Source organism: Strix aluco, chromosome 2 (assembly GCF_031877795.1).
Source record: "Strix aluco isolate bStrAlu1 chromosome 2, bStrAlu1.hap1, whole genome shotgun sequence".
NCBI lineage: Eukaryota > Metazoa > Chordata > Aves > Strigiformes > Strigidae > Strix > Strix aluco.
Genome location: NC_133932.1, coordinates 39,931,648 through 40,055,408, shown reverse-complemented (window position 1 = coordinate 40,055,408; position 123,761 = coordinate 39,931,648). Strand labels below are relative to the sequence as shown.

Sequence of the window (123,761 nt, the reverse complement as noted above, 5' to 3'; positions counted from 1 at the left end):
GCAATGCATAACAGTTAGAGTATATCAGTGAATATGGCCCTTAACGTTTTAGAGTTTATACTGTAGGTTTTTTAAATGCATAGAAATAATACACACACTCTGTTGGGTCTAATTAGTTGCATTAGACTTCAGTACTCATAAAATCGATCCTTGTTTTACTGTGGACTGAGATCCTATGCCTTTGTTTTTAATAAATCTACTGTTCACCTTGGTCATCTGCAGTTTCTTCAGAATCAAGAATCCTCAGCTTAGAGGATTTAGACTTACTATCTCAAATAGAAGTAAATACAATATAGAAGAGAATACTAAAAGTAGTCTGCCATAAGGGGTGAAAAATGAAAAACACAGCATACATATGTAAAACCAAATGTAATCTAAGGTAAGACTATAAATAATCTGTGTGTTAATCATAACTGTTTATTGCACAGTGATGTTGTGCTGAGGTGGTTTGGGTGTTCTGTTCAAGTATTTCCAGAAGTCAATTTGTTTAGTGTTTTCTTTCAGCAAAACCCTATTTCCTGGGCTTATAATGTTGTTTCAAAAATAATTACAGCATCGTTGTAGCATGTTTCATCCCATACCGCAGGTGAATGTTCCCAGTTTTATCTCTGCTGTTTTGCTTTGGGGATTAATGGTTGTTTCCAATTCTTTGAATATTTTCATCAGCATTTACACAGAACTTCTCTTTCACCTTGGTTGTAACAAGACTTGTTTCCCTGGCACAGGACAAATACAAAATTCCCTACCAGACCAAATCTCATATGGCACAATAAAACGTTATATCTGATTTTCAGGTTTAGGTGAGCAGCTGGACACTAACACTTTTTCCTTAGTTTTTTAAGTACTGTGAGATTCAAGGTGTGTCATGGCACAATTTTATTTTAAAAATGTCAGCACTTATACATCATTTCACAGTATAAGTAAGAAGTATGTGGCAAATACATGATTCGCTGAAACAGAAAAGAAAAATGTTGTTATATGCATGTGCAAAAAATGATAAATTCCTTCCAGTAAGCTCTAAAGTAATTCATTTCATGTGTTTGTCAAATATAGTCCTAAACAATGCTGATAGGAAAACAGGCAAACCCAAGTCAGATAAGCAGGAATCTCTTCCAACAATATCCCCTTACTGTAGAGTGCTTGTCCCCTTTTCTCAGAGATTAGAGCTAAGGTCAACAGTTCATTGGGATTAAAGTTTTAATCACCATAGAATTTCATATATATTCAATCTCCTCTCTCTAGTTTTTATAGTTGCAGTATATATAGCTGTTTCTTTTAAACAAAAAATCCCAACCCTATCCTATCCTTACTAGCTGTTTTTGATAGCAAGTGAAGCAAATACACTTGCACTTGTGGTTTATTCCCACACCATTTTCCCCCGAAAAAAAGAAAGAGAAAAGAGAGACAGGCACATTAACATAGGCAAGAAGATCTAGAAGACTAAAGAAAACAACTTTTCACTGTGTTCTTAGGTGTTTAATTGCCAAAAATACTTGAAAGTGAATTTTGGAAGTGAAATTGACTGGTCTCTGATGGAAAAAGTAGATCTTTTATAGCAAACTATACAGAGAAAAAAAAAAAAGCAGTTGGAAATTGGGACTTTGACAACATTGTGTTTTTACCTTGGATTTGGAAGTGAATGGATGAAATTTTCCTGTGGGGAAAATATGGCAAAGGGAAAAAGGGATCACTTGAATTGCAATTAGAATTTTCCTTTTCCTCTATACCAACAATGTCTAAAATACTCTGTCTCTACTGGAAATCATACATGTCTTAAGGAACATTAATCTTGTATCCACAAAACCTGATCAGATTATAGACACCAGGCCATCATGGTGCTACAGTTCTCTCCAATTTTTCAGCCTTACATGCTTGGCAAGATAAAATTACATTCATGCATACAAAACATTCTCTCTAGCAAAGCAATGAGCAAATTCTCATCATCTTTTCAGTTTGTTGGGTATCAGGTGCCTGAAACTTTTCCCTAAGCACATTAGCAGAGCAGAATTACACCTGCACTTTAAATGATGAATCAATGAGAGAGGAGCTGAACTGCAGCCAGCAGTGTGCCCAGGTGGCCAAGAAGGCCAACGGTATCCTGACTTGCATCAGAAATAGCATGGCCAGCAGGGACAGGGAAGTGATCTTACCGGTGGTGAGGCTGCACCTCGATTACTGTGTTCAGTTTTGGGCCCCTCACTACAAAAAGGACATTGAATTACTCGAGCGTGTCCAGAGAAGGGCAACGAAGCTGGTGAAGGGTCTGGAGCACAAGTCGTACGAGGAGCGGCTGAGGGAACTGGGGTTGTTTAGTCTGGAGAAGAGGAGGTTGAGGGGAGACCTCATCACCCTCTACAACTACCTGAAAGGAGGTTACAGAGAGCTGGGGATGAGTCTCTTTAACCAAGTAACAAGCGACAGGACAAGAGGTAATGGCCTCAAGTTGCGCCAGGGAAGGTTTAGACTGGATATTAGGGAGCATTTCTTTACAGAATGGGTTGTTAGGTGTTGGAATGGGCTGCCCAGGGAGGTGGTGGAGTCCCCATCCCTGGAGGTGTTTAAGAGGCGGATTGACATAGTGCTTAGGGATATGGTGTAGTTGGGAACTGTCAGTGCTGGGTTAACAGTTGGACTGGATGATCTTCAAGGTCTTTTCCAACCTAGACGATTCTGTGATTCTGTGAACTTGAGGCAGTTTATAGCCAGCCAGAGCATGTGCAAATGCTGCTTCTAAGTATCAGCATTGTCATTGCAATAGGCTCAATGCCCAAGTAGGTCACCAGTAGGATGGATCTTGGCTTTGAGGTGCGGTATAAAAGGAGCAGATTAGGAGGCATCTTTATGACTGGATGAAAAGACAGCATATATGTTATTAGACCAAGAAGAATTTTCTGTTTTCCAAGTCTGTGTGCATATCAGCTTCCACTGAATTGCAGGTTGGCATGGGCAGAAGTGCACACCAGCCCTTCCTTTCATCCCTGTTCCACAGTCTGGTGTCTGCGCACAGCCATCAGAGGCGTACTGGCTCCACAGTGGCCATAGCACATGCTGTCGACTCCCTTCGGTGGATGTTTACGGGAACAGGGCTCTGGGTGCATGAGAACACACTAGCTAGGAAAAACAACCCTGGGAAAAAATGGACTCTCTCTCTTTCAGAACAAGGTGTTCAACTCCCTACATATGAAAATGCAGACTCCGCTCTTCATGCTAACTTTGCTTAACTGCACTTTGGTTAACACTTTCAGTAGCAATAGCTGGTGTTTATTCTTCCTACTTTTATTTTGTATATGCTCTCTCATCTTGCAGCCAGGTCACTTTCCCCTCATTTCACAACTTCTCCCTGCAATGGGATTTATAAGATATCAAAGAGAACTTAAAATTTTCTCCATGACAATTTTGCATGGTTGCAGTTGTTAATGTTCTGCTGTAATGTTTCTTCTCATTGATGACTTAGAGATTTATACACCAAATAGTCACTGCTGTCAGGAAATCCCATCAGTATAACATAAATCATGTTACATGGTTCGTTGTAGGTTAGGCCAGTTTCATGGGAAGTTTCTGTGGCTTTTGGGAACTCTCCCTCCTGGAGGAGGAATGAAGTCTGACTTGAAAGGTGGGGATTGTTTCAGAGAAAGAAACTGGTTTCAGATGTGCCATATGTGTATATTGTACAGTGGTTAATGTAAACAAATAAAGGGTTAAATTTCTCATTGTCCCCTTCTATTATATATCATGTGTTTTGAAGTACAAACCCACATGGCACAGGTGTCAAGCAAACAGGGGAGGTCAACATATCCCACACCTTTTTCTGCTCCTGAATTTCCATTTCCTTCTTTTTCCCCCAGCTCTTCTGTTACTGGTTTGTTTAAATTATATTCTCTGCAAGGCAGGACAAGGAATTTCATTATCTCTCTAAAATATTTAGCACTTTAACTTGACCAAAATAAAATACAGCTGTAGCTAAGTGCAGTACCAGAAAGATTAATGAGCTCAATAACGGCAAGAGAAGCAGCAGCAGTTTTGTAAGGAACTGGATCTTCTGTCTCAGGTCTCCCAAAGAGCTAGAAGGTTAATTAAACCCTGGCTCATTGTTATAACACTAAATCCTAAAATGTGATATTAGTCTTCAGGTCCCTACTGAGACAACCCTTGTTGAAATTCTTTCAAATATTTAAGAAGCAGGGAAGAGGAAGGAAAGCAGTTAAATAATAAAATCCCTAATTGCCCTATGTTTTGACGGAATGTTCATCACAGGGTGAAATCCATGTTTGAAAAATCTTCCTGCTGAGTTTGAAGATGATACCAACTGTCCAATTTTGGGAAGGCAGAGACAAAAGAAGACAAACAGAAAGAGAAAGGTGTTGAGGAAGGGAAACTGTCCCCAGCAGGCAAAGGTATAATAGGAGGAAAATACAGTTCCTATGCCAGGTTTTGATCAGGATGAATACAAAGCCAGCAGTGTCCACAGTGTAATTTGATTCCCTCTCTCCAGTTTTGTCTGACTGCCTGATAGCCTTTAAGATAATGGAGGCCCAGGAGTATCATGGTAGATCCTAGGATCCCAGGATTTGCTAGCAATAACAGTCTTGAATGTAAAATTCCTTGTTCCCTCTAATCCACATATCCCACTGCTCCCATTTGGTGGCCTCCAAATAAAGATTTTTCATGAAAAAGCATATCTTTATTCTCTACATCTGACCACACTACAGCATTTCTTTCTGTTTCATGTCATGGGTTGACCCTGGCCAGCAGCCACACAGCCACTCACTCACCCCACCATCCCCAGCAGGACAGGGGGAGAAAAGAGAAAGAATAAAAGTGAGAAAACATGTGGGTTGAGACAAAGACAGTTTAATGGGTGAAGGAGAGGCGCAAAATATGAAGAAAAGGAAATTTCTCACCACTCCCACAAGCAGACCAGTGCCCAGCCAGTCTCTGAACAGCAGCCACCTTGGAAGCCAGAAATGTCCCCCTGTCTTCCTCTACCCTAGCTTTTACTGCTGAGCATGATGTTAGGGTATTGTATGGTATGGAAAAGCCCTTTGGCCAGTTGGGGTCAGCTGTCCCAGCTATGTCCCCTCCCAGTCTCTTGCCCACCTCAACCTACTCCCTGGAGGAGGAGTAGGAAAAGAGGAAGCCTTGATGTTGTGCAAGCTCTGTTCAGCAACAGCCAAAATGTTAGTGTGTTAGAAACACCATTTTAGCCACAAATTTGAAACACAGTGCTATATGAGCCACTATGAAGAAAGCTAACTCCATCCCAGCCAGACCGTTATGCCAACTCTCAATTACATGGAGAGTCTTGAAGGTGTCTTCCCAGAGCTTTTCAATGCAGGCACAAAAATAAGTTCCAGTTACCCTGTGCCCAGCTCTTCTTGTTTTACAACTAGTCATTTAACAGATAGGGTTGGTTTCCCTGAGATGGCTTAGTGTAGGATTATGCCAGAGATATTCATGAAACAATACCCTGACTTTGCATATTATCACCACTACTTAAAACAGAACCTGTAGACAGATGAACAGGGTGAAATGGTAGGCGATAGCTTACACATCTGGTATTTTGCCAAAAGTTCAAATCCTGTCTGACCTGAAAATGGTTACAGAGAGAAACTTTATAGACAGAAGGTTCAGCTTTATCATTATCTGGACAGTAGTGAGGTTTGGAATGAAAAATTCAGAAGGAATTGCTACAGAAAGCCTCCTTCTTCAAGATGAGCATTAACTTCTACCTATGGGAAAAGTTTAAAGGTATTTTTCCAATAAGGTTAAAAGAAAAAACCTTGCTTCTAGAGATTTCTCACTTTTTCCTTTGATACTTTTGGTAATTAATATTTTGGGAGAAATGGATATTGAAGTTCATGGGCTTCCACTGAGATGGCCTGCAGTTGCTCCTCTCATTCACCCTCTAAAGCGTTTGGGATTAAAAAATTCTATGTATTAACTGTAACTAAGTTTTATAGAAGTACTGAAGGAAACCTTATCCCAAAGGAAGAATTATTCAAGGAATCAGCTATAGAAGCAAATGTAGAGTTTTATGTTTTCATTTCAGTTTGCAGACGGCAGTCAGAAAACTGGCACCAAACCGCGTAGTCTAGTGCCGCCAGCTTGTGGCCCAGCAGTGAACAGCGCTCCGGCACAGACACGAACCTCTGTCAACAGACAGTACTTCTACATATATTTTCAGATCATTCCTGTCAGTCAAACCACGGTAAAAATGAGACACAGTGTGTTTGCCCCATTAAATAATTAATTGAATTAATTCCTGTACACTTTAAGTACTTTCATTTCTTTCCTTAGACTTTGAGATGTTAGGGTGACCCTAACATTGAAACCAGAAGTTATTGAGGTATGCATTTGATATCAGCTTAGCAATGGCTTTTCACCCTATTGTACTACCAGAAAAAAAAATATGGTGGATTCACTCTACGGTTAATGAATTTGTGTATGAAAGAAAGTAAAAATTAATGCTGGAAGCATACTTTTTGTCTCTCTTTGGGTCATAATGAATAAAACTCTTCTTCATGCAGTCAGATGATTATTTTTAACTGAATGAGTTTTCCATAAGAAAGCCTGTTTTTAATTAACTAATTTCACGAATTAGTGCAGAAACATAGAAAAAACTGTTATGATTTTTACATTTGGGAAAATTCTTTTATAATATTGTAAGGTGGATTCTTTTTCCAAAATTAACAGTTTAAAAGCCACCTTGTCTTTTTGAATTAGTATGTCAGCCACAAGTCATTAGGTGTACATAATAATCAGAATTTGGGCTTTTTATTTCATATCATTGGGAAAGAATCATTGACTAGAATTTGTTTAACAGCAACAAAACCAGCATGGGGAACCCATTTTCATACCAGCTCTGTTCAAGAGCATTTTCATTCCATCCACAGATGTCTGTCTGTGTTTCTGCAGCAGAAAATGCTGTGTTGTGTGAACTACCCCCCATCACCAGAGTTATGAAAAGATGGGGAATGCAGAGGAAGTGACAGTAACTTTGCAGTAACTTTGCTGAAAAGCTGTGTCCTTGTTCTGAAACCCCTAAATGACCACCAAGACAAACCAGAGGGACAAGGTTGAAATGTGGGATCGAAGATTTTCAAGAAGTGTCAGGAAAAGCTAAGAGCCTGAAGAAGTGGAGAGAACAGAAAAGAGAAATCATTTAAGGAAGGAGTCTACAGAAAAACTGGCCAGCAAGCCAGGGCAGAGCAGCTGGAGCAAGGAGGGGGAGACGCTACCTAGCCTGGAAGGGAGGATCAGTAGCATGCTACTTCTCTGACATAACCTTCATAATCTTTTCAACATCACTCTTCATCTTCTGGGACTCAAAGAAATCTCCTTTCCTGGCAATGCCTTTCTTTCTCGCACTCCTTAAGACAGACATTCCTCCCTCCCAAACAGCTTCCTTTGAATAGCTCTCAAAAATCCTACTCATCCAGGGAAGTTGCTACAAAAAGGCAGCGTGTTTGAATTCTCAGAGGTAGATTCACCTTGCAGGCACGAGAGAAAGGCATTTGAACTCACAAATGCTGAGTACATTACAAGTACACTTATGCACCTTGGTAAAGAACAACAAGTTCAAAGTATGAGATTTTGAGTATGAAAGTATGAACATCATTATCAAAGATGATGATGTCAAGTGTCTAATGGTGCAAACAACTGTTTTCTCCCCTTATATGACACGAACAAAATAAAAGAAAGAAGAGGAAAAAGTAGACGTGACAGCTCTTACTCCAAGCTAATACTAAAGAGCAGAGGAATTCAACCTGGTCATGTTTACAGCTGAGCCACCACTATATTTGCCTCCTTTTCTTCTCCCCCTAGCAGGTCATTTATATCCATTTCCTGAGTCACTCAAACTTACTTAGAAACTAACTAGTAATACTGCAGTGATCTTAGAGCCTTTTACAGCTCTGCTGATACCCAAACGACTTTTCAGTCAGCACGCTTCCAGCACAGGCAGAAACGAGGTCAGGTGCCAGCAGACAGAGAAGGCCCTTAAACCCCAGGAGTTCCTGTAGCTCTGAGTATTTTCAGGGGGTCAATCCTGGACCCAAGCTGCAAAACAGAAACACTTTAACTGCCAGCAGGGAGGCACTTGGGCTAATTAGCTGGTCTTGAATGTCAAGATCCAAATTGATAGCATCCATCACTCTTCAGCATTTCATGGATGCATCTTCTCTGTATCACCCACCTCAAACCTGCTCCCTTAGCAGCTCCCTTTTTTCATACTATCCAGCCCTGTCATAGTAGCTGTTGTGAGATAGTCAGCTCTTACTGCATGAAAATTGAAAGCAATTATCCTAGCTCAGGAGAGAGAAGGCTTGTTTATTCTCATTTATGCCAAGAGTATGAGTGGGAGAGAGTCCAAGGCAGAGTCCCAGAGTAGTCACACCCCAAGGTAGTTTTGAATTTCCACTTGAGACTGAAGACCTCAGAAGAAAAGGGCTTATTTCTTGTTTGTCTGGAAAGTTATACTACCCTGAGAGGAGGAGTTAGAAGCACAGAAAGATAAAATTTGAACGCTGGCCATACTTTGGAGAAGAGGGAGGTAAACCACCACCACAGGATATTCCCATGCACAACTCAAGTACAGGGGCTTTGGTATCACCACTAGCAAGGCGACTGCATTGCCAGATACACACAACCTGTCGTGACCTGACCTGGGGGCTTAAACAGACCATGGTTGATTGAACCTGTGCCACAGCCAAAGAGTTCCCTGTTCACAGCTCAGGAGGTAAATGACTGTTACTTAATTCGTTTTAATAGCTCTACACTGTGCTCCACACACCCATACACCCTCAGCTGGGGACTGTACAGACCGGACAAAAGACAACCCTTTCCTCCAGCATATATTCATGATTTTATTCACTAAATACACTATTAGAGACATAGATGTGTGGTCATTTCTAGAAGTCACTTTAAAAAACTCATTACAGGAAACATTAATAAAATAAACCTTTACCAACTAATGGTTTTGCACAAACATATTGTAACAGAGTAGTTCTGGGTTGTTACTTCTCTTTGTTTATCTTCCTGCTTAGGACTAGCTTCTGAAGAGTATGGGTGAAGTTGGTAAGAGCTAGACCATAAAATCTCTAATTTGATTTTCTAGGCAATAAGGATCTCTGTTTGTCCATCACACCAGCCTGGGGAAGAGCTCACACGTCCAAGGTATAATTGAAAATTGATGAGAAGAGGGGAGGAGGGAATCTGAAGGTGAGTTACACTATTATTTAAATACTCGTCTCTGAATTCATCAAGGGAGAGATCATTTCAAAATTAGCATGTCAAAAGCTATTAGTTATTAAATTAAAATGTGGTATGAATTACAAATGAGATCTCCTTGCAAGCTTACCTTAGGCATGTCCTCCCTGGGTGGCAGAATGGAAGTACTACAAGAATAATGGAGTCTGAAGAAGAGGCCCAGAAAGCAATCACAATAAGCCTGGAGGTAAATATTCAGATAAGAATTCTCCACTTTTTTTCCCTGCTCTGGATCAGTAGAATTGCATTCTGCAGTGACGTGACAGGTATAACCAAACTCATCATCTTGAGTTTGGGTGGAGAGAGGACAGCTTTTGCATGCGCACTGGAATGTAGTTATGAAGACATCAGATGTTTTCACGCATGGGAGCAGGCATGGAGTGTGGTTTTTGGTATCTGAATCATTCACAGGAGTGACTCCCATTAGGAGGAGACTTTTTTCTTACACCACCAAGGGTAAGATGCTCTGTTAGCACTAGCCTTCACTTTTGAAGAAAAGGCCTGATGCCTTAAATGCCATGATAGCAGTACCCCTCCCAAGGAGTTAAACTGACAGTCGCCACCTCTTAGTTTCAGCGTGTATGTGATTTCACAGAGAAGGAGGACTAAGCAACCAGAGACACAACAGTACTATAAGTTTTGAGATCACAAAGACATCCAGGCAGCACAGGCTTTTTCTATCACAGGTTTCTATTTCAGGGTTGGATCCTATTAGACGTTGGCGTTCTTAAGTAATAAAACTACTAAGAGAGCTATAAAACAAAAGATATTATTGACAGGAGAAAAAGGACAATGAGATCTTTCATCAGGTCTTCCTCTGACCACCACTGCCCCCCAAATAATAAGGCAGTAAATACTTCTAACAGATGATGCTACTTACATCCAGAGTCCTCTAGCAGCACTTGCAAACAAGCTTTCACTGCTTTTAAGACCCTGTCTTTTTCAGCTTGCCTGAAGACGGAAAGGCGCCGTGAACCTTGCCCTAAGCACCAAACTGAAGCTGAGTGACTAAGCTTGAACCCTCCTGCCACATGAGTTGTTGGTGAGAACAGGTTTCCTCTTGTGAGTGGAAGAGTATAATTCTATTATTTCATTTTTGTAAAGGTACTATATGAAGTTATGATATTTTGTTTTGTTTTACATCTTGAGTGGGAGCAAGTAAATCTCAGAGAAGCCCAAGGGAATTAAACACTTGGTCCCCATCAGACTGGAAAGGAAGTCACGTGCCTAATCCTATTAGTGCCTGTGAAATTCCCAGACCTAATATTAGCTCCAGACATTGCTCCACTGAGATCCCTTTGAGAGTAAGAAAAAAACCATATTGCTTTAGTGCAATTTGTTCTCCCTAACCATGTTATCGCATTGGAGTTAACAGCAATAATTTATGTTCCATTATGTGCGGTACTTAATTTAGATAGGCCAACTGCCTTCTTGTACAGCTGCCAGCAAGAGTGCATAGTCTCAGGAAATAGCAAGTTTGCAGGTTTCCCATCTTGCTGTGGTTCTGGGCCAGGGGTGGGAGAGAGATGGTTTTTTGTTCCCATCTGACAGGGAACTAACCCTGGTCTGAGCAAATTCCCTTCCCCAAAAAGACAAGGTTTCACTCCACAGCACATGGTTGTGTCTTGTCCACACCTCACAGGTGCAGAATATTCAAGTGCTCATTCATGGAAGCATTTCTATGCAGTCTGAGAAGGTCTTCTCCATCCTTTAGAGAGCCATTAACATTAAATTCATCAGATAAGAAATATGGGATTTGTCAGGCAAACTTTTTTATCATATTCTGATAGTGAGTCTCACTCTGAACTTACCTGCTGGCAGAGAGAGCAAGCAATGCTTCCCCATCTTTGTGACAGATTATACCATTATAACCCCAATAAATGGTCTGTACTGAAAACCTTCAAGTTCTTAAAAAAAGAAAAAAGTTAATATAGGCCTTTAAAATACTGGAGATTTGGAGTAAAGCTTTGTAAATGATGGGAATTACATGATTATGTGCTGGGTGTAACATGGGAGGAACAAAGCAGCAAATCAAGGAAAAAGACCGAACAAAGGGAGAGAGAGTTTTGTGCAGTTGCTTAAAGTAACGCCTTACAGCTGGAAAAAAGCCCACTTGTGCATAAAACAAGTTGGCCTCGTTTACTCAAACATGACACTTGCAGAGGTTGTGTGAAGAGAGGAGTAACTGCAATGGGAAGGTTTTTTCCCCAGGAAGCCTCAGGCTCAGCCCTGTGGCACAGTGAGCCCCACTTCTGCAACCTGCAAACCCGCTTTGCTGGACAGAGGCAAAGTGCAAAGACAGTGGTTGTTAGGTTTGCAGTCCTCCGTCTACTGTCCTCTCTTGCCTACAAAGAGGTAAGAGTAACTATATCAGCTGTATGGGGCTATTTTCTGGCTGCTAATTGCTAAGGAGACAATTTTGCACGCCCCAGTCATCGCAATGGTCTGAACAGGATTTAGCTCAAATAAACCCATCTTCTTAAATATCACCACGTAAATGGAAATGTTTGATGACCAAATAAGCTGCAGGCCTCATTCTGCTCCATGAGTCCTGCCTGGCTAGAGAGCTTTGACCAGATGGAATAAAGCACAGCATTGTCCTCCTTTTTGGAAACCACCATGAAAGGGCTCAGACTTCCCCAGGCTGATGGGGGAAACAGGAATGCCAGGGCAGAGCCCAAACCACTGCCATGAGAGCCTTTTCTCCATGGACTGGAAGAAGCAGCCTGTAACAGCATACTTAAGTGTATCTGCATGGTAGAGATCTACAGTTAAAAGATGCAGCAGCTTCCAGCTTTAGTCTAGACTATGTAACTTTGCTACAGCAGAATTAAAAGATGGGAAAAAAGGAGTTAGCCATTTCTTACTTTTAACAAGGAGCTCTGAGCTGATGGGAAGCATACAAGAAATAGCATTTTCCTGAAAATACTTGTAGAGTTTGTACTTCACTGCAGCCAGGGTGGGAGGAGATTCATACATGTTCTTAAACCCTGCCTAGTTTCTTTCTTCTACTGATTTTCCTCTTAAGTGGAGCAACTACTAGCATGTAGCCACTTGTAACTTTATTGGACAAGTAAATAAAAAGAGATGTCACAAGACAACTAGGCCACTGCTGAATCTGGCTTTTGCAAACATTGCCCTACATCAGCAAGATGAAAACCAAAGGCAGTTCACATCACAAGTCACAGCAAAGAAAAGAAAAACAACCTGTCGTCAGAATCAACTGTGCTCTGTTCCATTCTTCACAATCAGTCCCCTGGAAGCCTGCTCGTTATATCACATCAGTTCTGTGCCAGTGTCTGTGCACAGGCATTCACCACAGATGGCAAGGTGGCATCTGCTTTTGGTAGTCCGCTTTCTAGCAAATGCCTTAGGAAGCAATGTTCTTTGCCTTTCCAGCAGTGAGCAGGAATGCCTGCTCCAGCCACACCACCTCAGGTGGCACAGCTCCAGCCCCAGCAAACTCACCATACAGCCCACCGCAATCCTGCCTCTTTGGCACACACCTTTATCACGGCAGGAACGTAATGATGTTGGCGTTATAGGGCATTTATATATATGTATAAAATATATTGATATTATACCATGTATCGTATGATATACCGATATATATGATATTACTGTGACTGATCAATAAACCCTGAGAAGGGAAGAAGGCTCAGTGGAGATGGGTAGGGGTGATGTACCTGTGAAGCCTGGGAAGTAACACAGGGTGTGACTGACCACAGCTGTTGCAAAGCAAACTGACTTTAGCTCAGCACAAAGGGGATCAGAGGGTGGCCTTTGTTTTAGAATAATAGCTATCAACAGTTGAGTGGATCAACTGGTGTTGTAAACAGCTCCCTGAGTGAGACAGACCAGCATAGGGAGAATGAATCCATAGCTCAGCCCCACACTAAACAACTAACAAAAGCATTTAGAAGAGAACAATGGGCTTAAGCTGGCTTTAACCCTCACCAGCCACTGGGGATGCCCAGCATCGTGACAGTGAGCATATTACAGAGATTGCTAATGGAGATCATATTGGCATTGTGCTTGAACCGTGTCCTGCAATTGCTCTATTTTGCTTAGTGTCACTCACATTTGTATCATGTTGTGTTTTCAGTATAATCTGTATCATGTTGCTAAATCAGAAATCCCACTTAACAACTACCTTCAGGTAAGTAAAGTTGATATTAAACGTTCCACCCTCCACATCTTGGATATCTAAAAGAACACGGTCAGAGAGTGTTGGACTCCAACATACATACATAAATGTAAAATATTATAGGTGCATAGATGTGAATCCATAGGGTGGCAAAATCTGGAAGAGTACTTCATTAACCCATACCACAGTTATTAAGCTTATATCTACCTAAAAAAATCTGTTATACTTACATTAAGTTTTGTTTCATAGATGCACTCCGTCTGTCAAGCCTCTCAGGAACAGATTCCTGTTTTAGAAGTATGTAGAAAGTGCATTCACCTGTTGCTCCCCCCAAAAAGCCCTCTGCCCAATGTAACTGTAGTCAGGAGCATAGTGTATCCGAAACATGAATTCACTCCCAGTGCAGCAGCTGATTGTGTCTGATGTTGAGGACATGGCCTTGCTTTTATAGAATTCCAGCCTGGTTTTCAAAATATATCGATGCAGTATTGGAAGAAAAAGAGTGGAATACATGAGATTAAAGAATATAGAAGAGCTACACCCACAAAATGCCACCAGCACCACAGTCAACTTCCTACTGTGTTTACAATTTAAAGAGAGGATGTGTAAGAAGCTCCCACAGCCTAAAGGTCACTGCGACGTGAACTGCTTAGTACAGAAACAAACCACCTAACAACATTCCCTATGCTTCATCTAAGTAGCAAACCTTTTCTTCCACTTCCACAGCTACCTTACACAGTGCTGGATGTCAAACACTGTTGGCGACATGCTGCCCCATTAACCTACCCTTGTCCATACACCCCACTGCCGACGGCTTCTGCTTCTCCAGTACGTGCAGTTGTGATGTCTGATACCGGCTGGTTCAACAGGAGAAAGCAGCTCAGGAAATAGGACTTGTAGAAGGGCAGGTGGATAGTCAATGAGAGAAGACAGGTACCTCTGAGGACAAGAATTAACAACAGTAGCGTCTCTTCTGTAGTGCATGGCAAGGCAACACGCATTAAGGAACAGAGCTCTGCCATCAGCTGGGGCTTTGCTTTTCAGGGCTTGGCTTTTGCATGCATGTACTACGGATCATACCATCTTAATCAAATGAATTCTTTATTATGCCGTACCAATAAAAACTTCAACCCATATCTTTCACCTTAAAGCTGAAAAAAAAAAAGTCCTGGAACAGAGCATTAAAAATTCCAGATCAAAATCATTGGCCTTTAAAAATGAATTATGGATCTGAGGAGATTCAATGGAAGAACAGAAATAAGATAAAGCTGTATTTGTGCAAACTAGAAAAGTAACAGAGAAGTTTCTGCTTGCATACTCTTAGAATCAGAGCCCATCCTCTCCACAAAAAAGGACTGCCCATGCAGTGACACACGGTGCAACAGATCATTGGTCAATGGTCATTATAAGGCAGCTCAGCACAACCTGGAATATTCAAAGGAGCAAAGGATCAGGGATAGGAAAACCTGCAAGAACTGCTTGCAGTCTAGCAAAAAGATGATACAGGAACGTGGTATTATTGCACACCTGTCATTTGTTACAGGCACAAATATCCTAAAAAAGAGCTGATGTCTTAGGGGACCAAACAGGTAGAGGCAGGCCAGGGATATACTAGAGGTAGAAATTGTAGAGATCTACTTGTGTTGGGCAGACTTCTGATAAAAATACAGGGAAGGGAGCAAAACCACCAAATGATCTTTCAGTGGGTCTTGGTTTTCTTCCAGGTGGGAGTGTATGATATTGGCATACAGCTAAGGAATGGGGAAGGTCTTTATCTTCCAGTAAAAAATCGAAACTTAAAAGGCATCAGATTTGAAAAATTGGTTTAATCTACAGCATCTATCCGTAGAGCCAGCTTACCCTGCTGGAGTCTCAACTTCTTAGATCATACAGCTTTGGGTTTACTTCAGAGGGTTCTTCAGGAAAGGAACATCCCTTTCCCCATCCTCGTTTGGTCATTTGGAAGAGCCATGCAAAACTATATACTGCTTCTATAAATGCTACGGTAATGCACCATCCCTCTGCAGTTCTCAACAACTGGCTTAGTGCAGGGAATGGCTGTAGGGTTAAACTTATTATTTACTCCCAGCCTCCACAAAATGATCCACTCACATTATTGCTGCAGACACATGGCCCTTGCATGGATCACTTTGCAGGACTGAGAACAAGAAGCGTAAATGAAAATAAAACCAAAGCAAAAAAAGAAAATAGCCCTTAGTGCACGTTTAGTTACAAAAACCAGAGTGGCAAATAGGAAGAGAATGCAGATCTCCCAGTTACATTATTGGCTACTTGCTCAGTAACTGCAAAAAACCAGATGCTTGGACAGTCACCCTTCTTCATTCAAGCACAATTAAAAAACCCTCTATGCCAGCATATTATGTACAAAAATCACATACAGTTAAAATAAGCAACTGAAAGCACGAATGAGATTCTAATATACAGTACTTTCACACAGCCAAAGCTATTTTATTTTACAAGACGAGTCTTTTGCGTTAAACTTTCTGAAAGCCCAGTAAAAACAGCGTGAACTACTTAAGCAAAATTTAAGAGACAACTTACAAAGTAATATTTGCATAGCACTGTAAATCTGCGTATTTGTTTGGGCACAGTTCTTAGTAGAAACTACAGTAGGTGACAGGGGTGGGTTTTCTTAATAGCTTCTTGCTTTTTAACCAGATTCAGATGCATCTTTTCTGAACATCATAAAATCAAGTGTAGGAAATAACTGTAAAAATGTACAAAAATATATACACATGCACAGTAAATGTGTACCCTGTATAGAGTTTTATTACTCGTTAGATTTAGCTAATAATGATCATCTGGTACCTACACTTCCCTCCAAATGACAACTTTGTAACAAATCAGGTTAAGGATGGTGAGTTTTTTTAGAGAGAAGGTTTTCATTAAAGCTACAGTACTTGCTGGTGATCTTTAGGAGTGAGCGACATGCCAGCTGACAGTGGCTGCCTGGAGTTCAGGCAAGTAGCATTCAGTTGTCACAAAGTACAGCTCTGACAAAGCTGAAGCAAAATAATACGAAGGGACACAGCTTGGCTCTTGATGCACATGCACGTAATAAAGGAGGTCCACAGAACCAGTTCATGCCTTGGGGGGGGGGGGCGGGGCAGGAATTCATTCCTGATTAGCCTCTGCTGCCCACTCTTCCTCCCTTTGCAAGTTAGATTTTAGTGTTACTAGTAAATTGGTGTGTTTTCCCTGAAAATGCACATTGGTCAAAATAAAAAAAAAAACCAAAACATCAAACATGTGTAAGACAGTAAATTGGTAGTGGCATTCCCCACACTAAAGAATACTTCCAATTTAGATTATAGTCTGGCATCTGCCAAAGCGTCTGTTTTTTAAATTTCCTCTTAATTTCCTCTTAAAAAGATAAAATGCTGCTTCTACTAATGTAAAGCTTTTTTAGAAATAGATAATAAGCTGCACTCAAGGGCTCCCAACAGTGAAAGTGCACAAATTAGCTTTCTTCACAGTTTCAAAAACTGGACTGGCTTGTAACTACAGGTATAACATTTCAAGAAGTACAGGCAGCTTTCCAGAGACCTAGAGAGGTTGGGGATAAGAGAAACATCACATGTTTGGCTTACAGATGCCAATCCACTGTCTTCCCAGTGTGTGACATTTTAATGACATTTTCTGGTGGCTACCAGATGTAGCACAGGCCAGGTAACACTGACTCCAGAAAGTCTTCCCTCAAAACCACAGCAGGTAAATAAACCACAACCAACAATCTGCAAGGATCTTGATGCAGAGATTGCTGAGACAATCAGATAAACTAGTCTTCAAGATAAATAGAGCGAAGTGTGGCCGAGTAAGAGTTGCCATCTGTAACAAGCCCTTAAAACAAATTCTGTCCCCAATCACATGAACATGGTTGCCTTTTAAGTTGTCACAGGGAGGTTTCACATTCGTATTAAGAGTCAGAGCTTGCCTGCCCACCTACACGCTTATCTCTGGTTTGCAAAGCTCCTGGCAATCGCTCAACTTTCTCAGGGCAAGAATTGGGCTAGACCTGTCAGTGTGCTCCTGCTTCCAGCTATGCACCTTGTGGTGTTCCTCCTCCCTTCAGCGATGCACCTTGCAGCTCTCAGAACGGCTGTCACCTGCTTCAAATCCTGGCTTCGCTCAGTGCTGGCAGCCCTGGAGGCAGCCCATTATGGATGGAAAGGTTCAGAAATACAGAAACAAGTAGCTGTGACAAACTGGGTCAAAGTACAAATTCAGCATTACCATTACAGGGATGGGCTTCTTTCCATAGGCATAAACCAGAATGTGTAGTTATTGTCTGCTGTGAACCAGAAATTTCACACCAAGTGACACAAGCACACGGGCATCCAGGAGATGCAATGAGCTACACCACTGCATCCGATTTTCAAAGGAAACCTAGGAATGGATTTTTCACTTTTATCTGCATTGGCCTCCAGCATCTGAATGAAACACACTTGGGCGAGGTCTGTCCAATCTCGGCCTTAGATTTCTTAATACATACTTCTCCAAGATGTCAAAATATGTTTAGATTTTCTTCAATCTGAAACACTCTGCATGGTATGAACTCTGCATTATTAAAAGCCTCCAACCCCACATTTCTTTAATAAAAACATACATGAAGTAAAACCAGATTTTGGGGTAGTCCCAGACAGAAACAGTACCTTTAGCGATTATCAGATGTACAGTGACCCCTGCTTGCTAGTTACTCCAAATCTTAGTGAAGACCTTGTCCCAGCTCCCTTCTATTGGTTTCATCAATGCCAGAGGGACCTGTTACCAGGCAGTGATGGCCTATATGAGCAGGCCTGGGAAGAATTACTCTTCCCTAATAAAAGTTTTGCTCTGAAGCAGCAAAGCTGCATTATCACTTAACACAACTTAAACACAACTATGTCACTTCAGACCTACTGAGCACATCAACCAGTGCCAAAACGCAGGAAGATAAAACCCCAGCTATGTGAGACAATCTCGGTAGGACTGGTTGAACTGGAAAGCTCCAAGTTCCAGCTAAGAGGTCCTAACCGAACCATCTGCAGAAAATACAGGCAAGCAAATATACAGACATCAGTGATGGAGACAAGTGGTATCACGTGGAAGTGAGCAGACACACTCACTTTTTCAGTGAATACTAGGCAATTAGGACAAAGGTAGTAGTCATATTCATTGGTCAGCATTAAGTGTAGAGCCCTTCAAGATAAGTTAAAGCAGAACAAAGGAACATTGCCCATGCTCTTTGTGCCGGAGACAGATATTTTGCTCAGTGACACAAAGTCAATTGCAAGAGCACATTCAGCCCACAACGAGCAATAGAGAACTGTAATCCCTACCGAGCCAAGACCTCTGGATACCAGTTATCCGGTCGTTCTTCAGCATCAGCTTTTTGTGCCTTACTAACTAACAGATGCCACAACACCAGCAGTCTCTGAGCTCTCCCACCAGATTCTTAGACGGAGGTCAACGTGATGCTACCTTGGAACTGCAAATCCCACTTTGAGAGCAACATCATTTTTCTTCATGACAATGACAAGTGCTGCCAAGGCCAAGAGCATAGCATCTGTCCATACGAGTCTGAGAACCATTCACCTTCGGAGTCAATGCTGAACTCCACGGCAGTCAGCTTTCAAGTCCATACTTGAGAACATGGTATTTAGTCTAAACAATCAAGCAATAAATGAAAATTTTGAAAGGTGGACAGAGAAAAAGCTCCTATAGCTTTAAGTTTATTAAAGCTAGCATGGTTGAAAAGCAAAAGACAAAAAACATGACATATTTTTGTTTATTATTGCTCTTAAAGGGCTTGGTAGTCAAATATACAAGCTATGTTCTATTAAACCAGAAGAAAATAAGATATAAAATCTATGCTCACTTTTTCAATCCAAGCCACCTGCTAATCTTCATTAGTGACATTAACTTCAGCTATTTCCAGTCATTTTAATTTTTACAATACTCTGTGTATGTGTGCACGCGCATGTATAAAAACCCCTATCTGAGGAGATAAAATTCAAAATGAAGAGATCTGTGTTGGTGTAGTACTGTTTTGTGCATTGCTGTATATTTCAGTTTTCCAAATGGCTACTGATATGCCTGTTTAGAAGAGCAAAATTTAAGTAACTGATGATGTATTTATTATATTTTCAAAAAGAAAGCATGACCAGTAAGATAAGAAAATATGAAATGTTGATTATTCTCCCCTTGATGTACATGCACTAATCCCATGATTCTGAATAGGGAGTTACATGCACTAAGAGGAGAAAAGAATCCCATAAAGAGAAAGGCTATTAATTCCCTTCTCCTTTAAGCATCTCTCCTCTTCTCAGCATTAAGAAGGGATTTATTTTGTGAAGTTCTTGTCATGCCCATTAATATACTGCTCAAAATATAAAACATAGTCAATGGTCAGCCTGCTTTGCAAGCCTCACTCTGCTAAGCCAGTACAATTTATATATACTCGTTATCATCTTCAGGAAGCAAGTATACAACATTTGTAACATCTTTCTAGGAAGCAAGAATGATAGCCATTACTGAATTACTTAAGAAAAAAAAAGGAATAAAGAAAAGAAAGAAAAGCCCACTGCTTTTAGTCCTCCAGTTAAAAAACAGGGAAAAGTTAGAGAGATATCTTTATCAGCATTTGGAGGTCTAACCATATTCAAAGACAAAGTACAAAAACATCCAGCAAAGAAAACAGAGTCATGGCTAGGCTCTGTTCTCCTTGGTTCCCAAAGCATATTCCAAATTCCACTAACATTAACAACAGTTTTGCATCCCCTGTCTTAGGGAAGACTTAGTGAGGGGACAAAATGACATACTAATGCTGGGGCTATGGGTACAATGATTCAGTGAGGATGAGTCTAACAGGAGACAGACGCTGTAGGTCATCCTTCAGATCCTCTTGTTGAAAAGACCACAAATAAAAATTAAGTGCATGACAGAACAGTGATTAATGACCCCAAGTAAAATATTTTTCTAAGTTAAAATTGCTCTTCCAGTGTTTGAAAACAAAAAAAACCTGTGGGAGAACAGGTTACATTCCAATGGTTAAGAGTAAATACGGAAAGAAGGTAAATTATTACTCTCTTATCTTGGTTACTAGAGCAAAGATGAAAATAACAACCAGTTCTTTGATAAGATCTGCTCTTTACAAAAATGAGATAAATGTTCTAGTGGCAGCTGGGTTAAAAATACAGACCCCGAGGGTCAGGTTCTGCCCTCAGCTGTAGATCTGCAACCCATTTCACCAACTTCTAAGCGTAGCCCAATGTAGATTGTGGCCTTCAGACTTGAACATACAGGTAGTTTCCATCTGTTTGCAACTAATTCTCCAGCTATGCATACAGCAGCAATCTACAAAAAATCTCAGAATGCACATTTGTGGAAAAAAAAAAGACACAGGTACAGCCATGATTCTGATCTCTAATTTTCCATGAAAAAAAAAAAAAGAGGTCAACAAGCAAAACTAATGATATTTAAAATCCCTGAAGAGACCCCATTCTCTTTCTAATGCTTAACAGCACAGCTCACCTTGCATTATAGTTCACATTAACATCTAAAGCACGACCAAGTAGAAAGTGCAGCACACCCTATCATTACAGCACACAGGGTAAGATCCTGGCCCCACGCAAATCAATGTTGAAACTCTCATTAAAAGTTCAAGAGATAGCAGTATTCAAAATCCGATTGCTACAGACCTCTCCTTTTCAAATTTTTGTAAAAGACAACATTTTGAAAACTATTGTGCTGATTTCTGCTGCTGCCTCCCAGTTTACTGAGAGAGGTTGGCTGAAGTGGACTTTGGTGATGAGAGATGCGAACGGAACTAAAAGGAGAAAATGTCAGGACAATTGAATAAACTTCCTTCTTTGCACAACTCTCAAATCCCATGATCACCATTAATTCAGAAAACAAAACCAGCCCAAACAGGTTCACAATTATCATACATGTATGATGTGAAACAGGGCAAACAACACTCAAGACTGAAGTAGTATTTTGAAATTAAACAGCCTTGAGCAGTTAGCAGGAGATATGAGAATTTCATACTGTTTTAATACTAGTGGATCTGTTCTATGGTATGTGCTGATCAATTACGCACTGCTTCCAAACTCCACTACCCGTTCTCTCGCATTACAGAAGTTTTAAGACATTGCCTGAAAATAAAAAGTATCAGTGTAACATACAAATAGGATTTCAACTGTAGCCATGACAACACAGCCTTTCCAAAATTACTCTAACCCAATGAACATCTGTCAATTAATTTAAGAAGGGTTGTTTTTTCCTGGCTTATTAATAAAAAAAAGTTGGAAAACAACAAACATTACATTGGCTTTAGCAAGAGGAAACATTCAATGGCTCCTGTTGTAAAAGTGAGTATAGTGCTCTTGACAGAAACCAGTGTATTCAGTCATCTGAAGATGCACGTGGCCATGGCCAATGCCCTCTTTTCTCCCCCCACCCCCAAGTCTCCCAACAAAGCAAGAAAAATTAGTTTCTTCTTCCACCCCATCCCAGGTTTTCTCCCATAGTTTGACTACAGTAATCCTTAAACAGGCAGAAAGTTGATGCGTTCTCTTCAGTTGATGCCTCCAACTTCTTCATTCTTGGCTCAAGTTTTATTCATTAATATTAGTCATCAGTTTATTAAGAAAAAGATAGTTTCTAAGTGTTTGTTGTTGTTTTTTAACTGAAGTTAATCGGATACCATAGTCTGGTTATATGTGCTGAACTGCAGCTGTCAGTTATTCCTTTTTCTTGAATTCTTGGTTGCCATAGCTGGAGCCTTTTTCTATTTCAGTTACTCCTATCAGTCTACGAACTCCAAAGGAAGCTTTAAAATATAACAGAGAAATGGGAGGCATATTAAAACCAGTTCAACGATTTAGAAGTTACATGTAAACACTAGCAGAACCAACATGAGTTAACCCGGTCCTGAGGACAGCAGTGACTAGAGACCAACAGCACGCTGTACGAGGCTGCACATGGATCACAGGTCAGATGTCACTAAAAGAGGAGATCAATCCAGATTTAAAAATATCATTAATGCTTCTGTGTTGATTAACAGGACAGGTAGTATGAACACTGAAGCATATCCCTGCCCACATTTGTTTGGGGTTTTTTTGTTTAGTTGGTTTGGGTCTGTTTGCTTTTGTGTTTTGTGTTGGTTTTTTTGTTTTTTTTTTTTTTTTTTATTTCACAGACAAGGTATACAGTAAAAGTATTTTCTCCTTTAGACACCATAATTATGGACTACAAGACTCATTTGCTATTGATTGCTATAGATATTGCCTAAGATATGAAAGCAAACCTTCCTGGATTAAAGCTTCTGAAATAATAAAAATGCTATACAATATAAAGACTACAGAGCGAGCTTCAAATACTCTTCCTGCAAGCCTCATTCATATTAATTAATACACAGAACTTATTGGAGGTAATGGATCCTGTTACACGTCACGCTGGGCTTAGTATCTTCTCTGCTTTTATTACCTGCTCCAACAAGTCCCAGGAATGCAAGGATAAGGAGAGGTGATCCACTTGCAAAAACGCCAAAGCCAAATGTGAAGAGAGGAGAGAGGAGAACTGTGGCCCAAAAAAGAAAGTTTAGGAGAGTCCATGGTCTCCTAGGAGGTTTAAACTGCTGGCCAGGAAATACGCCTTCCTGATTATACATCTCTTGCAAAGCATCCTGGGAGAAAGACAAGATAGAAGAAAACATGTTCATAGTTTTTGCACCAAGCAATCCAAGACTAGTCAATTCCAGGACAACATCAAGGACAGTATCTGTAGTAAATACCCATGATGAGCAGCATCCATCTCCACCTGCTGTCATTTATTTGGACATTTCTGTTGAACACCAAGGCTACAGTATTAGCCCTCTGAAGGCAATCTGGCCACCACTGGAAACTGAAACGGTATCAGCCTCTTCACTACCAAATACCTTCACCTCTTCTCTTAATTGCTTAGGAATTCAGGCAAATGTCAGGCCAGAGGCCAATTCAAACACTGCCCGTCTCTTTGAGGCTTTTTACTTCCAGAAATCACAACATGATTAAGCAAAGCACACAGCGGAAAAATGCTGTATATAAAGCCAGAAGAGGAAGGCAAAGCACAAGTTAACCAGCAGAGACAGCACTGTGCTAGCCATAACCCCAGGACTTCAACAGAGCAGTTGCATCCTGAGCTGAGCCTGCAAGAGAGATGCAATCACGAAACATGTCACTCAAAGGAGCAGCGTACTCACAGTCTTCCCTCAGTTTGCAAGAATGTCCTGTAAGGTTTCCAAGCCATACCAAGGTCTGGCTATTTCTTATTTTTCCCCACTTAAGCTGTCTTTCTTTTAGCTTCCCTTATAAAGGGCTGAGAAGCACAAGGTGTTCCTTGCCAATACCACAGCCTTTTGAGGACATACCTTCTGTGCAGGAAGAGTACTTTAAGGATTCCAGTTACAACACATTTATATATTGATCTTATGGTGGTAAGTAAACACCCACATATATAAGTAATACCTCTCCAACAACTCCTCACACCAAAGTTAAGCAGAGGTACAGCCAACACCAGCAAGGAACACCAAGCCCTCCATCTGCAAGCAAAGCAGAGCATTCTGCCCAAGGAATGGCGCCAAGTGGAGTGAATGCTCCGTGCTGCATTTGCTCAGCTCTGCATTGACTGTTCAACAAAGCAGGAGCCAAACAGAGAAAGACCACCCTTGTAACATACTCCTTAATGTCTGCTCCTCCAGCCAGGCAGGGTCAGAAGGAATTCTTGCATCTGAGTGCCTTTTCACAAGGGAATTACATGATGGCATGTCCCTGATAGCAGAGGGCAGGATTCAAAGATCTCAAATTAAAAAAAAAAATTTCTCTTAAGCTCTCTAAGCCTCTATTACACTAACTGACCCACAAGCTAGTCTGATACACCTGCTAATGGGAGGTAGGGGGAGAAGATGATGGTAGCTACTGCTCTTTGTAAGATAACTTCTCTCCCCTTAAATGAATTAGAGCTTAGGTATTCAAACAAATTAGGTTAGAATTAATAAAATGAGACTCAGAACAATTTGCTGCCTACCTACAGACTAAGCGTAAGCTTGGAAATGCTGCACCACAGGCCATCATAGCAGAAGAAAGCGCAGGACTGTTAAAGTTTCTGTGCTCCTCTGTTTTCTCACAAAGATATGCAAAAAATCAAGATACACATTTCAGGTTCAATAATCCACCAATCAGGGCTGGGCAACATTAATTACAGTGCTCTCCTCCCCACAGAACTGTTAAATCTGTGGTCAAAAAATTAACCATCTAAGGTAAAAAAAGAAAAGACACAAGGAAAAGCCTCAAGCTGTTTGAAGGCAGGCTGGCTATGTGCTACATCAGTGCCTGGCAGCAGATCCAAGGGACTGTCTGTACCATGGCACACACCACTGCAGAGGTATTACCAGGAAGCAAAAGGAAAGTGACAGTGGAAGAAACTTGAAAGCAAAGGACAATTGCTGCTAAGAGCTGGGACCAGCTGTCCCTGACAGTTATCATTCTTCTTGAGTGCCTAAAACACCCACAGGGAAAAAGGAGCTTTTAGAAATGTATGACAGAGACCCAAGAGCTGAAGAATATAAAAAGACGGTGGATTGCTATTAGTCTTTCACAACTCAGGCATATCTCTGAATCCCACTGTGCTTCCCAGCAATTTGAGACCTACTCACAAGCCAGCCCTCTTGCAGCCAAGGGGCTCTTCTGTACTGCTTCTTCCAGCAGTTTGAGGGATGACTGCCTCATTACACATAGTATTTCCATCTCTTCTCTCCATCCAGTGGAAGAGTGTGCATTACTCAGTGCCTAAATACACTACCCCTGTGAAGGTCCCAAAAGAGAGAGAGCTGAAAGCAAAGATATTTACCTTTTCCTGGTAAAGCTTATGAAGCCAGTTTGCAGCTTCCTTTTCATCTTGAGGGATATCTTCCAGAGGAAATCTCCTAGTTTAGTAAAGAGATTAAAGAAGGGAAAAACAAAAGAAAAAAGAATTAAGGAAAAATCCAGCTATTTGACTTTAGACCTCTACTAGGGAAGATCTTGCATTCAATGAAGGGCATAAGCTACAGGTAACACTGTCACTGATGGCAGAAGTCTTAAAGGCAGAGAAAAACTGGGACTTAAATAACAACTGATTCTCCACCTAAAAACTCAGATTCCTACAACAAAAGAAACTGTACAAGCTCCCATCAATTTCAGAGCACGTTAGTAAAACAAGCATTTCCCACTCACTGTTCTTCCTTCACTGGAACTGCCACTGGTTGACTCCCAGTGAGGCACCCAGAGCTGGAAAAATACAAGCAAGTGGCAAACCCCAGGATAACTGTTTGTTACCTTTTGTTAGCAAAAACCCCATTTTCAAAAGAATGGACGGGGTGGTTAAAAATTCACTTTGTACCAACCCTAAGGAAAACATCATCTTCCATAGTGACTGCAATTCTCTCCCCTTGCCTCTCCAGCCCTACAGACTGAGGTATGCAGTTCTAGGTGCATATGAAAATTATGCCCAGCTCCTGGTACTGACCTGACCTCACCAAGAACAGGCACCTTTTAAGACCCTCTTTCTAGTGGTGAAGAGCCAATCATTTTCCTGCATGCTTTTATTTTCCAAGAAAGGCCACTAACATGCTCACAAATGTATCGTCTCCTTTCTCAGTGGCACACATCTCAGTCCTGGATCGATTCAGAAAGAAGTTGCTTGGTTTGTAGTGGGCAGGCACACACCTTACCCTCAGCCTGAACATATTTTGGTAACACTTGGGACTGTATCAGGGCTCTCTAACAGCAGGGTAGTAACAACAGAAGAGTGACCTCTGGGAGGGCTCTAGTCACAGCGATCCCAGATACAACTTACTCGCTGCTGCTCAAAGGGGAATATATTTCCGCAGTACGAATTAAAGCCTTCGGGTCTGCACCAGCAGAGGGAAGATATTTTAACACATTTCTAATAATTTCTGCATCCCATAAACAAACCAACTGAACACCAGATTTTATAGTTTTACTTTCATTAGCTCTAACAGGAGGAGCTGCTCAATTAATATAAATAGTGTTCAATAAAAGCTCAGTAAAAAGTTATTTGCTGAAAGCTCTCTGGTAAAGTTGTCGTTGTATTGCTCTCACCACTAGAGGGAACTCATAGCAATAACATTTGGTAATTTAGCAGATTATTTTCTCTGGAGCCAGTCAGGAGAAAGACGGGATCCTCTGCAGAGAGCTAAGCTTCTTACCTCTGCACAGGTAACTGCATATGCATATACGAAGAACAAGAGCTTACGTGCTTCCTCCTTTCTTTGAGCTAAGCTAAGTCTGCTGACACATTAAGGACACATTCAATTTTCAGGAAACAGATTGTAAAAACAGTTTCCTTATTCTCATAGCTTCTTCTCCCAAACAGACAAAAAGATTCAAGTGTAGAAAAACATCTTGAGAATGTTGATTCAGGCCATAAACTTATTTTAAATTAAAATTATCTGAACACAGTAATTAAGTTTCCTTGATAGGGTAAAATTAGCAATTTTACCTGGCAACATCATCCTCAGAGTTTTATGAATCCAAACCTCTTCTAATGACTATTGAAAACTACATTTCTCTTCTTTCCTCCCACTACCTCACCAAAACCAACTTGCATCTGCATTAGCAAGCCACAGGATATTTAACGGAATGCATGAGGCAGCTCTTCAATTATACAGATGTACATCCATGCATGTGTACCCCAGATCTAGCTAGACACGCTACACGCATCTGCCATCAGTATGGAATTACAGGTGGCAACCAGATGACCAGCTGTTTTGCTAGCTGGCAAGTCGTCCGCTCACTTTCCTCATCAGGAATATGTCTGGCAAGTGTAAATAGTCAAAATGAAAACCCTTGCAAATGAGTGACCCCGTCTTGCTCCCCATCACCTCCGCAGCCTTCTTTCCAACAGAAAGACTAAAATGTTGTGGAAGTTGCAGTATCTGAGAATAGAACTGGAACATGTGTCCTTTCCTTCCCCATTAGAGCTGCAGCAGTCTCCCCTGGGATAGTATTTCTTCCACAAAACTATTGCTGCTATACCTCCACACAATGGATAATCAGTGTGATTCCCTACAAAGTCTTTCACTGCTGGAAAAGGCTCTGGGAAGACGTACCTGCTTTCATTAGAAGGACAATATATAGAGCCAGTGCCATGCATCTGCAACACACAGACCCCAGGCCAGAGGGGAAAGGTGTGGGGGGAAGTAGCAAGGCTTGTTCTTTTTTTTTTTTTTTAAAAAAAACCAAACATCAACACCATCACCAGAATATAGCAATGTTTGCCAAAGTGTGGGTGAAGTCCCCAGAGAAGCAGAAGTAAACTGTCAAAAGAACTGTGGGAAGAACAACCAGGTTGTTTGTCACGTCCAAACAATAAAAGGGAAAAGAAGAAATTCATCAGGAAAGGGTTGGTAGTTTTTACGATCACAAGGAAGCCTTTAAAGCAGAAGGAGAAAGCAAGAAAGAGAAGGCATGTGTGTGTGTGCATGTACATGTGTACATGCTGCATGGACTTAGGTGTTAGCAGCTACTCTTTCAGGCAAAAGAGTAATGAGGAATGTGAAGAATGTCCTGCCTCATTCATATGATGTCTGAATTTCAGCATTATTTAACTTCTAATCTGCTAATCAAACCATGTGAGAGAAGGAAACTGGCACAGTAAGGAGCTTTACACTGTTTACTACAAGAGACTACTGAAGTTGGACAGGCTATTTGCATATGCTCACAGAGGACTGCGAAGGGGGCAGAACAGTTGGTTTTCTGTTCCCAGCAGAGAAGTGAAAAAGGCAGACAAGTGTCCTCACTGCATAAAACAGGGAAACCCTGGAATGACAGTGGGGTCACACCCAGGCTTTAAAAGTCTGTCCAGTGGTCTCTGACTTGCTGGGTGCTATCATGGGATCTCACACAAAAGTGAATTGGAGCAGGGGGGAAACAGGCAGGTCTTTGTGGCCTGCAGAGAAACCTGAAGGACAAGGAAAAGGGGACTACAGAAAAGGACATTTCCCTGTAAAGTCTGTATATACTTTGACATGCCAAAGCATGCATCTTAGGGCTCACCTCCATCATTATATGCTCACCTTACACACATATCTGCTTCATATTTCTTTCCATAAAGAATTCCTAATAAAGACGGGTTCTTGTTTCCTCTGAAATTTAGTGTTACATCATACACTGCTGAAACTGTTGCAAAAAAGAAAATATGGCTGTTATAGCAGCAATTCTAGCAACAATGTTGCCAGCATCCTTGCATTAGACAGCGACAGAGCCTTGTGCAAGCCTTGCATTAATGATGTCAGGTAGCAGAGTCCTTCACTACTTTGTGTTTACATGTTGTATTTAACTGTATCAGCCACCTGACATTCCCATCTATGTAGCATGCGTATCATCAAAACACAAGACGACTTGATGAACTAAGCAACAAAGACATACATGAAACGTTTAATATTTTTTAAGACCGTTATCTGAGAGTTATGTGGCAATTTACAAATTAACAGTTGACACACTGAATGCTTATTACTGCCAACTCACTAATTGTAACGGGCATAATGAACAACAAAGTATACTACACTGTGCTACACAGAGTACACTAAACAACACCTTACAATTAATGCAAAGCACAAATAGCAGCTTGCCAGTACCTGTTCCCCTGAGACACTGGACAGCAGTGGTAAAACCTTTGGTTCTGGGCAACAGGTGGTATTTCAGTTTAGGCAACCCCTTGGATTCAGCTACCTCCATACTGATACGATGCTTGGTCTCCGTAAAACGAGTTCCTTCACAGTACAGGAGAAACTAGTACAATGAGACAAAAGGCAAAACCAAGGACATCTTGAGATCAAAAGAAACCAAGCAGACTACTGAAAATTTGCACGAGATAAACATACATCCATGCATGCGCACACATTTCAATTGTCTCATTTGGTCATCAAGTATTAGGCATAAGCACCATCTCACAACTCATTTACAATTTAATTTTAACAACACTGGTACCAAATTTAAGGCGACAAAAAGTCGAAATGGTTATACCTGAAACTTTTACTTAAAAAAAGAAAAATCCCTGAAGTCTTTGGCTGGCTGGTGATGGACTAATCTACAAATCAGAAAAAGCAATTCAAATATCAGTACATGACCACTTCAGGAAAAAACATATTAATCACTAGCTACCTCATTTAAAATTTGTACTGTACAACAAGAATTACTCATCTGAAGACAGACTTGTTTGTCTGAAAGCTTTTATGGGTTTTTTTTGTTTTGCATTTGTATCAGTTGTGTTCATAAAAAAAGGTGCCTTTCCCTAGAACCTTTACTTTGTTCATCTTGTAAAGCACCAATCAGACTGTGGTATCCGGAGTAACCATACTGACTTCAAGCAGCACAAAACATTGATCTGTCCTTCTCCAACCTCTATATTGCCTCTGCTCCAGTTGAAAGATAGACCAGAAGCAATGCAAAGCCAAGAGCAGACAAACGAAGATCTTCTGAGGTCCCTAGGGTAAATTTCTGTTTATCCCTTGCCTTTTTTGAAACGTGGACATCACTCCCATTGTGCCACCAGTGGAACAATTGCTTCATTTGAATGCACAAACCTCTGCATTCCAGGCAAGCAATGGAGGGGGAGAAGGGAAGACTGCTACTACTCTCACAGCAGTATCATGCAATGATGCAATTTGAAAGAAAGACTTATCAAATGCATCACTATACATCTGCTATTTGTCAGTACTGTGGTTGCTTGATTTTTTTTTTCTGTAGTGTATCCACATAGTGTGCACCACAAAAGGCAAGTTAAACGATGTTGAAACCGCAAAGTCATAGACTCAAAAGTAACACCTGCTAGAGTGCAGTGAGAGAACAGGGATTGGTCCTGTAATCTTCATTTGGCCCTTGAGGGCACATTCATTATGAAAACCTGACCAACCACCACCACCACCAAGTGGTGCGGACAGCACAAGGTACAGAGAGTAACACTGCAGACTGGGGTTGAGATTGCGACACAAGCTCTTATACCAAATTCTCACCCTCCTCTACACAATGGCACAGTGATCCTTCTGGACCAAGGCTGTGAGCAAGGTACTGGCTGCGCTGCACTGCACATGTGAGAAAGACCTTAACCAAGGAAGACTGTGCAGACAGCCCCAATCGTGGCATTTAGAATGCACAAAAATTAGGAAACTGATTTACTCAAGTCAATTTTAATCAGGATTTAAATTACCAAGCAGGAAGTCTTGATTTAAATAATCAATGCTAACTACATTTTGCACTTATATTTTCAAGTTGTTTTCCCTAGAGACTAGTCCTAGGTTCTCAATTGTAAAATCATTAAAATGTATAGATTTGCAACTAAAGTACAGTCTTGAGATTTTTTAATTGGTAGGGTTTTTTCTTTTATTCTTTTTTTCAACACTCATCAGAAAGATATATTAAATGTAGTTCACATCCATATATTCAAGCAATTAAGTAGTTTAAAATACATTCTTCCAGATTCTTACAACTTTGTAATGATAGAAAAATCACAACTGACGCATTCACAGTGTGCTAGTTTAAGGCTTACTATTTCACTATCCATTTTAAGAAGCTGTACTGGGTAATACTGAAAAATCATTTAAAATGCACAAAAAGCCTCTTAAAATGTTTTATAAGCCAAATAACTGTACACTGCACGCACTGCTATAAAAGCAAACCAGTAAATTTATCAAAACGTTTGCATTCAAAGCTAAAAGAAGGTTAATAGGTTGAGTAAACCACTCTGTTGCTGCAGTAAAATCTGATAATGTTGCACATAATGAAACATAGATGTTTCACCCTTGACTTCAAATAATGTCAAAATAAAAAGGAAAAGCATAACTGCAAAAGCAGATGTAAGCTTGCTGTATGTTCTCATAGACATTTTTTGGGAAACCTGTAATTTCACAGATCCGTGAACATACTAACAAGAACTTCCTATCAAAATCCATGGTCTGTGCATTCCCCCCCAAATTCACTCACTTCTCCAGAGAAGATTTTTTTTGTTTATGTGTCTTTTTAGCCTACCTCAGAAATGTAGCTTAAGGTTATATAGATTTAGTAATCAAATATGGGCTGTTTTTATTAAGTTCAGACAAAATGAACAAGTATTACAGAAGCCTGATTATTATTTAATTATCATCAAGCTTCTAATCATCTATGCAAGCTTCTGAACTGTTTTCCTAAATGACTTCTGTTACTGACAGGCAAATAGAGCAACACTTTACCAGCATATCCCAAAAGACCTCCTGAAACAGAGCCCAGGTCTTCCTTGACAACACTTGAAGGAAGTAGTGAGCAGACCTTCTCCTGATACATAAGGCTACAATCACATGAGTACCTTCACTCCTAGCAATGAGGAGGAGGAACTCACCACTTACCCACATATATTCAGGATAATCAGCCAAACGTTTTAATCCTTCAATAACCGTATCTCTGTCTTCTTCCCATTTCCTTTTGCAGAAAACAATCTCAAGGAAATACCACGTCCAGCCAATTAGGGGCACGTATAGCAGCTCCCTCTTAGCAAGAACTTTGGAACTCTTGGAGAAAAACAAAAACAACAATTCAAAAGTGTCATTTGCTGATTTGTACAATGAGATCAAACAAAGACATTAAAGTTAAGATGACAGAGTTGATGGAGTTATATCTGGAAACTCAAATGCAAAGAAACTGGCGGCCAAGAAGGCCAATGGCATCCTGGCTTGTATCAGAAATAGCGTGGCCAGCAGGGACAGGGAAGTGATCTTACCCCTGTACTCGGCACTGGTGAGGCTGCACCTCGATTACTGTGTTCAGTTTTGGGCCCCTCACTACAAAAAGGACATTGAATGACTCGAGCGTGTCCAGAGAAGGGCAACGAAGCTGATGAAGGGTCTGGAGCACATGTCGTACGAGGATCAGCTGAGGGAACTGGGGTTGTTTAGTCTGGAGAAGAGGAGGCTGAGGGGAGACCTCATGGCCCTCTACAGCTGCCTGAAAGGAGGTTGCAGAGAGCTGGGGATGAGCCTCTTTAACCAAGTAATAAGTGACAGGACAAGAGGCAATGGCCTCAAGTTGCACCAGGGAAGGTTTAGACTAGATATTAGGAAGCATTTCTTTACAGAACCGGTTGTTAGGCGTTGGAATGGGCTGCCCAGGGAGGTGGTGGAGTCCCCATCCCTGGAGGTGTTTAAGCGTAGGGTCAACATAGCGCTTAGGGATACGGTGTAGTTGGGAACTGTCAATGTTAGGTTAATGGTTGGACTAGGTGATCTTCAAGTTCTTTTCCAACCTAGATGCCTCTGTGATTCTGTATGTGCATGGGTTTTAAAGAGACCTGTCATCCTCCAGATGAAGGGAAAGCTCATGGCCCCACATACCCCTAGCACTCCGAAGCGCTCTGTCATAGTCCAGCCACACAAGAAGTCGATTTCAAAGTTGTGATTCAAGATGATGATGACATGTTCTTTCCCAAAGGTGTTCACAGTGGCCTCGTCAGAGAACAAGGTGCACTCTGTGCCTGACCACCATTCCAGCAGCATTACCAGCTCTAACAAACAAGATGGAGAGAGGAGTTAGTGGTGCCGCTTACAGAAAGCATTTAGCATTTCATCTCCAGCACCATTCAGTGCCTAGTCTCTTCTGACTCCCAACAACACTGTCACCTTTTCAATCCAAACCAGTACAGATGAAATGAGAGCTTGGATGGGTATAGATCAAATCACATTACCATCCTTAAGCAGTATTTAGGCACTAGACATATACATTATGGATAATTTAGCAAGTTTTTAATAGTGACAAGTTTGGGCATTATATTATGAATGTGAAATTTCATGATCACTGGGAAAAAAAACCAAAATTTTGTGCCTGAAAACAACAGTTGAGCTGTTGATTGTTCCACTAAATGAGTACAGTTTCTCCCAGGTGGAATACAAATTATGCATAGATGCAGCCTAATGCTTTTACTTGACATGAAACAAGCTTTATGGAGGTAAACAGACCAATAAAGGGCTTTTAAAGGGATACAGTGCCATAGATCTTCTGCAATAGATTTTAATATTAGAACACAGGACTCTAACCATTCTGTATTATGGTCATCAACACAGAGTCAGAAGCACCAGAGAATCAAGCCAATTTATCAGAATACCCGGGCAAAGACAGGAATGGTAAATCGTGTCTTTCTTTTACTGCAAAAGAAAGAATGAGGCCTTTCCCCTCTGTTTTCAATATCCCAGCATGTCTTACTCCACCCTGAACATTTCCTTTATTACCCACTCTTCTTATTTTCCGCCTCCCCTTTTTTCATCTTAAAAAACCCCTTCCACTTAAATTCAGCACACACTGAATGTAGTTGCTATGGTTGGCCTATATCTCTCATTTCAGTACAACGAGGCAGATGGAAGGCATTGCTTGTATCATGGGACAACTATATGAAGTATGAGAATAGTTCATTCTCCCATGCTTCCATGCAAACTGTAGTCATTGGTATTTTCTCATTTCAATGAGATTATGGATGCAATCAAAATTAGGTTGCACAAATATAGCGTTAAAAAGTCCAACTCTTCCCACATCGCTATGACAAACTTGCAGAGTCAAAACTGGAAGGTGCCCCCACGGTTCTCTACATCAGGTTCTGTCATGTGGTATTTCAACCTTCTGTTGGGAGACCCTGGTTTTGCAAAGTGGAGCAGTGTCTTCCTGCATAAGGGCTTCTGATCAGTGGGATCATGACAGGGTAATCTATCTATACTGCTAAATAAGACTGGGTCCAATTTCACACCACATCAGAGAGAAGGCAAACAGTATTTATGAATGATCGGGAAAACCAATCTTGGTCTGCTGAAGATACAAACATAGCTTCTCTAGCACTATCTTTTTCATTTGTATTCTCTATGTGACCACTTATCCACCAGGTTATTCTCCTGTATTGTTTTCAGGACTCACTCATCTGGAGGCATGACAAAGTTATGCAACTTGCTGAGAGAGTGTAACCCTGGTCAACTGGAAATACAGCAGAGGAAAGACAAAATAATAGTTTATACCAGCTAGAGGTTTCTATCATTGCTTTCCTGCTTTTGTCTCCTTTGCAATGATGGGATCATTAACCTTTCTTGCTCTGGTTATCTTGGCTCAGTAAAAGGGGAAAGAGGACAGCAAGAGTGACCTCAGTTGAGAGCTATGCTCTGCCAAGCAGGTGGCCAGAAGAATGGAGTAGTGGCACCAAACACAGTGTGGTACTCTGAGCGATTTTCCCTTTCCATTCCTGTCTAGGTACTAAGGACTTGCTACAGTTGCTGCATTTTCTTATCAGAAATAAAACAAAATGGGTGTGTTTCTTCTTCAAAATCAGAAAAAGTTTTGCAGAGGCAGGTGTGGATGGTTTCCTGAAGAGCATTTCTTATACCATTCACTCTAAAATAGTGGAGGAAGCTTTTCTGAGAGATTTGCCAGAGTTCATACTGAGAGAGGAGGGTAGACGAGCCAGAGAATTAATACAAGGAAACAGACTGTCCTTTACAAGTGTAGCAATAGATGATGTAATTATAAGTGGGAGTGGGCTCATTTCTTTTTTTTTTGTTGAGTGTGTTACAGCTATTTTGCATGGCACCGAACCTGCCGATGCTACAGCAAGCCCATCCTTCTGAACAATGGGACAGTTACACTTGCACTGCTTGGGATACTTCCTGTAGAGGACATGCAACGCCTTGCTGCAACAAACCCCCTCCTGTGGCTGGGGTTCCCACGTGCCAAAGCAGGCAGGTTTATGGCCTCTCAAGCCACCCAGAAACAAAGCAAACAAGAGGCACAGTGCAACCTCTCAGTTTAAAGTGCTAACATTTGAGAGATTATTTTTGCAACAGGACTAAATCAAACGTGCTGTGCTCTCCAAAGGCGTGAGTCATCTGAAAGGAGCTGATGTAGGAGAGCTTAAAGTACAGACTACCCATCATGAATTACATTCGTTGCAAAGGGCTTACATTGAGGCTAGAGCTCAACAGCTGTTCCTTCCCCAAACGTCTGCCACAAACACTGGACAGAGTCTGTCTCCTTCCCCTTCTGAAGCTGTGCTTTAGGTATATGAGAAGAGATACAGTAAGAATAGAGCCTGGTTTTCAGTGGGTTGTAATACATAGCCAGACACACGACCACCTGTGTATCTACCCCGGCACAGTGATCCTCTGCTGGAGAGGCAGAGCAGCTCCTGTTACAGACAGCTCTGACACGAACACCCTCAGCCTAAAACTAAACAGCTTGGAGTAAATGAGCAAAACAGCATCTGGAACAGAACACCAACCTACAGGTTTGTCGCCAAAAGGCTTCCACATAATGAAATATATATCATTATGAATGGCAACATGTGAACTGCTGCGTTTACACAGCTTACTTAATTTGTTATAAATCACAATTGAAGTGCATATACTGTCAGCTCTTCCATTACAGGCCATCAGCACTCTGCAATCCCATATAAAATTTATGTTCATTTTCATAGTTTAATTTCTCAATCATTTAATTTATAATAGGCCATACATGAGGGGTTACCCTAGGTACAACCCAATTATCTACTCAGCTTCTCCAAACCTTTTTGAACAATAGTGTAGGCTATTTCCAGTGTTTACAAGATGTAAGGTAACAGCATTCAAAGCGTCATTTTTCCATGCACAATGCTAACTTGTAGAAATCAGTGGTCTCATATCCTTAGAAAAGCCAGACTATTAGTGCAACAATAGTTTTCAGGATGAGATCAGATTCTAGGTTATTAAAAGCACATTAAAAAATTCTTACAAGTAAATAAAAAAGAATTCCCATATACCTACACTCCCCTCCAACCAAACTAATTTTGACATTTCTACCTATAAATTCTTACATTACAATACCTTTTCTCCTGACAGTTTGCCTGCCACTCTCTGTTTAATTTCCTTTCTCCTGTGCTTCTCAGACAACATTCTCAACAGATAGGACAAAAAGCACAGGAAGGACAAGGACAACAAACTGAAAAAGAAACTGAACTAGATAGTTTGAAGAGTTTCTGTTGGTAGTACTTCACACTGATGATTTAAGAAATGTGGGTACCTGTCAGTGGGCTGCTGACAGTCCACTGTCTCCAAGTACTTATTTAGGTGACTCATTTACCTGAAGTGGGAGTTGGATGCTGAGCTGAGCACTAAGGTAAGTGGCCATGCATACTGGGAGGAGATGGAGAATGAAAACAAATTAGATGATTCACTGCTGAAACAGGAGGTGACATTTGGACTAAGAAGCCTTCTAAACATTCATTTCAGAAATCTAATCCCCTGGTAAGCTGTATGAAGAAGAAAAAAAAGCCATTCACAGGGAGGAAGTTTTGCAAAGGTCTGAAAGAAGAGAGCAAAGCAGCTGCACTCACTGTAGAGCCGTCCCACAGGCAGAAGAGTGACAAACTGCTCACGGGAGGGAATACTGGTGTGACAGACAGACACTGTAGGGTGTAAGAGGACTTTGAAGTTGTCACACAGTTCAGCTATAGAGGCATCTACACTAGATACATCTCTCTTTGCAGATCACACAATCAACTTGGATCCCTAAATAAGTGGTCAATATCGCACATATGCTCAATAGCTAAAGCAGTCTCTGTGAATTCCCCCTTCCCCATCACTTAGCACAGGCTCTGATGTTGCATGAAGATGGTATTGAGACAATTCCTACTGGTCAAGATAGGGTTGGGGGCAGGGGGGAGCTTTACTCCCCACTTTTTGAGTACCAGAGTGACAATATGTATAAGTCCCTTGACTTCTGTATGTTTTCCCAACATTTCAGAAAAGATGGCTGCTTTGAACTGCTCTGAAAGAGTCTACGTCTAACTTATCACTTCTCTCTCTCTCTCGTTTCTGTGTGTGTATACACATAAATGTGTGTATATATATATTTTTTCTTTAATTAACAAAAAGAGAAACACAACGCGCTCCCTTCCTCACCCCCAGCCCTCACATCCCCTTCAAGAATACTCACGGCTCCAAAGCGAATAGGCAAGGCGACAGTTTACTCGGCGATAAAACTGTTTGTTTATGGGCCAGAGGACAAGCGTGCATAGTTGAATGAAGTTAATGATCAGTCCACTCACAACAAAGACGAACCCAATGAGGAGGTGAACTATGAACTGGGTCTTCAGAAAGGCAATGAAGCCCATGATAACCACTCAGAAGTGTGTGCAAGGGCTGTCAGTCAGAATAATTGTCCTGAAAGAGAAAGAAAAGAATCAGATGGAGACTGGATTTGTAAGCCCTGAGGAAGGGCAAAGCGAGAGCCCTGAAGCAGTCCATGCAACTTCAGCAACAGGAACCCAACCCAATAAACACTCTGCTCTCCAAGCCGGTCTCATTCAGGTCTTCTAATCTGTTGATGGTGCAAACCACTTCCAAAAATAGTAAGGAATCATTATTTACAATTTACTATCCCCTAAGATTACTGTTTGCTGAAGATGAATCTCACACCTCTCTTCAAACAATGATCACATATAATTGGACTTAATGCTGGCAAGAACACCGAACCCTGCACTCACAGTGAAGCAGTCGACCCCCGATCAGTAAACAAGCTGCACAGTGACTGCTGTACCTTCAGGGCTTGCTGTCCTTGAACTGCAACAGGAGCCTCAGCCCCCCACCCCCACCCTCTGGAGCTGCGAGCGATGCCTTCCTAGACTGCCTTCAAAGCCACCGCTCTGTACAGACTTCTCCCTAACAAGTACCGAGCAAGGGCTGCTGGGGGCTATGGAGACTTTGTTATGCAGTTGCTTTGACTAGAAGAGTACAGCAGTCCATCTGGGGAGCAGGCTCTTCATCCTGCAGTGAATTTCGGGATGAAAAGAGCAGGGCTGGTCACATAGAGTGTCAGTCTGGCAAACACTAAGGCATGAAAATTAAGTATTCCCACGTCCAAAACCCATGCTGGAGCAAGTTTAATAACTTCCCATTTTGTCAAGCTACAGTTCCATGATCAAATATACTAGCTAGTATGTGGAAAAAGTAAAATAATAGAAAAACCTTAGGCTATATAACAGTACAAACTCAATCTGGAAAGGGCTTTGGTGAAGAATCTTGATTTCACCGAATTAGCCAGAGCACTAAACTCTGAGCATGTGCCGTATTTATACCAGGTGCAGAAAGACGGGCGATGTCTGAACCAGCAGAAAGGCACAGTAGCTTAGACAGACAAGTCTGACCCAATACAAATCCTGCCAGTACAAAGTTAACCCAATAAAATGTATTTACCAAGCCACCAGATTTGAGTTTATTCCAAACCCCACGTTATGTGGCACTGGCATTTTTGACCTGTTGTGTACTAGAAGCCCTACAACTAGGCCAACCAGGCTGTCAAACCACAGCCTCAACGTCTCACACAAAAAAATAAAAGCATGACCCCGATTTTCTGCCAAAGCTTGCTGACAGTATTTATGCTCAGCTTTTACAAGTGTTGCAAATGACCAGACCAACCAGTAGATGGTAACCAACACTTTTGACAAGTCAAGCATCCAAAGGTGATGCAGAAGTTCCTGATGCCTGAAAATAAAGTACCTACCAGCTGTGAGGAACCAAACGATTTTCATTTGCCACCTGTTTACAGTATGGTGGTATTTATAAAACTCAACAGCAATTTTACTTGTGAAAGCTTGTTTTCTACCATCTCTTCTACAAATCAGGTACTGCCTTTCAAGGCACAGAGTGTCTAGCTTTTGCACAATTAAAGTTTATTTGCATCACGAGTAATCTACTCACTTCAGAAGCACATTACAGAGGGAAAAAAAAAGTCTGTTTCAATACAGCCACCATTGTGCCTACCACGTCAAGCAAAGCAAACCAAGCTGAATAAGCTGATATTGAAGCTTATGATGAATAATCTAAATTCTCCCAGTGTTTTCCTGTAAGAATGGAATAAACATTTCTTCCACTAATAAATTACTTTAAGAATAGCTGTTGGGAAGCAAAGACTTGTGTTTAAAAATAAACAAGTGAAGCCCTCCTTCCTCTCCCCTCCCCAAAGTGTTGCAGGGTAGAGTTGTCTCATACAGCCAAAAGACTGCAGCAGCATTCACACATATTGTATGTGAGGTAGCCATGGTATTTGGTGTTCAACTCCCTAACACAGCAATGGGCTCATTTATCTTTTTCACTGGCATGTTCTTCAAGTCATTGTATTAAATTACTGCCAAACATTAAACATCACGTTCTTAATTTCCAAGATCAGAGTCATTCTCTTCATCTGGTTTCTCTCAAAAGTCAGTTCAAACAAACCAGAAAAGAATAATTTCCCTCCCCGCACCCAACTATTTCTTGAATCCCCACTTGCCTTCTGTACAGCCATGTGCAAGCAGCTTTGCTGATGACCATATCTATCATAGTCATTAGACCAGGACTTACTGCCTTTCAGTGCACAGCTTGACTCCTTCCGGACAAGGGCCCAAAGTGCATACAAACAGCATGAGGAAAAATAGAAGTGTCAAGTATTATCCTCAAATTGAGTGGTTTGGCTCCATTTCCACAACCTCTTTGCTTTGAGCAAAGTCTGGAGCACTCTGGTATTTGTCCCTTATATTAAGGACATTGCTGTTATTACAAACCCAAAATGACACATCCCTCCCTCCTTACCAGACAAAGCTGGAGACATCGCAGCATGTTGTTTTTCCAGCTTTGATATACGTGGGAAACAGGATTTATCACTCTTGTGCCAGTGTCCTGCCCCACATGCAGGGCACCATCCACCCTGGCGGGACTCCAGAGCTGCGTGGCTCTGGCTGGAGACACTGCACAGCCACCTCGTGCGCCTGAACCTGGGCTCACTGCACCCCTATGCACCTGGGGACTACAAGTCTTACCAGTGTTGCTACAGGGTAAAGAGGACAGCAGACAAGGCACAGCTGGTTCCTCTCCGGCACCTTTCAAGGACAGCATTTGCCCAATTGCTCCATGAAGCACAGCTGGTTTACTTGCACTTCCTCTTAAAATGGACAGGGATCAATTGAAAAATGGGTTAGTCTTGTCTGATCCTTCTAGTTTCAATGCTGGATACAGAACCTCCCAGCGTCCCTTTTACCAATGCCTCACTTAATTGTATGTGACTTCTAAGATAATTAGTTAATCTTAACCCAGGAATTCTTTACTTTTCTGCATTCCTGCCCATGTAGGACAGCCAGGCAATACAGGGAGAGGCCAACAGGCAAAGGGTGGTCAGCAGCTGTTTTGTTGAATCCCACGGTCTGGCTAGGGAGATGATGGGGAAATCAGTATTTGCTGGAATGAGGAGAAGAAACACATATATTAAGATCACCTAAGTGAAGCGTCTAGGAAGTAAACATCTGCCCTAGTTTAAGACAGCAAGTCTCAGCACTATTCATTCTTTCTTTTTTAAAGTATACCCATATCATGGGCATATTCAAAGACCTACTGGTAAAAACTTTTTTCTCCCTTCTATTCCTAAAGCACGTTGTAACTTCACAACACCGACCTCTCACTGCAAAACCTTAGTTTTCTCCTGTGTAGCCACACTGAGAACTGCACAAAACTTTAGTACTCTCTCTGCTTTCACATCCTCGCCAAGTGCCTGCTTGTCACACAGGACAGCACTAGTGTAAAACCCAGCTCAAACCAAACGGCACACTTTCATTGCCTCTTAGTGCCTTACCTCACAGGGTTGTTTGACTTTATGAAAGTCAGAGACCACTCCCCATAGTACTGATCTTTATCTTCTCTGATGAAAAAGTTCTTAAATGCTTTGCATCCTTCTGGGTTCCTTCCCTTATTTATATGCCTCTCAAATAAAGGGCAAGGAGGCAGATGTCCTACAGCTTTCTTGGGTACAGAGTTGTGTCCTGAAGTTCCACGTTAACATGGGTTCTCCAGTATCCAAAAGATACTACATGTCTCTCAGTAGAAGGAGGAATATAACCTTTTTTCTTTACCCAGCTTTCTACATTCATGAAAGCCCTAATGATTAAACTGCTTTGACACTTCTACCTCTTTGTTAAATGTTGCTGAAATGTGCCACGAAGTTCAAAAGCCATTAGAAGGGAGAATGACAGCAACAGCGTGATTGCATCAGCCTCATTTTATTAAGAAATCATGTTAAAAAACCCCAGATGCACAACATGCACTAAGCACATTACAGCCATTTCATGAAACAGTTATTTATGAACTCAAAATTAAAAATTAATCCATTAATCTTTCTATAATATAGTATTTCCAGTTTGAACTTCAGGTTTTAATTAATTTATTGCTATCAAGTGTATACAATTCCTCTGAAGTTCATGAGGTTTGTGTGAATATGAGCATGAAATTAGAAACTGGTCCACTGACTCTAACAGTCCAACCCAGTGAGAATTAATGTACTTGACAACAAGAACTGCAGCAGCCAGTACTTATATCTCTAGCCTTTTGCCTTCAGTTTTTCCGAGCATGGTGTTGCCATCTTCCAGCTGCTGCCACTCTATCGTACCATATTTATCTCCACTTATGAAACTAATTACAGATATCTTTTGCTCCGAATGTGTTGTCACCCCCCCTCCAAATTCTGGTATTTTACCTACCTCGTAGCATTTTTGCTAGTTGAGGAATGAAAGCCTTATGATACTGAATTCTACCTTTTACCAACATATTTTAAAATACTGTATTTTTCAGACTGAGCTTTTTAAGTTCCCTTGATGTCTGTATAAACTTGGCAAACCCTTTCTATGAAGAAAGGCTAATAATGTTGCAAGTCAGAAGCAGTACAAAAAGGCATTTTGTTGGCCATGTCTCATCAAAAGTTTCCTCACCATTTTTCAGAATTCTGTAAACTTGCCTCATCGAAAACACACAAGGGAAGTTAAAAACTTATTTTTTATTCAAAGTGAGAACTATCTGTTCCATGAGCTCCTTCATGTGCATGAGGAAGTCAGGTACAAACAGCAGCAGCCAGGAGGTGAAGAAAACGCCTCTTCTCTCAGTATACTTTCTACCCTCCAGATTTCTCCGATGACCCAACTCAGGCTATTTCTCTTTTAAAAGCAGCTATGAAAATCACTCGCATAAGCATCTTTTCCCTCACCACCCCTTACAAGATCAGAAAACCCAAGAATACTAACCAGCTATCCAACAGTGATGGCAGAGATGTGAAGGAAAACTTTCAGTGCCACTGCCTATAGCTGTCTGGTGGATAAATAAAAGTGCAGGTCCCAGTCTGGTTACTGTAGCATCCCTCAAAAGTACTACATTGCCATGGGGGCAGCAGATTATTCTCCTGGACATTTCTGGGACATACCACACAAAAATATGTTGATCATCTTATGCGCCGTGTTCAATGCTCAGAAGTAAATTAACTCAGTTACCTCTAAGAAATACTTTTTCCTTGCAAAATACGCAATACTTTTCTAGCCAAAAGACAAAAGTGCAGTGGCTATCCAGTTTTTAAAAATGTAATTATATATTCATAGCAAAATTTTCCTGCTATAGGACAATATTCAGGAAGAAAGTAGGTAATTGATGGTCTTCCACTTCCTGTACTATACCACATCTCCTTCTGTGATGAGGAATTTGGGAGCCTGACCCACACGATGCAGAAGCCATACAAAACCAATGGACAGAGTAATTACCCAGGGCTTTGCCCCTGACTTCAAAAAAGCAACACGAGGCTCCTGCCAACTCTATCACGGCACTGCTAAAAGCAGTCTCCACTCAGGCCTGATTTATTTCAGAAGTATAGTTTTAGAACCACTGGCAACCCCAGCTGTCTAAGTAGGCTAGAAAACATAGCTTAGATCAACAGCAGTGAGTCAGTACAGCTAATAAGCAAATGAAAGGAAATAAGTTATAACAACAGTTTTGCTATCCATCTGAACAGTCTGTACTAGGGATTCTCCAGATATACTGCAAAAATAGACAACTATTCAATCAAATCCCACACAGCATTACAAACTGTCTACTACAAACCTAGTCTTTTAAATCTGAGCGTGACAGGAAGATTATCTTAGTTCCTCTAACAATATAGGTCTAATTTCCCTGCACATCCCTCAGTGAAATGCAAGGCTGATTCAGAGTTCATTAAAAATCCTGCTTGTCATGAATTCCTAAAATTGAAGTGTATGGAAGAGGACCTTAAGTGAAACTTAGGTCACAAAGATGCAAATTTGATTCTGAGTTGTCAGAACTAGGAATATGATCTCAAAAAGAAAGAATGTTACCGAGCTACCATCATGAAGTTAGATGAGAACTTATTCCTTGAAATTTTGTCAATCTTGGCTTTGAAACAGCATCACAGCCAGTTTCTAGAAAAAGTCAGGAGTAAAAGATTATCACCACTATGTCTGAAATGTATTATTTTGATCTTGATCTAAAGTCCATTAAATCATAGAAACTTCCACTAGTATCGATAGGTTTGGCTCAGTATCTGTAGACTAATCTCATCAAAAGTTTCTATTTCCATTAAATAGAATGCCTTTTGCTTGACTCGTCATCCTAATGAGATGACAATACTTCAAGGTTAAAAAAAAAAAAAAAAAAGCTGTGCACATTGCTGCTACAGTCATTGTCATTTAGTAGGCATACAGAATGAGAGGTCCTGAGGAAGTTATTTCCTTTTCTTCTGCCATAGGTAAAGTGTAGGCGTTAACTCCAGGCATGATGTGATGGTCACTCAGAACAATGACAATCACGTCAGGAGCACACATCCTCAACAGAAACACTAGTCCCTGTTCATGCCTCCTCCGCTCTATAAATCTTTAATTTTATTATTAAAAGACTGTAAGTTTACCAATTAAACTTTAGAGGAGAGTAGGTTAGAGTAGGTTACAAAGTAAAATGCATACGTGAATAGTTTCCACATACCAGTGAGCCCCACTGAGGAGTGACAACAGAAAGTCATCCCTCCACCTGACAGATGCTGTGCTAGGGCACAGCCCCACTGTGGGGAGGCCTTTATGTGCTCAGAGCACCTCCTGCCACAGCAACACTCCCTTGCCTGACGGAGAACATCTGTAAGAGGTCCACACCCTACTGGGACTTCAGCCTTAGCGCTCTTTCCTGCTTTTAAAATGTGGGGCAGCTTCCTATCAAGATAGGGATTGCTCTAAAAAACATAAATCAAGGTAACCAGTTGTTTAACTTGTATCTTGTAGATAGAAGACTACGGAATATGTAAACAATGTCAAGGAAAACATTCAAACAACTCCATGGAACAAAAGGAGATAAAACAGCTCTTGATACCACGTATCACTGCACTTGAGGGGCAGTTTTCCCTCTTCCCCACCCTAAATGGAGTGTTACTGACATGATTAAGCCTCCTCACCAGATGTGGAGAGCACTGTGCTTATGCCTCTGCTAGAGATGAAATTGTATTTTCCTAACTTGTCGCTACAATATTACAGCTGAAAACGCAAGCAATATTAAAATGGCTATTTTCCAAATTTAATTTCAACCATTTCCTTTCATCATACTTGGCACATACAAAAAAAAAGCCCAAGCGTGCACAAATTCAATTTCTCCTCAGCATACACACTCAGTTAACTCGGCCTCTATTTAAACAAATGGATCAGATAACCAAAATGAATCCCGACTTGCTTAGAAATCTGCTGGCTGCAAGACAACCAACACAAGGAAGCAGAACTGCTTGAAAAACCTCTCTCACTGCAAGCATCTCTTTATTGACAAAGAAAACAAAGGTGTTTTTATAAGGATTTTCTGTTGACAACAGGGAAACTAGAGAGATTCTGTCGCAAGTTCACTGGGTAAAACCAGCCCGCACAACTTTGATGTCACAGATGAGTATTGCTGAACTAGGCTGACATCATTTTTCCCGTAGCACGGCCTCACTGTACTTGCAAGGCACCCCAGGATTCTGCGTTGAGCTTTCCAGTGAAGGAGTCCCACTACTTCAAAACTTGGTTGTGCATGCATGTAACTTTTTATTTCAGGAAGACAAACATTGCCTTATGGTTTAGTAAACTTAGGATAGTTTCTATTATAGTATGTCATTTACAACTGCTTGTAGGTGTTTGCATGCTGTTTCTCCCCTGTATACACACACCATTTGTCATCATTCAGTCTGCAGTCTGGCACTTTTGCTTCAGTATAAACACCACATAAAGTTAATTCTTCCCAAAGCCATAATTACAAAACCTTAATTACATATTAAATTTAGATAAGATAATAATTTGCAAGTTCTGCAAGTTTGCCTCATTTCTCATAGATACAGAGGGGTTTTGTGGGTATATGCGTATTTACAGAAATTTGGGAGAGCCCTTGTGGAATTCAGCCTTAATAAACCTTGTCCTAAACTTGAATATTACTGATTACAAATATTTACTCAACTGCAAGCATTTGAACTCAAGTTCCTTCTTTGACCTGCTTGCTATCAAGAGAAAAAAACCAACCCATAACTTACCTTGTTCTACATGGCATACAATTAGCCTCATTTCAAAAGCCAAAGGCAGACAGACACACATTACTCCTGGTTCCACCCTTAATGGAAAGGGGAAAATTCAACAGTTATGGGCAAAAAGTAAGAGTTTTCCAGTTCTGGTCTCCTGAACCAAAAAGCAACTGCACTTGAGTAAACCTTACTGCAGCAGAGCTAAGCTAAACTGCAAGTTAATGTGCACATTTTAATGCACCAGCTTCCCCATTAAAGGACACTAGTAACCCAGGAGTGCAACGGGGGTCCCACCCCCCCACCCCGGTGCTGACTGCTCTTCCTGGGGGCTATACAGGGCTCTGTGTGTGCCCTTCTTTGCAGCACTACAGAAGTCAACCTCCCAAACACTACCTCCCTGATGCAGCCACGCACAGAGACGTGAGCCATCAACCCAGAGCAAGAGGGAGCCCATGTTCCCAGCAGCCTGTTGGCATGGCAAGGCGCAGCAGGAGCAGACCTCCCTGGCTCTTACGTGGAGGAGGAGAAGATAGCGAGACTGCAATTTAAAAGAAAAAAAGATAAAACCAGGGGAAAATACCAGCCCACAGCAAGACATTTTATGCTGAAATGCATGAGCTAGAACACTGTTGTATTCTGTATATTTTAAGAAACCAATAGGAACAATTACCACGTTTTGCAAATTCCTCATGCCTCCAGACAGACAGTTAAATGTGACTCAGTCAGAAATGGCTGTCAAACACCTTCTGTCAGTCTTGCTCCTTCTCTTGGGAGCTTGTAAACCTCCCCCCGACCCTTTCTGTTTATTTGGGGGCAGCTATTCTCCCCCTTTCACCACTTTAGATAAAACTCCTTCAAGGGAGAAGCAGGATACCAATCTCTGCTAGCTCCCCAGTTCCCTGTTCCTTCCCTCATGTTATACCCTCCTCTTTTTGTTACATATGGTGACAACTTCCCAGGCCTGTGCAAGATTCCTGCTGCATGCCACAGCAGATTTATGCCATTCAACCACTGTGCACAGCATTACAGGCATCACCTGCCCATTTGGTATTCAGTTTATACATCAACCCCAAATTCTGAAAAATTCTGTTAAGTTTCCAGCTTGCATAGGTTTTGAGAGCAAAAGCAGCCTGGGAGAAGCTCTCGAACAACTCAACACACTCCAGAAGGTCTAACAGCTCCACTCCAGTTCTCTAAAGGAAAGCCAAATATTTTCTGTCCTGCTAACTGCTCTCTGCAATTTCACTCTGAGTGCAACAGCAGGGTGTCCTGCCCAATTTCAAGTGCGGCAGATGATAGAAAATACTGGGATGAGATACCTGCCAAGCAGTACTGGTATGCTCTTGGTGCTAAATGCTCCCTTTTCTTTTCCCAGCCAGGTTCACTCATCAACGACATCTAACGAAGGACTTCAGTGGCACCTTAGGTAAATATTGTGCATCTCTTTACCCCTATACACAAGGGAATGGATACCTGTGAGAGCTAATGGCTAGATGGAGCTTACTGCAAAGCCCAGCAGGAGCTCACACATCATTTAACCACTGTACTTACAATGAACAAAACTGCCACAAGCACAAGACATTTAAGCAGTTTCGAATGCTCAATCATGAAAAACAAGCCAGCAAAGCCTAATAACCACAGTATCTGCATGCTTCTGACTTGCTCCAAAGTTACACTGCAAGCATGGGAAATCTTTTCCTCAATGACAACACACAGCTTTAGGATGCTGTAGATGTAGAGCACATCCCCACAGGCACCTGTCGACTGCCCACTTGACCGTGTTGCGTATAGCTCTCTCCTGCTGCCAGGTGAACTTGCCTAAGCCCTGATTTATCAGTTTGTGCGCAGTGCCACAGTGATGTGGTTTTAAGGTTTCTGGGCCTCAGCTGGACAAAGCAGGGGGTGGACAGACTGAGACAACAGCCTATAACCATCCATAGCGGTCTGCTCTAATACCCCACCACCACCACCTCTTCCTTAAACCTCAGGAGGAACTGAGACACCTCCCTCTCACAGAAAGGAAAGAATATAAAATACTTCTCCACCATGCAGCAGCAGGATTAAGTGGCCGAAAACACGCATGCCCACTCCTGCAGCTGGGGGTGGGAAATATGTTTTCCCTATGATAGAGGACCCCAGACCTTTGGGCAGGGGAGCAGGAAGCAACATGCTTCTCCCTGCAATGAAAGGGATGGAGATTTTAGCCAGGTTTATGGCTCACGCTGTGGATGCTCTGGAAGTCTTGTAGATTTGGTGGGTTAGCACCATACTGACACTCCCAAACAATGCTCCTCAGCTACCAGCAGGTCTCGGTACAGTAGGGCAAAATTCCACATAGGTATGGCTTCGAAAATAACTTTGCTTATACATATAGATACATTTATATATAATTTATATATATACACATCACATAGAAACATATAAAAATAACTTATATAATTATATAAATTGAATTATATATATAACATGCACAGGACATGCCAGCAGCTTCCAGCATAGCAGTTGAAGACCTGATAGAATTTCATTTTAACCCAGTAGTTAAGGCAGTATTTAGAAAGAAATGGTCTGTAGAAAATCAGCATTATAATCAGAGAGAGGGTGGGAAGCGGAAGTCAGAAGACTCTACAATTTACAAGTAATTTCAAAAGGCTGGGGTGGCCATAATCAATGTTCTTCTCAAGTCAGCTCATAATTTATTCCATCCCACTGCAGTTTACACACCTTTGAAATTGCTACACAGTATCTGTGATGCCACAAGTCTGTGATAAAATTTGCATTTTGACAGAAGCATGAATCTTCCATTTTTTCAGGCAATGTGGCAAGAATATATAATCTCTTCCCTCTCTACAAAAGTAATTGATGCCAGTTGAATTTTTCCTGTTGAGCTAAGGCATACATTATCCAATACAGGGTAATAAGAAAGTTCAAATGAACATTTTATATATGCTCTTTTCAAAAAGGACAGACAAAAAGTAGTAATTCTTCCCAGTTCTTAACTGGCTTGGAACAGATTCTCACCTTGCACTTAACTTCACAAATGCTAAAGAAATTCTATCTGTGATAGATCCTTGGTTTCTCCTACTTCTGTCCTCTCTGCAGGTTACTGTTCTTGCTCCACAAGCACCTTGAATATTGTGGGGCACCAATGCACCGCCCAGTCCAGGTGCTGACACCAGTTCTCAGGGCTGCGACAGGCCAGGAGGGACTTAGAGAGCAGGGGCTGAAGGGCAGTAACCCACCTTGCACCTGAGCCAGCCCCCACCTCAGCCCTACAAACTCCTCCACTTTATGTGGAGGTGCGCAAAACCACCAATATAAGTACATATTGTGAGACATAAATACAACCCAGGTTTTTAGTTTGATTAAAAAAAAAACCCACATTTAAAAAACTGATGCACACTCCAGTTGCTTAAAATTATGAAAGAGAACTGGGACCAAAACTTACTATATAATCTATTACAAACATGTAATTAACCACAGAAATAGCTGAAGCTGTAAATTGGCTCAGTGAGTTCTTCTCAATATAGCCGAAAAATAGTGCATTTTTATTATTTTGATTTTTGCATCATCTGACTGGAGGTCAAGTCAAGATTTGACCACCAGGAAGTCCCATTCTGCATTGAGCAGCTCTATTATTTTCAGCCTTTCCCATGGAGCAAATGCTGATACTGACATTTTCCCCTCAAATGTAAGCATTTTCAATTCCTCCTGCGAAGAAGACTTTTTGCCTTAATTTTGGTTTTGATTGAGCTAGCAGGTGTAGTGAGACTACTTTCTTCATTTCAACTAGTTCATTTCAACTAGTTCATTGAAAACCCAACTGGGAGTTGAAAAAGTGAAAAGCCTCTTGCAATCTCTGAATAAAAAACTGGTGGGAGAAAATGAGGTCTCTGAATTTTAAAGGGGGCCAGACTTTCCCTGGTACTTAAGTCTTGTTTTTTCCCTTATAGTAGACTTCTGTTCTTAAAGTGAACATGTTCTGGCTGTGGCTACTCTCTTTAGTGAGAGGAATACTGTCCAGAGTGGATTTTCAGAGTAATTCAATATGCTTCCAAAGGCTTTCATTCTTTCTGAAGTTATTAAGCCAGACAGTTGTCTTACACAGGTGAAAATGCATTTTTATGAATACAAAATTATGATTGGTACCATAAAACAGGATTTGGTCAGATTTATGTCTAGATGCTGATAACAGCACTTTTTAAGCCTTAAATGAACACTACGGGAAAAACACTAACAAATATTTAAATAGAGTAACCCACTTAAGACAGTTTGTCATCACCTTGACTCCTACTTTCTAACTTGAGATTAACATCTGCTTTGTATCTGGTAATTAAGTCTCTCATTAGGTCCCAAATTCTGAAGTTTAATCAGGTTAAAAAAGTTTTGTTTGTCTTAAAAAAAACAGGTTAAAATACAACTATTTCAGTGAGAAACTTTAGTATTTCTGTATTTTGATGTAGGGATTTACAATTTGACAGATTTGCTGGAGCGTCCTTTCCTGAATCACCTTCTCCAATTTCTACAACACCTAAGTTGCTAAAACCTTCAGAGTGCCTCCACACTCACTGAAGAGAGAGGTTCACTGACAGCAAGTGGCCAAAGCACTAGTCAGCTAGTAGCTAGCTGAAGTGGCAAATAACAAAGTAATTAGCCACAGTAAGTGACTTCTTTAAAATATTGGGATTTTTTTTTTCTAGCTAGCCCAAATAAATTCCATAACACCAGTAATTTAGCCCCTTTGCTGTTCTCTGAAGAACACTAAAGAAGTACAAATTAAATATTGTATAAAAAGGCATCATTCAGAAAACAACACCTGTTTCCAGATCAGTGTATGGTTTCCTCAATGACAAAAGGGCACAGCTCCCAGCTGTCCCTTGGAGTCACTCCCCTGAATGGAGAGACATTTTCCAAAGTGAGCCATGCAACTGCAAAACAGAAAACCTGACACATGGTTAACAGTGGAGTTCAGTCCAAGAACTGCACAGGGAGAGCACAAATCTCCTCAAAATGGCAGCTTTTCTGCACCTCTATGGAGCTAAGGGCAGGGAGGATGCCCAAACCTGATTCGCAAGTTTTCAAGTAGCTAAGAGGAAAGGGAAGATAGCAGCCTTGAAACACGGGTAGCTGAAGATCTCAGAGACTATGGTGGAGTGCAGGAACAAAGCAGCACAGGGGAGCAGACATCACCACCAGACCATACTCCCCACTGCAACCTGTACATTTGAATTCACACTGTGAACAAGTCTTCCATCCATCACTCTCCACCTCCATGTTATTTCCTTCCCCCTGTTACATGTGACTACAGAAGTTATTTATACATCAGAAGTCCTCATCACTCTATCTTTTCCCCCTAATTGCTGAATCCACAGAGTAAAATGACAACCTGGTGTTCCGACATAAATTTAATAGCTAGCTACTACCATGCCATAGAGACATAGTTAATGTCACCACTACAACACTTTGATTTAGCCAGGCAGGAGAAGGTTACTAATTACCAGGAAAACACCTCTGAACTGGGCTGTTTCCTAACTCACTGGGGGACGGACAGACGGACAACGCATCCACACGCACACACCAGTGCCGCTGTCTTCAGCTCTGCCCCATGCATCAGCTTCCTTGCACCAGATCTGCTGCCAGTGGACCAGCAAAGCAATCACTGGTCATTCCAAAAATTTCTCAGATGCCTCAAGAGGATAGTAAACCTAAAATATCCCTGACTTACCTTGCCTCCTGCTCCACATAAACATCTATTTTCAGAAGTGTAGCTTCTATTATTGATCTCTCGAGAACAACAAAGGTTTTGTTTTTAATTCTCCCCTCGTCAGGGCAGTGTGTGTACCAACTGGAAAGATGGTCTATTTAGTAAAGCGCATTTGATGCTATTTCTGATCACAAGATACAAAATAGTATCCTAATGGTTTGCAAACTTTATTTTTACAGTAATTTCCCAAGAACTCAAGTTCCCATCAATTTTCTGGCACTATAAGCCACTTCCTCAGTTATGTTTTCTGCTAAAAAAATTTTGAACAAGGTTTATTATATGTTAAGAACAACATTTTTTTTCCTGACATTTCATTTCATATTTTCTAGCTAGTTCTCTCTGCAAAACTTCTCCTTCTCCTCTGTGTTAATGCATTCTTGGTATCTATACTCTGACAGCATTTTTGTCACTTACCTACTCCCATACAAACAGCCAATTAGCCTCCTCAATCTTTCTCTGGACAACAGTTCCTGCGAGCACTTTATGATCTTTGCTACACATTACAAAATTTTGCTTTCAGCTTCCAGTTTTATAAATTGGACTGTGCTAAAGCAAACAGAATACATGCATGGCAGTGATGTGGGGAAAATAATCTCTGACCAATTACTGTTATTTTGGACTATAGGACAAGCGGGAGGAGAGCAACCTCAGCTGCTGATAGTATCTATTTCCCTGGCAGACTCCTGATACAGGATGAGAGATCAGCTCTTCACATAGACAAGGCCAAACCATGGACACCTGCATATGGTTTGATTCTCTCCTTTCCAGGCAAAAAGGCCACTACCACCACAAAAAAAAAAAAAAAAGACACCACGGGCTGCTTCCAGGTTTACTTTGGTTTCAAGGCCACCAAACTTCAGATGTTTGCTTTGCATTATGAACTGACCTCTCCCAAGAAGCTGCCTCTGGAAAAGGTGACCTATCGCTCACCTTTGGACATGGACTAATAAGGCAGCATCTCAGTGTTACGACCCAGACTGGGAGCCCAGGGAGTTGTAAAGGTTCTGTGATCCCCTCGGGTTAAATTAAGGTGAAACAACACCAAACAACCAGTTAAAATGTTTTACGTGTGGTAGAAACAGCTTAAACTTGGAAAAGGATAGTAAGCAAGGTGGTCTCTTATAAATCTGTAAGAAAGAAAAGAAAGGAAAGAAAAAAAAGAAAGGAGAGGAAGAGAGTCAAAGAAATACGGATCCTCACTCGAGGATTCAGTGCTGTCTCAGGTCCAGTAATCTTGGGTGATGGGTGCACACCAGCAAAGTTTTCTATTGCCTTTTTAAGTTCATCTTATTAGCTGATTTGCATACTAGACAAAGAGACAGGTGTTCCACGAACTCATTTCCATGAGAAACAAGGAAAGGGTGGAGCGTGGGTTCTGTGTGTGCACTGAGGGGGAATGGGGTACACAAACCCTTTGTCCAATTGGGACAGTGGTCACAATCTCCCCCTACCACCTTTACCTTTTCCTCAGTTTTTGTTTCTTGGGCAATTATCCAGTCATTAGCTCCATCTGGTGTTGGTTGTTTGTCTCTTATCAATCTTTTATCTCTCCTTCGAGGCTATAGTCATAAATTAAGGTGTAGGCATTAACCCAAACATATGCTTTTACTCAGTCTATGTCTCCCCCCTTCGAGGCTTATCTAAGGAATTTGGCTATAGAACTACAAGGGAGCGGAGCCGTGAACCCTTTGATACACTCTGCGCTTCCCTAGGCAGATAATTAATTCCTTAGACTAACCACAAAGGCCACAATTTGTCCTTGAGGCTTTTTATGTCAATGAATGTTTGAGGCATTACTTCCTTCAGTTCCTTACATTCAGTTCCCGAAATTTTGGATATCTATGAAGTCATCTTGGGATGTTACATCATAAAGCCCAACAACTGACACAGCTTCTCTCACCCATTCACCATCTGTCTGGATACACTACCTGAACATGGCCAGTGCAGAGGGAGACAGTACTGGATCCACCCTGCATTCATCATTTTGGGTATGTACAGGACAGCCATCACGGATGTACTCTCTGTATTAGGGGCCAAAGTCCTGCCAGGGCACACACTCTCCCAGTGACAGCTCACAAGGGTCTAACTCAAAGAGCCCAAACACAAATGTTGGGAAGATCAAAAACTTCTCACCAGCAACAGCCCTTCATGTTCCCAGACAGTCTTCCAAAAGAAATTAATGGCAAAGCCCACTCCTCACCAAGGCTTCTTTTCTCTCTTTCCATACATTAAAAGATGACACCAATTTGTACTACCACTAGCTGTATTAACAACGTACGAACAGTGGTTCATCACTGGAACGAGTTGTCCAGGGAGGCTGAGGAAACTCCATCCTTGGACATTTTCAAAGCCCAATTGCACAACACCCTGAGCAACCCAGCCTATTTGCGAAATAAGCCCTGCTGAAAGCTGCCTCAAACTCAAACAGCATGCTCCAGAGATCCCACCCAACTATACTTTCTATTTTTTTTTTTTTTTTTTATAATGAATGCTTATAAAGTTACAAGCCCACAGTTACAATATCAATGGAAAAAAGGATCCTGAGACCTCATAGTTGACTATGGGAAACCATTCTGAGACCTCTTTCCTCCTTGAAATGACACCAGATGAGCTCTAGAGGAAGGCAGGCAATGCACTTTGAGCAAGTAATTAAGTCCAAACTGCCTGAGTTTTTATTCCACTTCCCAGGTGTTTTCTGCAGCCTGCAGTGAGCTTTATGTTGCCATGGCTACTCTTACAAGCATTTCACTCCTCCTTTAAAACTAATCACATCAGAGCTGCAGTATAGACATGCCCTACCAGGTAACTCAGCCACAGATTCATTTTTTCCTCTACCAGCTCTTCAAATTTAAGATTTGATTTAAAGCAAGTTCATCTTTCTTAAAACAGATGTAAGTTTAAGTATTTACAGCATTTGTTTCGCCACTCTTAATCTCTTCACTAGCATTAAAACGATGGGGCGCTCTCACTGTATCTTCCAAATTTCAGAATGTTAAGTCACATATCTTTCATATCACAGTCTGACATCATTTGTTTGCAAAGGGCATTCAAATCAGCCACTGGGGACCAAGTGCCTGGGGAACTGCACTGCTGCACATCCCCAGTGAAAAGGGAACAGTGTCTGCCTCTCTGGACTAGAGGTCTGTGGCAAAGCAACCACCGCAAGGGGCATGATCAGCAAAGTCCCTGCGGTCAACTTGGTTTGTGTTCCAGAGTAAAAAAGATGTCTGTGCAGTGTTGACAGCTGCTCTTCCAGTCTTTCCTACAGCCTTTAGTATCTCATGTTTTTCCTAAGCTCCAGCTCTGACCAATATATAGAAATCTCTGTTCTGTTCATGCATAACGATTGCTCTGGTTACAGAGAAGAGCTTGAGTAACCAGCTACTCGTCACTAGAAAGCAGCCTGCCAAAGAGAGGAATTTATTTAGTAAGTCCAAAAGCCTGGTTCCCTACAAACTTGTATTTTAGTGTTGATGGACACTTTTACAAGCTCACATCCATGTAGAGATGTGGATTATCAAAGAACACCCAATTTTATGTCATAATATTTCCATAAGGTGAGGCTCTTAGCAGCCCCTTTCTCCTCTCCCTGGTCACCTCCATTAAGCTTTTAGGATTCCAGTTATTTTGGAGACACCCTCACTGCCATCTGCCAACCAAGTGTGGCTGGAAACGCCTCAATGGGTTCAAAACAAATCACTGAGTAGAGAGACACAGATAAGATTTATTTATAACATATTTTAAATAATACATAAAATATTTTGTAAAATACATTTCCATAACAAAGGAGGATGAAAATCTGCCAAACTCAACTTCTTCAGGTCATCAAACCTAAATACACAGCAATACTATGTTAGCCTGGATAAACTCATGGTTTATGCACATAGGCATGATCACAAAATTTTTTGGGTAATGAGTTTTTAGACATTCAAGATTTCCATGTTTGCAGATCCATGAGCAGCAGCCACAGCACAGAAGCAACACCCCAAAATCCACATCGAGAACACTGCTCAAAGCTTCAACTTCTCTGCAAACTCCTGATTTATTCCACACTCTTAAAATTGCATGGTTTTTGTGCTACGGGTGTGTTAGGAAGACACTGGCTGCTTTAAATCTTTAGGCACTTATCTCATAGATAACTACCCAATGTAGGACACCTATCTTCTCAGTGCTTCAGTTTAAGCTGCCTAAATAAAGCAGCAGAGCATACAGTGGCTTTTACACAAATGTGGTGATATTTCAAGCACAGCAGACCATAGATTATGAGCACATTACCCACGGGTAATAGATGTTATATAGAAATATGTTGCACTTTGTGTGTTGAGTGATAATCTGTACAGATGAACCCAGAAAACCAAACTGCTCCTCTGTCAGGCTTGGGCCCGTTCTTCCTCAGCCTCCCTTAATGGTGGTGCAGTTACAGTCCGTGGGTCTGACAGAGCACGTGCCAGCCAATGCATAATGCTCCTCTCCCTCACCATTTTGATAAAAGCATCAGTGAAGTGGAATAGCATTTAGATATGGGAATAATATACTAAGTATAGATAAGGCATGTACTTTTTAAATCTGTCCCAAGAGTCCCCCACCTGTGAGAGGGCCCTCTCTTCACTTCAGCCAGCATGGACAGCAGGGCCCGCCAGCAGAGCTGTGCTTTTCATCCGCTCTGCTGCTCCCCTCAGGGCTGGGAAACTGGTGCAGGAGCACTAACGGATAACCTGGCTACTCATTTCTGCCTATTTATCTCTCTTGGAAGTCAATCTTTCTTTAAAACAATATTTTAATAGGCAGTCACCATGCAGTCTTTTGCTGCATTACTCTGAAGAAAAACACAAACCAAGCACTAACTTGACAAGAGCAGGGCTTAAAGCCCATGTTTGACCAGGTCAGCATTTACACTGGAGTACTCCCCAGAGTGCTTACCCATCCCCAGCAGCACTGGGCTCCCCACCAACATGGAAACAACCTGCCCCCACTGTGTGCAAATCACCCCTCCAGCACATACAAATTAAGAACCTCCAGGTTATTCTGCCTAAAATAACAGACAATACATTCACTCCAAAAATACAATCATGGGAAATACCAATAAAACCCAAGTGAAGATAGACATCATTAGAGATCACGTGCTAAACTATTGCTTCAAACACCTGAAACTAGGAGGGCAAAGCACAATTACAGTCAATAAGCAAATAAAATAAATAGGTAGTGAAATTACGCAGCTTATTAAAACTACTTGAATATACATGCAAGTCTAGCACAGGCCTCCACTTCTCTCAATCTGTCTCAAAAAATCCTAACCTATTGCAGTACAAAATATAACAGCAGCCAAAACTTTGTGATCTGGGTTATTTTGCTCTTAACTCAAAGTGCATTAATGAAACCAAAACATCTATGGCAAATTCAGGTGTTTTGACACATCACTCAAGCTACAAGGCAGGGCTAGGAACGTGGTAAGATCACCGAGTTAAATTACCTTAAGTTCTAAGTACACTAGTTAATCAAACTAAATGTATGTTAGTATTTCGGGCTCCTTTGGTGGCCAGATGCTGAAACTTAGAGTGCAGATTTGGCAACAAGGGAAAAAGAATGGAAAAGGCATTTCTTTCAAACATTTTGTAGCTTGGAATGGGTCAATTACAAACCACAAAAAATTACAGCAGATGATTTTTATGAGTTTATCCTATATATTAAGTGATGACAAGCACACACAGAATGATAAATCAATTATTTATGTGCAAAGCGATTTGTTGATTGGTGAAAAAGGACAATTCTTTTAGCATCTCATGTTGCGCAGACTAACCAAACAAAATCCGTGAGGCAGTAACGACTGACCAAAGAAGAAAATGTGATGTTCCATGCTTTTATAATTTCTGCGGACTTTAGTTTTGCACTATGAATTATACAATGGACTGCTGCAATTTATCTTATGAGGCATTCATACCTGATAGCCGAACGAGCCTATGTATGGAGGCATAGATGGGTAGATGCATGCGAGCCCTCTGGACTAACTCCTACACAACTGCCTTTAACTTCAGGAGACGGTTACTGTGTGGTCCCTTGCACATCTTTCTTTGCTGCCTGAGCACCAGCCTTCACACAGCCAAGCAATGCAACTTTTTTTTTTTTTTATTTTTTTTTGGAGTGGGGAGGAAGGGGCATGGTGGATTTCCTAGGTCGTTTCTGAGGTTGGTGGTGTTCTTGCATCAGACATGCAGCAAGGGAGCCAGTCCCAGGCCTGCAGGGTGTCACATAAATCCCAGAGGAACAAAGACTTCACTTCCTTAGACGAATTCTTTAGAGACTACAAATTAAATTTAGCCCAGAAGGCGACCAAAATATGTCCTGTCCAGCAAGCTAATAAGGGTGCTCCAATCTTGGAGAAGCAAAAAAATCACAGACGGAATTACAGAAAAACCGGGTTAATCTCTCAATATGCAAAAGTTGATTCCCTGCTGAACTGGTGATCTCTGATCTTAATCACTCCAGCTCTGTCTGAGGATATTCTAAGGGAATTGCAGCAGCCAAACTAACACATTTAAGAAGAAGAAAAAAGTTAGTCTAATTACTTCCTACAGAATAGACTTATGTTACAGAATTAATAAACTATTTATCAAAGTCAGTTTTCTTCAAGCATCAACAAATTAAAGAGTTAAAACCCCACACCAATAAAGCCAAAAAACCACTCTGAGGTAGGTACTTGTGTCAGGTCTCATCCATATCTAATCAGAGAGGTTTAAATGAGCTTTCTTTTCACAAACAAATAGATGATGTCACTAATTTTCTCCTGAACCTTGAGGTTGTTGAAGAAGAGGATCTGACCTAATACCAGTTAATTCCTGCTGTATGCAGAATTGTAATCTCTCCTGCAAACCAGATCTGACCTGGATTCAAGTCAAGAATTTTAAGAGTGAACAAAATAGGGAAAAAAAAAAAAAAGAATTACAAAAGGAGATGCACATGCTATACCTATGTGTAACACACACACACAGATATTTGTATCAATACAAAAGCATAACTGATATCAGATGCATACACTACACCCTAATACTGACTCAAGACACGCGTAATTAATTAAAAACTACACTGTGTTCATGTATATACCTACCACATGTACTTTCTTTGGTAAAAAAGCATTTAGCAGGACAGCTGTTAACATCCTTAAGCTCTACATTTCCTGGTTTTTAACATTAGAACTGTAGAGTCACATATGTCCTCTTTTCTTGAATATTTTGAGGTCTAAAGAGGCTAGCAATCACACATTTTAATTTGAGCTGTCACACTGTATAGCTGAAAGCTTACATATCTGCAGAGATTCACTTTAAAGATTAAACATAAATAAACTTATTAATACTAGAAGTGTGTGCGTACACACACAGAGGATTGTAGGCTTGTAAACAGCACAGGCATAACTGCCTGGAGGAAGTACTTGGCAAAAACAAAGCCAAGAAGATCACACCACAGATTTTCATTTATTTGTCTCCTCATCGCCTTATAAAACAAAAGAATGCAGACTTTATGTTGGAGGCTTGTCCTCAGCAACATCACACCCCTTGGAAAGTTTTCCAGTCATAGTCATATTAAGTACAACTCCAGCAGGCTTTTCCTTTTACAGTTGAAGCGACGCATAATTTTTCCACTAAAACTAGTCAACAGATTGCACTCAGGTTTCTAAAAGTTGCTAACTGCTCCAGGTGTAGCTCTAAGAAGTTCAAAGATTTCTTTTGGCTGAAAGTCTTGGACCTATGTAGAGAGATGTAGAAATGAAGCCAGCCCACAAATCTAGGGCAGCTCTGCACTGCTCTTACCTTTCCCAAACCCATGCAGGCCCGTTGCTGTGCACTTCTCCAGCATGGCCAAAAACCCAGGTATGCCCAAGCTCCCGGACTCACTGCTCCATGCCACCACCCTTCCAGGCCCCAGATCACCCCCAAGGGGAAGCGAACTGCTGAGCTCCTGGTGGTGGGGGAAAAAAAACTACGGCAGTCCTTAATTCGCACTTGCCTGAAACATTTATTTTGAGGTGCTGAAGACATGGGTGTCCCACAAACACCCTAGTGCGTTGTGAACCTGTCGCAGCCTAATTTCCAAGTTGTGTGCCAAGAGGGACAGCCATGCAAATGCTAAGCAAGAGCATGAAAGGAGTTTAAAAAGGTTCTCACAACAAACTGGAAAGACACAATCACCATCTTACCCAATGCATGCTATGGCACCCTTAGCCACTATGCTCTCAGCTGAATAAAAATGTACAAAAACTCAAATAGTGGCAAAACTGAGTCCCATGACAAATAAAGAGGGCACCAGCACAAATCAAGGAAGGTATCTACCCCAGCAACACACCAGTAAGTACATGAGCCTTTGGGAGCACTTCAAAAGGACCAGCACTCTCCAGCCCACCCCAAGAAAGAATTTTAAAGGACAAACCACCACCAGTCACAGCACAAAAATGAAACTTACCAATACAAGTAATAGGCTAAAGCCAGGGCGATGAATGTAGCGCAGATTCCAGCTAGCAAGCATACACCCGACTGGCTTACCAACATCTTCCCGATTTGTTATTGATTAATAAAACCAAAAAAAGGAGTAGGAGAAACGGAACGGCAAAAATGGACGATGCGAGTCTTGGCTAGGAATGCAAATCTGTCTTGACATGGAGCGGGGATTATGATGACAAAAGCACATCAAGGTAAATCTGGAAGTGCTGCAGCTCCTAAAACTGCCTGCTCAGCAGCAGGAGAAAAAAAAAAAAAAAAAGAGCTGGGTGTCCTCTCTGTTACATGGCTTTGTAAAACATCAAACTAAAAAAGCCCCTCTTACCTCAAGAATGAAGGTATGATTGGGGCATAAGTGGACTAATATTTAAAATAGGTAATACTTCTCAAGAAATATTACCATCAGGTGGTGTTGCTGACAAACCAAGCTTTTGCTCTAATCCAATAATCTTCTTACAGCAAATTACCAGGCTACAATCAACTGGATTCGCTTGCATGGTGAGGTACGTATGTTCAGCACTGCGTCTTGACACTTTTTTGTTTTAAAGAACTGACAAACGATTTTAACAAAATCTAGATTTTAACACAAAAGGAATCTCCCACCCCACCAAAGCCTGTCTCTTCTCCACACAGAGTGAACACAAGGCTTGAGAGAACATCATGGCAGAGAAAGGGTTTGGTCTGCATCCAGAGCGCAGTCCTTGCAGGGCAGAAGGACTGCTCGCCTTCATGGCGTGATGAAGGGTCATCTTTGAACAGCGCAGACTAAAGGAAGGGACTCTGCAGCTGGGGAGAAGGCTCCCAGGTGCTTTGCTTGGAGGGGGACTTTCCCAAGTCCACTGCCCTCATCTTTTCTCTGCGGGTCTCGGAGGAGAGCTCTACCCAACTAATGATGACTCTATTTTCTCTCTCTTCCTCCTGCTCCAAATTCAGGGCTTTTGGGAGGCCTGAGTCACAGCAGGCACACCCCACCAGCTTGGTTAACAAAAAGGAGATAGCAGAGCCTAGAGAGGAAAGAAACAAGGCAGCAGCTGTTACACCCTACCCAGGCAGCAGGAACACAGTGCCACCAGTGTGATTAAGGCTCAGGGGCCCATCCGGCTGTTCTGCACTATAATCTGTGCTATAGTCCAGATAAAGAGAGACTTGAGGCAGGCCACGTCTGCACAGGGACACAACAGTCGGACCAAAGAGTGCGATTCCCATTCACCTACCACTACGGCAACACAGCCCTTTGTGCAGATAAGAGTTTTCACTGGCGTGGCGAGAGTAAGGCCTCTAAAAGAAACAAGAAGAAATAAAATCCAAACACAATCTAGCTTAAACATCAAAGAAAAATTAAAGTGGTAGTCAGACCCCCAACACTCCCATTTTCTGACCAAACATTAGCAGCAGCACTACAGAAAGCTATGGCATGCTGTTAGCTCCTCTTAAACCCTTGGCTGCCCTGTAAGTGGAGTCACAGAGATTTTAGGAGATTTGAATAAAGTGGAAAGAGACAGTACAAAACCACTTAAGATACAATAAAGTTTTTACAATCAAGGAAACAGACAATCGTTGGAACTATTTGGCCAAAAAGGAAAAAAAGAGGCTGTGAATTTAAAAATCACAGCCAAATAGGAGATTTTATCTGGTATGAAGTTCAGCAGAGCTGGGTGGAAAAAGAATGTAAGAAGCTGCCTCTGAGTTTAAAAGCACACAGAAAATAAATCTAACATACTCCAGAAAGCATTGTTGAGTAGGGTCCAGTGGAAACGAAGTTCTCAACCAGGACAGAAGCATCACAGCATTCATGAATTAAAGAAAAATTATGGGTGCTCTCTATGCACCAAGTCAATAGGTCCTCCTGCCCTCTTATATCCTGTGCAAAGTCCAAGTCTATTGTAAAATTTTCCAACCTCACCTATAGCTCAACCACATTTCTCAAGTAACTACACAGATAAAAGACTTACTACTATCTACATCTTTGTCAGTGAAGGAGATAGCTTGCAACTAAATTCCTTTAATTAGTTTCTGTGGGGTCCAAAGGAATTTTTACTGATTGTGTTCTTCAATCTCATTTTGAGACTGCTCACACTATTTCTGTTCTCAATTACAGAAATAAAATTACATTAAATTATACTAAAATAAATCCACAAACCCGAGAGACAAACACACACGCAGTTCAAAGATGACAGGAGGGTCCCAGACATGCAGAGTCTGTAAACTGGCACTTGAAATGTTTTCATAGGAGAAGCTCAATCACCAGTTTCCAGGACTGCTAATCACACTCTTCCAGTGCACACTATTCATTACAGAAAACACGTATAATGGAGTATGACTGGGCACAGGACAGTGTCAGGATTTTGTAAATAAAAAAACAAAACCAAAGTAGCAATTATCAAGAGGCCTCATTTTTTTTAAAAAAAAAAATAGGATATTGCAATAATTGCCTATATTCGGAGCAAGGCTTACTTGGTATTTCTGTTATAAAAGCAATTCTAAAATTATAGTGCTGGTATTCAAACAGTGATTCTATAATACCAGCCCTTACATAACAAATAGAAAAGGAGTTATCTAACAGAAGCCCTATTAGTACAAAATTATTTGAGTAATAGGACTCTTGTATTGTATAAAGTAAATCAATGTTATGTAATTATATAATGTTGCCAATCTTAGCCTCTGATGATTAAGAAAAATCTCAGTAGCGTCTCCTCTTCTCTAAGACTACACAGAATGCTCCTCTTCACTCCAAGTGCTTGAATTTTCAAGGCAAGTGGGAATTCATCCTTCGTATTCAGATAAAAATAAACTACAAAAGAAATTTCAGGAGCGTAAGTGCACTATGCACCAATCTGTGAAACCTAGGGACCCATCTCCTTCTAGATTATGCCAATCTGGAAAATGCTTTGTAGCACAGTTTCCTTACTTGTTAAAACAGGGATGCAAAATAAAGGACAAACAAAAAAGTCTCATCTGAGATAAGTGTTCTAAGAAGAATGATAAACTTCGCTTTCTGGATGGAAAATTATGCAAAAAAAAAATCAACCCTCAAACATAAAGAACAGAGAGAGCCAACCAGGAGGTACGTGTCAACATGCAAATATACTGTGGCTGAACACAGGGAAGTTCTGGCTGCTGCTAAATGAAATCTATGCAAACACTGCATGTGTTCCTACAAGTCCATACCCAAGTTCAAAGCATTTCTTTGAAGTACTGCATACTAACTGGGAAGAAATTGAAAGCCTGTCTTTCAAGAAGTGCTGAGTTGCTTAAATTTTAGGTATAAAACACTACGTTCAGCAAAAGGGGAGCAATACGATTTATTCTATGATTGCATCCACAGTAACACACAATGACCAGTGCAAGTGAAGTGGCAGGAGCAGGCAGGCTCTTGGGGCTGTCCGGCAGCAAATCCACCACCTCCCTCCTATCCCCTCCCGAGAGCAGGCTAAGAGACAAATGCAAGACTCAGCACATTGGCTTCGCTCGCTTACACCTCATGCTTCTGCTCCAGCATTTGCTACCACAATCTGTACTGCCAGGATGGAAAAAGCTTAAATAAATACAATTATCTATTATGATTATTAAGTAAGTGAGTAGCACAGTAAGGCAAAGGCCCCAGATGACACCAGAGCTATCCATGCGCTGTAAGAATCGCAGCTGCAAAACCAAGGAGAGACAGCAGGAAAGTTTTCCCCTGCAAGTGCTCTGCTAGATCCAGAAATTCCCCAGAAGAGTATTCGCATTATTTCACCCTGCAAATCCACCTCCAAACTGTTAACTGCTCACAGCTTACCAACAATGGAGAAAGGCTGCTCTAAAAAATAGCTGAAAAGCAGAATATATACACCACTCAATTGTAACTTTACGGTCCCCAGTCTTCTTGACAGATTTGTGACAAAAGACAACCATCCTCCTGTCACCGGACTGACATTTGTCACGCAGACAAGGATACCTCCTCTAGACATTTCTTTACAGGATGTCTACACTTCCACCAACAAATCTTCCTGGGTTTAACCTGGGAGGGAGGTGTGGGCCACATGGAGGAGGAGGGAAGACAAAAGCTGCCATTCTGAAGTATCTGGGTTTAGATGATCTCCATCACAGGGGAGACAGGGAGAGAAGTAAATACACTAAAACCACAAGTGGTAGATGTTCTGCTGGGTGACTGTCACTCAGGCATCTTAAGATAAAACTCCATTGTTTTGCAGTCAGGAAGGAGTAATAAGTGAAAAAACATGGCTTGGAAATCCAACAGGTACACAACCCAAACAGTTCCTCAGTCGGTTCACGCAAGCTGACTTGGCAGCCTGAATTGCACCAGGGAGTTTGATCCTGGGGAGGAGGAGGAGGATATTCAGTGCAATGCTGCTTCATACAGTCGGCTATTCACAACCGAAAGGGTAAGAAAGCAAGAAAAGTAGAGCTATACAGCAGGGCAGGGGCCCACATCATCCCCCTTCTTCCTTGTACAGGATCCAATTTCTAGTCTCTTTCCTGTCACCTCAGCTGCCATCAGCAGCGTGTTCTTATCTGAACACAATGGCTATACTTCTTTCGGATTATTTCGCTGACAAATATTTCACAAGGCTGTTATCAGCCTGAATTCATCATTATCTTTGTGGTCAGATCTCATTTTGCATATATACAAAAGCAGGTATCTTTCTAAAAAGATAGAGCAGACTATCAAACAGACTGATAGCAAAATCAAATATGCCCGACAAAGTTTTTTGTTCTGTGTTTTCAGACAAGATCATACCAACACCTTCTGGACTGAATACCAATACTGGCAGCAGCCACACACAATCTTTTCAGCGTAAATGGAACACAACCCCTCTCCCCCTCCTCTGAAAAACAAGAAAAAAACCTCAAAATCACCATAAAAATAAAACCCCCTTCCTTCCTACACAAATTTGAAGACTACATTTTGAACACAAAGCTGAACTGCATGCGCATGAATGTGCACATGGTGAAAACTTTATAAATTACAACCAGAACACTTCACAAATTTAGGATCCCACCCATTCAAAAAAATTAACTTAGAAGTGGGAAGTCTGTACATTGTCAAAGTTCACGCTGTTGTTGGCCATTCAGCTGGGAAACTGAACAGAAGCCACTCTGCAAACAGCCCATCTATTTTAAAATCCATGTGAGAGAAAAACCTGAAAATAAACATCTACAGCTCTCCCCATTTCTTAAGATCTTTCATCTCCTGGTAGCTTGGCGTCCTATTGCTAAACAGGCCTCTTGTAGCATATACAGTTAATGCAAACTATTACAAATTCTGCAGAGCAGGGGACCCCTTCTATGGGAACACAGACAGCCTTTGAAAGACGCTGCCAACAAAGATCAGAAATCCAGGACCGGTTAGCATTGTCGCGATTCAGTTTCACTTGTTCAGCTTCTTGTGAACAGCAGCCTTTTAATGCAATGTTTGAGAGGAGGTGACCTAAATATCCTTTTACTGATGGCTGCAGGGATCCTTGAAATGACTAGCCCACTAGAAATGCAGGCCTGCCTTGCACCAGCAAAATTCAGACAGATACTTTGCGTGAGGGCTGCTCCACAACTGACAGCAAAAGCACAGGAGTTTTCACAGATGCTCTCTGTTCTTTTTATCATTGTCTCATGTAAACTAGCTCTGACTGGACCTGGGCAAAAAGACATTAAAATAATTCTGACTCTGTGAGTACTTTCTCAGTCCTACAGGTGCCATGGTACTGATATTAATCTGACCATGGTAGTGACCTCAGTGACCTAACCTGAGCCAGGCAGGCAGCTGCCTGTGTGGAAATTTTTACATCTCTGTACATTCTACTGCATCGCTTCCACTCCTGTTGGAGACGCACAAGATCACTGGAGCAGAGGTTGTTTTCTGTTACCTGGCACAGTTATGAAGCACTGAAAGAAATGTGAAATGTGAAATTATAGTATAAAAGTGGGCACCCATTTCTTTTGGAGCTCGCAGCTTTGGACTGCCAAGTCAAAAATTGCTCCCCGTCATTTGCAAAATTAGAAGCTCATTAGTAAACAGGTATTTACTGTAGCAAAGCCTCATATTCAAAATAGCCTGTGTGCCATACTCAAACTCTGGATGTCACAACTGCTAGCTTGGTACTGCTCTTCAAAAGCTCCTCAGTCAGGCAGAGTAATGGTTTGAGAAGCAGCATTTATGCTTTTATGATTCATTTTTATCTGCCAAAATAACCCTTAGCTCATCTGCAATTATATGCCAAAAAAATCAGATATTCAAGGATATTGAAGACTGCCTGCAGTTCAATGCAATGTGTTAATATAGAACACATTTACAGACAATGAGTCTAGCAAGCCAGGCTAGCTTCATTTAAAATAAACAAGCAAGCAGACTGGTCTAATTACCAGAACTAAGCTAAGAGAATCAATATTTCTCCAATCAAGACATATAACAAGAACCTTCATGCTATTTACTCAGTGTATAATTGCGTCTTGAGTCTGCAGTCTGTGCTGTTCACTTTCAAGCCCACTAAACATGAATTACTTCTTTTGATTTATTCTATTTAAATTCCTTTTACCTTTAGTATAATAAGCCACATTTCAGAAATACCTGTAATAATTGAAACTTCACTGCATTAATAAGAAATATTTTTCTGTAACTAAATTCATTATGTCCAAGCGACTGGGAGTTTATCCCATGCCTGGTTTGACTGACTGTTCAGAAGTCCCAACTCCCAGGCACTGCTAAAGGCTCACTCTTAACTCATGCTTAAGATCAGCATGTCCTGAGGTTTGCTTGTATAACAGCTTTTACAGTTATTACTCATCCCAGGTCTGTACCAACATGATATATGTTAAGCCAAACGGTTGGGTTTTTGGTTTTGTTTTTGGTTTTAATTTTTCTTTAGAATTTTTTAGCAAATAGATATTTTCAATAGACATTAGGGAACAGTTAACCTAATAAAGCCAAGAAATAGGTAGTGCTAGGCACAGAGGGACAAACTGCCTTAACACAGCAGCACCTGTAACTGGGCTGTAAGTTTATGTTACCAAACATCCCAGCACTACACTGGCCCACAGGCATAAACACTGAAGATGTTTTCCTTCTGGGGCACACATGGCAATAACAAGTGGCATTGCTATACCTTCAGTACAGAAAAAAGAACCACATGATGCTTAAGTCTTTTGCTCCCATCTTGCAATAAAAGATCCAAAGTACCCAGATGAGTACAAGGCAAAAGCTCACAAGGCTGGGGCAAGGAGTATCTGCCCTGAGAGCCATCCAGAAAGGACCCGCAGCCAGGCCCTGCGGTGCGAGTGAGCAGCCCACACTCCAACATGTACACCCCCTTCTCTGCCACAGTACAACACCAGCAGTTGCCACAACAGTCCAGCAACCACATCACCAGCTCACACTGCACTGAGCTTCCTTCTGTTTGCTTCCTTACATCACAGCAGGATTGAGGCTTGCTCTGTTTTTAGAGGAGTGTCCTTTGGTTGCCAACTGTTTTCAGTCACAGATGTAATCAGCTATGTGATCTCCAACTCCTCTGTCTCAGGCCAAGCCACCCTTGTGCATCAGGCTACTTGTCCCATTAAACTTCAAGACCACAACCAAGGCGGAAAGGGAGGCTCCCTGAAGAGGGAGACAGGCGCAGAGATTGGGCAAATGAACCCTTGATACAAAACTGGCCTTGCTGTTAAGACATAGTAATATCATCCTGAATCACACACTGCGACAGCATTCATATTCCCATCTGTACTTTCTGCTGCTTTGGAAAATACTGTCTAAGGACCCGAATGTGTGGCCTTCACAACTTAAAAAAAGACACGTGAAAACAACTGCTCCCATGGCAACATTGACATTTTCAAAACAATTATAAAAGAGTGAGAATAAATGCCATTACAGCTTGTTAGAAAGCACTTGTAGTTCAGGCTATTTTTTCTTCTCTAAACAAACATCCCCAAGAGATCCAGTTTACAGGTCCTTGGTCCATGATTTCCACCACCTGATGCCCCCAGCTAGAAGTGGTCCCTGTGCCAGCCCAGAGCAGTGACCAACCTGGCAGTGTGGAATAGCGCTGGGTCCCAGGCACAAGCATAGCCAGCACTGTCCGACAAGGCTGCTCTTTCCCTAATCTTTCTGGGGAGCAAAGCTTAGCGGGGTGCAGTCCAAACACTTTCAAAGATTGAGAGGACTGAGTGCTTCACAAAACACAGTTGTCATGCTCACTTCTTCCAAATAAGTGTCACAACAAGGAGAGCTGATCTTCTGGTGCCCACCTCTTATACACAGGCTCAGTAGTTAGAGGAGACATACTGAAGTGAAGGGCATGGAAACGATATTTGCTCTGTCCTGAAAAGAGTTCAGAGCAACACTTTCCACCTTGCGAAAGAGGGCTCCATGCTGTAACGCACCTAATACACCCAGACCTTCTCAAGTGTTTCTAGACTACCAAGGAAGACTAGTCCTTTCTCATTTTCATGGTGTCCTAACTCAGTGTGTTATCTATTAAAAACAGATATGAGAGCGCATGTTGTGCAGAATTGACTCTTAGCTTAAAAACCACACTGCACCAGTCTAATGGCAGGGATCGTATCTCTGGTGGCAGCTTCTCAGAACATCAGTCTGCCAGTGAAGAGGCCTCTGTCTTGTGGGCTTTGAAATAGCCCATTACTACACCCTCCACATCGGTAAATTAAATACGAAAGCAGAGAATGTAACTGGTTTTCTGATGTACTTTACATTTCTCCTTGCTTGAACTATAGAAAAACTCTTGAAATTTTAACTGCCATGACTGCTTTTGTGAGCTGCCTTTTGGTCTAGCCTGCTGGATCTTTGTTCACAAGTGCTTTGCAAAGATTTTTTTTTTCCTCTTTGTGGCCCCCAAATAAGTTTTTATGAAAATTGAATCTTCCAACAGTTGTTACCAACTGTAACACTGGCAAGTCTGAGAATGAGAGATCCCCTCATGAAGACACACAATAAGGACAATAGCAGCAGATGATACCTATAGGGCCTCTGCCTATGCATAAACCCCAAGAGGAGGGGATGGCTGCTATGGCAAATGCTATCATAATTTGGCCTCCCCGTAATTCAGTCCCTCACCTCCTTGACTGTGTGCCTGTTGGTACCAGTTGTGCTTTGGTTCAGGAAATGGAGATTTGTTCCGCAGAAGCAGCATCCACTGGGACACTGAAAAGCTCTTGGTACGATTTCTCTAATCCATACTAATATCTATCGACCTGCTCAGGATTTATCTGAACCATCAAGAAGGTGAAGGCTGAAGGAATTATTCATGGGATTATTCAACCCATGCAGCTTCCAGCATGGCCATCCACTTCATTCAGGACATTTCATTTCCAGATTATTCCTCCTTGCAGGTTCTAGCAACCTGAGATAAGACACGCAGGCATGCACTACACAAGGGGCACAAGCACCAGGCTTGGCAGCCTGCAGGGCTGGGTACGAGCAGCCCAAGTTCTCTCTTCTCCAAACAGAATCAAAGCTTGAAAATTCAAGAGCTGTGCACAATTTGTAAAGTCCTGTCCCTCAAGCATATTTTAGCTTCTCAGTAACACTAACATTGATGGTCTTTTCAGGCCTTACACACAAAGAAGAAAAGCAAAAATTGCAGCCATGTAAGCTGAAAAATATGCTACAAAACAGAAAACGCTTAAAAAGAGGCTTTCGTGTACTTCTGGGACATTGCTCTTACACCGATGGCAATGAGCCCGGTCAAAAGCAGTTTGCAGAACCGGTTTTGAAAGCACTTGGTCACCATGACACTATAAAAAGGTTACTTTCATGAATCAACCCACTGGGTCTGCCTCCACCCACCAAAGCTGCAGATGGTCCGCATTAACCAGATTCAGCTGCAATAACTAATTTTTGGGGATTAAATTTTGATACAAAAATATTTGGGGCTTGCAGAAAGTGGTTAATTTGCCCACCTAATATGATCTGGGATAAATGCTTTAACTTCCTCTACAGCAGGAAAAGGCACATCATCAGGAGGGATGTAACCTTGCCTGGGGTCAGCATATGTGCCCTGAACACAGACTGTGGCTGATCCACTATGCACTGTCCTGTGAATCAGTGCTTTGAGAAATATCTCACAGAAATGAAAGTTTCTTGGGAGACTACTTGTCCTATAATAGACCTTGAAAGGTTATAGAATACTAAAGCAACACTCTGGGTCTTTGCAAAATCACCAAGATTAAATTACTTTCCTATAAAAAAGCTACTAATAGCCCATGAAGGGGCAGGGTATCAGAGATCATCATTAAAATGTCAACATCTGACACTAGCCACTCCAGGGTTTTAAGATCCTGTCCTGGAAAAACCCTCTCCCTACTGCTGTGTCAGTGGGGTCTCATCAGCTTTCCACTTTTGCTGTCACCGTTTGCAGAAAAGACTGCAGAAAAGGTCAAAAAGAAGGAAGTTTGCTGCTATAACTTAACATTTCTGTATCTGGTTACTGGATTAAAGGAAGCCTAAAATGGCCCCAGAGTCAACATTCAAGAGATTTCTAAGGACTCTGTAAAGGAGGTCCTCAAAGCACTGTAAGGCCACAGTTCCCCTTCTGCATTTAAGGAGGGAGGTGATAGTTAAGTATTTCTAGAATCCTCTAGAGGTTTATTTGTGGTTAAGTCTTTGCTGCAATGATTACCAACAGATACAGCATACAGGAGAGAGCAGGAGCAAACACTACAGGCAAGCAACAAGCTGAAGCACTGGTTTCATCCCTAAATTAAAATTCTCAGAGTGGGAGACTTTTGACGCGTCTCCCAGCAATTCATACAGCTCTATGAAAAGAACAGGATTTGCACCCCCATTTTTTTCCAAAAGCATCTTATTGCTACAGACAAAACGCAAATACAGAAATGTGGGGGAAGATTTCTTTCTTACCACCACCACTGGGGACCACTTCTGGCACCTGGCAACACTCAGAGCAACAGGAGAATCCCCATCTCCTCCCTCCAGGGAAGTACCACTGTTTATGTTTCAACAGATTTGCTTTCTCATTTGCCTATAAGCAAAAAAGACATTCTTCAATGAATGAAGGTAAAAATATTTTGTTTAGAAGCAAAATACAATGCAAACAACATGCAGCTGCTAACCCAGGTCACAAATTCTTTAATTCAAACTCTTCTTATTAAAAATACCCATCTTTCTCTTTTTGTTCAGGGGGAAAAAAAAAACCTACTTAATCCTTCTTCCCACGTACTAATACTACACTCTGCTCCACAGGTACTAACTCCTCTTGCTTTCAGAGGGTCTAACTGGCACATATCTATGAAATTAAAAGCAAGTGTTCTCAACTTATATTTAGCAGCGAAATTGCAGCTTCTATTCAGAATGGAGAAAGGGCTTGCATACTCAAGAACTAGCCTACCTTTCTCCTTGCTTTACTAATCAGCATAATAAAAGGTATTTCTTTTACCTACAAACCTTGTCTTGATAGAAGTTATTGAAAATGAAGCAGAAGCAATTATCCACTCTCATAACACACACTTAATCCCTATATTTTATTAAGAGCGGTTTTTATGATCCTGAAGCAATTAAGTTAATCATTATTTAATTTTAGATTACTGGAGATTTACTTCAGACACAAGCTCACTTTCCACATAATTTAGTCTCAGTAATTAGAGATGTGCTTTACCCAGAGGTGGCTTGTTTAAGGCATGTTATCTAATTTCACAAGCCTTACACCATGATAGTTTTGTGCAGGAATCTACAAACCAAACTTCAAATAAAGAAAACCCTCAAAGAAACTCAGATTTACCAGACTGCAAACATGGTTTTCCTTAAAAATAAAAAAACTGAAGAAAAAATATTCTTTCTGCCCAACAAGTCAGATGTATCACAAAAGCTAATATAAACCATTTCTTTAACCCACCACTACCTTTAGCCAAGTTCAAAGCTGTAAGAACAAAAAATGCTCTTCTCACAACAATCACTTAATTTGCAACTTATTTTAACCAGGACATAAGGTCTACAGGAAAATGTATGCGTCTGTTAGGATGCCCAGAAGGTATCTGCCATGGTGCAACCACTACCAGATCATTCGGACACTTAACAAAGACTTCTGTGATGGTGTTATCAGAAGAACAGAAATAAAGACCAGGCATGTAGGTTCATACCATGTATATTTATCCTGGATATCATACCATTTGAAAACTGCTCAATTCCAACCTATTTCAGACAAATTTGTGTAACATGTTGTTGAAACCAAGCCATCCTAGGAAATGCCAGTTAGCCATTTAGCTAGCTACTACCCATCTAGCTCAGCTTTAGGTCTGTATACAGTTAATGGCATCCATAGCTGCCAGTCCATCTGGGCTGGCACATTACCCAAGGCCAGTTTTGTGTTAAAACACATTTGCTGTTTTTTGGAACAAAGGGTATCATCTTCCAGTGCTGCCATTAGAGAGACGGAAAACAGATGACCAGGCTGGCATTTTAAGAACATACACCACTTTTTGCAACTCTTTGTCTGCAAATTTGTCCAACAAAAACACATTCAATTGCTCAACACTCAACTAAAAGTCAATGATATTCAAACCAAGAGAACTACCTCTATAAATGTGGCAGATGTAGATTCAAGACTTTAGTGACAGTACTTTTAGGATCTGGTTTGACTTGCCGCATAGAAGAAAGACTACAGAACTCATCAACAGCACGTAAGATTTCAGCAAAGACTGACAAAGAAGAGTAAGTACATGAAGCTACAAAGAGATCAGGACACAATAGGCTTGCTTTAGGAATTTTACTCAAAATAAATATAAGTAAGTCTCAGCTATCTGGATTTTCATCAAACATTATTTAATATTTTTCCACACGGTATGACATTAAACATGTAAAGTTGGAGACTGGTAGAGGAACTGACAGGAGTAAGGATCCTGCCCAGAAGAGATGGTAACAGACAGCAAGGGAAGAAAAAGCTGCAGACACCTTAGAAGTTACTAATGGAAACACTAAACTTAACCCAACGATCAGTCTTCTGCTTCAATTTTAACTGATTAACATCTTGCATACAAAAAAGTCATTACGGCAGCTGATGACAAAGTTGGGAAGCAATTTGAACAAGAAGGTGTATTGAGTTGTTATACAACAGGCACCATGGCCTTAAAGACTGGAGCCATAAGAGTGGGATGAAAGTCACTAATATACAATGCACAATCACATATATAAAATAAACAAGCCCCAGCTGGACACTGGAGGGTGATCAGTGCCTGGAGTAGAAGGGCCTGGATGTGCTAGTCCATCCTAGCACAAAATGGCTGTCGGTCACCACTGAAATGCAGCTGTGAAAAACACACATGCAATCCTGGGATGTATCCAGAGAAACATTTCCAACAGAGATAGGAAGTACAGGGAAGTACATAAGCAGCACTGATAAAATCCCATGTGGAATACTGAACAGGAGAGGCTGACCATTTTCAAAAAGGAGGCACTAGAAACACAGGAGGCTGAAGGAGGATCTCCAGGAGACTAGCGTGCACAGTGGAGGGACACAGGAGGATTTACAGGGGATGCAATTGCTCCCTGTAAGACAGGGATAAAGATAATCACTAGGAAGGGAAAAAAACCATTTTGAGACAAAGAAAGCTGCTGATACCAGAACAAACAGGTATCAACTGGCCAGGAGTAAGTTTAGGCTGGAGCCTATGAGAACAGCAAAGCTATGGGAGAAGCTTTTGGTGACAATAAACCTATGTGCTTAAGATGGCCCTTGTTATGAAAAGGACATTATGACACACTTCCTGCTTTCTATAGCTCCAACCATGTTTGTAGCTGTCCCATCTAAATATTCATTGAATGTTTTATAAAACAATCACCAAAAGCAGTTGGTTTAGTTCTTAGTGCTGGTGGAGGAAGGTGGTACATGGTATGTGACTTATGGGGGTGGGCAGAAATCTGATTTATAGGGGAAAGTGTAAATAGTTACCATAATCTTCCTGCATATGTAAAAGGCAAACAAAGATCTCCTGATTTAAAATAATAATGTTAGCCATTTTGTTTACATTAAAATCCTCACAAGCAACTACGCAATAAAAAGTGTGCATTAAAAAAGCTCAGCGAGCCATGAACAGTACCTCATCCTACTTCCCAATATCCCACAAGAAAGAGATCTGGAGAATCAATGCAACAGAGCATGCCACAGTTCAACAAGCTGCATCACTCGAGCCAAGCTGTTCCTTGGAACAAACACGTTGTCTGGTCTTGAAGTGATTCTTGAACACTGCTTTCATGGCCTGTCAAAGGGATCTTTGCCTTTTCACTGCTTGTGTAGAGAGTCTCATGCAGACATTTTGCTAAAACTGGTAAAACTGAGGTCAAAGTTCCCAGAATGAAACAATGCAATCGGTAGGAGAATAATTTCTGGTTTGTTACTGAAGCACAGTAGTGTTATGCAAGAGAACAGGATCTGAAAGCTAGTTTTGGTCTGACACGGTTTATTGTACCGGTGCATGGATAAGAGGTACTTGAGCTCTAAAAAAAGAGAGAGAAGCTCTTCCCACTTAGGATCCTCATTTTCCCCACTTCAAAAAAAAAAACCACCAACCCATGAACTGGAAACTGCAAGTTGTATCAAATTGCTTTTCTGATGTCTTCTAAGACTGAACAGATTTAGACAGTACATTGAGGATAAGTACATTTAAGTACACACATATTTTTCCATTTCAAAAAAGTCTCCCAATTAAATATAAATGCATGTGCATGCACTTTCTTATGCAGTTTCTCTCTTGCATAGTACCTTGCACTGAATTCAATATGATAACCTCCAAAACCATGTTTCCATTAGCTACTTTGATACCACAGCTTTGAAAATATTCTCAGTGTTCCATCATTTAGGACATACAAGACTAAAACGCAGACACACAGAACTCTGTTTTCAGCATCATCTCACAAGGGAAACATTTCATTCCTTTTTGTCCTTTGTTTGTTTGTTTCTCTCTCCTTTTTTTTTAATAATTTATTAAAACTACTGAAACAATTTTCTGGTCAGTTTTCTTCCTCACCATAGGAAGTATCAATATCTTTGAATCTTCTGATTATTTGCTTGACCCACAGCTTGGGCCATTCCCTAAAAACCATTTTCCATATGATAATATCCAAATGTTGACGGAGGAATGGCAGTCATGGAAAAAAAAAAAAAAAGACCAAAAAAAAAAAAAAAAGAGCTTGATAATGTGTTTTTAATCACAAATTAACTTTCTCCCTAGACAGTAAAACTGGTTTCATGGCAAACCTCTCTCAACATCTTATAGACTCATACAGATATGAAGAGAACAGCTTCAGGAAATTATTTCATGCCACCATCCTACTACTGTGACCATCATCTCTTAGAAAGAGAGCCCCTACAAACTATGTTTCCCTAATAATTGGAAATGATTGACTCTGAAACTACTTTCAGAAAAAGAAGTCTTCACTCACAGTAGGAAAAACTAGGAGAACGTGAATAAATTATGAAGCATTTACAACAACAAACAGAAGTGTTCCCCCCCTCCATGTGTAACTGAACTGTGAACCTTCTTGCCATGGCTGTTAGAGGTGGCATAAGGAGACTGAAAAAGAGGAACTGGAATTATTAATGAAATGGAAATTAGGAGGATATGACAGAGCAAATACTAGTCATTGTGTTGACTGTAAATCCTTTTGTAAGGCACCCATTATAAACCAGACTACTGACCTAGATGGACCAGTGACAGACAGATTCTCTCCCTTTTCAAGATGGAAATTAGACTTCTGCAGCAAACAAAGCATTTAGTTTTCCACTGCAACTTGCAACCAAACCCTTCAGTTTCAAGCTTCTCTCTGTAGGATGGGGGACAGATAAGCAAGAATGAAGTAGATGAATCTATCTGTGGCCTCATAACTCTGTAAAGTTCTCTGTCCCCTCATTGAGAGAGAGTTTGAGCACCAGCAAAAGAGCACTTACATCTAACCCTGTCCATAGCCTTCTGTGGAGCCAGGGCTCTGACAGATATCCTCTGTCAGGTTCAGCTATGGCAGCCTAAAACATTACTGCCCTCTCTTGTCCATCCCAGCCTTCTGCTAGGGATCACTGCTTCGTAAGTGGAACACCTCCACAGTCTGCATTTTAGTTGCTCCAATTCACAACTTAATATGTTAGTTTAAACCCCTGACGAAGGTGGGTTCTTGCCATGACTCTCTTATTTATTTATTTTTAAAGGCAGCAAACTCCACCAGAATTTTCCAGCTGTGAACTGCTGGGGCTGAAGCACCTGCACATGGTCTTTTCTGCAGTGCCAATGGTTGTAACATCTGGAGGAGCAAGCAATGTCTGAGATCATTGCAGTAAGATTTGCCAGACAATCCTGATCCAAGTTGAAGAAGTTGAATTTTTCTTGGTTAAAGAGGCTGTAATTCTTCTGATACTTGAGACCAGAAACAGGGTAAGTCATCAGCAAGTTAACTCAGGTGTCTGTATAGCACTATAGTGCTTAGTTGGAAAGCTTTCATCTCACTCCAATCTTCAAAGGTGACATACAAGAAAGGAAACCATGGCAATACGAGAAGACAATCTGGGAAAGCCACAGCTGCCCTTAACAGCTAGGGCAGAACACCTTTGAACCAAGGTAAGTGTGTCCTGTCCTGGGAAATGTTACCGCAGTTACAGTCCAGACAGGTTTACTCCCAAGAAATCTAATGATTTATCTGCTGTTTCTTAGAGACTAGTTACCTCTGGGGTTTTGTCATGACTTACCCCGATTAAAGGCCTAAATAAAAAACCAGCATAAAAGAGTAAGTGTAAGAGGGAAATTTGAGTAGGCTCAGGCAAGGTTTCTGTATTTCCTTGTGTTTGTGAGTGCTTGGGTTTTAGTTGGGTTTATTAATGAAATTTGAATTGTGAATAAATCCTGAATGTTGATGCCAGCTCATCCACGCTTTATAAAAGAATTGTCTAAACTGGCTTCTGGGAAGAAGTAGGCTCTGAAAAAGGACCGAAATTATTTTTCTAAATGGCTATTAATTGTACATATGATTTTTTCCTACCACAATATATAATGTAAGTCTATCGTGTTCAGAGTAATACCAGTGATTATTTTTTTTCCTTTAAATGCTGGAATATTCCTTTGCTTAGAATACGCCCATTACAGAAAATGTTTAGAGCTACATAAAGGACTGCCTTCAGAGAAACAAGGACAGTTAGGTGCTGTATTCAGCACAAATACTAGAAAGAGGGAGAGGCCTGCTATGGAGTGTGGAAAACATACACAGGAATGATCTGCAGCGTAAGGGATAAGCTTAATTTCCTAATTTCCCTCCTTCTTTCACTTTTTAAATCTTTAAAAAAACTAAAACAGTGCAAACACCTTTCACTGATTTCTTCTGGCTGACCTCTATAATAGCACTTTCATTTCACTATGGTGGTCCTCTGCCACCTTCATCTTGTGCCCTGCCCCAAACCCTGGGGCTGAGGGTCCCTGCACTGCACTCTGAGGGAGGTCTCCATTGCGCAATTGGGGCTGCGCAAGCTTTTCTCCCATTGCTCTGACCTTTTCTTTGGTGTGCAATAGATTTGTAGATAGCTTTTAGAGCTGTAGGTCTTTAAATGGCCTTCAGTCAGAAAAAAAAAAAATAATCCCCAAACACAATTCTTCATAATTACCCACTAACGAGACACAATTGATCATTAACTTTAATGCTCTGATCTTCCAGGAGCAGACTTTCCAGGTACTCCAAATTAATCATTTTCTAAGGAATTCACAGATAAAGTTAATAGGAAGGAATTACCTCGTGGGATTTGAGAATTGCAGCAAGTCTCTGGCAGAAATACCTTTCTTTACCAGCTTCGAATCTGTAAGGTTCCAAAACGAAAACTTGTAGGTGAAACGTTAATCACATCAAAACTCCCAGAAACCTGTATGTGCCCAGCATGCCAAACTCATGTCATCTTCTTGAGCTCAACCACACACACCCCCCCTTCCCTGTCCACATTAAGTCCCTTTTAGCTAGAGACTGCCACCAGGGTCATGAGTCAAGCAGGCTTGGCTAAAAATGTTCTCCAGCACTGTCCCTCATCTGCCTCACTGTAGTCCACCTCACCCTCTGCCTTGATGCTGGATATCCTTCAAGCTTTTAAGTTGTTTGCAAAGCACCTACTGCTACCAGTGCTAGCACTAGCAAATCCCAGGGGACAGTCACATCCTAGCACTGGGCCCAAACCTGCATGGCAGCTATTTGTAGCAGAGGGATCCTCCTCCTCAATAGTTATTTTACTCCCCCTGGTTAGACTAAACTAACTACACGTATTTCTGTTTATTCACTATTCATATTTCAAATACAAGTGAAATGAAAAGGATCTAGAATGGCAATCTAGTTAAGAACTTTAATGAATGTGAAAGCATTTTAGAAATAATGTCTATTATAAAGCACTTGAAGTAATTAAAAGTTTACTCCCTGATCAAAACCCTTATCACTCTGCATTAAGAAAATAAAAGCCTTTTAAAGAAAGCTTTAAAATTCTGAACTGCTGCAGGTAAGATCTGAACAGACAACAGCAAAACTGTCTGCATTTGCTATCATATCTCATTCAATAGCATAAACAAGGAAAGAACAGTTAAACACACCTATATCCAGAGAAAAACAATATTATTCTTTGTTATGAGTGAAGCCATTTCACAGCGAATGAGGTGTTAATTTTGGATGCATCAGCTCTTCAGGATCTCAAAAAAGAAAAGATATGCATACTCCTTTCCAAGGAACAGTGGCTAACAATAAAGTAATAAAAAAAAATATATACAATCTTCAACAGAGCTAACAGGTGAGGCAGAGAAGGCCTAGCTTATCTTCTCCAGGAGAACCTGTGCACTGGACCTTTGAACTATATACACAAGGAAAGTTTCTTAATACCATCTTAATAGCATTTTTAATTAAACAGAAATATATAATAGATTTCCAGAAGCCTGGTGAAGCTTAAGCTAATTGTAATCTAAAATAACAATGCAATTCCTAAGAGGATGCATTATCTTTACATTGTCCTACCTTGGTCTTGGTCAAACACATCAAAAGAGTAAATTGCTACGTTAGAGGTTAAAAGCAGGGGAAAAAAAAAAACCAAACAGTCAAACAGAAGAGCACGCGGCTGAGGAGACAGAAAATGCTTGCGATCAAAGGGTGACACAGCGTGGGTGTTTTATTAATCTGGCAGAAGTCCAGCCGACAACCCTGCCAAGGGGCTCTCCACGCTCCTCCCCGCAGCTGAGGCTGCTCCACCTGTGACAGGTGGAGAACCTCACCAGACCGCTCTTGCTCACGCAGTCCCAGGGCTGGCACGGCGCAGCAAGGCCCCAGCTCACCCCAGCCCGGCGTGACTGAAGCAGGTGCCAGCTATTTTTATGTCTCAACTGCAATTTACATCTGACCTGTTATTAAATTCAAAGGGAGAAGCAGCCACAGCAACACCACTGGGAAAGCAAAGCGATGTGCTCCTGGCTTATCCATGGAGAAGGGGAGGCTACAGCTGAAGTGACAGGCAGTCACGGCTCTGAAATGCCCGGTGGGAATGGTCTGCAGGCGTGGTCTGCTCTGACTGCCATAAACCAGCAGCTGCCTGGTGCTGCACAACCTACAAGATGCCAAAAGGTCCTGACCCCTTCCTCCCCATGCACCACACAACCCACTTCTGACAGCACTGGACCATGGGTAGCACGCACTTGCTTGGGCTGATCTCAGTGTTTCTGGATACTGAAATGTGTGCAGAGTTTGTAAATAAAGGAGTGTGGCACTGAATTAATTAATTTTGAAGTTCTACGTGACAGGGCACTGGAGTAATAGTCTAATCTTGAATTCATTTAAATGTGTTAACTGATTCACCAGTTCATTCTCACACCACAGATCTCAAAGGACTATTCAGAATGGAAACAAGTGGCCAACTACGTGCAAGAAATCGTGTCCATGGCAAATCATCTGCAAACTGCAAATTATTTCAAAATCCATTTCAGGTAAATCATTCTCCCGCTACAAAAATCTTAGCTTCTAAGATTAGAGATCTTTTGGAAGATTATTCATTCCCTCATCTCACACTTAAAAGGATGCCAGAATTACTTTATCCTGGACTGTAACTAAAGCCATTCAGTGCAAGCAGCTTTCCTATCAAGGGACCATCTTTTCAGTGAGATCCATTATGTATCTTAGGGTTTGATTGAGGTATTTACTATCTTCTCCCCCCATCCCCACCCCGTAAACACAAGAGCTGAGCAGTCTTCTAATCTCTGAGATTGTAAATGCCCAGCTTCTACAGCTGCAGTAATTAAACCAACTTCTCATTCCATTACCCACATCAAGTCTCTTCCTTGGCATCTGCTCTATTCCCACGTTCCCCTCTTAAATCAAACCAAGATAAGCTATTTTCTAAGATCAGCTGACTTGTCTCTCCTTCAAAATCACTGCAGTCAAAGTGATTCTAAGCAAATACGAAGCATCTTGCTAAATATCCAAAAGGTCTCTTTTAAAGAAAAAAAAAGCAGACGTCAATGCAAGTGGTTATTTTTAGCACCTGAGTTGTTCTATATTTGTTCCTTTATGTCTATCTAAAAAAACGCATGATCTCTGATGAAGCATTACCAGAAAATATATTCTACTGGAAAGTCTGCTTTATGAATCCTAGCTACATGAGCACTGTAATAAGTACATCATGCCACCCATTCAACCATACAAGTCTAAGGGTTATGAGTGTACGCAGGGGAATGTTTCCTCAAAGAGGTGCTTAAAAAAATGCCCAACAAAGTAACAAAAAACAAACCAACCAATCAATGGAGAAAGCAAACTCTTCAGTGTGATCTTTTTGTCATTCTGTTTAGATGCAACACTTCAGACTCATGCTTAAAAACTGCCACCTTTAAGTGTTTCTAATCGTCTAACCCACCAAAAAACTCAAGACACCTTGAGGGCTAGCTGTTCAAAACAAAACAAACCCACCACCCCCAACTCCAGGACACACCATACTTCAACAAAACCTCAAGTCATCAGCAACAGCAGCAGCTCAGGTCACACAAATATTCAGAAAATAAGACTACTTATATCTTCCTTATTCTCTTTCCTTACAGCTGTCACCTTCTTGCCCTGAAGACTCCTGCCCCATTACCTCCAACATATTTATCCTAATAACCTCGCACCTCTGATCTTATGCACATTATCTGAAGATTTATTTTCAATGACAGGATACAGATTATCCAAGGTGTGGGTTATTGTGTGGGAAGAAATACGTCAGAAAGACAGGAAAAGCAGAACTGTGTCAAGGAAGCTTCTAGTTGTAGTAAACTTCCATTAAAAAAGAAAGAGAAGATGAAGTAGTTTAAGACAGGGCCTTATATGCACAAAATTGGGAAGAAAACTTGTGTTTTGAAGCTAACAGTATTTCAGTTTCCTGCTCTAGAAAGATACCCGTTATCTACCCACAGTTATTTTAGATTTTTGCATTATGCTAGATCTCTTAACGTACTCATCAAAACAGCAAGAGTTGGGATAGGGGTTGGGAAAAATAATATGTACTTCTGTATATAAACTTGAAACTTCTCTTTCCTCTGACCTTGAAGGATGCTGTTTTCCTTTCAGGTATTTCCTAGCTACAAGACAGACATGTCTCATCAATCCCAAGTATACTCCCAACTATTTTTCCAACTAGCATTACCTACACATTGACAGCTCTCCAATCCCACAATAAACAACAGACAGTTGAGGAACTCCACAGTACAAAACTATACCAGAAACATCTCACCACACACACTGATATTAGATGGGTAACTCAGGCCAGTGGCAGCTTATTATTACTTTCATACAGTGCAAATCACCTGAGTCAGTAACTTGCCACAAGGTAGAAGTATGGATTTTCAAAAAATTATACACTTTCCAAGTTAAAAGTGTTGTGCCTCATTTACTTCAGACTGACCCCTGTATATTTGTCTTTGAAGACCTTGCACTGCATCACTATTGCCCTATGGAAGTCATCAAGACTTCAGGTTAATTTTACGCAATTTTAAAACAAGCTGCTCTGAAGGATTTTAACTGAGCAAACCCACCTAACTCTCCTATCCAATTTTGAAATATTTTTTCCCTACTGATTAAAATGTTTCCCATGCAGCTGTGATTTCATTTTAGTCTTTGTAGAAAACTAAAGACAAGGAAATAGCTAGTTTGAATTCCTGAATCCTTTCCTTGTAGCCACATAAAATTTACCAAAAAAAAAGGAAATTCTTTCACTGTTGCCAGATCCTCCTCTACTACTAAAAAATAGTTTCTTTATAACTGAAAAGTACCCCCAAAGCAAGGCAACAGAAGCATCCAAAAATCTTAGAGAGAAATCAAATGATGCATATCCTCTCTGGTTATTAAAAACAAAACAAAAAATGCATACACCAACCAAAATAAAAGTGTGCTTAAGAGAAGTACATCTGTGGGAAAAGGGACAGCATATCCAATTTATTCTTATTTCCTAGATTAAAAGTCATTGAGTTCACATGACAATTCTTTTAGAGATGATTTGTCTACCTTTTGTGAATTGGATAATCCCTTTCTCAAAATGGATTAAATTCCAGAATACGCATGTCAAGAAAAGTTTGTCCAGAAACATGCACTGTGAATGAAATGGGTTTCACCTCTGGCAATCTTCCCTTCTGCTATATTACTTAATGTCCAAATTAAGCTGGTTTATGACTTTTGTTAGCACGTCAATGTCAAATTGCCCACATATAACCTGTGCACTGAGAGGCCAATGTGCAGCTAGGTATAACCCATTTGTAATTACAAACAGTGATTGTGTGCTCTGATGTGCTTCTCTGAGCAGAGCCATGCAGCCGTTCTGCAGACATGAGCTGGTTCCTTAACATGGGCCATGAACACAAGACTCAGAAGGCCACATCCAAACAAAGAACCAAGAGGGTCACTCCCAGGGCAGCCATGCTGTAATCAAGAGCACATGAGCCACAAAAATAGCTTCTTTCAGAGGAATTAAGACTGCAGTAAGAACTTCAGCACCTGCCCCTACTATAAGAAGCTGGAAAGGCAACAATGGAAGTCCAGCAAGAACGCCACATAGTCAGCATCAAAGGCAACAGGGAACCCACAGACTCAATTGATCTGAAATAGCACATTAATCCACAGCACTGATGTACTTCTTAAAGGAATGCCCTGTTGCTTCTGTGACTTGGATCACAGGATGATTTTGGTGTGCACAAGCCAGATTCCCTTTGGATGAAACCAAATCAGAAGATCCGCCTAGAGTGTCACTCTAAACCCTGCTGGTCCAAAGACATAGGCAGGCTGCACCTCTGCAAAGCTCTCCAGCAAGTCCCAAGCACTATGAGACTTCAACTGTCACGAATTTATACAATACCTGGAATACATCACGCTAAACAAAGGGCTAAGTAACACCCTTTACACTTTCGAAAGTAACGTACTTTTGTTCTTGATGTTAACCTCCAGCTCTCAATTCTGTGTCTTCCACTGAGATCTCTCTTGCCTCCATGTCATTTCTCTTTCCTCAATACCTGCCCTGCCCTCTGTTGCCTTCCTCACCATTGCCGAATGTCACCACTACTTTCTGATTTATTTTGTATGGTACTCCTTCCAAACGTCCTTTCCCATGGCAAAAATCAATCTCCTTCATGCTCACAGAAGCACAGTGGCACCTGGAGTCACATGAAAACCCCACTGCTCATCAAGCAATGCTGAAAGGGGGACAGGGCTTCTCCAGTGGCAAGAGGCGGCTAACCAACCAAGGAGCAAGACTGCTGACCTGCAAGTGCAAGAGGACTGGTGATACGTGTCACAAAGATCAAAGGGATGAATGTTGACTTCTTAAAGGCCACAGAACATGGGGACAACATGGCAGGCATACCCTTTCTACAGACATCTTCAAACGGATCCTGGGGTGCATCATCAACCCTACCCCCTACCAGAGGATGAGCACATGGTAGGGCCAGGGTCATTGCACAGCACATACTGTAAGACAGACAGCACAGTCTCTATACTTCCCATTCCCAGACCCTACAGGTAACTCCTATGAGTTAACATCAGTGTTCAGGGAATGGACCCTTCCCTTTGTCCATTCTCCCATGGCCAACACCAGCAACATCCTGCATTAACACCTCTGATTCCAACCCAGGTAAGCACACTGCTTTTCTATACCTGTTGCTAGGGAAGAAGGATGTAAGCATATGTGTCTTTGAGCTGAATTACAGCACACTGATCTTGGGTCTGCAGAGTCAAATGAACACCAGCAGTCTGACTGGGAAGGTTATCAGGCCTTTAAAAGCAATTCCACAAGGGCAGAAGATTGCTGTTACTCCTAGCATGGCAAGCAGCTAAACTAGAAAGCATCTTTCCACACCTTGCCCTGTACAAGAACCTTGCTCAGTTCTGCTGGCCAAGCACACCTGCACACAGTATAATCTGCTAACACAGCCCGCAAAGGCCCTGACTGTGATCCCCTCCTTGCCCCATGTAGCGGCACAACCCCAAAGCACATGAGCTTAGGCGATCCCTTGATCTAGGTGAGCTGTTGTGTGGCACAGAGTACATACACAACAGTTACTGATGGGATGCCCTCAAATGCCACCAGATATTCCAAACTGGCTCTCCCTTCAGGGCAGACCAGCAAAAAAAACCAACCAACCAAAAAAAAAAAAAACAAAAAAACCACAAACCCACAACCCAAGGAATCAACATTTTTGGGGGGAGCACTTTTCCTTCGTTTTTATTTTCACCCTTCCCCCTGCTCCCCCCATGCTTCTCTGCCTTCCCCTGATGCAAATTTGAGCAGGTTGCAGGACAGATTCCTGCACTACAGCACTGGCCATAGCAAAGAGGTAATTACCATGCATGGTAGAATACCCTATGCAGAGGTCAACTTCACCTGTCCCGTACAGGAGAAGCAAAAATGGGTCTACACTGCCTTCCATCTCCTTCTGCTGCTCCCATATACTGAAGAAATCTGTCTTTACAAACCTGGGGAAACTAGCCAGAGCCCTGCATTATAACCATACAGCAAGGACCAGTTTAGTTTTTTCTCCTACAAAAGGTCCTTTGATGTAGAAGAGGTTTCAGAGGCAAAGAGAGCCCCTATTCAAAACCCCAGGCATCTTATCCTGAAGTTTCTGCAGGCGGGGGGGCAACATATACAGTAGCAGGCCAACCCACTGTAGCATCTCTAGTCTGAGTGGGTACTTAAGAGAGGAGGAGGAGAAAACAGAGGAGAGAGACCCTGGGCTGGCACAGGGACTCAAAGCAGGCCCAACAAAGGGTTCTGGTTCAGCTCAATGCCAGATGGGCAAAGAGCTGGGCAAGGTGGCAGCTCCTGCAAAGTCCTTCATCTCCATCCAGAGTCCCCACCTCAATCACAGACACCAGCGGATAGAGCAGTGCAGGAGTGAGGGAAAGGCTCTCTCCCCTAGTGACAGCTGACACATCCTTCCAATCCACATAGCTTCTACCTAAGTATTTAAACTGAGCCAAGAAGACACAGCATAACAACAGGCTCTATATAGTAATGGCTGACAAGACTACTTCTGTTATCACAACTCTAGAAGAGGTCTCTGCCCTTCTAGTTAATGTTAATAAAGATACTCCCCCGAAGGTACACTGGGATATGGGACACCTGTGCAGTTTGTTATATTCCTTGGCTATCCTCATCCTAAAAACTGTGGACACCACTGCCTTTCCTCACCAACCTCTTCCCTTGAGATGGCAGCAGCTAATACAGATCTTACCAAACCTACCTTCCTTTCCCAAGCACAGCAAAGCAGAGAGACACTGCCCCTCAAGCCCACTCCCCTTCCTCTGAATTGCAAATCACTCTGTCAGATGAGATCTCCTCAAAGAAAGGTGACAGCAGTCACAGCCACAAACCTGGACATGAGGAAGCCTAAAAGGGTTGGAGGCCCAGCAAAAGTGCTGTCAACACTAATCAAAAGGGACAAAAAGAGGTGGTTGATTTGAGTGCCACCGTGAACAGAGTGCACACATGTGTGCATGCACAGGCATGCAAACATGGGGAAGGCAGGTTAAGCAGATACGGAGTCCACCAGGAATATCTTGCTTTTTATTCAGCACAGACACGTTCACACACTAATAAGTCATGGCACGTAGTTCTGTTCCCCCGTTCCACACTGTCTGCTCCCAGACACTGATCATGGTGGCTTTCCTCTGTGATAAGTGTCCTAGATGAGTGCCATGCTGGGCGCTCCAACTTTTTGAAGCAGATGTCGGAGGCTGAAATTACAGCCTCAGAAAAGGATCACCCACATCCTCGGTCTCCACAGCAGCCACCTGTGACTCAGAGGACACTGGATATATTTGTATCTCACCTTTTGTGCAGGCAGAACATTCCACCTCAGCAAGGCAAGTAAGGCCTGAAAATACGCTTCTATGGCCCGAAGCCAGCAGGACTAATAAAGGGCTGTCCCCACTGTTTACTTAGCAGTGGTCCCTGGCCAGGCATCAGGCTGGAATCAATACTGCTCACGCTGCCTGAGGATCCACAGAGGGCAAAGACCCAGGTTATCCCACTACATGGAGGTAAAAGGTTTGGAAGATAGCCTTGGAAACCTTGATCATAACTACACCAGACCAGACTTGCTCACCCCACATCAGCTCACCACTACTGGTAGGAGCTGAGGGTCATGAGACTTTACAGATGACAGTCACGCTTTTGCGCAAGGTCTGGGCTGCTAAAATTTCATTTGGTGACAGCACAGATGCTGTACCATCTGATGGCAGAAGGTCTTGACTGTGCCTCTTCACACACAAAAGCTCTGTGCCCATTGCGGGTCATTTCATGTCTCCAGTATCCTACTGGACCGAGCTTCTCTACCATGGCCAGAGAAAAAGCAGCTGCAAAACTTCAGAGAAAGCTCGTAATCCTGTCGCCTTCCCCAAACAACAGGATGTCCAGGAAGGTTAGAGTTTGGTCTTTTGGGTGTGCTCCTGGAGCAGTCAATGGTGAAAAACACCCATCGCTCCTGACATCACTAACTTCAGGAGTCAAGTAGGGATCCAGGCAGCAGGTTGCAGAGGTGACTCGAGCAAGCCGGAAGAGAACTAAAGTTTGTTCACACAAAAGAGTTACACAGACACTACTCACAGGGCAATGACATGCTAGCATCATCCCTACGATACAGGCAAGAGGACAATTTCACACTTCCTGAAGCAACAGTCCAAAGAGCAGCAGCAGTTAGTGGGACAGCTTTCCTTCAGAGAGCTCTGCAGCACACGCACAGGGAGGACAGTCAGTCTAGGGAGTAGGCTAACTCAAATTCAAAGAACATTTAAGTGGACAAAGCAAGTAAAACTGAAACCTGATCTCCTGGCCTGCTCCTACTGCACTCCACACGTGGTTAACACAGACACAACTCCCCTGGCAGAGATTCTCTCCTCCATAGAGAAGAATCCACAGAGAGCAGCTCCGAAATCCCAGCCAAAGCCCAGCGTTGGCACTGCAGCAAAGAGATGACTTCTGCTAAAATGCAGTTATGAGTATTACGTGTCATACCACAGTACAGTTCTGTTGCTTGGGGTTTTTGTTTGTCTTAAACTTTTGCTTCAGGTATCTGATGGACAGGTACCTTTTCAGTCTTCCCTTCCTTAGAACATGTACCTTTGTTATTGTGGTTATAATCACCACAACTACTAGAAAAAAACAGGGACTAGCACGTTTATTTGAACAACTGATAAGGACAGAAAAGCATACCATATAGTCCTTTGATTTCCAGTTTGAGCAATATCCTGAGTTTGAACATTTCACACTGCTGTATTTTCCCCTTTCCTCCTCCAAACATGACATTCAAAAACCCAGAGGTTATCAAACACAGAGTTAACATTAATCAGCCTCTCAGGATCTGAATCCCATGGGCTCAGGGCAAATTGCTGTAGAAGCCTATTTCTTCTTCAGTGGACTTTGTGCTGATTCACAAGCCACATGAAGAGTTTAAGGCAAGGGTAGGACTCCCGTTTTGGCACGCACCCTGACAGGCAACTCAGCCACTGCTACTTGAGGCACTACTCTACAGCTAGATGCTGCTAAAACAAAGGCCAGAAGGCCAAGCTTGGTCCAAAACAAGTCAGGGGGCAAGCCAACAGCTAAGCAGGGTAGAAGACAAGAGCTCCAGTCCTTATGATCATTTTTTGGACCTTTTTTACAGAATTGTCCTCTTGGGTCCCACAGCAGTTAGAGCACTCCAGCAAGTACCACCACCCAGTGCTTTGCCGATTGACCCACTTCTTCCCAAAAATAGCCCCTTTTCCACCTTGCTGTGAACCATCACTAGCCTCCCACACAAGGACTTGGCTACAGACATGCACAGAAGATGTCTACCACCCTGACCCTTCCTGTCCTCCACAATTCTGGATGGACACCTAGATCCTACATAAAGGAGATATCAAGGAATGAAGGGAATGTTTCCTCACATCCAGGCTCACCCTGACATGAAATTACAAGGGCTCTGCATAATTGAGGGAGGTGGGGAGCAATATTTTAACCAAGGGGGAAAAAAGCCAAATCTTTATCATTATTTCTTGAGACTGGAATAATTTTTCAGTAATTTTTTGTTCTATTTCTGTGCTTTCCCTGCTCCTGCACTAGATGTGCATGCTGACCAGACCTCACACACACTCAACAATATCACCACCTAGATGTAAATCTTCTGGTGGACCTCAGTGTTTGATCCTCGAAGAGGGAAGAAACAGCTGCAGAACAAAAGGAAAAAGTCCCTTTATCAGGCAGTTTGCTTCTCTTCTAGGGGTTCGAGTAGCAGACAACAGGGAACAACTGAACTGGGGGGCAGGGACAAACAGAATCAAAAAGGTCAATGTAGGGAATGGACTAAGCAGATCTGGCAGCTGCTTGCAGAAGGGGATGGAAATGGCTCCACCTCCAAATGGGATAACAGGACCCTCATAAACACCAAGGATAAATCCTGACCAGATCTGTACACTAATACCTTAGTACCATCCATTCCTGTTCATGTTTGGACAATACTCTGAAGCCCCGGGAAAGGACTAATTTGAGCACAGCTAATGACTGGGCTGATGAATCAGCTCACCAGTGTGCATTCTCCTTAGGGAGAGGAGAGAATTGGCAGAGGACAGCGCTGCAGAAGAAAGCCATACGAGGAAACAGCTGCTGAATTTGATGCAGGAGCAGCCCATCGTGTGGAAAACATTTTGGTGCAGTGTTCTTGGCCAAAAACATCATCCCCAGACAAGCACATCCTACAGCACGTAAGGAACATGCACATTCCCTTAGAAAATCCACAGGATTTCCAACTCCAAAATGCTGGAACAGCAAAACCCAAGGCTTTTGCTACGCAAGTAACAGGGAGACAGAAAACATTCTTCCTCCCATGGCAAAGATCAAGGGAAACCCATATCAACACACTCCTCTCAAGGATAGTATCAATCACATGCATCCAAAAGTGATGAGCTGGTGATATATCTACATCTGTATTTCTTGAAACCTGTACTAGTTTGAGGATAGTTTTTGCAGCAACTTGAGGTCCACTGGCTTAAAATCTGCAGTTAACTTCACTCAGTAACCTTTCACCAGATTAAATGCAAAAAACCCTGTGTTTATAGAAGAAGTGTTTTCTATAAAGCTATTTTATAAAAACCTTGAAAAGCCCTCAGACTAAAACAGGACTGAAACCCCAGGTAGGGTCACTATGCAGTCCAATGGACTTGCTGCAATTTGCAGAAGCAGTCTTTCTGCCTCTTCATGTGTTGCAGAGGTTACTGCACCTCTTCTGATAAATGAGGCTTCCACCTTCCCCCTTCCCACTCCCCTCACAGACAAGTTCAAACACCCAAAAAGCAGCCCTCAAGACGACAGCACCAAGCCTTGCCACGAACGCTCTCCCCACAGTCCTCCAGGCTGCCATCCACTTAGACACTGCTTGGAAACACTGAAGTCAGGGGAATGGCAAGCAAGCCATTGCCCAGAGCAACCATAGGAAAAACCTATTTATACAGAAGTAGTTCTCCTCTCACTGACGAAGATGCTGGAATGATTTTAAGGATCCTGACATCATGGGCCTCTGCTAGCTAGAGAATTTACAAAAAGATTAAAGGCCAATTCTCTACTGACACACCGGGAAGCCTGGTTGGGGAAGAGAAGGCTCAAGGTTAATGGCTTTATCAGTGACCCCAAGACACTCTTGGAGCTACTGCTGCACTAACGCCCTTCAGCAAACTGCCAAGCAGCTCTTCACATAAAAAGTAGACACTGTACTGGGAAGTAACAGTTCACAGCAATTTCCCAGGCAGCGATGACTGCACAGAGAGCCAGGCAGAGGGAAACTATCACATCCGTGTTCTCCTGCGCAGAGCTCCCCTGGACCAGCACCAGCGCTGCCAAGCTTGACCTTCAGCACATAGAGGCTGTGCTCCCACCGACAGCCACCACAGCGCTCTCTCCCCCCATCAGGCCATGCTCATTTCCATGTGCAAAAACATCTCTGCAGGTAAGGGCATCCAAAAGCAGCAGCACAATCTCTGCCTCCACCCAGATTAGCTGAGCAGTCACAGCAGCTGAACAGCCTGAGCAACCAGTCTGGCAATCACACACACGTGTGCTGCAGCTTAAATATCTTAATGATTCTCAGGATTGTGCCACCAAGCAATGGTTTCACCTTGCTGTCTGACAGCAACCCAAAAACAGGAATGGAAAGAATAGGAGAATTGCAGGAACCAGTATCTGAGCTCACACTTGCAAAAATCTGACGTCCTTAGAAAAGCTTCCTACAACACACTGGAAAGTGAATCCCAGAGCACAGAGATCAAACAGCAGGTAAGTGAAGAGCCCACAGCTTGCTAATCTTGCAAAACCAAGCCATAATGCAAGAGTGTTGATTCAAAGAGATGTAGGTCAAAGCCATGAGGTGGACATGTTCTGTATTATCTCACTCTTATGACAAATTTCATGCAAATACTTGCTTAAACCAGGAGTATTTATGTGAAACAAGCCCTTACCTAAAATATATTATCAGTACTTCATATGGAAATCTACCACCAATATTAAAGAGTTGAATTCAACAAGTTGAATTCTTTACCCATCACACAAGATAAAGCTCCCAGGTACTCCTGCCAGTAAGAGAAAGTTTGATAAATAAGCACTGTTCTCTAACTGGCTTTTTTCAGTTACAAAGATTTGATCAGCATCCTCCTGCCCTTCCAGCCAGGTCACAGATCAGCTACACTGCACCCATAATAAAAGGTACAAGCCTTTAATGGCCTTTATTTCCAAGCTGCCTTAATGGGACAGAGAAATCTTATGTAACAAAACTGCATTTCACATTTTTGTTCAACAAAACACTAGTTTACTCCTGGACTACTACAGTCTTCCCACCTGCAACATTTTCAATGACTGATAATATCTCACCTCCAGGACTGATGTACTCTCCATGTAAAGCCAGAGAACCACATAATGAAAAATTACTACTACGAACGTACATATGCTCCAAGGGCTTTTCACATAATACAGTCTATTTCACCAAGCAATTTTAGACTTTGAGGAACAAAAGTGGGTTTGTATTCATATGCCAGACTGACAGATCCTCTCCTTTCTTTGAAAAGTAAATAAAAACTGCTCTTGGTTCTGTCAGCACAGAGATAAGGATCTAACTTCAGCAAGAACTCCAAGTAACCTGACCTTTTAATTTTTCCTAATGCTTCACATGTGTCCCATCAGTGGCATACTAAAGTTTTACTTATTTGTTCTTTTTCTGCACAGCAGAAAAGAGCTTTCAGTCTGTGTGAAAGATAATGCTTTGGGTGCTCCCCATGGGCCTCTTATTTATTGTTCACTGTAACTTCTTTCTCCTGCTGGCAACTGGAGACTCGTTCACCAGATTTCCATGATGACAGGTATAAGAAGAAACAAGCAGATATCTTCTATTGCATCTCTGGACACCTGCTCTGAAAGAGTTTTCTGTTCTTGCGTGCTGTTATTTGAATACGTGAATGACCTTTTCAAGGCAAGCGACAGTTTTCCCCAGAACAGGCTTAGTCTGACTGTCAAATTGAAGGGTGGGAGAAAAAAACACTTGCTCTCCTCAAGTATCTTCCAGGGCTACCTTTGTGAACTAAGAAATCAACAGCCTCCGTTACTTATTTCAAACCCTGCAAATTGTAAGACTTAAAGCAAATGGGGCCTTACTATTGTAGTACAAGTAAAACTATTACACTCTGCCTATCTATCAAGATTTTAATAATACTCAGTCCTGTATATGAACCCTGTTTTTTTCAGTTTTTCTTCCAGGTGACCAGAAGGACTACTTCCCCCACAAAAGCCTTAACAGGCACCTGGAAAAGCAAAGAGGTAGCTTTTTCTAAATTCTAAGTACTGAGCCACTGAAAACAAAGGGAGGGCTCCATGTACATAGCTTATTCCCAAGCCCGGTGAGCCTCGTGATGGGATCATTGCTTCCTCCAAAGACAGCCTGAAGAGTGGAACCATACTAACAGTCTTCCAGTATTTGTTCAATAGCTTTCAAATCAGTCAGTCCCTCTACCCAAAAGCTATAAAAATTAAGTCCTGGGGAAATGTTGAAGAAGAAAATACCACATCGTCAGAAGCTGGAACAGTCCTTGAGCGAGGAGAAGCAGAGCAGGTAAAGGAATTTCCATAGAAGAGGCAGGAGAAGAAACAAGAGTGAACAAAGATGGTGAAGATGCAGAGTGGTGGACAGGAAACATGGGGAGAAATGGGAGAAAGAAACAGGGCCTTGCTGTAGTGAGGGACTGATACAAACAGGAGATGGGGTTGTCATGCATTCACATCGCCATGTCCAGTTCTGCCTTTGGTATTCAAGGATTATTTTCACAGAGTGAAAAGTGTGCATGGAGGAGCTTCACAAGCAATTCCAACCACCAGAAAACAAGTCTTCAGCAGGAGACTCAACAAGGACAACTGTTTCAAGGAAAAAAAAAAAGCAAAACCACAAACTTGATCACAGTCTAAGTCCCTGGATGGAAACAAGTTTTACAGCAGTTTAAACCTTAGCTGCTGGAACTAAAACTTGGAAAGCAAGAGCCGTCAGCTTCTGGATGAAACTAAAAAAATTCAGGTCACAACCCATGTACTGCAGCAAAGATCACCAGCCACTGGAACAACTTTTCAATGGCCAAGATAGTCTTCATGTCTAACCATTTTTTAAATTAAGTCTAGAAGCTTTTCTCGGAGGCAAGTTATAGTTTGAGCACAGATTTATAAGACACAGGTTTAACTTCCTACACCCTCTACCTTTGGCTTGTGACCTGAGAATGCAATGATATGTGTGTGTCAAGGGGCTGGGGAATGAAAAAGGGGCTGGAAAAGAAAGTAAAAGAAAGTATAGGAAAAGGTATAAAGGGAAACAAAGCAAGCATACTGATATTGAAGTAGAATGTGTAAAAGCAGCCAAAAAAGAGAAAGCAAAAGGATGTACATAATCAATTTATTTCTTTTAGTTGAAGATGCATGGGCTGAAGAAAAGAAACAGAACAAGAGAAACCAATTCTGTGCAGGAGACCAGGACTGGAGAGAGGATAAGGAGGGGCAATGAGGGAAAAGACAACAACTTGGTTTGTTTGTTTGTTTCCTTAGGTCACTGAGTATTAAGGGGTAAGTTTTCGAAGCGCAAAATTCCCTGTACCAGAGATCCTAGGTCCAGCTTGCCACGTGTTGCTCCGACTGGCCTCGCATCGTGTAGGCAGCACAAGATGCCACATGACAATAAGCCAGAAAAATGCTAAACCTAAAACGTGCCCCCAGTCACACTCACACACAGCTTGATTCTTCCAGGTGACAAATCCTTACACTTAACGATCCCCTGTCCAAATGAAATGTGGAAGCAGATGCTCTTTTAAAGCCACTGTATTCCTTCTCATGCTGCCTTGATCAATACAGCCGTTGTTTATTTACTTTGTTGTTTCAAGCTCTGTGACAAGGTACAGCAGCGAAACTTTACCTGGACACCAGCTCTATGGGGGGATCAGATGTGAGCAGGCGTTGTGATCTATGCGAAAGGAAAGGAGACACCAGGACACCAGGTATCGATACACAAAAGCACAGGAAACAAGGGACTACCTAGCTGGGCTCTCTCTGTCGGCTTCTTCAAGCAACAACTACAGGATCAAACAACAATAAACCAAATTAAAAGGGTTTGCCACATAACAGTGCAAAGATCTGAACTTTATAGTCAAGGTAGCTAAGGTGGCAAACTATATAGGACAGATCAAAATGTATTAGCCATGGAGGCTTTAGAGCAGGCTGGTTTCTCGCTTACAGCTCTATCAATGAAAGCAATCAGCCTCTCTGAACACAGCAAGAAAGTTTATTTAGGGCAGCACAGCATGCTTCTCTCACCTCTGCTAGGCATGGGATGGGAACTTGATGGGGGAGGCAGACAGAGGGATCAATTCTCTCATCAGATCCGAGTTTACTCCTATCTTTGCTCTAAAAATCAAATCCAGCAAAACATACACAAACAGGAATTTCTAAGTGGGTAAACACTGCATAAAAGCTTACACTTCCTGTAGCTGAGCACTATCAAACTCGGGTAAAATAAGCCTCTGAAAAGTCTTAGGAACGTAAACACAGAGGGTTTTAGTACATTCCCTTCTGCTTCCACCTACATTTATGTTTCATCCACACACCTTCTTCCACTCAAGATTTAAAAAACAAAACACATAAAAGAAAAAAATCAAAACCCAATAACCACAGACATTTCAAAGACATGTTTCCCCTCCCGCCAAATCCCAAATTGTCTCTTTACAACTCATGTAATACTCCTCTGGATCAGCTCAGTGATCTCCACACTGTATAAGGTGGTCCCAAGCAGTGTTCATTCTGGAGGCATCAGGAGAGACAGAAAAAACCTTGCTAATGTATAGATATACTCGAATGACTCCAGAACAACTCAGGGAAAGGGAAGTAGTTGTTCCTGAATACTAAAGACAGCCAGCAGTTTACTCACGCCCCATGCACAAAGGCTTTTAAGTGTTAAACAGCAGAGTCATAAAGAGATTTATTCCTTCTCACGTGGGCTCTTCCCCCTGCTTCCAATTGCTCTGCTCCTGAGAGCTCCATTACCTGTGTTAAAAAGAGTATTCCTTTTTAATCTACCTATTGCTTTTCAGATTAATTTCACAGCACAGTTTTTAAAACTTTAGAATCAAAGTAAAAAAAGGTGACATAAGATTTGACTGTAAGAAAATGTGTCCAAATAGACCAGGTTTTTTTATACAAAAAAAATAATAAAATTAATTTCTTAAACACAAAGAAGGGCAAAGGAAAAAGAGAAATTAATAGTCAAATACTGAGGAATTAGGCTTTTTTGTTTCGATGTGATAGTGTTTCGATGGGATAGTATTTCGATGTGATAGATTTGGGTGCTGCGGTAAGACTGTGCCTTCAACTACATGAAAGAGAGTCATGGCATCTACGCATCAGAAGCCTGTTCTCACACCTCGTTGTCAGCCTAAACATAGGGGTTAAGCTTCCTCTTATTCTCATTTGCCAGATGCCACAAGAGGCTAAAATGGAACAGTAGAGCCACTTCCTACCCTACCAAGAAATTAAAAGATTTTTTAAAAAGTGAGATGCCTCTCTACATCCATCACATTCATTTATTTCCACCTATCATGGGAGGCAAAAACTGTCTCATCATCCTCAGAGGAAACGTAAAGACAGTATTTCCTAAGTGGATGAGAGATTTTAAAAAAGGACTGCTGTTTCAGAAATATGGAACCCATAAAACAATAAAAGAATATGAATAATTAAAGGTAATAATATTTATTGGCACGTGGAAGATAAAATTCTACGTTGACAGAGCACCCTGAGTATAGTGCATTCAGCGGTAAGTGGATTAAGAAGACCTCATACACACTTCAGAGGAGACACCTAGGGGCGTTACAGCTTTTCAAGTTCGCAGCTTCATCTTGGCCCCCACACAATCATCCCCTTAAAATATCACATCCCAATCCACGTTTAGTAAACGGAGAAGTAAGGTTGCACCGCTCGTGCTAGATAACAGGTAACGCTGCAACACCAAAGACCTGCAGGTGCTGAGCAGACAGGCTCAGGCCCCCAGGGAGGCCGGTGAGGAGCGCTGGCAGCTGACCCACGGCAGGGACTGCTGCTCCAGGAGCACAGGGACCACACGCTGCCCAGACGGGTCAGGGCCTCCAGGCACAGGCAGCCAGAGGAGACTCCCTGACTTCACCTACGCCTGCACCTCACACAGCTCACAAAACTTCACCTTGTGCCACTCGGGCTCACCGGCCCAAAGGAACGGCCAACTTCACCTTCGTCCGGGGCTCTTTCGCAGATGAAAGCGCCCCACGGCATCGCCAGCACAAGAGACAGCTGGTCAGACACTTGCGTGTTTGCACACCCTGCTACTGCCAGATGTGTCCAGCTCCGCACGCCGCTAATATGTCAAAAGATTAGGAAGGCATTGTTAAAATGGCTGGCGCCAGCCCATGCTGGTGCAGAGCATGTCTGGAAAGGAACAGCAAGTATTTACTGTCCCTTATGGGCGCACACCATCACTCTCATCCTTCAAAGATCCAGCCGCAATCTCATGTTGCTTAAAACATAAATACCATTTGGAAAAGTCACACCATCAGGGTAAAGTGCACAGGTAAAGCAAACATACAGATGCCCTCTGGATCACCGAGGCCAGCCCTGGCACTGCTCATACACAAACAGCTGAATTTGAGAAATACTGTCGTAGACTTCAGCAAGTTTTACTGACCAGCACAAGTCAGTACAAGCAGATTTCTCTTTTTGAGTGCTTTTTTTAAGGTCAGAAGGAACGGTTACGACTTCTCAGGAGTGCATTTCACTAGGTGCCACGCTTGGCTCTTCAGTCTGGTGTCCTGCCCCGCTACCTAGCCCCGACCACAGTGCTGCAGGCTCCACTGCCGCCTCCTACCCAGGCTACATCCAGCCCATGGTAACATAGTTGGCCCCACGGCCATTGGTTTGTTGTGCCACAAAGTGGCATTTGATTGCAGTCCACAAACATACTTTGAGCGATTTAGAAAGCACAAATTATAGTATTATTTACCCATTTCATTATAATGCTATAACATGCTGTCTTAAGTAAGACTTTTTGCTTTTCAATTTACATACTGGTGACTAGAATGTATTTTGACCCACATACAAAGTACTCACTGATTTTTAGACAAACAAACAGTAAAAATAAGCGCACAATTAACACCTTCTTCTGAAATCAGACACATTAACTACTGCTGTAACCAGCATTTGATGTACTCCAAAGGAAAGGATGTTTGCTTTTCAGCAGTGCAATAACCTGTGTGAAACATCATTTGGAGTGCTGGTTACTACAGAGATGGGTGTGACTTACTAAACTGGGGGTAAGATTTCTAATTATTTATTTCTCAGCTTAAAGCTCTGCCTATTGCTTGATTCTTAAAAACAGCCAATTATGCTCCTGTCTTTCTCTTGGACATGGAAAAAACTAAGCAAAAAGGAATATATATTTAAAACCACCCTTCTCCTTTCCTTCCACTGTATGCCTTCCCTCCTGGAAAGGTATTTAAAACATTAAACGCTTACTCTAAATAATAAACAACTGAATCTATGTAGACCATTTACATGCACCTACATACAAGGAGTTTTAATAAAAAACACAGTGCTTAGTGGCCAAATAACTTGCATCACCTTAATTTCAGAGAGACATTCAGATACCAAGATCAACAACATTCAGATACTCCATGAATCTTTACCCAGATTCACCCCATTGTTGTGACTGCTTTTCAGAGGCTGCACCTTCTCTTAATATCCACATTAAACAGTCTCTCCATAGCTTAAGATGGTTGTCATATTTTCTATGCTAAGATGGTTTTCCAACTATAGTCCCTTTATCAAAGTCAAAATACTCTTTATGAATGATGATAATAATAAAGCAGCTTCATTCAGGACACATGGGAATCTTGAAAGCAAGAGTACTTAAACATATAACTGAGAGTTTTGTTGAATAACAGATTTGAAAGCATGGAGATACAAGTACATTTGCTAGGGTATGACTTTACTTTTCATATGACATTTTTCCAAAGCTAGAAACCTCTGGAGATGTTTCCTTTTTGTTTCTTTAGAACATCAGAGTTATTACAAAGCTATCACAGTGTTCCAATTTATTTGTTTGGAAGTACTGTGCTAAAGGACAGCAGGAAACTAGGAAAAAAATAAAATCTCACCATACCAATCCATTCACTACCTTACTCATTTTCCCTTCATCATACCAGAGGCACGCTATTTCATTAAAATGGGTATGACACTGTGTGCCAGGAATAGGGAAGAAAGCATACAGTCAGACACCACTTTGCTCAACAGCCTAGAAACTGTTTAATACATAATAAAAATATTGATCCGAACAACAAGGAAAATATCAAGGTTTACAGCATTTGCAGTCCCATAAGTATCTATCTTTGAAGGCACACTATTCATACACTTTTGCACCTGCATTTTTGCAGTGTTGAATCCATGGAACATTATTATAGATTACTCTGAGACCTTTACTTCAGAGCAATTTTAAAGAGTTTTGCAGCAATTAAATTACATTTTCATGAGAGTCAAATAATCTCTAACTGAAACCACACACTGATGTCTGGGTGTATTTACTTATTGGCACATAAAGGTTTTGGCTTTAAACACATAGACAAACACTGAGGCAAGGCGAAAATACAACTGAGGTCTGTGGAAAGGTCTATCAGTGATGAAGGTTTCTAGGTTAACAGGCAGAAAAAAGTTGTTCCTTGAAATTCTTACCAACACTTACAGAAGAGATCTAGGTTTCCAAACACAGGTGGCCCAGTGTCATTTTTAGATGTTTCCAAGATACAGCCACAACATCCATGTGGAACTGACAGATGTGATACCAGACCACTGGGAAACTTAAAACCCTTTGACAGTGGTGGCTCCAGGCCAGAGGAAATACCCTTGAGTGCCTGAAGTGACACTAGATGTTCAGATACCCGAGTCACCCCACTAGTCTCTACAGCATTTAAGTAAAGCAGAGGAGATTACAACTAGATTTAGAACCAGACTGGTCCCTTCATCCTACATCCTTCCAGTCAGTTCATTTGGTGGATGACCACATGATCTCAGTGTGCAGAAAAGAAAGCTGCTTTCTCAAAGTGTTTGGGCTACTTTCCATGGTATCAGTCCAACAAATAACCAAAGAAACTTTTGAGAATAGTGACCGCGAGAGGAAGAGCGCACACTAAAAACTGAGCTGCACAAAAGGCAAATAGAAGACAGCAGCATGAAAGCATCAGGTTTTCAAAATATGTCAAGTGATTTACAACACCATTTCCCACTACTGTTTTATGAGAGATCATGATGGTTTCTCTTTTTATTAAGGAAAGAGCAAAATCAGGCTCCAATATGGAAGAGTATTCATTATGAACTCAAAACCCAGGCTTTCAGTTATCAAAGATGTTAACTATAGACATTACCTACCTGATACACACACTTTCAGAAAGCGTTTTCTACCCGCACAGAGCTGCTACCCCATTCTCCAAGGCCACTTCGATTACTGATGGGAACCACCATGAAGAAAGACGACATTAGCATGGCTTAAGACTCCAAGTACTCCGCCTTATCTTGCCCAAGTGTTTTAGCAAGTTTATTCTGCTCACCAGCAGGACTTTAAATTTCAAATTCATACCAGGAATGAAATAGGTCAAAACAAGACACAGCCACAGATGATCTATAGAAAAAATACTAAGCCAAAAGAAAATGGTTTTGTTCCCCTTTGGGCTTTACTACTTTCACCAAAGCATTTCTATTAGACAGTCAAAAGTACATTTAACACAAAACAGAAATTAGTGTTCAGGAATCTGAAATGAAACCATGTCGGGAAAGCCACACGTTGCCAACAGGAAAAACCGCTCATTAAAATCAGTTTGAACACTTCAGTTCTTCCAACTTCTATTGTGAGCAATGACCAGCAACCAAAACATATCCATACACGATAAATCGGTCTTGGCTGAAGTTTGATTTTTGATCTGATTACATTCTTCTTCCCAAAATAACCTCTCATCAAACAACTAAAAAGGCTGCAGTAAAGAACTGGCCAATATAACCAGGGTCTTAAGCAAGCTTACACAGCTCCCTCCACATGCAGAAACTATCACTTCCATCGCAAGAACTGCAAAGCTGTCTGTGCTAAGTTAACATCTGAACAAGTCTTAAGATAGGATCTCTACATAAATTAGGATTGCATCCAGACCTGAAGCAAGAAACTAGGACTCCTGAGAAAAAGAGGAGATATTGTCATCCTAAAAAATGGGCAGCAGCTCTTAGATGCCTGTGAGAGCCCTCCAGAGAGCAGCCCCTAGCCTCTCACCCTCTGACAAAGCAGCAGACAGTGCCTCGGTGGGGTACAGGGGGGAGAAACAGCAGAGACAACCCGACGAGTTCATGGTGGAGGAAAATTTGACAAACAGCAAATTCAGGATGTGAAAGACAGATCTCGGGAAGCAGTACACAAGGCCAGGAGAAACATGCTGTAGGAATCTGGAGCAAGACAGGCAATGGGGAGTCCCAGGAAGTGATGGGTTGAACAGATAAACAAGCACAGCCACCCCAGTATCTCCCCCCACAACCTCCTCTATTTCAACCCAGATCCATTCCAAAAACCCGCTGGCTTAGTTCATAGCTGAAACCATGGCAGCATCAACACAAACTTGGACCTGTAACATTCAGGTCTGCTGGCTACCTACATGATGGACTCGGGACAGAACCACCGCAGCCCCCACCCAAGGCAGACATGCTTACATAAACATAAATCCAAGAAAACCCAGGAATAGTTAAAGGCCCTTTTCACTCCCTTCCTGCTTCTCCTCTTTCCCCTCCCTTCCCCACACATATCTAGCATAGAAGAAAAATGGTTAGAGGTACAATAAAGAAAACTCGATCTAATTACACTGGAAGTACAAAAATGAAACACACAAAGATTAAGCGTTGCTAGTACAATTACTTCATCTACCATGCAATGCAGCATTAACCTTACCTGCTCGTTACTGGAATTTGGCAACTGAATCAAATGCTTAAAAAAGAGCCCTGACAAAACCCACAATAAGTGGGATGAAATGAGGAAGAGGAGGAAGAGGTGAACAAGAGAAAATTACACCAAGAGATTAAGATAAATTGGAGGTACACAAATTCTCCTGTCTGAGAAGATCCACCCTCTTCTAGAGAAGATGTGCAAGCTAAAGTTTTAAGCAAAAAAAAACTCATTGGGGAGAAAAATCCCCACTTTGTAACCAAGTCGTATGTGCTTGGCACTGCTAGAACTTGTTAAACACAGCTGCTGTCAGACACACACCCCTGCAGAGAGGGCCTGTATCAGTGCAGTGGGTTTTTAATTTGTGTAACAATTATTCTCAAGTTTAGAAGCACATAGCTAATGAGGACTTGCTGGCTAGCAAGAGCAAACGCATATTGCGAAATGCAGGTACCTTCTGCTGTTTATACCCTCTCTCGTAGGTGTAATTCCACCAGATTACACCAGATTTGTGAACAATAAATACTACGCTATCTGCAAAAGATGGAGTCTTTCAAGATACAGGGTCCATTTACCAAACAGTAACATCCAAAATGCTTCCAACATACAGAATCCCATTTTAACATTGTTCTGGAATGAAGGCAGAAACACAGTAGGGATCCCCTCTCATAACAGCATATGGTATTTTAAAAAGCATTACAAATTCCCCCAACATCTATTGAGTCATTCAATAGAGGCTCAATTTATCTTAGTTCTGTCTCTCCTACCTAGGCACACGCTCCATAGCCGGTGACAGGAAGACTGAAGTTCCTCATGGCCATGAGGAGGCAAGTTGTATCTCATTTATATTACAGATACACACACTTTTGATGAGTTTTTCAGACGCAGTCAATGACAGCTCAGCACTGCCTAGGTCAGGCACTGGCCGTTGCTGGGGAGAGAACTCAAAGAGCAAGAAGTTCCTTGTGTGGAGCATACTGGATTGCCCATGTTTTACGAACACGTGAAGACCGTATGTCCTGCCAAACAATTTTAGGCATACCACGCATTAAAAAAAGCATTTCAGGAAGCTGGATGGTATTTCTTTTCTGTTCATACAGAGTGACAGACCATCACAGTCCATAAATTTTCTGGTACTTCGTCTCTAATACTTGCGAGGGAAGCATTCGCTAGTACAGGGAGCCAGGAACTTGATTCAGATTTTAATTCATTGCTTATCATTCTGAAAAACTACTTCAGCACCCAACAGCTTCATGCAATGGCTGTAATACCAAAAAGGCAAGCAGTACTCTGTTGCAGAGAGAACCAGCACTTGCATTTAAATTCTGCAGGCACATACCAGCTAGCTTCTGCATGAGGTTCACCCAGCCTTTCAGCTTTTGTTTAGTGCCCTCCACACATTGCTGGTAGTTACCCTTTCTGGCCAGAGAGACTCTGAGGTACTTTGGCTGGTTGTCAGGAATTAATTCTGTGCCACAGAAATTCACTGAGAGACGAATGGCTGAAAAAATAGCAAACCAGAGGAAATGGGCACCACAGTCTTCCTGGCAGCTGAGTTCAGGCTCCAGTTTTAAGGCTGATCTCTAAGGTCAACATCTTCAAGGCTTTGATCCACCTTCTGCATGGAACACATGTGGACCACAAGTGAATTCTTTCACATGCTTAAAGAGGAAGATACAAAGCAGCCACTAATTAAAAGGACCCCTTGTCAGAAAAGCAAAAATACCAATATCCTTCCCAGGGTCATTCAGTCTGACGCACAGATTGATCAGCATCACCCTGTGCTGGAATTCACAGCACATGAGGCTCCTAGAGCAGAGCAGGCTTGGAGCATGAGTTTCCACCAAAATAAAATTGCAGTGTGTGTATCTGAAGGGGATTTCAAGAGGTCACCTAACCCAGCTGTCCCCAACCTTTGACAGCTAAGCTTCTCTATCACTTTTAACTTCTATTCTTCATCATGACTGCTAATTTCCTGCCCCCCACCCCACCCCCCATACACACTTTTTGCATGGCAATATAAGGGATGAGCAGGGATGGCCAGAACTTACGTTCCTGCTCTTGCCTGCATCTCGTAAGGGTGCATTTCCCACCAGGGACCCAGCACTCAAGTCCCCAGTGCAGAAGCCCCAAACCCCAACCCTTCCCACAGGCATCTGCCAGGATCTTTTCTTTCTGAGTTCTTTCCAGCAACAGAGATTTCACAACTCCCATTTGGCAACAGAAAGCTTTTTCCAAAGCTTTCCAGCTCTCCCTTCTGCATCTTAAATCCATAACTTCTTGTCCTCTCTACAGCAGGCATGGAGAGCTTCTCCTCTTGCAGCAGGCTTTCAGGTGTTCTCTACATAGAACAACCTTCATTCTGCAAACCTTCCTTTTGGTAATGTTTTCTAGATATCCCTGTGAATTTTTTCACTCAATTTTTCTTACAGTTATGTCTGCAGGAAAAGGCGTTTCTTAAAAGCTGATGCCTTCACAGTTCCACACCGCAGTCCAGCTCATGCAGAATACAACCATTTTGCAGGATTGTCAGTGCATCCCCATCTAGTGTGGATGCGTCCCTCTCTAGTGTACTTGCTTTTTTCTTTTTGGGGTAAGAGAGAAAGGAAGACTTTGGGGTTGTTTGGTTTTGGTCTTCTTTTGCAACCACCTCAGACTGACTCACATTCAAGTTTGCAAACTGCTAAGTGGAAGCGCCACATTTTTGGTTATTATCAAAACAGGTATTTGGTAGGAATACAAGCAAGCCTACGGCTTTCTTTCCCCTTAGATGTCTTGCCAACCTAGCTGTGTTAATGAATAGCATTAAAGACTCCAGCGTAAGTACAGAGGCACAAATGAATGCAGGCAATGATGTCACCAAAAATTGAGGTTGTTGAGGTTGATCTTATTCAGAGAGGGATTAAGAATACCAGCAGACTCCTCCCTTCCAGACTAAATTGCAGTCCCACTAGGAAAGATGCTGCCAACCTTTTTTCAGTGTTGACATTCCTATTGCACTGGGGAGGAGCAACTAGATAGGAGGTAGGCAGCCAGTTTTATCTGCCCTGTGACAAAATGCTCCCACCCAGGAGTACTCCACCACTCCACTACTCCCCAGGCTGGATCAGGCAGAAACCTTAACACACAAGAATATGGCTACATTCCCTCTTTAGGGATTCAGATCTCAGGAAAGTTAACGCTGATCAACAAGAAAAGGACGGGCCTGCTGGAGGAGCGGAAAAAAAAAAGAAAAAAGAAAGCTGTAAGTTGGTTATTTTAGGTCACCCAGTAAAACCAAAACATCTGCATAATGCTGCAAGGTTCATATTTAGAACTGAATCCATGAGGTTCAGAAAGGGAGCTTACAAATGCAATAGTGTGCTTCAGACCATTCTTAAAGCTTTCTGGACTGAACCCATCACTTCAAAGCCAGCAATTTTTTCACCAAGCCCACCCCTCCCACACGCCTCCTTGTCACAGAGCAGCAATACAGTAGTCAAATTTCTCTCCAACAAATTAAATCCACTTTTTCTTGAAGGAGAAGGGTCAAGAGGATGAGGGCACCATACTTTTAAAAGGGACATTAAAAAATAATTATGCTAAACCATGTATCAGCACAAATTAAAGAGAGACAGTAAAATGTCTGCTTTCAGCTTGCTTAAATATTCAATTAAGAGAGTCATCTAGGCAAAGCTTTATTAAAATAAATCAACTAAGGAAATGCTCGTTAAACCAATCTGAAACCCACATTCTTTTTGGATGTTCCTTCACTGAAAAATAAGTCTTCACTCTGCCATTATAAACCCAGTCATGTTCTCAATGGATATGCCTTCCTTTGCAAGAGCAGCGCATGTGAAGAGCAACCAGTGCTAATTTCAAACACAACACCAAGTGCGGTAAAGCTTCTTCCTGTTTCCCTCATACAAAAAAACATCCTCTGCCTTTCTCAAGCCCAGCAAGCCAAGTTATCCATAGATAACGCTTCCCGGTAGTTGATAGCTTCCTTTGGGACCCATCAAGGCAGCTTTTGAATTGGTGTCGGAAGAATTAGTGAAGATGGATGTAAAATACTGCCTTTCTACCCATAACACCTTGAAAGAAAACCAAAGGTTCAACCTTCAAACCAGACCTACCATATCGGTAGCTTGAAAAATGCTGAGATCACTGCATTTGTAAAAAATGTTTAAGATTTAGGACATTAAAAAACTGACAGGAAAAAAACACTGCAAGAGAAAAAGAAAGAAAAGGATTATACCACTTTCTTTTGCTGTAGAGAAAGGTACAGGCATGTTACCTGAATGAGGTGAGACTCGTAGTGGGTTGCATACAGCAGGTCCTGTTAGTTCAGTGATGATGAACACTGTCTACCTAGTTTTTACTGTGAAATATTTCCAAGATGATGCTTTGAATGTCAGTTCATCAGATAAACAGCAAAACAAGGAAACTTGGTTTTTTTCCAGTAAAGCTAATGATGCCTTTGGATCCTGAAAAGCTACAAAGCCTGCTTTCCAAACTAATACATAAAATTCCCTTTAATATCATCACTACTTCGGCCAGCTCTCTTTGTCCAGCACAATATTGCTACCAAAAAGCCAATATACTACTCCAGCAGTGTACTGCAGTATACCATAAAAAACTTATAGCGCATGGACTAAAATGAAACTTTTCTGACAGTAAAGCCTATTTCCTTATTGGTAAGTTGCTAGCAAAAGCTTATAAATTAAGAAAAGAACAGTACCAGCAAGGGGGTTTTGGTACAGGCACAGCTGCACCCGAAGAGCTTGCTAGCTGTATACATCTAACAGCATAAGCATACATACATGTTTAACGGACACATCTCCATCCTAAGGCTATATGCTCCAAAACCTTTCCCATGAATTAATTTATGGTTCTCAATTCACAGCCACACTTACAGCTGCAACAAGCAAGCTGAAGCAATGCCATTTTTAACCAAAGTTTTCATTTCAAATGCAAGGCTGAATGTCTTTTCTAGGGCTGAGCAGGACCCAGGAAGCAAACAAGCACATCTGTACGAGGTCAGAGCCAAGGTCCTTCTCACCGAATGACGTGTCCCTGGCAGTAGCCAGCAAACAATGGCCAGGGAAGAGCAGAGGACCAGGGCAAGTGTATTGCAGCCCTGCTGCTGCCTAACCCCTCAGTGTCTAGCAATTTGCAGCTAAGGCACTTCTCGAAGCAGAAGCAGTGTCGCTGCCTTCAGAGTTCAGCTTAAGACATGCTGCTGTAAGGTTGTTAGAAAATGAATGCAAACTCAGTCCTTTCAGAGCGGGCAGAGGAAGGGGGCTTGTTGAGTGTCTTCTGATGAGTATTTGGGCAGGAAATCTTGAAAGGAATCCAGCAGCATTCGGCAGCGATAGGTGTCACATCATCACAGAAAGACACTGGAGAAAAACGCAACTAGAGAGTGAAGCTAGCCAGTTGAGTTTCCGCTGTCAAAAACAGTTCAACTTGAGATGACAAAAAGCTAGCTGAATTACTCAAAATACATTATAATTCAGATTAAGCCATCTCAATTCTTAAGAGAAATCATGTAAACATCCTTGCCGCAGTGCTAGCTATATATGAAACACACTTATTTTCAAGTAGTTGTCCTCTCCACAGATAAGAGCAGTGCCACACATGAATTCAACATGAAAAATATTTACAAGTTTCAGAAGAGTTAGCTATGAGCAGAGACTGCTAAAAGACATGACACTGTCCCCCTGCCACAGGTTGGCCAGGAAAGCAAAAGACAAGATAAGAACCTCAAAACACAAAATACCAAGAGCCACTCAATCGCATGAACCCAGTGATGAGGATATTTCATTGGAAGGGGTGGGAAAAATCAGTAAGGATCTGGAATCTGGCCCAAATTCCCACTGCTGCTTATAATTTTAGCCCAAGGTACTTCACAGGCAAAGTTAATTTAAAAAAGAATTAAAAAGTCTTCAAAATAGAGATGAGAGCCTCGTACTCCCTAGGAAGAGAGGGGCTCCAACCCCCTGCACCATGAGCAACCCCAGGAAGCTGTCTGAGGAACCAGAGGTTGTCAGCCTCTGCCATGAGCATAAGAAAAACAACCCTGCTAAGCAGGCCTGGGTGGTTTGGTTCACAGCATCTTCAGTGACCTCAAGAAATGAAAACCTTTCTTTCCCTTTGGCTTCAGCCCTCTTGCAACTCAAACCTAAAGCAGAGGCTAGCTATATGGTTAATAACCCAAGGGCCACAGGCACCAGATGGATGCGAGAGAAGTTCAGCTCAGACATGCTGGTAGGGAGCCCAAGACTGCAGGAAGGCATCTGGAGCAAGGGGGCCCATGCAGAAGTACACACTGTGCACCATAACATTGGATCAGTCAATCACAACTGCAACTGGGAGATGATTGCATTACGCATTAAAGATGCATGCGTCAACTGTATAGCCACGCATCTCTGCTCAGCTGGGAGGAGGAACAATGTTCACACTGAAACCTGGCGGAGGGCTACCAGTCAGGCTAACGGGTTTAAAAACCTACCTTTAACAAATAAACTGATTATAGCTGTGTTATTTAACTGTGTGTCAGCCATTATCAAAATTTGGATCCATAAGCAGTCTAGCCTGTATCACCACCAGGAACCTGAAAGCTGACCCAGCGGGAGAAGACTGAAAACTGGTAACACTAAACCATCATATGAATTATGTTAAGAGGAAAGACAGGCTGTTTTTGAACCAGCACATAATGCACACATTTCCACCATCGTGTTCCCTGAAAAGACCAAATCTGCATCTGAAGTACCCACAACTTCGAAATCTCCAGGGAAAAAAAGCATTCTTTGTACAGAGTCAAGCTTAGGCAAATCTCGCAACAGTAATTACAGACACTGCCTCCCCAAGCCATCTGCTGTGGCATTTATAACTCCTGGAAGGGCAGGAGGCAGAGCTGGTGGAGGAGAAGAAGAGACACACATATCTCAGCAATTAAAGCCAGGCTGTGCAGAAAAGCTGCGATGCTGGTCTGACCCAAACAGGAGCTCACGTCCTGGTTTGCCAGACCTCCTTCAGCTTGCAGATGCCACCCGTGTTTCACATAGCAGAGGACACAGCTGGGTCTGCAGACTTTTCAGAACAATGGGAATTAGGAGCCCAACCTCAAGGCAACTTGTAACCCTGAGCAAGCCCAGCCTGGCAAGAGCCCAGTGTGAAGAGCCTGACCAGGACCTCATCCCACAAATGAGCAAACTTGTGCTCCAAAGTCAGTCTGAGCAACCCAACTTTCACACTTGGACAAACTTTACAGATACCAGCACAGCCAACAGCTCTGCACATCTCTCCTCCCAGAAGTGATGCCAGTAACATGGACAGAATAATTTAGAACAAGCTAAATTTATCCTTTATAAGGATTAGTAGTGTCCAGTCTGACGTATGCACCTACATGCTGACAACCGCTGCATCTGCAAAACATTTTCATCAGCTCGGAGAGGCTCACCCACCCCTTGCTCACACAACCACAACTTTTAGTGGCGGGCCAAGCCGCGGGCACTTTGAAAATGCCACTTTCGCAGTACAGCTGGAGACAATGTCGATTAATTGTTTCCCCATCCATACAAAATTACTACAATACTCACTTCACAGAGTTGTCACAAGCATTATTTAACATCTCTGAAGAGCTTTGAAGAAGAAATAGTGGCTATTGTTCTGAGTACCATAGAATTTGGAAAGATCTCACATGAATTTTGCACAACCGTGCATGTGTGACAGTTGCAGCACCAATAGATTGTTTTTTCTCCACAAAAAAGCCTCACAGAAGCTCATTTACTCTGGGCAACAGTCAGAAATGTATTTTGTTTCGCTTGTTAATATATCCTAAATAGATAGCACCTTTGACTATTTAATTAGTAGATTCAGGTACTGTTTCTAATCCTCTTAATCAAGGGAAATATTGCATTTTTGACAAAGAACTCAGTTTAGGCTGTCAGGGCTCCTAACAAACACACTGTAATTACCTAACTAATGCTAACACAAGAGAACAAGGGCGGGGGGAGCAACTAAAATTTTCACTGTGATACCATTTCCTTCACAGCAAATGAGAAAGTCTGTCTGCATGGAGAAGAGAGGCTACACACAGAAAGAAGCCAATGTCACACTGCTTATGCCTGACCATTAAAGAGCACTTAACACTGATGCAGAAACACTGTAAAGGTTTTTAATAGGGTTTTTTTGCATGAATATGGAAATACACAGGAGGTGCTGGATTCTAAATGTTCTGCCATACGCTCAGATCCACAAGGAAAATTTCTACCATTTCACCACACACGGAATCTATACACCCTTTCATTCTCATAAAACATTGGGGAGCTCAACACCTACTTCAAGGATAAGCATTTTCTTTTTCCTGAGCAGTCTCAATCTACAGCAGTAATCACAACTAGGCAACAAGGCTGTACCCAGGGTGAAGACGGATCTGGCTGAGAGAACTACCGTTTCCACTACACAGAGCTTCAAAGGATCTTTAAACTCTTTGGGACATAGACCACATCCTTTGTTTGGAAAGCAAACACCACATTATTGATACTACTGCAAGACAAACAGTATTAGGACTACTCAGTACACCAGCTTTCCTTCCCCCCATCCAAGATGCAACAGAAAGTTTCTTCTCCTCTCTATTTCATCCTAGCTCTCTACAAAGGAACTGGCACCTACAGGCAAACAAAAAATGCAGCATTGCAGTAGCAAGCCTCACAGAGGCTAGTTCCCAAGTTCTCCAATTCCCAGGGGAAGTGGCAGCCAAAATTATGTGCCTGCTCTCCCTACAAAATACATGAAGGAAGTTGCATTCCTGAGAATGGGGGGGGGGGGGAAGACAAAAAAGCAACATGAGCAACTGGATTGATTTAGCAATACCCAGCAAAGATGTACCATCAGGCCTAGCTTTCCCCAGGTTTATGACAGGTAGGTATCAACAACTTTAGGGGAAAGTTCAGGGTGCCAAGACTACACTGATCCCCTCATAAAACAGAAAAGTGAGACTGATCAGCTCCTTTGCCCATCAGATGGGCAGCATTCTCATGTAGTCTGAGCTGTACACCATTTTGATACAGCTTTCCCTGCCTTCTCCCTGGAAAGTATCACAGCCTTCACCCAGCACTTCCTTGGTAACGCACCAGGGTACCCTGACACAGCCAGTCATTGCTCTCTCCTACTAAAACTGCTCGGGGTTTGCATGGTTTTACAGACACAAAAAGAGTCCCCATGGCTCTCAGTTCCTTTTTACAACACCAAAACTCATTTGGACAAGAACCCAAGCCTCCTGCTTCCCAAGATGAGCATCCCGTCTACTAAACCGCACAGTTATGCTGTCTATCTCGTGAAAGGTTAGACAGCTAAAGACACAGCAGAAGGAGGTGCTGTGGTGAAGGACTGTATCCAAAGGTAGCACTCACAGATTGGTCTTTACAAAAAGAGACAAGCACTTCTTTCATTTTTGCTGACTTGGGTGTAACAGCTGTAAGTGCCCAGCTTCTTATCACTGTCATGTCTTGCACACTCCTAAACACAGCCAGACTCAGAGGCACAAGGAAATTTTACAGGGAAATCATAGGTCATCCACTGATTTTTGGGAGCATTAAAAAATGTGTAAGCAAGGATTAGTCTCCTTTTTAACCATTTGAAATTTGGACTGTTGCAATTAATAACCAAAATAGAAAACAGATTATTGGTTTGGTGCACCAGCAAATCAAACACTTCCTAGATTATCCTGATTTTACCTATAGGTGCCTGTGTCCTAGTGATAATCAGTCCTCAATTTAGGTGCTGACTCACTCCTGGAATCCTGACAAGATCACACATCAGATGGCAAATTGATTTTCATGTAACACATTTAAGAGTATCTTCATCAAGCACGTAGCAGAGGCCTTGGGATCAGTGTTTCTTTTTCTCCTTTTATGTTGGTTAATATCATAGGTAAACAAGAAATTTGGATAATGCCTTCTAATGCCTCTCTGTTCCCTTGCTTTTAGTTTTACTTAAAAAGATGGTATCAATTACTTTAATAAGAGCAAACAAAAGTTCCCTGGTATTAGCCTGAAATGCAAGGTTAGACAGAGAATTCTTATTACTGGGGGCCCAGCACCAGAAGGTTGTGGAACAGGCTGAGATACAATGAAATTTTGGGTTCCCTTTGCTTTTTGTCATTTCTTTTGTTCTTTATCTTGTAATACTCAAGGTACCGATTGCCTAGTCACCTGTTCTTTGTTCAGGCACTGACTATAAACAGACTAATACGCATGTACCAACACTCAATATGAACACTAAAAAACCCCACTGAAAGAACAGGACTTTTTTAGCCATTACGGATGATAATTATGTTTCTCTGTCAGTATCTTGGCCATTCCTATCAAGAATTATGTTCTCATAAGCCAAAGAGCAAGTCTGAATGCAACCTTTCTTGGGGTTTTTTGTATTTACATAAAGCGTTAAAGCAGCCTACCATAATTCACGGCTATCGTAAATTTAGTACGGGTGAACTCATTACAGTTAACAGCAATACTTTATTCACACCAGTTCCCCACAAAATGTAAGCCTCAAATCCCATTATTCCGTAATCATTTTGTAAGTAAACAAAACACCATTTAGGATTTGAAAACAATGCATCTTTCTGCAAACAGAGGCAGAAAGAAAAAAAAAAAAAAAAAGCAGCTAGCACGGGACAATGCAATAGTTTCATTTTGTAAGAAGATTAACACAGGGCAGAAAGCTTTGGCTCTGGCTAGAAAAAGAACATACGCTTTGTGCTAGTAGAGTTCCCTGTAATTGTAAGTGGAACTTTGTCCTGTTTGTTAATGCATCTCTTCAGAGCTAAAAGAAATCACACTGGGAAGAGGAAATAGCATCCTTATTCCTCTCCAACACTACCTCAACTAAAGTCTATTCTGATTTCAGCCCTTCAGTCAGGTAAAACTTGTGCACCCTTGACTGAGCTATCTGCAATGTATTGTTAAACTGCAGTACCAAGTTTTGACAAGTGGTCCTGCCATTTTAATCATGCTCAGCAGGGACAATCTGGTCAGGTTTTTTTCCTGTGCTTGTTGAATTCAAGCTATATTTGGAGACCAACTGTTCTCTATTCTGCTTTCTCCAATTAGGTGTGTGTATAAAGGTGATGAGGTGAAGGTGGGAATTAAGAAAGAAAGAGATAATGAGACTTTCTTAGAATACATAAGACTGGCCTTAAAAGGTTGAAAAAAGGTACTGAAAGTAAAGCACATAATTTTAATCAGGAAGGTTCAGTAACAATAGATGTGAAGGAGAAGAAGACTAGAGTACACAGAAGGGAACCATAAGCCAAAGCTCCTGTGAAAGTTACAGGAAAGACCAGAACATTTATGTTGAAAATCCAAGGACCAGAATAGCTCATGGCACAAGGAGCTCTATAACAACCCGATGCTTACCACAGCAAAGCGAGTTCACTGCAGGTTACAACAACAACAACCTTTAACTTCATCATCTCGTATACAGCTGCAGTCTTGAAAGAAAATGAATGGAAACCATACAGGTTTTACTGCTTGTTAAATCAAACTTGGCAAAAAAAAATACATGTACCTATCTGTGATTATGTTGAACTTCACCCAAGCGACCTGTAGTTCAAGCAAAGAGCCTCAAGTGAAGAGCGTCACCGCGAAAGAAACACTGCCAAGACAAGTGGAGAACTCACCACTTTACTCCCCGACATGCTTGTACGTATCAGCAATTCACTGATGGCAAACATGCAGTCTTGGACTCTAGCCTATTTCCCTTAGAGTGGGAGAGGGGGAAAGGCCATGAAGTTTATTTTGGACTTGAAATTAATGAGTTTGATAACACGATGAGCTAATGAGATTATTACTGATTTGAAGAAGGAGCAGCGCAATTACTGCAAACTCTGCCACTTTCTTTTCCCATTCCACACCTGCTCTCTGCCTACTCAAGGAGGGGAGATGAAGAATCAGAGAGGAAAAAACATTGGAGGGGAAGAATATACGAGTGTGGCATCAAAGAGGCAACACTCGGTCTCAACACAGAAATGCCCTTAGAATACAGCGTATTAAAAGCTATAAGGGGATAATCAACGTGCTTATTGATTTAGATGCCTACACAGTAGGCTAGCAACTTATTAAATCCATCAGCATCATCTGAACAGGATCCAGGCGCAGCAGCATCCTATTTGGTTGCCGCTCTCAGATCAGTAGGGTTTGCTCTTCTCCATTTTGCACTCGCAAGCCGTGCACCCAGGTACAGCCTGGCTCGTCGGAAACGGGCTTTCCTTCCTTTTTTTTTTTTCTTTTGTTTTGTTTTTTGTTGTTGTTGTTTTAAACCGCTCTCCCACTTTTCGCCCACCCTCCCCTCACGCCCGGCGGAGAGCCCAGCCGCCAGCCTGCGCCTCCTTCGCTCGGCTCCGCACGCCCCGGGAGGGCGTCCATCTCACCGGGGAGGGGAGGATGCCTTTCAGCCGGGGCCCGGCCGCGGCGGCGGGACCACTGTGCCCCTCCCCGCCCCGCCGCCATCCCCCCCATCCACCCCCGCCCCGGGTACCCCCCGCCGCCGGGCCCGCCCGTTCCCCCCTCCCCCCCCGCTCCCCGCCACCGCACAAAGGGCTGCGCCTGCCGGCGGCACCGGCACCGCGGCCGCCGGACCGAGCCGGGCCCGGCGCGGCTCCTCCTGCCGCCGCCGCAGCGGGGGGCGGCGCGCTGGGGCCTTCCGAGAGGGGCGACCGGCGGAGCCGCCGCCGGTAGCGCCGAGGCGGGGGGCGCTGCCCCGGCCGCCAAGGGGCCGACACGGCGCGGGCAGGGTCCGCCGCACGCCTTCCCCCCTCAGCCCGGCACCCGCGCCTCGCCGGCGGAGCGGCACCAACCTGCAGTCCCCGCCGCCGCCGCCGCCGCCTCCTCCTCGGGAAGAGCCGGAGCTGCCTCTGCCCGCCTCAGCCTCCAGCCCCGGGGCGGGCGGCCTTGCCCGCCTCCTCCGCCTGCTGCTGTCCGCGGTGCCCCCCCGGCGGCGGCAGGCTGGCTCGGCGCCGCTGCCCTCGGGAGGCGGGGAAGGGGCGAGCGGGGCGGGCGGCGGCGGCTGCGGGAGCCTCGCTCATTGAGTGCGGCAGCCCCAGCTGTCGCCGCCGCTGTTCCCCGCAGCCGCTACTTCCTGTGCAGCGACGGTTCAGTTCCTCCCGGGCCGCTGGGGGCAGGAGAGCCGGGGGGCGGAGGAGGAGGAGAGGGGGACGGTCGGGTCAGATAGCGGGGGCGGCAGCCGCCGCCGCCGCCGCTCCTCCCGCCGGGCCTGGCCCGGCCCCGCCCCGCCCCGGCCGGCGCGGCGGGACCCCCGCCGGCCGCTCTCGCCGCAGCTGCCCGCCCCCCGCCGCGCCCCTCACCGCGGCCCCGCTCCTTCGGCGGGCGGGGGAGGGCAGGGGAGCCGGCGGAGCCCCCCACCGGCGGGGCTGGGGCGGTCGCTCGTCCCGGGGAGGGGAGCGCGGCGCCCGCGGGGGCCGAAGCCCCGCTCCCCTGCCTGAGGAAGCGGCGGCGGCGGCGGCTGCCCCTGGCCCCTGGGTGAGGAGGAAGAGCCGCCTCGCCCGGGTACGGCCGCTGACCGGGGCCATGGCTCGCCATCCCGCTGGCTGCCCTCAGGGAGGGCGGTCTGTGCCCCCCGCCCGCCCGGCAGCGAGGGGCGGGGGCACCCCCGCCCGCCGGTCTGGCCCCGCCGCAGCCCGGGGAGCGGGCGGGCGGCCTCCCCGGCGGGGTGCGAGTGAAGCTCCCGGGTACGTTCGGGGGGTCGGGGGGGAAGAAACGCAAAGGTGGCACCGTGAGGGATCGATCGGTAATGGAAATTCCCGGTAACGCAGGAAACCGCTACGTAACGCTGTTAATAAATAAAGATACAGTCCCGGGTCCGAATGAAGACAAAAGCGGTAAAGCGGGGCTCTCGGCTCTCGGGGCGACGCTCCCGTGCAGAAGATGGGATGCCCTGCCAAGGGCTGGACTTCAAGGAAGCTCTTCACGAAAGGAGCGGGATCTCACCTAGGTTGATTTCCAACGAATGTAACGTCATAGACTGACAATATCTTTGTGTTCCTCAGTGTGCCATGAAGAAGCAAGTCAGAACATATCAAAGGGAATACAAGTTTGGTCCGTTTTTCAGCGTGAGTCTTGAAAGATAACGTTTCTGTTTGGAATCTCTCTCGTTCTCCTCAGGGTGTGACAGGACTGCGTGCGGGCGCTGCAGCAGCTGCGTTTGTCCTGGCCAGGGAAATTCAGCTCCGTGAGGCTTTTGTGGGCGATAACGAGTAGGGGTAGCGAGGTCTTCCTCTCCTTTATTCGGTGCAGCGTAAGTGTCAAAGCTTGGAAGTTACAAATTTTTATTAAAAAAAAAAAAAAAGGAACAGCATTTTCAAATACCAGTATCAAACTTTATCCTTCAAACACCTTACTGATGCCACTAAATAATTGGGTTTACTTTTCAAGATGGTGAGTGCTTGCAACTCTCAAAGCTTTTTCTTCGAGATGATTGCATATGTTCATTACCTCAGTTTCTTTTATTTGGTTCCAGAACACGAATTTTTGAGGAGACTAATGTTAGTAACATGGAAAGACAGTGGTCATGAGTGCTCTCTGGATCATCACAGTAAAGCAAATACTACCGTCAGCGGTTATGGGAGACCTGTAAAAGAAAGTGATTTTAACAGTTATTTAGGATCCAAATGTTCCCCTCTTTTGCCTGCCAGTATGTGACATTCAGAACATCATAACTTGACCTACTTTAGAAAAGTACACACAAGTAATATCTAAATATTTATGTTCTGTGTTTACTTGAAGTGCCATTAAATCCCTTAATTGCTGTGCTTTTACTATCATCACAGAACTCGCTACTGGTTTCCTTGTACGTGAGTTGTAGTACGAGGCAGAGATTCTGCCCTTAGGTCAGGTGCATATGCTGCTTTTTCTTCTCTATCTCCTCCAGCACAGCCTCTTACTGGCATTTCTGATCAGCCTTATCTAATGCTGCTCAGCCCATGCTGGCTTGGCCAATCACAAAATCTTTGGCCGGTCTCCTGTGCTGGTGTAGCCTTATAGTAGACTGCCATAAATTACGGCAGCCTCTGTGGCTTCCTGGAGAACATTGCAGGTGATTTCAGTCCCTCACAAGGCTCAGAACTGAGGCAGGACAAAGGCAATTTAGCATTCCTCTAAGGGTCCTGGCGCTGACCCTCCTGTTTGTCTTCATTTTCCACACTGGTAGTACACAGGTATTTGCAGCTTATTTTTCTGCAACTTCTGGGTTTGCACAAGGACGCACATAGAGCACAGCTTCCATTTTTCATCAGTGTGAACTTTTAGTATATGTCACAAGCTTGTTTCCAAATAAGAAATAGCTCATTCAAGGTAATGATCTAATAGAAGTAGTTTATGACAGTTTAATTGCAGAAACAGAGCATGACATAATTTCTTCAGTCAGGAGACTTTTCAGATTGTATCACTAAGAGGAAGACAGTTAAGCTTGCCTGATCTGTTTCTGGTCTACCCAAATTTTAACTACAGCATAGTATAAATTCCCTACTTTTTTATATACAGGCAGTCCTACTTTGCAGTGCTTACATGCTTATAGTGTCCAGTGAGAGTGTTGTGCATATAACAATCAAATGATCAAAACTAGAATCTGAAAGGATGGTGCATTCGTGGGGTATTTTAGCATTAGACAGATAAAGAGAAAAGAGAAAGAAAAGAAAATACATTTAAAGTTTGGGAATAAAAATTTGGAATACAGAAACAGCATGAAAAAAATCCCGAAAGGTAACACCTATAAAGTTTGCCAAGAAATTCATTGCCACCTTCCCGCTCAGCTGTGTTCTGACATCTTACTGGCAGATAGCATCTCTCCTTCTCAGCTGGTAAGAGAGCTCTGTGAAGTGCTGACCAGTACCTCTGGAGTGAAACTGAGAGCAACCATCCTGATACTCACCCATTATCATCCCCAGGCTTAAAATGAGCTCTTCCACGGAAGCAATGCTTACTATGTGCTTGTAGCAAAATTCCAGCTAAAGCATTACTAGCCTTTTTTATTGAACAAAAAACACTTAATACATTAAAGTGGTTGAAATCTACTTAAGAGCATCAGGAAAACAGCTGTTTCAGATCACCCCAACAGGTCTGCAGGGTCTGCTGGAAAGGAATTTTCTTACATTGATCTTCACTTGTCTTGCCAATTTTTCTGAAAATGTGAATATAATTAGGAGAAGCAGATTTTCTTTCCACTTTAAGAGACTCTTCTAGTTTTTGAAATTATCCCTTTTGCACCTATCGTACCTGCTATAGCCCCCACTCCCCTGATCTCATTCTGGTTTCTCAAGGCATTAGTTAGAGATCACTGGAGGACATTTCCCTGTTAGTTTTTAGTATAGAGCTGTGTCTGAGTCATGTTCAACACCTCGGTCCAAAGGCAGCTCCTCATTACTTCCCGTCAACTGCAGTAAAGCCCTGATTAACTTGTGGAGTGAGCAGAAGCCAGGCAACCATTTGCAGTTTTGTACAGCAGGTACCGCATGAGCTGCGGTGTGTCAGCTGCTGAAAGGTCAAGGAGACTTGAAGCTGACGCTGGATGGGGTCTCATCTGTACTTGAAAATTTGGGGATGCTCTGGCAAGTGTAAGTACACAGCATTGGTCATATAAGTGAAAGCATGACATAGCAACACCACTTATTTTCTAGTGCTGACACATCCTATCCTAAATTTAAGCTCTAATTATTTTGAGGTCTTAACCAAAAACACATGCCAACACAATGCATTAATGTGCATGTGATACAAAAAGATATAGAAAGCCAGAATTCATCTCCTGAAGAGGTTAATACTTTAAATCCAACCTAACTGAATATCCGCTTAGCTTACCAAATGTTCAATATTGCCTTTACAATCATTACTACAGTATTCTCTTCTTCGTTATGTTCTCAGTAGTGTTGTGCTGTTGGTATTGACAAATGAACAGAAACCTGTGCTATGAACACAGCTTTCTAACAGTTACCTGAAAATTAATTACTGTTAGAGCTGAAATTTCTTAATGCATAAACCATTTTTTTTTTTCTTTTGGAAGGTGTAGTCAGCTTTCATTTGTTCATTTTTGACTTCTACGAGCATTAAAAAAAGTCATATCACCATAATTACAAATACTTCCAGTATGTTAGAAGAAATATGACTAAAATAAAGAAGCCACAAGCTAAAAATACATATATAGCAGGCATTTCGGAAGGGACTGCTGATTTGGAGTGCTTAAGGGGCCAGCTTTTCAAAAGCTGTTGAGTTTATATAAACTGTTCCCTTCCAGATGTCTCCATTACAGCTTGATTTTTTTTCTCTCTCTTCTCTCAATTCGAGTGTTGGTCTCCATTAGGAATGAACTGAGGAAGTCTGATAGACAGGGTTGCTTATGAAACTGGGATCGTTTTAGCCAGAGGTGACATCTCTAGATTTTCATCCCCATGTGCATAGTTGTAAAACTTCAGGCAGCTAAGCAAAATTTAAGCAGAAAACTTAGGCAGAGCTGGGTTGGGAGGTATGGGAGGCGGCTTCAATTCCCTTCGTGCACTTTAGGCACCCAAGTACTTAACTGCCATTGTGGTGGGAGATGGACTTTAAATCATATTAAATCCAAGTGTAATTTAATTTGGATTTTCCTGATGCCTGGTACATTTTTTGAATAAAAACTTAATGAAACTAAATGTTGCCAGAAACAGGTAAGTACGTGCATATGCTTTACATGTGTATCTTTCAAAAGGGTTATGAAGTTTAAATAAATAAATTAAAAAAAAAATGCAACGTTACACTATTTTATTGGGCAGCATTAAGGAAAATCAAATTTGTATCTTTTCTGCTGGAAAATTAATTGTACTTCTCTACAGAAGAGTATTCCAATACAAAAATCACATGATGCTGGGAAATAGGTCATGCTGCTCAGCAAAGAACAAAACCTCGCACAATACAAATACACAATACACATTTCGCTGTAACTACAGATCCTATACTTTCTCTTGAAATGGTATTTGTTATCTTCCAATGCCCTGAGGTGAATTTTAATTCTGTTCTTCTCACAAGGCACTTGGAGCTGAACCAAACGCTCTTGACTTATATTGAAATTGCATATTTTTCTGTGTAATCCAAGGGCTGAATCTTGTACATCTTCTTAAGGAAAAAGTAGCCATTAACGTTAGTGGGAGTTTTTCTGTATAAGGAAAGCAGGATCACAGTCCTATACATAATTGAATCTGAGGAAATGCTGAATAAATGCTACTTTGATTTAACCCCTCTTAGCAGTATATATTTAACCACTCTCTTAGCAGTGTATTTTGAACCTCAAAAGCCCGAGTGACGCTTGCTCTCCTAGCAAGGCCTGTTTCCCGCTGATAACGCAGGGAGCCCAGTTCAGTGTGAACATCTGTACTGTAGATGTTGAGTGTTAGGTGAAATGAACCCAGCACATGCTGTGTTGTGTGACTGCAGAAAGGTGGGTCTGGAAGGGATCCTGGAGGTCACTTAGCCCAGTGCTCTTTTATCTGGTCCAAGGGCTACCTAACCACCTCAGATAAAATTAAGGGATCTTGTAATGCACCCACACTGGTCACCAGTTTTCATTTACAAAGAGAAAGCCTTAGATTCAGCTTTGAGTATCTCTTTACTAGGTTTCCTTTCATGAGCTTGCTTGTTTTCTTGCTTGCATGCATGGGAAAGTGCTTGCACGTTTGATACTGAGTTTTGGTGGCCTGTTCCATCAACCACCTTCTGACAGCTTATGAATCATTCATGGTTCCCAGACCAAGTGTGAAAAAGACTGGTCCAGCTGATCTACAGAACACATTTGTACAAAGAAGTAGGATGGGGTAATGAAAACCCCACTTAACGCATAGGATCAAGGAGACAGAGCTGAGTTTACTGGGGATTCTTAATCTTGAATTTTCTGTTAATTGCTGTAGACGTAGGAAACGGATTTGACATTGTTTGAGTCTTTAAAGCCATTTTGGAAGCTTAGTCAATTGATTTTCCTTTGCATTGCCAGAATGGTGGATAGGGGCCAAAATGTGAGTGCAAATGAGATTCCTCAGCTTCAGGACTGCATTAGGAGAGCTTCTCGGTCAACCACAGCACCTTGCTTTCTAGCTCTAGTGGCACTAGCACACCATTCAGTTTTGCTATGCTTTTAATGGCGGTCAGCACCGTAGGCAGTGCCTCTGTACTTATAATTGAATGTTGACAAACCAACGTACCTATTTCATGCACTGCTCCACCAAAAACCTACTCACTCGGAGCTAAGCCGTTGCTGCTGTTTTTGGCCAGAGCTGCTGGCAGGCTGCCCTGTTATTTATAAACATGTAAAATATGAAAAGATAAAATACTGCAATGTGCCAGATCCCTAATATAGATGAAAACTTGATTTCCTACCTCTGTGTGGAAGAAGTTGCTTTTTCCTGGTTTTGGAAGCATTTGCAGTTCAGTAAGCTGCTGTTACATGGTAGGGGATATGCTTTCCCACTATGGTTTTGATATACTTCAAAATGCTTTTCTGGAGTAATCCGTGGCTTTGCCAGCCTGAAACTCAATAAACATGGTTTTAACAGGACAAGGATTTAGTGGTACTGCTGTATGTATCATAAAATAAATCTCCGTTGATTTATTTATGTATGAATGAAGCCAGAGAAGACTGTCCAATATTATTTGTCATCATCATATACAATCCCTGATGTATGGACCTGACTCCTTGGTTTCTCAGGTGTGGTTTGGTGATGTTAGCAGAGTCAGACTGGCCTTACAACAATATACCCCAGAGGAAAATCAGACCCGATTTGTGCCATCAATTAATGTCATAGGCTAAGGGTATTAGATAAGCCCCCAAACCCAGGTGGGAACTACTATGCAAGGCTGTGGCAACGTTTCCGTTAGACAGGGTTATTTGTAGGGTTTTGTAGTCTTTCTGTATGTGTTAATCTTTCCACATGAGTAATTTTCCCAAGACATCACCAAAATAAACATTGAATGTCACAGTGTCTGTTTGGTCTGTACATGTTACTGATGCTCAGGTTTACATAATACTGGTGAATTGTTGTGCAGTTTAGCGAACATACAATTTTTTATTGCAGATTTCAATGTAATTGTCATATTTCTGAAGCTAAGTATAAAAGAGAAAGGAGCCAGTGGCTGTCCCTCTCCCTCCCCCCCAGGAGCATGAAAGGCATTTATAATTCACAGAACCTTAGAAATCCCATGGTTGGTGGAGTGTTGCATCAAAATCTACTTTCACGAACCACAAGTTCTGAGAAATGCCAGTTTCACAGTCATGTTACTGCCTGGATTTGCCAGAAATGAAAATCAGATTAAGGTACAGCAGATTCGGTGTCATCAGCAGTGCTTTAGCATATCTGCAGTTGGGAGGAAATGTTTGGATGCATTTGTGTCAGAAGAGAAAAGCAGCAATTACTGATAGGGAGCCTCTGAGGCAGATCCAAGTGGATCATCATACGAAACAGACTGTCTCTGCTGTCGGATGAAAAAAAAACTTATTTGAAAGAACCAGGGATTCATGAAGTGCTGGTTAAGTGTAATGCACAGTAATCAAATGCCCAAGTAAGAAAATTTGCTGCAAAGAAAATGGACAACAGGTGCTTCACAAGTTTCAGTAGGGAGATTGGTGCTGCAAAAGCCTGTTATCATTGTGCTTGCTGCCATACATACACTGACAATGAAGAGATTGTTATAGAAAAATAAGCACAGGACTAATAATCTGGAGTCTAGATTAGAAAGCACTCCTTAATGCAAACATTTTCTGGTTAGAAACAGTATATAACAGTATATGTGACTAACTTCACAGTAAGGCTTATGCCTCTATGAAATCATATATATGTCAGTAATTAATGGATTTATGGAAGAGACACTTCCCATTGTAAACCAGAAACCGAGTTTGGGGAACTACTCCTGAACACCTTTGTTGAGACAGAAGAAATAATACAGCCAGATAACTTGTCTCTAATATGCTTGCTATAGATAATCTGGTGATAAAGACACAGTTAACATTTCAGAGCTCTCAAAGCATGCAAATCCAAAGTAACATACAGGCAAGAGGTTCTGAGTAGAGTAGCATTATGGCTAAGAGTTGACTTCACTAGTAACACCATATGAATCACTGTGAGAGAAAGAGAAGAGGCAGAAGAGGGCAGAAGGCCAGCTGAAACCATCCCAGGAAATAGTTCTACATTAGAGAGTGAATCTAATCAAAAGAATGAGCGGATATTTGCAGATCTTCCAGAAGATATCTGCATATTAGCACTCCAGAAGGGAAGCTGGAAGTTGTAGCTTCGACATGGCACTTGACATTTGCCAGGAGAGACCAATAAAGGCACTGCAAGAAACGAAGGATACTTCTCTTTCATAACACACCCACAAGGCACATGATCTAAGAACAGAGATCTTTTTTGTACAGCTGGGTTTATAAGTCAGGATTCATCAAATTATCACCTGAAGAATGGAAAAGATACTAGTGAGAAGCTGCATGACAAAGTTCACTGTCACACACATGAATCCTTCTACTCCAGTCTCACCAAAGACCACTGAGGGGAGACTGAGCTTCTGAAATCATCACGGGAGGATACACACAGACATCCTATTTCACATGTTCTCCAGGATGATGGAACCAAATCAATCATCACTAAAGGCAGGGTGCCTTGGATTCAGCAATGCTGTACTGCACTGGAGTACTGGAAAACTGATGCTGCTCTCTCTTTCTTTTTTTTTTTTTTTTTCCTGAAACACAGTTCTGGGCAAGATTCACTGACAATAACAGTAATAATGCGTATTCCCCGATGAGTGGCTTTTGGGATGAGACACAGCTCATAAGTTTTTCTGCAGGCAGCACAGTGTCAGGAGCTTTACTATTCACAGACTTTTTGCAGGCTTGAATAATCATGGGGCTTCCCACCAGAAAATGCAGGATTCCCATGTCACAGCATGAAGTGCAGTGGGTGGTGCCACTGGGTGCTGCTGGACACTTGCCTGTGCCAAATGTGGATAAGGGGAGAGCCAGGAGGTAGGAATTAACTCCAACCACTTATTACCACACAACAGCTACCAGCATTCAGCATGCCTTGAATGGGTGATTGGAAGTGGGAAACTGGAGACAGTGCCTGGGATGGGACTGGCTGTGCTGGGTCCAGCCAGGGCTGGCTGGATCCTGGAGGGACACGCAGGCAATGTGAACCCTGTATGATAGGCTCACCACAATCCAAAGCCACCCTCAGGCTGGTGAGGTGAGACAGTAACTGATGGACGTGGACATCTTAGCAAACAAACAGTCCAAAGTGCACTGAGCTGTGTGAGATGTCAGTCCAGACCAACCCAAAGACTTATAATAAAGACAGTTGCATAGTGTGTGCACTAATTAACTTCAACTGAGAATTGGGGGAGAAGAAAATTACAATGTTGCTTGACTTATGCATCTTGTATCATAGCAGTGCCTTGCAGTATACATTATGGGCACTCATCAAGCGAGAATAATATGCCATTTGTTTATGGTGCATTTAAACAATGAATATTGTTATGTGTATTAAAATTTTCTCTTTTAACTGTAAGTGTGTGAAGTTTAAACATTTTTGCACCAAATACATTTGTCACTGATGGCAGGAGGTCACCATAAAAACATTAATTACTGATAAACTACTGCAAAGAGAAAGTTATCATACCTAAACTAAGTCTAAAACCATA

General features: G+C 42.2%; 1 protein-coding gene across 5 annotated transcripts; it reads right to left on the bottom strand.

Moving 5' to 3' along the window:
* Positions 1–19,116: 19,116 nt before the first annotated feature.
* Positions 19,117–114,187, bottom strand: AGPAT3 (1-acylglycerol-3-phosphate O-acyltransferase 3). 5 transcript variants are annotated; one of them, XM_074814472.1, is made up of 11 exons: positions 113,900–114,187; positions 77,780–77,843; positions 70,922–71,042; positions 37,423–37,649; positions 32,817–32,986; positions 31,836–31,997; positions 29,094–29,247; positions 28,533–28,635; positions 25,304–25,379; positions 22,904–23,102; positions 19,117–22,247 (listed from the first exon to the last, which is right to left on the bottom strand). In XM_074814472.1, the coding sequence occupies exons 4-11, from the start codon at positions 37,598–37,600 to the stop codon at positions 22,159–22,161; spliced, it is 1,131 nt and encodes a 376-aa protein (XP_074670573.1). In that variant the 5' UTR covers positions 37,601–37,649; positions 70,922–71,042; positions 77,780–77,843; positions 113,900–114,187; the 3' UTR covers positions 19,117–22,158. The 5 variants fall into 5 exon arrangements, with proteins under 5 accessions (XP_074670573.1, XP_074670574.1, XP_074670576.1 ...); XM_074814473.1 differs by lacking the exon at positions 77,780–77,843; XM_074814475.1 differs by lacking the exons at positions 70,922–71,042; positions 77,780–77,843.
* Positions 114,188–123,761: the final 9,574 nt, after the last annotated feature.

Excerpts from the sequence above, each read along its gene's own strand:
- AGPAT3 (XM_074814472.1), bottom strand. The coding sequence starts at position 37,600 with ATGGGCTTCATTGCCTTTCTGAAGACCCAGTTCATAGTTCACCTCCTC. Across the intron at positions 31,998-32,816 it reads AGCGCTTCGGAGTGCTAGGG|AGTTCCAAAGTTCTTGCTAA; the intron begins GTATGTGGGGCC and ends TTTTTCTCCAAG. Across the intron at positions 25,380-28,532 it reads GAAGCAGATATGTGTGTAAG|GAGATTTCCTCTGGAAGATA; the intron begins GTGAGCATATAA and ends TTACTAAACTAG.